The 144,179-nt window shown below is 38.6% G+C and overlaps 1 protein-coding gene across 2 annotated transcripts; it reads right to left on the reverse strand.

Moving 5' to 3' along the window:
• Positions 1-42,577: 42,577 nt before the first annotated feature.
• PIK3R1 (phosphoinositide-3-kinase regulatory subunit 1) lies at positions 42,578-98,522 on the reverse strand. Of its 2 annotated transcripts, XM_066568831.1 has the most exons (16): positions 98,371-98,522; positions 93,158-93,909; positions 65,151-65,243; positions 63,695-63,769; positions 60,739-60,870; positions 59,660-59,861; positions 59,384-59,463; positions 49,320-49,422; positions 48,551-48,649; positions 48,244-48,424; positions 47,658-47,783; positions 46,521-46,663; positions 46,081-46,257; positions 45,915-45,983; positions 43,416-43,586; positions 42,578-42,957 (listed from the first exon to the last, which is right to left on the reverse strand). In XM_066568831.1, the coding sequence occupies exons 2-16, from the start codon at positions 93,489-93,491 to the stop codon at positions 42,768-42,770; spliced, it is 2,175 nt and encodes a 724-aa protein (XP_066424928.1). In that variant the 5' UTR covers positions 93,492-93,909; positions 98,371-98,522; the 3' UTR covers positions 42,578-42,767. The 2 variants fall into 2 exon arrangements, with proteins under 2 accessions (XP_066424928.1, XP_066424929.1); XM_066568832.1 differs by lacking the exons at positions 59,384-59,463; positions 59,660-59,861; positions 60,739-60,870; ... (2 more) ...; positions 93,158-93,909; positions 98,371-98,522 and adding an exon at positions 50,815-50,966.
• Positions 98,523-144,179: the final 45,657 nt, after the last annotated feature.

Raw genomic sequence — 144,179 nt, forward strand, 5'->3', positions numbered from 1 at the left:
CTCTTATTTCCACAGATGAGGAAATTGTATCACAGAAAAGTCTAATGATTTTTCCTCAGCCACACAAAGTCAGAAACTGATTGCAGGGACAGGTGACTCATCTTCCTGTCCTGAACCCTCAGATGACATCTGCTTGGGATGAAGAAAACAGGTTGCTTTTTCAATAGTAGGTTGTAATTGCTCTATCACAGGGAAGATTGTAAAGCCATTTTCCCTGATGTTTGAAGACATCAAGGATACCATTTTAAGAGTTTAACAAAATGTGAACTATCATTAGGAAATGATCCGTTCTCTGTCCTTGGTGCTGCCATAAAAAATGTAATCTTCTGTGCCATTCTGAAACCATGCCATTTTGGTATGTATTCTTATGCTCTAAGGACTTATTCCACAAGCTCTGTGGATATATTTTCTATTTTGATAAATATTTTTGTGAGAGTTCTTAGATAATGAATGCAGTGATCAGTCCTAACTGCCTGTGTATGTGCTTCCAGAGCCTTTCACAAGTCAGGAGAATAGTGGGCCAACTCCTGACAAAGACCAAGATTTGACTAACCAAGTTCTTTGATAAACTTAGAGAGACATGGTGCAGAATAGGTGTTATCTTTCTTTCCTGAATTGCTCAATATGAGACCGATTTAAAACAAAGAAAGCGAGGGGAAGTAAAGAAAAAATTCCCAAACCCATGGCCTAAATAAGGAAATAAAGAGAAATTAGTAGGGTAAGGAAAGTTTTAAATATTGCAGAGATCCAGTTCTTCAAGTAGAAAGAGGTTTAATTGATTTAAAAATATTTAAACTAGGAAACCTAGAGTAGGAAATATTTAATATAATTCATTGCAGTAGAAAAGAAATATTACCAGAGATATGTGTGAAAGAAAGCTAGAATGATTCAGACCCAGGGTGATGAGGGATTCATAGTAGACTCCCTGTTATTTTCTGGGCCAACACTTCTTGTAATTTCCAGCTTTTTTTTTTTTTCCAATTCTGTTTCCAGCTGCCCTGCAAGCAAAAGGAGTGAGTGTGCTGGCTGAGGGGACAGAGGCAGACTGGAAGAGACGGAGGCAGACTGATTGTCAGGAAGGTATCTGCATATGAAATGGCACCAGGGAACCAGAACACTTTCCAGAAGAGAAGAGACAGGGGGAATGCTGCAGGGACACTCTGTTTTCCTGGGATGAGCTGGCCAGAATTTTACTCTTTTGTTTGGGATATGCTCTCCTCTTTGTGCTTTGCTTTCCTGTCTCATCGAGAGGGGCAAGAAGGAACATATATGCACACGGCTTGATAGTAAATATTTTTTTTTTTATTCATATACACATACAAGAAAAAGAAACATAGTTGAGGCCCCAAGCTAATAAGAGAAGTGCAGTGATATATCTATTTACAATGGAACATTTGGTGGAAGATCATCCCACGAAAGTATAACTTCCCCAGAGGAAGTGTTTTTTTCCCTCTTGTGATTTCCTGTAGGCTCTTCTAGTCTTGGAGCTATAAGAGAAAAGGCTTTCAAAGGAGTACAAAAGAAATCATTGAATCATAGAATGGCTTGGGTTGGAAGGGATCTTTATGACAATTTAATTCCAAATCCCCTACCATGGGCAGGGGTGCCACCCATTAGATCTGGTTAAATGAGAAATAGCTTGTCTGTCAAATGTAATGCCATTTGTCTTGTAATCACTGTATTCAGGAGCTTTCTTTGCTTTCTAAAACTCTCTTCTGGGTTCAGCTTTTTGAGGGAATGAAATTGTTAGGAAGATCCAAAATGATTAGGTCATCTACATTTCCCTGAGCCTTTTGCTTTGCCACCTTGTGGCACGTCTGCAGTGTGGTGAGACAGTGAAGAGTGGGTGGCACAAGTAGAATAAGACTCACAAGTATGGTACAACAGGATGGCCTTTGTTTGTTTGCTTCCAGTTGCAAGATATTAAACACATTTTGGGGCTGCTGTTACACATTAAACACAGCACTCACCACTCTTCATATGAATCCAGTGTTTATCTAACACAGCATTTGGCTCAGGCAAACACTCTGAACAGTCTGAATGAGACAGCCTGCTGAATTATAATCTATTCTGATGCTCTAGGAGCAAACTCCTTTGATGCAGAGGCATGTCATGATGTTTTCTCACCTACAGTATTTGTATTCAGGTATTTTTATTACTCCCATTTGGTCTTCACTCAAAGTTCATCCCCTTTCTCTTATTTTGGTGCTGATCAGAACTAATGTTTTTCAAAAGTTTCTCCTTCAACCCTTTCTGAACAATTTCTGAAGAGAGATGACCATCAAATCCTATGAGCAAGAATAAATATTTTTCAACAGACTATAGGTAGATGCTAGCATGTTAGCATGTTAATGTGTTGCAAAATTATGCAGGGGTTTACCTCATGGTCAAAAGATTTAAAAGAAAATATTTTTCTAGTTGCTTCATAATCCCATTACTGAGAAGTGCTTTGGTGACAAGCACAATTTATAGAATCAGTCAGGTACAAGAAGTTTTTCCAGGAGATTCCACGTTGTGGTTCAGGAGAACCACCTTCCTCATGGCAGTGCAGACAAACTCTGTTGGTAATGCTGTTAATAGATATTTTTCATTAGCTATGGCTGGAATAGGTTTGACTTTTATGTGGTCACTCTGATTTCTTGCAGTGCTTCTCTGATGCATGGTTCTGTTAACATGCTGAAATGTGAAAGAAGGGGAAACATACAGTATTGTATGTTTCCAGTGTGGTCTCCTACACAGAAAGGTCTTCTGCAGTGCCAAGGATGCCTGTCACTTTTATCTGCCATTGACAATGTGCCAAGTCCCTGACATTGTGCTGAGCTGATCTCTGGGGAGAATGGGGGGCACTCAGGGCTGAAAAGTGGATGTAAATGTTGGGACAGTCTGGACTGTGGAAAAGAATTTCAGTTCTGCTGCAAACAGAACTGAAACATCACCCTACCTTTGACACATCCATTTTTGAGGATGTGGGGAACATTTGCAGCATGTCTGAATCTGGTAATCTTTTCCAAACCTTTTGTTTTATTCTGCATTTTCATGTTTAAAACTGATTTCTTCTGCAGGAGTGGTTTGGGGACAGCTTGCACTCCAGTGATAGCAGTCCCTGTTGGTATTTAGCTATAATCAGTTTTTAGGTGCTTAAAGAAGGGGGCAACAGTCCCCTTCTTCTACAGTGTAGACTTCGAGTGTGAAGCAATGAAACACTTTGTGGCTGAAGGTGGAAGAAGAAGTTAACACACACAGAGGAAGTATTACTCTGTTGAGTTCTAAGGTGCAAAGGGAATAGTTGTATCATACATCTCTTCATTCACTCTTCCTGTTGTATAAAATGCCCTAACTCCTTCTCTCCTTTTTGGGAAGTATAAGAAGAAGAGCAGCAAATTATTAAAACAGCCCTAGTACACTAAATAAATAACAAAAAGTCCCAAATCAAACCAAAAATCCAACAACAACCAAACCAAAACAAACACACAAACAAAAAAACCACCCCAAAATCCAAACCAAGCCAAACTAAAGAATCCTCACCAAAATCAAACCAAACCAAACCAAACCAAAAAACCCAAACCAACAAAAAACCAACAAAACAAAACAAAAAAAAACCCAGACCCCAAACCAACCAACCAACCAACCAACAAACCAAAAAAGTAAAAATCTAACATACTAGGATTGTTAGGATATTTTATGCTGCCTGCCTTAACATTATGAGTACCAATCCTTTCTGAGTACATAGAGGAAGGATGGTTACCTTCTTGTTCAAGTAATTACACAAGAAGCTTTTTGGTTTGGCTGGATACTTAGGGTATTTCAGTCTTCCTATTCTTAACAGAAGAGAGTCATACACAGATCCGGAGAATTCAATGAAAAAACAAAGGTTGGGGTGATGACCTGGGTTGTAAATGAAATTTGGAGTACCCAAAAGAATGAAAGTCTTGAGAGAAGCAGAAAAGCTGAATAAGCACACTGATTTCAGTCAGTAAATTTGTTTCTCATAAACACAGTCTTTAATACACTTCTCAATAGAGAGGGATTTCACATTAATGTCCCTCATCCTACTGTTCCTGTGCTTTATTAGTATTACTAGTCACTGTGCTAATGCAGTAATTAATATCTTGCATCCCTTGAGTCTGATCAAGCCTTTAGCACAGAGACTAAAACCTCCAAAAAACAATTCTTCTCTTCTGCTTGGCCCAAATACAGTCCTTTCCCATATCATCAGAAAGACTAGCTCAGTCCTCCCTTAGGAATCTGGTCTTAGGGCCGTGTCCTCTTTCCCTGCAGCACTTTGCTTCCTGCAATGCTGGTGAGTTAAAGGTTATGTATCTCAGTGAACCAGTGTAGCTAGTGGCAAAAGCCTTCTTTAATAGAAAAACTGTAAAGCTGACAATAGGGTGATGCTCCTGCTGCCTTGTGAACAATAAAAGATTTGTTCATTCAGTGTCATGTATTATAGTCAGAAGACCTTTTTTAAAATGAAGTAATTAAAATGGAGTAATTCCAACATGAAATTTCATTCAGAAATAGTGGTGTCCTTAGGAGACTTGTGGCTCCTAACCAAGGCTCATAATAGCAAAGAGGGTAACTGATCACAGAACTCAGGAGAAAGGTGGAACAGCCTGTGTGTTATCAGGCTGAGAAATTGAAAGGTGGAGTATCCATAACTGATAAGGAGTTGGCAGTTAGAGATTTGCCCTACTATTGCAACCTCTCACTACTTCTAAGATGAGGAACATTTTAATCAGGGGTTTTCAAGACATAATTAATTCATGGGCAAGACTTCTCTCTGAAGGACTACAGGCGGCTTGGGCAGATGGGTGAGGTTTTAGCATACACTGGGAAGAGGGAAGATGCCTCCTCCACACCAGGTTTAGTTGGGGCAGTGCTCTGCCTGAGCAGGGCTGGGGTGGAGTGCTCTACCCCAGGTGGGAGAGACAGTGAAGAAGTGGTCCTTAGACAGCTGCAGCCATGGAAGAGAAACTCAAAATGAATAAGCAAGTAGAAAAGACATTTTCTGGAAGAAAACCACAGGTTCAGAAGAGGCAAGAAAAACTGAAGAAATAAGTGGAAAAGGCATATCTTCCTCAGCATTGGTATAGTGAACAGTAAGTAAGAGGAGAGAGCTATGTAATGAGCTCTGAATAAAGTCCACGTTTGGCTTTGCCAATATCCTGTGTGTAATAACACCCAAATAACTTCATCTTTCCTGTGTTTTTTTTTCCCCATCACACTATGGTAATGTCTCTTGCTCCAGGTTTGCATGTGTCCTGGTTCCAGCCAGTATACTGTTAATTTTTGCAGTAACTGTAGTTACTGCAAAACTGATTTGTAGTGTGGTGTAGGTGGAACACAGAGGTTATTCTATACCAACTCATGTCATTGCCAGGAGCAGGGGAAAGAAACTCTCACTTCCAGAGAGAAGGGCTTGCTCCTAGCAAAGAAAATGTGGTGGAGGGAGCTGTCCAGTCTTCTCTGTTATTGGGGGTGTTTGTCCATGTGAATACTTAATTTTCTTATAGCCTTTGTTAATAATATTTTTGCCGTTACTGTTTGTTTTCTTATCTCATTGATGTTTCCGGTAATTCGTTCTTATCTCATTCAGCCCATGACCTTTGCCTTCTGTGCCTCCAGTAGGAGCAGCATATGGTTGGGAGAGTCTCCATGGAGCCCTGAATGGGGAAGTACCATTCCTATGCCACAGCAGCATGGTTCCAGCACAGGAGAGCCTCAGGTTTCCTGGGGCCTACAGACACCATGGCAATGAAATATTACCACACTGAAACAGAAGTAACAGAACAGAGGCCAGGTCCAAGCACAGGCCTGGAAAATGAAGGTAGTAGAGAAGAAAAACAAAAGATACCCAGAACCTTTTCTAGGAAGGAGGGGTGGTCATGGCCCCTGAAATGTCTGGATCTCCTTCTTTTGTCCATTCTTTCCCTCTTGTCATTCCCCTTGTATTGTACCTTCATTTTATAGTTATCAGCCAACATCCAGCAGCTGAAATCTACACGTGTTGTTCTCAACTAAGACTCTCACACTGCTAAAAACTACCTCTCTGTTTCCATGGAAATGAAAGCTAACAGCTATGACAATAAAATAGGAGAAAACCATCAAAAGAGAGCAGTTGAATCTTTATCTTAGTTCTGAACCTTTATCTTAGTTCTACTTAGTAGTAGCAAGAAGGCAAATATGTTCCATCTGGAGTAATTTCCAGGGGTGGATGTCAAAATTCTTTCCAAGCGTAACTACAGCTAGGCTCAAAATGTCCTTGAGGAAATAGTTCTCTCTTTTCCTAATGGACAAACAGGCTTTTTGGGCTCCTTTCCCATGTAGGTGTGAATGTCCCTGTTTGAGACTGGGCCTTTCAGACATTACATAGCAATGTCATACAGTATGTGACTTGACAGGACTATATCAATATGATCAGGAATAGATTCCTATATGAGATGCCTATCTCATCACATCACTTTCCCTCAAGAGCAATCTTCTTCCTAGGTGCAGAAGGAAGGAAAATGGCCTTTCCTGGCTTTGTGGGAATAGAGATTGAAATTAAATACCACCAAAAATAACAAGTAGGGTGTCTGACTTTTATTCCCACAACCATTCTCAGACGAAAATTAGATCAGGGAATAATAAAGCCTTTCAAGCTCCTTTAAAACAATTGCCTATACCATATTCCTGACCTTCCTTCTCCCATTTCCATGGAAACAGAGCAGAAAAAATGCAATAGAATGGGACAGAGGACAATTATGCCAAATACATGTAATAGTTCTCACTGCAATTTCAGATGGGGTGCATTTTAAGGAAGGGGAAAGTTAAAATCTGATGGGTATCTGAAGGTGGATCATTCACCAATATAAATTTTCTGCAGCTAGTCAAATCTCTTTTTCGTTACCATTCACATCAGGATAAACTTTATTGCACTGATGTGAGAGTGACTGAGCAGTGGAACACAAGGCCCACAGAGGTTGTAGAGTCTCCTTCCCTGGAGATATTAAACAATTTCTGGGCACAGTCCTGTGTAATGTGGTCTAGGGGACTCTACTCTACTCTAGATGTCTAGGGGCCATCTAGACCAGGGAGGCTGGTCCAGAGGACCTCCAAGGGCTCCTTTCAACTTTATCCACTTTATCAGTGATTGATAAATCTCTTCAGCTTGCTTCTTGGTTGCACCAAAATTGGCCTTGTGGGACAAACGTATTATAACAGGCATAAATAAAGACCACAGCCTTAAAACACATCTCAGACACACTGGAAATAAGCCTGTCTATCTATTGGTGGGTCCATGCACTTTTGCAATACCTGTGCACTTCTGTGTTTCCACACAGGGTCAAGCCTGCAGCACTGATTTCAAATGCCAAATTCCATATAATTATCTTTGCTTTCTGGAGTGATACAAATGCTTTAATGAATTATATTAATCATTCTGGATGGTACTGCAGCTTAATGGGAACACAGCAACATTTTTCCTGTTGGTGAAATATGCACAAATGACAATCTGTGTGTCCATCAACAATCCATGGGAGGCAGCAGGCTCTAGATTTTGGCTTCTGGTGCAAAAGACACTCAGCTTCCTCCTTTTTTTTTGGTAGAGAGATGAGAAGAAACTGGCGATCATGGGTTCACACACACTTGTTTATTTTGTGACACTTACAGAAGCAACAAAAAATTCCAGAGCAAGCAGTCATTAATATACAGCTGTAATATTTTAAATAGATCAAATTGACATTAGGAAAAAAAAAGAAGGAAAACCCTTCCAGAACTTTTTGATGTCATCCTGGCATGGAGGCGGTCCTGCAGGTGCATGAGATCTGACATCTGCATGGTCTGACTGTTGTGAAGGTCTGTTTGGGCTCAGAAGTTTGCATGTGGGAATCTTTGTCCTTTTTGCAAGTCAAACCAGTCAAGAGTTTTCCAATGATACCTTCCTAAATTAGGTATATTCTCCAGACAAGCATATGATCTCACACAGAGGAAGAGGGGGACATGGACTGTTAGGACTTTACCCAACAGACTCTCACTCTCATGAAAGACTCCTTGAGCAAAAAGACCAGGTCGCCTTAAACAATAATTTTGTAAGATGCTGTAATTCTTCATTTCAGCTGCTTCACAGCAACTTGGTACTCTCTTCTGTCCTTGCTATGGACCATTTGGTCAGAAAATACAGGAAAAAATGCCCTGAGGCCAGTAGCAGCCTCCAAGTCTATTGTTAAAATACCCAGTATTACTCAGAAAAGGAGACTGAGGACTTAATGAGGAAAGGGGACATGAGATGCAGAGTCTTGGGGAAAGAAGAGCCATTTAAGGCTCTTACAAAGAAGAGTCTGCTGGCAGGAGGAGGAAGGGAGCAGGTCACTGAGTACAGTCTTGCAACATACTCATTGGGAAAATGCAAACAGAGTAAGTGAGGGGGAGCTGTGGTCTGCTTATGGATATTCTGGAAGCAGACAAACAGGCTGATTTAACTGGATAAGTTATTAACCATGAATTGCTTGTTCCACCTGGATGATTAAAAACTCTGTTTATCTTTGTAGCCCATTTTGTATTTCTTCACAGACTTGACAGGTAAATTCAGAACTGGTTACTTAGGTAAGGCATTTTGATAAAGGGACAAGGTAAATTAGTCAACTTGATTGCAGTGGCTTCCTGCCCAAGGGCATTTGACAAAGATTACGTTACACAAAGAAATAATTCAGATTTGCCTCTGAAACAACCACATGACTAGCTTTGACCCTTTATAAGAAACCTTGTCAGTTGCTTACCTGCACTATTAAAAGTCTGTATCTCACTTTGGCCTGAATAGAGCTAGTTCAACTCCCCTTGAACTTTACTCAGAAAACTCTGAATTTAGACAAAGGTGAAGCAGATGTATCTTTACTGACAAAGCTGAGATGTTTTTGCAAGTTTGATCTGAACTGAAGAGAGCTGTTAAGTAATGGTGTCCTTTCAGTCCAGCAAAGGAAAGTAGGAACTGCTGGCTAATTTATTTATCTTAATATTGCACAGAAAAAGAACTGCTGTCCTGGGAGAGCCCTACCTTTGGTGCTGGGAAACAGTCAGAGCAAGGTTGGTTAAAAAAAAAAGAAGTGTGGCATTAAAATACATCTCCTCTTCAAACTGTTTAGGAAAGCTTTGCTTTCTGCCCCATCTAACTGTGCAATAAAGTGAGATCACAGCAAATCAAACAGATTTTTTCCTGGAAGCCAGGCCACCCAGAGGAGTCTGCTGCTTCCGAAAAAGGGAAGACAAAACTTTGCTCTTGGTCTGATTGCTATGGCTATCTGCTTCTACCCTGCTCTGCCTGCCCATACGTCTGTGAGGGACAACTCCCCCCAGAACACCCCTTCAGATCCAGTTTGTACTCGAGGCTCTCCATGCGGCCTTTCAGCCTGCATAGCTCTTGTTAGTCCTCCTCCTCCCATTATCACAACTCTCCTGTGCATTGGCCTCCTTTGTTATTGTACCCCACAATGACTGCAGAATTGAATATGTAGCTCCCACCACCGCCATTGCTACGATTTTTTTAATTGCTTACCAGAATATTTTATGTGTGGTAACAAAGATTCTTCATGTATGAGAGGTGAGAGTGGGTGACTGATGTTAGCTTCCTTGCTTCTCAGCTTTCCCACTCTTTGCTCTATGCCCATTTTTCAGTTAAATACCTTCTTGTTTCATGGGCCAACAGTGGTTTCCCAGTCACTTGTCTCCCAGCTGCCTAAGGAGGAAAGTGCAGGGAGTCCAGTACTGCAGGGAGGAAGGCTGATGTTCACCCTTTTGGGCTTTATTTTTCTTGCTCTTGGTTAATATTCAGGTGCTTCAGTACTTACCTTCAGACCTAGATGGTGGTGTCTCTGCTCTGTTGCAGGGGAGCATGAACCTCTTTACCATGGATGGTTCAGGTCCACTCCTGTGGGAAAGGGGTATCCTGAAGTGGGTTCTGTGCTGCAGAGTGAGGCTGCTTGTGGCCCAGTAGGTGACTCTGCAATTGTGCCTTGCACATGATTCTGGGAACCTATGACAGCCTCTTTCTCAGAAAATTCTCAGATAAAAGTTCTGGCTTTCTTCCAATGACGTGAAATTAATCCACCAAAACTTCAAAGAAGGCATACAGAGGAGTGAGGTATGGTAAAGCTGAGGGTGCTTTTGCTTGACTCTATTTTGGAAGTCATGTGGCTTTTTTTCAGGAAATCCTTTGGGTCTTTTGAGGAGAGAGTTGGCTACTTACAGAGAGAGTCCTGCTCATCCCTGAATCTCAGGATCCTAGGAGCTGTTTCCAGAGCTGTCTCTTTGTCCCTGAGAACAGCTCAGTTCTAATCCCTCTGTGGTGCAGTGTCTCCAGACTGATGTGGTGCAGTGTGGGGTGGTCCTGCTGGGAGGTGGCACCAGCGATGCCATGCTCAGGAATCACAGCTATCGGACTATGGTGAATGTGGGTGTGGGGCCATCTCCTTAAAGAGATATAACTGCAGCCATATTACTTTGACTTTTCTGCTTATGAGCTCAGGAATGTAACCTTGGAAATGCTGTTCAGTTTTCCAAATATTACCTTTTGCTTCCAAACATTCATCAGTAATCTTATCAGCAGTGCTGTACAGTTTTGCAGTGAGCGAGATTGCCAAAATTGTTTTAGTTGGGTTGTGACTCAAAAGATCTGGTGCCTGTCCCACACTCTGCTGCTAAGATCATCTGCAACTGTGAGTAAATCCCTTTTGGCTGTAATGCAGTGAAGTGAACTAACAGCAAAGTAAGGGGATTTAATGTTTTGCTTGTTCAGATGCAGTAATTATTATGCCCCCATAACATGATAAGGAGTAATACAGAGAGTGAAAACCACAGATAAGGTCTGCAAAGCTTCAGCATAGCACCAGGGAACACAGGAAAAGAAGACACAACCTTCTAGAAAGTTCCATCTAGTCTTTCAGCTACCTGGGGCCTGTTGAAATGTTTTAGCATTCATCAGATCATGCTAATATTTAAATTTATTTATGAAAAAGCTGTATAGTTATATGGCTGTAATTATAAACATAGGTTGCAGTTTTAAGACAGTTTAAACCTCAATAGTTTGTACATGCATGTAGCTCTACACAAGCATATCTGGAGAACTGCACACTCTCTCAGATGTGTATATCTGTTTCTTTCTGTTTTAAAGGAGTGAAGACCAGGATAATATTCTACATAGTCTAGTATAATAAAGGTCTCAACTGAAAAAAACCAAACAAACACAAAATAAGCTCAAGTTTAACTCTCTGCCTTTCTAAAGGTGGTAGAAATAAACCAATCTACTCAAAACATACTGAAGAGACAGCAGACCAACAACATAATCTTCATTTAGAAAACCATGCCAAAAATCAAGCTTAGACTTCCAAAGACTTTTATAGTCCTCACTCTATCATTTAAATAAGAAGAATTAATAATTTTAAAACAATTTTACAGAAAAGATGCTCTATCAATTTGTTTACCTTTCTACACTCTAACTTCACTAGATTATTAACTGTGCTTTCACACTTGTCTCCAAACCTCTGCCCCTTTACTTTTCACTGTTTAAAACAACTTATGAAAGAATCCATTAGAAGTCAGCATAGCCTCAGACTCAGGTTAGTGAGACATTGGATCAGCTCCTCCCTACTTAGCAGCTTAATCTTGGTCTACTAAGTAATTTGCAAATGAGGCTTGTCCACCTGGCTGATCAGTGACTGTATGCATCCTGTGAACTGATTGTGTACAGCTCCTAAAGAGATCTCACGTGTTTCCACATGTTTTGATGGATGTCTGAGTCCCTCAGCCGTTGTTGTGTCTATACAAATGTCCTTGGTCCAATGGCCTGAGCCATTGCTGCATCCAACTCCTTGGTCTGCAGTATGGCCTCAAACAAGACATCTCACTTTCGGAAAGACAGCCTGGTACAGGACTCAACTTTAAATTAACAACTTCTCAGTTGTCTGTCAGCCAATACAGAAAATCATAGAATTATAAAGTTTGGAAAAGACTGATAAGATCATCCACATACAATAGACACTAAGGCCTTTCATGACATTGCCCAAAAAATCCACCAAAGAGTACCATGAAAGTTGAGCACATAAATACACAAAAAGACATAGTCAGAAACAATGAAGAGTATGGGAAAAGGGCAAAACCACTAAATGATTGTATTGTCTTGTTTTGACACAGAGCATTTATTCCTTCTAATTAATCCTAATTACAGAACTATTTTGCATTATTATCTACATGGGATAATTAAATTTTTTCTTATTCTGAAGAAAAATGTGGACATATTCCTTGCTGTCACTGAGGAAGCTTATCCAAATTCTTGCTCAGATTCTCTGTGAAAGGATCCAGAGCTGTTCCGTCAGCTCTCCATGCCTGGACTGCTAGCACATCCTGTCCACACATTTTCAGCAGTGGTCATAGGACTGACTGCATTTTCTGGGGACATTCTCACTAAAGAGATACCCAGTAGTATTACTTCTCCATCCCACTAAATTTTTATGGACATAACTCCCTAAAGTAGCCAAAGATGCAGAACTGAACTGTTATAGACAGACTGCTTGTCATCTTCATGTATTCCTGAGCATTATCCTTGCCAGGGGCTCCAACCTGACTCCAGTGATATTACAGAATATTGAAGGAATTCAGCACCTTGTATATACAGTTTGGCACAAATAAAGTATTTCATTGCCTTTGGATGTAACAGTTTACATTGTCTTTTTTTGGAGCATGAAAGACGCACTCTGAACAGACTGCAATAGATACTAGACTAACCAGGAAAACTGGGGAAAAATTTGTTTAGGATGAATTTTATAATTTCAAATAAAAAAACTTTATGTATTCATGAAACTGGCAGTTTTGTATAACATTTTAGTGAACAGGCATTGAGAGTACCTATGGCTATCTTCAACAGGTTTACATTTCTTGCTACCTCTCAATCACAAGAACCAGTGCAAAAGGTTCCTCTTAGTCCTACCCACACATGAGAACCCTTCCTTTTCTCTCTCCAATCCTCATCTGTGATCCTCGTTATCAAATACAGCTTAATCTGCCAGGGCTTCTTATTCAGAATCTACAACTCCAGAAATACCTTCTGTTTTAGGTAGTTGCTTATATGCTGTGCAGGTGCTGGCTTTTGGTCACATCTAAATCCTGTTGTAGCAGCCTTTGTGCACTTTGCCCTGCCTATTCCTCTTCTCTCATTCTCCTCCAATATTCTGCCTCAACTCCAGTGAACACTGTATAATGACAGAAAACATAGAAGTTACAAATATTTACAACACCTCACATCTACTATAGATTAAAAAAAAACCCAAGCACTTTGCTTGTTTTTTCTTGAATCCTATTTCTTTAGGTCTTTCTGCTTTTAAAGTCACTTCTGTAAACTTACAGGGATAAAGATGACTTTTTAATTCTGGTTTTGCATCTTGTTGATGATAGTGGATTGTGTTCACAACAATAATGTAGTAAGTTCTTAGTAAGATGACAATGGTTTATACACAATAGGACAAAATGAAGTTAAACAGTGCCAGCATGAAATAAACATCATGATTTTTGGAGCTTACTGGTAATCTCTGATCCCAAGTCATTAGTTGATCAGAACCAGCAGAATAAATGAATGATCAGATTTTGTGGACTTCTCAGTGTTTCAGCAGTTGTCCTGTGAACTGCAGAAAATGAACTTTTGCCTGAAGTTATTCAGTTACAGAAAGAACTATTAATCCATCAGCATGCAGTTTGGACTACTGCAAAACAACCATGTGCCACCTCATTTTTGAGAGTATGTGTTTCTCTCCTTCTTGGCTGTACTATTAGTCCTCGATCTGACAACATTTTGTAATCCATTCCCAAGGGGAAAAGCAAATGAGGATATTTTTACATCATGCAATGGTGTGAATTCCTTTGTTATAGTCCTGTTTCTCCTTTTTACAAGAAATCATCTGCTCTGATTCTGCTTATGAATTTAAATAGGAAAAAACCCATTTAAATAGGAAAAAACCCCAGTGATCTCTAGATTCAGTTATGGCCTTTTTCATTATGTTCTGGAGGTGTTAGGGTATAGGTTGTCTCCCTTTCATTTAGCTGTGAGCCCTGTGGGGGAAAAAATTTAACCATCTTTGAAATGTTGCGTGATATTAGATGGATTTAGGACCACAATATTTAGTGAAATAAAGAATATCATATCAGATTATGTAAACAGAGAATGACGAAGGGGAGGTGAGCACATTTTAACTTTGTGAGCCTAAGAACACTCTCCCTGCTGCTGCAACCTAAATTGGCTGGCCCCAGATTCTTCAAAGAAGATGAAACATTGTTCTCTCACAAATTTCATGTTCATTAAAAGATTTCATCTTCTCCTGTGCTATGTTTGCATCACAACACAAATCATCAACTTGCTTTGACCCTGACACCATTTTATAGGCTTAATAACGATAAATCTATGTCCTGAAATAGTTTCTGCAGATTACAGCAATCAATCAAAATTCAGGGAGCCTTAGACCATTAATGTCATTGGCAATGATCCAGCACCCTGGGAATCCATCTAAATCAGCCATTATTACTGAAAATGCTCCTTAAGAGCCTTAAGATAAAGGTAGTATTTGGGAGCATAAATTGCAGTTCTATTTTTATCAGCCACTGAAGGATGATTTTCATGGCAATGTTTTTTGTATCTGTTTAGAACAAGACAAAGCCAGAGCAATTCCTTCTTTTGCCTCGTGCAGCTCTTTTGGTTATTGTTACAGAAAAATAGAAGCCAATACATAGCAGATTGCTTTGCTTTTGAAACATGTTTGTTATACAAAGGAGTCTCAAGATTTTTTGAAGGAAAAGGAAAGAGCTGCTGTCACAAGCCCTTGCTGTACTTCATGGAGACATTTCTAGTTCAAGGCAGTGTTCCTAAGAGAAGCTGTGCCCACTTTATGAGACTATAGATATCTACAGGTTTGGTAATTTCACACTCTGAAGTTTTGTTATGCAGAGAAGCAATGCAAAACTTTGGGACAAAGCAAGTTTTTCACTGAGAGATACACCTACAACTCTTTGTCTCAGGATTTTCTGTAGATGACCATGGGCAAAGTACCTGAAAACCTTTAATGTAAAATCAATGGCAATTGTGTAACACTGCAGAACTCATGTATATTTCTCTTTTATTGGTAAAAATGTTTACTTTCTACTTTGTGTGTAGATTTTTTTAAAAATAGTTTTCTTTTACCTGTTGTAACATGATTTTTTATATATTATTTTTTACTTAGCTGTTTTGATTGAGGGATTCTAGTTAAAAAGAAGGGCCATATGCTTTGGAACAGAGTCTTTTGAAATTGTCTAAACTGTGTCCTGCTGATTTTTTTGCTTATTGTGCTCTGACAGCTTGTTCCCACTCAACTGTGAGCACACAATGCATCTCAAGCAAATCAATGCAGGCTCTGTGATCAGCATTGTTCTGAGAACAGCCATCATTTTATAAAGACCTGATGTCCATCACCAGTGGGAATGGATTCAAGGCACCATTGAGGACTAGGCTGGGCTCACAGGTTTGTTAGAAGCTGTCTGATTGCCCAGCAGCCTGACCCTAATGGACAGTGCTGAGGCAGTCCAGCAGTCTCCACCTTCAGCTATCAGCCTTTCAGCAGAGATCCAGCCAGATAGCTATACAACATGCTAGCAAGCTAAAGGAAAAAATGCTTAAGTCATTTTGTAGAGGAGGGGATTGTTAATCAGACTGTCCCTAACACAAGACCTGTCTGAAAAGGAAAGTGTTTTTCTTCCCTTGATGGCCTAATTCATCCACAAGTACAGCTACACTGTTTCCTTGCTCATGATTTGAGCTTTCTGCAGAACAGAGCACACACAAACTGCATGGACAAGTTTGAATCTTCATATCAACAAAACAAAATAAAAGGTCACAAATAAAATCCTGTGTTGGAAACTATGTTGTGTGAGACTCAATAAAAAGCACTTTAAATTTTTATCTAATTCAAAGGAAATATATCTATAGACAGGTTTTAAGCTTCCCATTTCACGCTGAAAAGTGGAATATGTAAGGGAATAATTTTCTGGTTCCCCACTCCAGTCTGACTGTTTTTGCAACTGCTTTAATTCCCTGGTAAGAGGCCAGCTGGGTTTTGCACTTGAAATACAACATAGGTATTATTGTCTAATAATGGTTCAAACCAAACTTCAAGGTGTCAAGGCAAAAAGATTTCCACAGCTGACCCATCCCCAGTGAGAAATCTATAAATTTTGCTCCCAGTAACCAGGAGGTTACTGGGTCTATAAAATTCTGGCCCCATCAGAAGCCTGACAAGTTTCTTTACTAGAATCTGGATTATAGCTTGCAGAGCCTATGCAGTAGAAAGAGGGTTGTAAGGAAAAACCAAACAAGTATTGTCCTTTCTCACCTGATTTGGAGTTAATGGAAGAATAATCTATGAATATCATTACCTAAGGAGCATGCAGCTAAATCTTCTTCTCTGGTTCTTCCCTTAACCTTGTATTTCCTGAAATGGTACACTTGACCTTTTACATCTTTTAAATTTGATAGCAGTATCTTTTAAAAACAGACAGGCAATTATGACCTTGTCAATGTCAAATAATTTTATCTACCATTAGATGCCAGTCCTTCTCATTTAACTGATTTACATTTGGGACTCCAGCTCTCCCTGAGCTGGGTGGCTGTTAATGGGGCCTGTTGCTGTGGTTGGTGATGCAATGAGCTATAAATGCTACCTTTTATCTTAGCTTTTACTATCCAAGTGAAGCCAGTTACTGGAAAAGCTGTTTGGTCAAATTTGGTCAAAGAGCCCATTTCAACTGAACAACGTAGTCCATCCTGCATCTGAAACTTTGCTACATGCATTGCAGTTAGACAGCAAAGGTGGGGACTAAAAAGCTTCAAGTTCAGGATTTGGAGATGGATAGCTGCTACTTTAATTGAGCAGTGGAACAAGAAGCAAAGTTTTTATTAGGTTATTTCTGAGGCAAGTTTTCTCAATGCACTGAATGGAAGCATTCAGCTAAAAAGGAGAGGTACAGGAGAAGGAGAAATTTGATTTCTTAGAGTTCAAGGTATTCCCCAGTATACAATTTTTGGCTGGTTTACATTATATCTCACAGCTGCTACCCACATGACAGGACAAATGCAGGTTTCTCTGAGTTCTTGCTCTTTTACATCTCTGTGTGTAACACCTATCAGGCTGTATAGCACTTCTTCAGGCTCTGCTCTTCAGTTCTTCAGTTCTAACTAATGGTTGTAAGATCAGTATTTGAGGTGGTGGTGTGGTGTAGGAATGAGACATAACAGATACCCTGACAATGATGAAACCCATGGACCTGGGTAGTAACAGAGCTCAAGGATGTGCCAGGTGATGACCTAAACATCAACTGAGGGTAAAACTAGCTTCCTTCTTAGTAGCATTTTATCTTCAGCAGAGCAAGCAAAGGCTAATGAAACCTGTATATATGGTGCAAGCAAATTTGGAAGATTGAAAACTGTGGTAAGTTTTGGGATGAACATTTGAACTCTGAACATCTGACTCTTGACACAGTATCTCTGCTCTCAGAGGAGGGTTATCTTATCTAAAAGAAGTGCTGATTTGCACTGAGTTGTATTTCTATGCAATCTAAACAGGAAGAGGGTATTTCAGAACTGGGATGTCTGGTGTGTGTGGACTCCCTGTACTTACAACTGTTTACTGTTTCACTTAATGTTTGCCCTTCTAATTCTGACTGTCTCATTCTGGAAGTCTGATCTGTGAACTCTCATCTTTCCTCTAAACTGCAAATTAAGACATTGATACCATCACATCAAAGGTGAAAAGACGATCAGGTTCACCTGCATGCAGAGTACCCTATATGGCATGGACGGTTCTTCTGGCAACTAACTCCATCTCAGAGATTTCTAACCCTCTTGGTTCTTTTAAGAAGCAGCCCAGATTCTGTCACATTGCAGTCTGGTGAAACTACATGAAGGAGATTTGCTGACATAGTGACCGTGTTTATACTACAGTAGATAATTTAGATCATAATCTTACAAGTCTACATCTGATTTTGACAAATATGTACGTGTATTCAAAAGAGAGTTCCTTGCACTTAGTTAGCCATATGCATAAAATGTCTCTAAGAGCTGAACTTTAATTGTTGAATGTATTTCATCCTATTCTATGTTCAGATTTATACCATCGAGAAAGTGAAAAACTTGCAGTTGTGGGATACTCCTAAAGATTAATGAAGACAAATTAGTATAGAAAGACCTAGCTCTAAGGTATATATGTCTTTCTAAGTAAATCAAACATGATCTTTCTGACATTGCATTAGGTCAATCTTAGCAGATTCCAGCTTTCCCATTTACAAGTTTTACACTCCAGAAGACTAAAAATTGTTCTGTTGCTTCAAAGACCTTTGAGTCTGAGTTCTGATGGTCACAGTGCCAATCAGAAGTTATGCCATAGGGCGTCCCTTCTCTTCAAGTGAACAGCCTAGTCCCATGTCTAGTGCAGGGTAAGAGGCTCCCTAGGAATATCAAGTATCCTCTGCAGGAGCAGTTAGAGGCATGAAGTCTTGGGGAACTTGAAATAAAGAGTACAGATCAGAAATGTCTCTGAGCTACCCAGGGGTTGTTCCTGCCTACAGGAACTAGGCCTTTCAGATCTGCTACAAAATAAAGCAATCAAGCCTACAAGTTGCCAGGTTGTGCTAAAGAGAAAATTGGAAGGTAGGCAAAGAGCTAAGTACAGTAATGTGAAAATGTACATTAAAAAAATCTTCAGCATTTCTGGAGGCTTTTCTGCTCCAAATCTTCAAGCCTAAATCATGTCCTCAGTGAGCTGGTTCTCCCAGTACCTGTCTCAGTCCTTCAAATTATTTCCTCAGTGGATGAGGACCAGAGAGGAAAAGCAATAGGTGGAGGCAGGGTGGTGATATAGGAGAGAGCAATACTTACACTACTGGATTCATTGAGAGGATAATTCAAGGATAAATGCTTACTGTTTATTACTTTTGAGGCCATTTTTGAAGCTGAAGATGAAGGGAAGAATTATTATTTTAATTATTATTCTGCTAAATATTGTAGAGAGGCATTTAATAATCTCCAAACTGTGGATGAGGAGGTGTTGGTTCTCTCCAGATTTCCAGGAGGTAAGGCAGGCTATCTGGTGTCTGTCTATTGTTTAAGACTTCCAAGGGATAGGGAAATTATTAAATGAACAGTAGGATTACAGCTCTTTTACATTAAAAAAATAATGAAGATCTTGCATTAAAAAGTTGTTAAAAGTGTCTCTGAGTCTTTCATTTCTGTGTAGCTATGTGCTGTCATTCCCATTCGGTCAAGGTGGAGCCTGGATGAGGTAAGAGAAAGCCAAGAATACAAAACAGTCTTGTCTGCACAGTTGTGGAGTAATGGTCTACAGTTAGAAATTATTTTAAGCATTTCAGCTTGATGTTTAGTGAGGATCAGTACACCCAAGGCCTAATGAGGCCTGTAGAACAGATTGGTCATAATAGAGAAGCAGCTTTCATTATCTCTTTTTTCATCCACATTATTCTAGACATAATGGGAAACAACCTCAACGCGTTACAGCTTTGAAGTGTCTAATAAAGACAAGTTTTCCTTCTTTGAGAAGAAATGTCAAGTGGAAGCATCTGTATTTAGGATGATAATTTCTGAGTGCAGTGAGTGAGAAGAAAGCTGACAAATATGTAGTGAAGGGTTTCTGAAAACTAGCCATGGTTTTGAATCACCGATTGTACATTAAATCTCTACGTGGCCTGACATTATGTGCAGATCTTGGCAGAGGTGTAACAGAGAAATATAGTGCATTCAGTGTTTCCTCTTTTAGACCTTGCCAACTGTTGTGTAATTCCTAGTGGTGACAATGTCTTTAAATTCCAAGTTAAAAGGATCAGTAGGTGCTCAGCATCTCTTCTCTGAGAGAACTGAGTCAACAGGCTCACTGCAAATCAGAACCCAGGGCAGTGCTAGTAGGGAAGTGATAACCTGCTGGTGGGCAGAGGCTGAAATGGCTATAATCTTAGTGATCAACACCTCTACATGTAGGCTCAGATGCAGTCCCGAGACAATGCAGCACTTTGGTTCTGTGTAATAGAGAGCTGGACTTGGCTGGACAAGGAGTGTGTGATTCAAGTCCCATCCAACCATGGTGATCCTATGCATGGCAGCTACAAAACAAGTTTTCCAAAGTCTTCTTCACTGCAGCATTACAAACTGTGCCACACTTCACTGGTTGTCTAAGGATATGGTTTAAGTTCAGGACTAGAAATCTCACTGGGTAGAGCAAAGAGCAAGTAGTTTTTGCACCACACCTATATGACAGTTATGATAACATTCACAAACCTTCAGGATCTGGCCTGATTATTTTGTTGAGCAGAAAAATCAATCTCCAGTATAAGTTTATCCTTTAATTTTGAACTCTGTTCCTGCTTCCTCAGAGATCCGGTTTCAGCATTCTAAAAGGTAAAATATTGCATTCATATTAGCTTAAGCAATGCAAATCCTGCAGTTCAAAGGCTGTTATGTTAAGCTGCAGGCTAATATGCTCAAAAACTTGTTAGCTGCTCATATTTGGTTGGGGGGGGGGTACTTAGTGTAGGCTACAATTCATTGTGCACCTTCAAACTTCGCTTTGCTCCTAATGTAGTATAAATAAAACCAAGAAAGAATATAGGTATAAACATATTCCAAGAGACTAAGTGTCACTGATATGTATGTATGCAGATAGATGTACATACATGTTCACTATCTAACTTAGCAACTTTCCAGTGACATTCAAAACAGTGAGAGCCCACAAAAAAGCTACAGGATATAAGAGAGTTACTAAAATATTTGAAAGCTTCATCTGTGTACTGCACTGGGCTTTCAATCACCCTAGATTAACCTAGCTATACCTTTTCTACTCCTAAAGAAGAATGAAAGACACATGATCAAAGATACCTCTTCCATATTGCTGAACTGTGATTAATGACATTAACTGGACTGAATAGTCAGATAGTTGCATTTTGCTTGAGTAAGTTCATACAAGATACACATTTTCCTACTGGTCCTAAGGCACGTAACAGCTTGATGGAAGTAAATTTGTACAGGGATTTGCTTCCTGCTTTCTGATTTCAAACCCAGACTAAGAATCAAGCCTCATTTTTCAAAGGGTTTAGGATCATAAAGTCATAGAATGGTTGGAATTAGAAGTGATCCTAAAAAATATCCTGTTGCAACTCCCCTGCCAAAGTCAGAGACACCTTTCAGTAGACCAGATTGCTCAAAGCCCCATTAAGACTGGCTTTGAACATTTTTGGGAATTAGGCAATATAAAGTTCACTTCAAACTGAAGCTTTCCTTTGTGATGCTAAAGAGAAAAGGGAGCTCTTTGGCCCCACTCTGCAGCTCCTGCAACTGCACAGACTGGCGGTGCCGCCCCGCACACCCGCCGGTCCCTGTCGTGTCTCCAGCTGCATCCTTCTCTGGGTCTCTGCTCTCTGTCTGCTTTCACTGGGGCTTCCTCTGCACTTGGACAGTGTTGGGCAGCACAGTCCTGTTCGGTGCCTCTGTCTGGGTGCTCATGTAGCATCCGTGCCCGTAATGTCCTACAGCCAAAGGAAAGGCAGGGCTGTCCTTGCTCGGAGCTGGCCAGCCCTCAGAGTGCCCAGGCACAGAGTGTTCCCTCGGCCTACCTGCTGCAAGGGGGCTCAGGAGGAAGGGCACACAGCCCTCACGCTCTGATGAGAAGGTTTTGCTTGCCAATCAAGCCATGTCTGTGTTGCAGCTGACTGCCACCTCGGTTCATGGACACGGGAGCACTAACGGGGCTTCACAAGGCCAGGCCCAGTCAGCGCTGGCCCTGGTTGCAGCAACAGGACTTGCCTGGATGGTTTCCAAACACTCCCTGTGAGGGCAGAGCCTGCAAGGAATGCCAGGCAAGTCAGGCTGGCCGGCAGTGCTGGCGTGCCCCTGAGCTCAGAGGGCTCACTGCAAATTCGGTCACAGAGTGGCCTCGGTGCCACCACAGTCGGAGCCTGGAGGAGCCACGGGAAGGATTCCTGCTGCACTGAGGACACGGCGTTGCTCACCAACCCTGCAGCAAATGGACACTCTCAAGCGTGGAAGCTGCCACATCCTCAAGCTCCTTCCCACACAGTGTGTCCTCCCAGCTCAATTTAGGTACTTGATGATTAAGAGCTGCTCCAAACCACAGGTGGCTGCAGCCATGGGGCAGGACACAGTGCTGGCTGCTCCAGGGACTGGGAAGGGACAAATAGAAAGGGAAGTTTGGCTGCTCCCAAATGATCTGCAGAAACAGCAACACAAATACCATCCATTTCATGGCCCCAAAGCTGTAGCCACACCGCTGTTTTGAAAAAGAGGACGTAAATGGAAGATCAATTCATGATTTATCACAAAACGGAATTAGGTCTATTCCTTAGTTATAATGGCTCATGAGGTCATCATGGCTTATGCCATATTGTCAATTTTTGTCTTCCTTGAAGAGATGCTCTATTGCAAATGAAGCATCTGATGTGTAGAATTTTATGTGCTTATTACTGTGCCTTTTTCCTGACAGAGACATGAAATGAACCTCTATTCTCTAAGTCCTTGCACTGCAGGGTTCTTGGTGAACTTTCCTCCCTCTCCACTCCCTCCCTCCACCCAGTCTCCAACAGAGTTTAAAAGAACTACAGGAGGGGACTTTTTACTGCTCTAATCACCCCTCATTTGTGCTGCAAGTAGCTCATGGTCAGGGCTGCTTAATATAAGGCCTTGCAGAGGTCAGGCTGCTCAGATCAAGCAAAGCATGGCCTACCTTTCCCTGGTGCTGTCAGCTTTCTGAATATTCTGAGTTGGATTCCCCTGCCCACTGCAACCACCACCATGTTTTAAAATTTTGGAATTGCTAATGCTTTTCTTTTCAAAAGGAGAGCACTGCTACAAACCTAAGCCCCACCTGCAGCATAGCCTGAATGTGGCGTGGTGTGACCAACAGCTGAACACCAACTGGCAGGGGTCCAACAATGAGCATGGGGATGGTTCCCTTCCTGTGCACATGGACACCTTGTTTTTGTCCTCGGAAGGAATTGATTCCATGCACAAATCAGGAGAACAATTGCCACAGAGAATTTCATTGTCAGAAAAGCAAAACAGGGCTGTGGAGAGCCAGGGGCCCATGGAGCAGGGCAGGGAGAAGCTGGAATCTCAACACCTTGTGCATTGTCTCAGTTTCATCCCTGTAAAAGTGAGAAGCAGAGCTGGAAAACTGAGGGCCTAGCAGGGCCCTGCAGTTTTGGACATCTGACTTGCATGGTGTGGCAGGACTACTCTGGCAAAAGGTTATCCACTGCTCAAATGAGTTCTTCTCAAAATTTAATTTACTCCCTTACTCCCTGCTTCATTACACTAAAATACTTCTTAGGGGGTTACTGAGGCCTGGGGCACAGTAACCATAGTAATCATTCTCTGATTTCTGATCACTTATTGGGACAATTTGACTGCCATTTTTGCTGGCCCCTTTTTTTTGGTGATCTTTTAAAAAATATATTTTTTTTTTAAATATCTGTGCAGTTAAATTAAAAATAATGGTGACAGATTGCCTAATGAGGGATGGATTGGAGTATTGGTACTGCTGCAAGCCAATTCCAAGCATAAAATATGATACTGATTTTGCCTCCCAGTGGTATTTTGACTGCTGATAGGGCTTGCTGTATCAGTGTTTCAGTTTCTGTTTGAGAAAGACTGCAACCATAACACATTATTAAAACTAAGAAAAATATTTCCTAGTCCAAACTGGAATAACAACCCATGTGTACAGAGCATTTCCTAAATTATACCCCACCAAGCACCCTTTCCCATGAGAGACACTCCTGCAGCAGCCCTCTGTGGTTCTGTACCTGTGCCCAGTGCCATGTGCTCATACTCACATTACTTCCTTCTCAACACAGCCTTCGCCACCAGCAAAACATCTCGAGTGCTTTCTTCAAAACTCTAACACAAAAAATAATCCAGAACACTCTTTCAGTCTCTCCTATTAGTCATAGCTTTAAAACATCTAAGCAGTTTATTTTAAGCCACTCCTCTACCTAATTCCATGTCTCTAATCAAATTATCCTGCTGTTAGCTGTTCTCTCAGTAATCCTCAAAAAACGGTATTCCAGCTAAGCTGATTTGTAACAAAGTCTACTCCACAGGCCTTAGTACTGGGGCCAGAGCTCTTGGCCCCTCCACCCTGACCCAGAGCTTGTAATGGCTTGAATGTTTTCTCTTGGGTTTGTTTTCCCTGAAAGAGTCAAGATGATGCCACACTGCTGAATTGCTCCCACAAGCAAAGCCCATTTCAGAGGACTTCAAAATTCATTTGTAACAGTTCTTGACTTTGTGAGAAACAACTGCTCACTTTTAAAATGTTAAAATTTTTAAAATTTTTTTTAAATTTTAAAAGGTTTATTAAACCTTAACAAAAAATACAACAAAAGGACTAAATAAGGAAAAAAATTACAGTGCTGGGAATGGAGCCGAGCTGAGCCCCACCCCTATGATTATCAGCCACATGCTCATCTACAAAAGGAATGCTCTGCCTTTTATACCCTTAAGCCATGCCCAAAGTTTTGTCAGTCAACTCCTTCTCTGCCATCCACTGGTGGAGATCACTTTCTTACACCTTAATTGGAGGTCAGGTGTTGTTACACCGTGCCTCCTGGTGACAAGCCCACCTTCTCCAAATGTCCTGGCAGCTGAGGCTACTACAAGGGCAAGGGGGAAGGGGAAAGGGGAATAGGGGAGGACATATTGCCATAACATCACTCTACATTTTAACATCCACCTAATATCTGTCTCAATTGTGAGAGCCAACTATTGCATTACTCATCTGTAACAGTTTCCTTATATGTTCCAGAAAAAAGGTGTCAAATGACATGAGGAAACCTACCAGCTGGGATGCTTTTTTCTTGCCACAGGAATGGCATTGTTGTTTGGTGGGGGAAAACCCAAGGGAAAGGAGAACAGTCTTCTGCTCACTAGAATGGCTAATCGCTAATGAGCTTCTGTTCCTGAGTCAGTTTAAGAAATCAAAAAGCAACTTGTCTACAGCGTAGTGCAGTACTCTCGCCATGATGCAGCCACATACTTGAAATATGACTTTTCCAAATGAAAACTCTTGTTAGTATTATTAAAATAGATAAATACTGTCTACTAGGGCTTATAAATAATTAAATAGATGCTAGATAAGGATCCTGTACCTTGTCTCCTATATCCCCCAGTGAGAGCCATTGTGCCATCATATCCCTCCTAATTGCCTATCATTGCTCTGGGCCGGTGAATGTTTAATTATTTCCACAGAGAAGAATAACTGCCACAAAAGAGGCTGGTATTGGTGGAGTATGGTAATGATATTACTTTGCTAAACATGGTGTATAATAGCACAGCACTCTTCCAGAAGTACTGTGTCCTTGGTCATTTCTCCCAGACATGGAAAGTGGAAGCTCTGCAGTCACAGACCCTCACCGAAATGCTTCTTTTAAGAGGTTTTTTTCACTTTTCATGTGTGTGTCTAATTTTCTACTTTTCGTTTTCTATGGATTGAGTGCTCTCTCATGACTTTCCTCCCCACCTCAAAGAAGCTTGTGGTAGAAAGCTAAGAGATAAGGCTCTAAACAGAGAAAGGCTAAACAGATAAGGCTAAACAGAGAAAAGAAAAAATGTGACCAATTGCAATAACAAGCTTGCACTGGGTAATTTAATACACTCACATGAATTCTGCTTTCCTAATATGCTGTGTTAGTGCAGTAGTTAGATGGCCACAAGAAAAACATAACAGAAGAAAAAAGAAAGAATCTGAACAGGAAAGAACCTGCCCATACTCCAACCCTCCAAGGGAGGGGTGAGTAAATTTTTGGCACCCAAATATTTTAGGTGAATTATGTCTCCTTCCCAGAGTCATCTAGATGAAAGGAGACAGGCTGATGAGAGTCATCGAGCTTTCCACGAGCAGCCTGGTCTGACAGAAAAGTGTCCTTCCAAATAATTTCTATTAACATAAGGCCAAAAATGAAGTACAGTGGCTTTAAGGCTACTGGGTGAGACTGAGGAATTGAGGGATAGACAGAGTTTGACAGGCTTGTGTAGCACAGTGGATCCTCTCACAGGGCTTAATCTCGTGCCTGGAATGAATTCCAGATGTATCTGCATTCCACCGAACAGGAGAAATTGCAATATCTGCCTTGAAAATTAATCAGGATGATATAACTTTGTACTAGTATCTAAACAGCTGGAGGGAAAAATTGATTTGTCACTGTGTTAATCTGAAAGTTGTTACTTTTTTTTAGCTTTGTCTAAATGAGGGGTTTTTTAGTTTCCTCTCTTTGTTATTATTTTTTTTTTTCATTTTGGGTTTTGGGTTTGTTTTGTTTTTTTGTAGCTGCTGTGTCTGGAAATAGAAGGAGATTCTATTTTCCTCACACTTATTCGAGTAATGAAGAATGAGAAAGGAGACAAAGGGCAGGAGGGGATAAAAATTTAGAAATTCATCAGGTGGAAATGCAGTGACTAATCTATGATAATTCAGGGATTAATAGGCTTAATCCAGCATGATTGTAGGGCTTTTGTTTTCTCTCCTTTCACTTCAAGACAAAACTTCCCATTACGGCTAAATGTAGGGAAAGAATGAAAAAAAAAATTCTTCATATTTATCCTACTTGGTGAGTGTTTTCCAGAATGGAAAGGATGAGGAAGCCCTGTTTCAATGACTGAAAATTTAAAGGACTAAATTATCAGGAAAATGTTTCTAACCAAATAAATGTTATTTGCATGCAGCATGAGTTCTGACTTAATGGGCAGGCAACTACTAAATGTCTTATAGTCCAATCCATATTGGATGGCAGCTAATGAACTCTTGGCTTCAACATGTTCGGATAGAGTAGTACCTTAATTCTTCTTCTCCTTCCTGTTAATGGGAAGAACAGCAGCTGGGAGGAACATTTGCTGTGGCCAGAGCATAGACTGCATTAAGGATCAAACATTTAAGCAGAACATTTCAACAGGGATGCAGAACCCATTTAGATTTCAGCTGTGAACATGTTCTATCTTGTTTAAAACCGAGCCTCTTAGAATGCCTCTGCAAAAGCTGAGAAGTGTTAGAATTTAAGATTGCATTTACCCTTGAAGCAAAAGGTCATACGAATGAAACAAGAATACTGCCTTATTTGTTTATGTTGAAAAATATGTGGCGTAGTTATGGTACTGCACACTCCAGAGTTTGAAAGTGAGTCTCACAGACTCTTGTAGAGATGGCATTCCTATAGATTTTTCCAGAACTTCTATTAAATTAGTCATGAGCTCCAGGAGACTTAAGAAGGAAAAAAAAAAAAAAAAGGCAGTATTCTAAATGTGAACCAAAATTCTGGAAAAATGGCAAAGCATAACAGGACCTGACATTTTTGAATGTAGATCTATGTGGAGTTGATAATCATGGTGACGCTATAAAGGGTCTAACTCCCAAAACCCCAAAACCTTCAAAAATTTGGCATCCAGGTCTGAATGACTTCAATATCTTTTTATTATACACTTGATTAGTCCCTTTATAATAGCTTCTGTGGTTTATCATTCCTTCAGTTCTACCTGCAGTTCTACCTACAGATTTTACTGCCTGTAATTGTAGCAGCAATTTTTCATTCAGTTGTCTGGCTGTATTTCACTGCAATGAATTTGTCTTATCACCCCTCAGTATTCATCGTTTCCCAGCTAAAGAATTTCACAGTGCATCTAGATATTATTTGTATTCATGTGTTTTAAGTTAACCAGCTGTTAAGTTTGTTTGATGCCCTTAGACCTTATGTTCTAAGAAACAGTAACTAAATTTTCTGTTGGCATTCTCTCTGTCTTTCAGAAGTCGTTGTACCTATCACACCTCCTTCCTCATCAGCTTCTTTGCTGAGCTAAAGCACCCTATGTCCTCTTTCAGTGAAGCTATGCCACACCTTTGACCATATTTGTCATGCTATCTCTATGTTTTCTAGCTTTTTAATCTGCTTTTCATCTGCTTTTTTTCATGATGAAGAAGACAGCAACCATAGAGTCATAGTCAAGGACTCCCACTATCTTTGAAACAGCTGAGTTGTTTACCAACTTATGAACTGAGCCTCTTTGAGATGGGTTCTATATAAGGGCTTTCTCACAGGTTCAGGTTTGATAAGGCAACACTGAAGTGTGAAGTTCCACTACCAGCCCAAGAAAAAATAGGTGTGTCTGTACGGGTCTTCGGGCTGATTGTCGTCATGGTGCAGGGGAGGCTCTAGCAGTGACACTTATTTATTCACTTGTCCTATATGCCTGAAGAAACACTTACAAAAACCCACAAAAAAACCCAAACCAAACAAACAAACAAACAAATACAGCCAGAAACCAAGCAGCTTTTAGAAGCATTGCAATTTTAGAACAGGAAAGGTACACCTCCCTTTGCCTTTATGACTAATGAAAAAAGCCACTTCCTCCCCACACCCCACCCCAGCTATCTACACAAAGAAACAAGAGACAGAAAATACTGAACTCTCCAAAATAAGGTAACCACCAAGAAAAATTTTCTCACCACCCCCTACAATTTGCTCTTCTACCAACTGCTTGCCCCATCCTGAAAGAGTGGGGCTCCTGATGACTCAGTGAGACAAGCATCTGATCAGACTGTCAATTTGCCGTCTCTCCCTCACTCCCACCAGTTTATTTTTCAGACAGGGAGATGAACATGCAGAAGAACTTAAAAAGACAAAATCTACCTTGTGTGAACAATGTATAAACAAAATTTATAGTTCAGATTCAAAGGACAAAGAGATTAAAAGCTTGATCATCTGTAAAAACAGTCAGGCTCTCTAATTAGGAAAAAGTTCTCTTCTCCATTGCAAATATTATTCAGGCGCAGTAGGTGCAATCAGTCAGGCACAGAAGGGGAAAAGGTTTCTATGACACTAGTACAAAAGCAGTCCACAGGAACTTGTGGCAGAAAAATTAGGTGAGACAGATAATTTACAAAAACACAAAAGCAGTATCATCAGATCTAAATAAATTATTGAAAAAGTTGTCAAATAAATAGCCTAATGGATATGATAACCATTTTGCTGGTTGAACAGCATTTGAACAAGTGCCCCTCCAATAATTTGTGAAAGGAATTGTCTGAGTGAAGTTTTAATGTGACTTTCCTTCTGCTAAACTTTTTGAAATGAATATCCCTAATGCAATTTTATCACTCGTAATTTTTGCACTTTGATACTGCTCTCTTGGAAGTGATAGGAGAAGAGTTTCTCCTTAACAGACGATGCATGTTTTCAAGACTGGGAGGCCTGACCAGTGATTTTAGTTCAGCCACATTTAAAAATGTTAGTAAAGAAAGCAGAAACCATTTAAGAATATTCTAGTGTAGCAGGTAGGCAGGGCTAATCACTGTAATTTACCACCAAGAATAGTGACCTGAATGGCAGCCAGACCCACCTATAGGGTAGGTAATTTTGGGGAGACATTTTGTGCTGGGATTAGATGGGATCAGTGAACCTAAAGAGAGTTTTGGCACATGCAACTCCATCATGTATATTCATTTATTTCTAGTTCACACCAATTTCTGTTGTGATTGGAGTAGTCTGGAGGGAAGAGGTCTGAAACAAATAGCAAAGGGTCTTTTCTAATTTGGAGTTTCCAATCAGTGTAATAGTTAGTTATGTTTCATGATTACTCTTTTATGCAGCCATAAAGATTCTAATGCATTCATTGGCCTTTTTTTTATTGCTGTGGTCAAATGTTTGTGTTTCCGATCGAAAAGACTAGGCAGTATTGAGTTTTTCAGCACAATGGAGCCAAACCTTTGATTTCTGAATGGATAAGATATGGTTATGAATATACCAGTCCAGTCTGGTTTCTGTCTCATACTCAGATCTGGCTAGGTTTGGTTTCCTGCTCTGTTTTTAAGTTACTTATGTCCAAAGCAGCAGGTCTGTTATTTCTGTGATTACATGAGGGAGATTTTCATGGTCGAAAAATCTCCCAGAATTTGATACTTTGGCATCCAAAGCCAGACTCACATTGCAGAAAAATTAAGCCTTAAAATGTGGCTATTGATCTAAAAATACTTCTGATCTAGATATCACTTCTTGATCTGTAATATTCAGTAAAAACCAAAGAACTCAAACTGCCTATAGAAAAAACATCACCATTTTTATAACTATATAATTACCTTATCTACCCATATCTGCCTGCCTAGTTTTCTTGCTCTAGACATGCAGTAATTATTGAAGCAGGGATGTGAATTTAATCTTCCCTTTTATCTGCTGAGTGATAAAATCAGGCATTATAAACAGTTTTCTTTATCAAAAGAAATATTTATTTTATTTTATTTTATTGGTGGACTAAACCCACTAATGAATAGAAACTATTTCTGTAGTTTGGTGGAAATTACATAAAGCATTCACCTGGAGCATCTTCTCTCTGACTTCAGTCTCTGCTCACTGAAGACTCTCCTAGATCTCACATGGGCTAAGTGACTATGAGGATGGTCACTGTTGGCTAAGAGGCTTTATTAAGTGGAAAATGAAGTCCTGCTTTTACTTTTGAACCTCCATATGGGCCATTCACTTCAGAGTTGGACTTGATGACCCTTGTGGATCCCTTTCAACTCAAAATATTCTGTGATTCTGTGATCTGTAAAAGAGTTCCACTAAATTCATAACCCTTGTGAGGATTTCATATAAAATAAGTGAGTTTTTTAAAATAAGAATTTCTATGGAAGAATGATTTTTTATCAACTCTAATTTGTGCATACTGAGCTTTTCCTTCCTAGGGTCTTTCAAGGTTCATGACTAAATTAGTTTCTAGGAAAGGACGGAGAATGATGACATCTTGCTGCTAAGTGTGTCATTTATATGACACAGGAATATAACCTTGGATTGTCAAATGCATCAGCACTAACAAATACACCAATAACTTTGAATTGATAAGGATATTGGGCTGGGAGACTTATCCTCAATTATCGGCAGAGCAAAATTAAAAAGATAAGTAAATCCAAGGTTTTAGAAGACTGTGTGGACACCTGGACATGTTTTTGTGCCTTGACCCTTCTGCTTGCATTCAAGAAGATCCACCGGGAATATAATCTACTGCAAATGGGTAGCTCAGGAAAATTATGGAAGAAAACTTGGTTTTTCATGTCTTGTGGTCCTCCTCCTGCAGTGGGAGCTAGTTCTCAGAGCTCCAGAGTTAGGTTTTCATCAGAAGCCTGAGAGATGAAAATGTAGATAAACTTCAGATGTGAATAATGTGCTGAGAGTCTGAAGACTGTCAGCTCAAAGAAGAAAACATACATGTTGAATTGGGGATGGACACATGCCAGTTAAGGGCTACATATGTATTACCACCTGGGAGAGTATTTTTTGAGTTTCTGGATCAGGCATGTTTCTCACATGCATCCTGATTTCATATTAGGGCATAAGTCAGCCACCACCTTCCCTCACAGCTCCGTTGCCACAGAAAACAACCCAGGTGCATGGGTGGGAGTAGCTTTGGCTGCTTCAGCTGGTTTCCCAATCAGTGGCCAGAACACTAAAATTTGAGAACAGTCAAAAAGAGTACAGCCCTTTTGTTTTGACTGGAGATAAATATATCAGATCTGATCTAGAAATAATAAATATTGTCATGGTTTGAAAGACAGGTGTCTTCCAAGGAAGGTGGGGACCTCGCTTGGAATAGAGAATATGGCCCGCTTCTGTCTGAATTATTGTAAATTTGAAAATAAGGTCCTTTCAGGCAAAGATATGGAAAAGGAATAACAGTTCTTTACTGCTATGTCTGTGTATAACAAGGCAAACAAGCCATAACAGCAAACAAACCAGAACACCCGAGGAAGTCGCCTCCTGGCGCTTTATCCCATTTCCCCTTGGTGCAGTTCCAGTCACAGCCAGCAGGGGCGCTGCTGGCTCCGGGCCGAGCAGGGCAGTGCTGTGATTCCCCCGCGCCTGCAGGGGGCGCTGTGGCACGAGCTCAGGGACCACGCGGGGATGGCGGCTCGGCCCAGACGGGAAAGGATGGAAATAAGGTTTTCTTTACAAATTCTCAGGGGTAGCCAATCCAGGTGCCCCTCTGGATAGTGTAATGAGTTGTAGCTGGGACCTCGGAGCAGCAGCTGGAATGGCAGGGATCAGAAAAGTCCCGGAGTAGTAGACTAGATCAGAAACTCTGCGGCTGTAGCAGGAGTTCTCGGCAGGCACTGGGTGTGGGGCGGCAGTGTAGTGGGGAAAAAACCCGGAGCAGTGGCAGAGGAGCAGTGGGGCTGGGCAGTGGCAGCCTGGCTCCTGAACATGGCAGGGAGAGGTTCCCTTGAACGGAGAAAGAGGCTCAGGGATCCCGGGATGCCCTGAGGGAGCTGAGCAGATGGGGAAGGGTCCCCTGTCTGGTGAGGTAGGATGTTAATAAAGTCCCAGTGCTTTTTAAGAGCAGAGTTCTGCTCATAGGAAGCATTGGGACTTTATTAACACTCTGCCAATGCTTCTTATGAGCAGAGTTCCACTCGTGATAGGAGGCAGCAGAAGACAGAATCCCACAGTTGGTGGCGAATGCTTCTGACAGCGACCCCGGCCTCTTTTACCCCCGAATGCTGAGAAAGCAAGACAGAGCTAGGAGACGCGCCCAGCCCTTTCCCTCAGCCCCAGTCTTGTGGTATCTCTGCCCTTTCCAGGAGAATGTCCCTCAGCTACCATAGGAAAGCCAGCTGCACTCCACCCCTTTCTCCATGGTTATTTCTTTTCTTTCTCCTAAGTACCAGTTATTACTGCTTTTTAGCAATAAAATGGGAGAAAATGCCCTAAGAGAAATAAAACAAAAAAGGAAAAATCCTAACCTCTAACAAATATGTACAATAGGGACAGGATCTATCAAGTTCCACTAGTGTCTGTTCTGGAAAACCTCTACAGCAATGTGCTTCACTTTGGCAACGTAGTTACTTCTTTACTTAGGCATTGACATGGATTTCTTTGGCTTCTCCAGAGGGTTTTCTTCAATTTTATATTAATTTCAAAGGATGATTGAATTTCAGAAATTTGGGAAGAGTGGCATTTTGAAAGGAAGACTATTCATTGGCATGGCCTGGCTAAAAATCTGAAAGCACTTTCCATAAGTTAGCTTGTCTTCAGACCTGAGGTCATGTTATTGGGTGTTTTCCACTAAGAAATGTCACCTTAGGTGAGCCTTAGGTCATGGATGTTACAGTCACTGTGTCTCCAACAGAGACACGCTGAAGGGAGCATGTGCATGTACACTGGTATAGTGAAAATAAGGGAGAACTTGTTCATGTAATTGCCACAGCTAACTGTCTTCCCCAGTAAAAGGAGCTCTCTCCAACCATCTTAATAGAGAATGTGTTCTTTGGTATGTGACGCCAAAAGGAAAATTCTTCCTATCAAAACTTTAATAACAGTCCCTTTCTTTTCCTGGCTGCTCCCATATTCTGGAAATGGCTATTTGGAGTCAGGATTACTCAGGAGTTGCCTCACACAGCTGTCAGAAGGGCACACAGGCAAATTGTGTCTGGTCTCTGGCCACACCCTGCTGGAAGTATGTGTGGCCCAGCCAGATAAGAGGCATTTTTTCTACTGAAGGGCTATGGACAAGACCTAGCTCATCCATGCCTGCCAAGATTACAGTGCAAATTTGACAGGCCATGACAAGATTTCAGTTTTAGTAACACTGTTATTGGTTATGAAGATCAAGACATTTTGAAATTAAAATGTCATTTAATTGTGTGTATTTGTACACAGTTGGCCTTTTTTTTTATTCCTTTAAATCAGTTTGTCCTCTCATTCTGTCTGAAATACAGCTCTGCAGGAGAGTGGCTGTACAAATTCACTCAGGAGCTAGGTCAGTCTGTTTTCACCTAGAAGCAATATCTTCTTGCCCAGAAATCTACAGTGCCTACCATAAAGAGGTGCAATGCTGTGAACCCACTCTGAGGATTTTACTGACATATCCTGAGAAATCCTGGTGCTCAAGGGTTGTTTGTCAGTCCCTGGCTTTCTTGTTTACATTGCCTCTTATCAGTAGAGCAACAGACTGTTTGCATAGCAGCTTGTCTTCCTTCATCTCAAGACTTCTGAAGCTGTTCCCCAAAATGTTCCTGCCTTTGACCTGACACTGGATCTGCTCTAGCCACTGAAGCTATTCAAGGCCAGATCTTCCATTTCACTGGATGGGGAAACTCCTCAGGCTGTCTCCAGGCTCTTTCCAGTAGAACACTCTGCACTGAAAGGTTCAGTTTAACTGGAGTAGGTGTGCACACATAATGTACCCAAAAATCACCATAGGACCTGCCACCTTCTTGAATTTTTCATATAGTAGATGCCTGGGGGATTTCACACAGTTCTCTTGCCCTGAGGTAGAACTCAGTCTGACTGGGAGGTAATTTGACTAAAGTCCTTCTTATCCTAGTTTTACTATCACAATACCCCACCCTGTGGTCTTGGCTATGGACCAACTGGAAGGAAAGAAAGTCAAGTTCCCTAGATTTCCCCTAGATAAGAAAGGAAATATAGATGTGGTGACTAACAAACTGATCTTACTTGGAAAAAGAAGCAGCATCTTCTTCATCCATGTCTTTTCAGTGACCACGTGGCTGGCAACAGACCAAATTATTCCTCAAAAGATAGGTCTATAGCCCTCACAAAGACAGGCTGTTGGGAGGCACTGATAAGCCAGGTCTAGGCAGTGCCAGGTTTTTCTCTGAAGCAGTCAGAGAAGGTGGTAGTATCATGGCATTACTGCTTATCTGCATTCCTCTGTGTGGAGTCCAGCATTATGTCTCCAAGGAAGATATGGGCCAGCATCTCTTTGAACCTGTCACCCTTGCAATTATTATGAAAAACCCCAAGTTCTATGAACCAATTGAAATTCCAGACCAAAATTAATTGTCCTTTATCATTATGCCTAAGAGCAGAAGACATTGCAGCTGTACTGGAAAGACTAAAACTGAACTGCCTATCAGCAGGGAAGAGACTGAGTTCCTCCAACCTTAGCCACATTAAAGGTGCAATCTAGCATAAGTCATTTGCCTGGCCTCTCCTTCCAGTCAATGGAACAATTCCATAGAGTGATTCACTGCATCCTAGGAATAGTGCCTGAGGTAGGAGGGGTGAATCACTCTGGGGAATTGCTTGGCTCTCTCTGAAGAGAGTTTTGCCAGACAGCTTTGATGAAGAGCCTTTCTTCATGTGCTTAAAATTAGATAAGATGAATCCTGCCTCTAAATGTTCAAACTCACTGTCTTTCTGAAACAATGAAGAGCTGAAAATTGCATGAGAATGCAAACAGCTGATATTTTTAAGTGACAGCCTTCACTCAAGGCCAATCCTTCATCTATTTCACCAGCAGGGTGGAAGGCAACTGGACGGTGCAGTCTGGCTGGGAGGTGCTTGCTCAGTCTGCAGTGAGAGGTGCAAAGCTGCTCCTCTCACCTTTGCTCCCAGGTCTGGCTCCAGTTCTGACACCTCGTGATTTGCATTCATCTTGTATTTCCACATCATGCTCTAGGAGGTCTCTACTCCCATTCAGCCATACAGCAAGCAAGCTATTAAGAGTTGCTATACCTCTTAGATAGGTAAAGCTTACTGCTCATTGCTGTGAGTGCAGTGGCAGGCACGAGGGCCCATGAAAGCCATCACCTGTATGAACCACTGCCATGGGTACTGTGCAGGCAGGGGTAATGGGTGACCCTGTCACACAAACAAGACACACAATTCCTGCAGAATTGACTCCAAACATTGACTCTCAGTGTGTCTTTTTCACCTAACACCCCATGGATGACTGCTGGAGAACTTCCACCAATTACAACATGAACATGATGTGAAAATTAAATAATTTCACGAAATTGTGAAAATTATGAATCCAGCAATATTTGTTTTATACCAAGCACAAGATTTGGGGGGAAAAAGTAAACCATGTAGAAAACAAACATTTATAGAGGATTAAACGCTCTCAGGTATGAATTCATTATCTTTCTTCTCAGGCTATGGACTTCTAATGAGTTAGGAATTCCAGAGACAGACAGTGAAATCATCATCTGAATTAACTATATTCATGTCCAATTTTGTCAATATTTTTTGTTCACAGACCTGAGAATGGTAGGCTTTAGATCCTTTTATATGCTCCCTGTTAAATTTTAGTCCTGTAAATATTTGCACATTTAAATCAGTCACCCTAAACACCTCCATTTTTAGTATGCAAAGGTAATTTCTTCGTAGAGGACAGAATGGCACAAGTGGTGTCCTTGAAATGCCGTTCTGGCAGAAAACAAGCCCTGGAATACCCATGGATAAAAGCCCTTTTTTTTGAAGAAGGGCATTTCCGGTTATCTCATTGCTTGATCAGAGGTCAAAAGGCTTGTCCCTGCAAAGATTATCCAAAGTTTAAATAGTGGCTGATCAATTAATATCCGTTTATCTAGAAGGTCCCAACAGAATTTTTCTTTTTGATGGTCTATATATTTGAGGACATAGGTCCTCAAGGGGATTAAAAGAGACACCAGAACCACGTGGTGTTCCCAGAGTTCCTGCTTTTGGTGTACCAGAGGCAGTAGGGAAGCCTGATGCCTCTTGCACAGCCCACATCTGTCTGGAAGCATGTCTGACCTCCCTCCCCCGCAAGCTGTTCTGCAGGGAAGGCAAAACCATTTATTTTTAGCTTTCTTTCCAGTCAGGGATGCTGGCAAGTCCCTGCTGTTTGCTATTCCCTCAGTTTGCACCCTCTAAATGAGGGAATGGGGCCCCTGTGGTAAATGTTAGATGTATCCTAATGGCAATCACTTCAGGAAAGTCCATAAGAACAAGAGCAGCTCTTCCCCCGTGACAGCTGGGAGGGCCATGATGAGCAGCAATAGGTGGCCCAGGCCTTCAGAGGAACTGCTCTCCTTGCCCCTGCCCTTTTGTGCCCAGCTGCAGCCCTGGGAGTACCTGTTGGTCCGTGCAGAGCCACAGAAACAGCAACAGTGAGTTTCAAAACCTCCCTCCCCTTTTTGGCTTCATGGCTCAAATAAAGAGATTTGTGTGAAGTTACTCACACACAACTTTGCACGAGGCAAGCAACTTTGGGAGAGAAAGTCCCAGCCCATGAGCATTCCCAAGCCTTTAAAAATATCACACCCATTTGTATCTGCACAAAAATAGATTTAAGCAGTTTTCTTATGATTCTGTGACCATCAAAGTTTAGCAAGAAAGCAGAGGGAAAATAGGGGGGCATTTGTCTGCAGACAGTAAAAATAGAATGGCATTTTTGCAAATTACTTTTCTAGTCTGTCAAGTGATTTCTATACAGTGTATGATACTGGCAGGAAATCTGCCAGTCCATAGATTTTTCTGGATTATGATCCATCAGTCTTAATTTCTCTCCAATAGATGATGATAGATAACACATGATTCACCACTTACCTCACCTTATTTTTCAGTGATGACTCTGTGGCTGCAGAACCCAACATTGGTTCAGGGGGCAGGAGAGAGATAAACTCAGTGTCAGTATAAAAGTGTCAGTCTTCTGAGAAAAACTGCAACAGATGCAAGTGCTGGAGGTCTAGCCCCTCTTGCTATTAAGCAGGCTAAAAATACAGTAATAGCTCTTAGTCTAAATTTCTTGTAAGAATCTCTAAGGGCCAGTGACAATGTTGTGGTTGTTAAAAATTGTTCAAGTTGGGGCTGAATATCTCAGTCAAGGGTATTTCCACATTAGTGTGAGCAATATGTAAGCAAAGTTTAGAACGGAAACCTTGGACAGAATGGGAAGAGGAATCTCTTTTTTCTTCCAGAATAGCTGGCTGACTTCCCTGGAAGACCTCTCTCGGGGCAAGATATGAATGAACTCAAAGAAGTCAGATACCATATACCAATAATGAGGGGAAGCAGACAATATTCACAATTGCCCTTACCCAATCCCCTCCCCCCCATACTTCCTCCCTCTTCTCCACTCTTGTGTTGAGTTTCACAATTAGATGCAGACAGGAAGCTGGTAAATTACTTTCAATTACAAATGCTGACAGGCCGGCTTCATGGAAATCAGTGACAAAACTCACACTTTTCAGAAGAACCATAACTTTATCTGCACTGCAAGAGGCAGATCACAGATCATGAGTATTGTACTGTTTTTGCAATAGTATGAGATGAGCAAAAGTGTCATTTTGTCACTGTTTGACAAGATAATATTTTGGAGCTACTCAACTACCTCATTCAGTTCAAGACACAAAATGGCTCTGAGTCAGCTGAAATGATTTGCTCCCTAGTTCCTCTAATAATAAGAGCATTTGGGTATCATTTTCAAAGAAGGTCACATATTGACAGGAGGAGTTAGGCAAATAGATAGCTGGTAAATAGATAGCACAGTCGTTATTGAAGCCCCAACAAATGAACTGCAGTTTCAAAACAATCTTTATTCTGCTTGAAGACTTATTACATTTTTAAAGCAACTCAAAAACAAGACACAGCTCCATCAATTCTACAGCTTGAACAAAATTTTAAGGAGGCATGTTTTCACTGTTGCCTTGTAAAGGCAATTTACAATCTGCTTTACTCTCCACCTCCTCAACGACAATTTTAAAACAAAGCAATCTTAATGTTTTAAAGACATGTAACAGAACAGAGCTTTATTTTCAAAAAACAAGAATAAAAAAAAAAAAATAGCAGCATCTTGGGCAGCTAATGCAATCTCATCAGGACAAGTGCAATGTAACCTTACCAACTCCTACAGTTTAGTCTCAGCTGCAGTAAACAGAACATGACTCTACATAAAATGTTGCACTTTGTAACCTTGTCCCATGGGAGGCATTATGCTTTGAGCTGCCCATTTCTAAAGTGATCCTGAAAAAAACCAGTATCAGGATTCACTTTCCCAACTTAATACCATGCATAGCAAAAGCACTGTGTGAAAATCGGCAGTTTTCCCCATTAGAAGCATCTGAATGTTTTCCCAAGCATTATTATTTCATTGCCAATTACAAGACAAAGCCATTTTTTCACTACAGAACAGTTGACACCAAATAGAAAATCTGAAGATTTGGTTTTACAGATTGCTTGACAAGATAACGGAACCATACAGACAAGCTTTTTTTTTTCTTTTTTTTTTTTTAAAGAAACTATCCAACAACACAGAAACTCAGTTTTCTAACTGTATCTGGAAACATGCTGCACCCACAAAGGTCTAGTGTGCATGTGTGTGTCTTTAAACAAAGTTAATGATATCGCTTACTAAATTCAGCAAAATGATCATGTTCTGTGAAAATGCATCTATATTGGGAACTGTTCATACATAAACACAGCAAGTGTGTATGAGTATGCACAGATATGCATCCCCAACCTGCAAATTCATATTTCAGCTGAATTAAATCAGAAACTCTTAATTTTGCCTGTGAGTTTTGGTTCTCTTTGCAATGTCTCATGCCTTTCAAAGGCCTTGTGAAAGAGATGCTGCAGTGCAGCATAACTCAGGGACTTAAAATAAAACGAAAAGTTATGCAAATCAAAAAAAGAAAAAAAAAGTAACAGAGTTAAGCCCATCCATTGATTATATTCGATGAAAAAATCTTTGCATCAATAGAAATACAGAAAAACACTGTGTTTCTTTAGTTATATCCCCATGCTTTTTTTTTCTGTATATAGCAGTCTAAGATCAGATCAAAACTGGAGTGAACAATATGGTACATTAAAGACAAACAACTCTGCAGTGAATAGGGCCTTTGGCAGGACTTAGCTCTGTGCATTAAGGAGGGAGAGAAATGCAGAGGCCACACAATATGTAAGTACCAAAGAAAACCCACTCATGCCAATTTGAGGGCGTAAATGATCCCTGCAAATTGCACAGACCCTGTGTAGGCAGAACATCCCCTTAAGAAGCCCTAAGCATTCATCATTACAACATAGGGCTTATTTCTCATTGTTGCTTGTGCAAGAAAAGCAAGTGTCAAATCTGCACACACACTATTTTTTTTCTGCTACAGCCACACACAAAGAGAAGTTGCACAGCACACAGGAATGAATTATATTCCATACTGGGCTGGGCATGCTAAGGATATGGCCCACTGACATAGCAGGGGTTTTCTTAAAATGAGGAAAATTAGATCCAAATGCTTTAACTATGATAAAATTTCTTGACAAATGCTACGTGAAACATCAATTCAGATTACATATATTTTGCCTACAGAGAAAAAATACGATTTTACTCTTAAAATATTTAACATTCAGAAATTAATATACGTCCGAAGAATATCTTGGATTGCTATAAGCGTTAAACTGCTGTATATTGAACTAATCTGTAACTTCAAGCCCAGTAGTATAACTGGCATGCTAGAGTAATTGGTGGTGTTTTTTGTAGTATAAACCAGTTATTTGTATAACAGATTCACATGGTCCTACAGGCCTGAAAAAAGTGTGGAATGAGAAAGAGAAGGCATGAAGGCTAAACTTCTATTCAGGAAAAATATTCAGAATAATTTTCTAAGTGATGACTATCGTGAAACAATATTTGTTGGGTCTTGTTTCCTGATACAAATAAGAAAATACAACTATAGGAAAGCTAAGACAACCCACCAAAAAAAATAGACTACAAAGTCAAAGTAAAATTAAAAATCTTACAGCCTCAGAACTGAAGTAACAATGTAAAAATGAAAGGATAATATAAAGATTAGTGGAGACTGGTGAATTTCTTCTTATTATTTCCAATAGCTTATAAAGCATTGCGTACTTTGAAATAAAACACAAGGATCTCTAACCAGAGCTATTATGAGAGAACTTCATGGGTCTTGATCTTTTGATTGTGTGTGCAACTCTCTTTAATAGTAATAGATCTTATCTTTTGCATCTTGGGGGAAGAATAATTCATATGTTCACTTAGTCAAATCTTCTCCAAGATTTCTCTGAATGTCATTACTTTATTGATTTGCAATGTGTAAATTTCCTCAGTGGTCAGGACAATAAATAACCATTGCAAACCATTGACAGTGAACTATCTCAGGATTGTGGGTAACTCTGTTTTAGTGAGATTTATGTATTTGTTTCCCTTAACTGAACCATGATTGTGTAAGTCTCTGGTGCCCTAAAATTATCGAAGTGTTCACTTTGATACTGCCTCAGCCTATAGACTTTTGAAAATACATATCATAGCCTAATCATTTTAAAAAAAGATATTTTCCAGTCTTAATTAGTTCTATATTGTATCCAAATGTTCTCTGTAGAGGTGGAAGTTTTTTTTTCCACAATACTAATACAAAAAACAAACCTAGGCAACGGATTGGAGAAACTTCCTTCATGTGAAATGAAAATACCTTTACAGGCTGACAAAAATTCTGTCACAGGAGGTCAAGAAGTCATTTATTTACTGTGAAGGTGGATTCATTATGAGATCCAAACTATCTACACTCTACACTGCAGTAGCAAAATATCCCCATTTATTTCTGCAGTCACTATCAAAGAAGGATACACTATTTTCCTTGTCTTCCATATACAAAGACAATCATGATAGAAGTCCAAAATGCTTCAAGAAGCAAATGTAGCATGGTACCGTATTCTAAAGATATCTCTGAAACAGTATTGTTGGACTCAGTGATATTTTGTAATGTTCATATAATTTTATTGAACTAAGCAGCTTTGAAGCTTATCAGGCACTGCCCAACAAAGTATTTAGTCAAAAAAAATTTATGAAGTTTTTCAACTTTGAGCTAGTAGCTCAATATTCTATACAATGAAAATTGTCAAATATTTCATAGTTTAAATTTTCAAGCCAACTCTTGCTGGCTCCCTGTACATTAAAACAAAACAAAACAAAGCAAAAGACAAAACAAAACAAAACAAACAAGAAAATTATTAACAAAAAGTAATCACCAGGAAGAATATCCTTAAGGAAAAGAAATTAAAAAAAGGAAGATGACAAAAAACCAAGAAAAACAAGCTTAATCTGTAGATATGCTTGAGAGAAGACTACAGCCTAAAGAAAATTCAGTATTGCATAGCATAGTCTAAAAATTCAGCTTTCAGCAAAGAGAAAAGGAAAAAACGAAGCAGTTTGGTATTGACAGTTTCCATCAATGACAGTTAGTCATCCAGTACTATGTACATTATTATACACTGTATGCCATTGAAAATCCTGTTTTCTTCAGTCTTAAATATATTCTAAAAACAGGATTTTTAATCATCTAAACAAAACACTTCCTGGCACTTTGCTATTACAATTACTCTGAGCAACATACTGTAACTGAAGTCCTTTTAAAGTGTCCCTTAGAAATGAAAGTGCCACTCTGCTACATATCATTCACCAGAAACCAAAATAGAACCACAATGCTGTATGTCTGGATCCACTGAGTGCAGCAACACCATTCCAAGTCAGATTATGACCACGAAATTCCAATAACTGAATGACACAAACCTCTTATACCTTGTGTCTGGATAATCCAATGTTCTAGCTGGTAAAGGTTCAGAAGTGGTCGTAAACAAGCACCATGCTTAAAGGCCTCTATGTCCCTGCAGGGAGATCAGGTTTGGATTTTTCTCTTGTGTTTTTCTTTTATAATTACAAAAAAAAAAAAAAAAAAAAGCACTTCAGATTACAAACATACATTTACAGCATAACACTGTGATCTCTCCCACTGCAGTTGTGAAGGAAATCTTAAGTTCCATCTGAAGACAAACAGCTTTGATACTACAAATTCTTGAGTAAAGCTGAAAGGAGCCTTTTCTCTCCAGAGGCCTCAACGTTGCCATATAATTTCTTTAAAAAAACCAACAAACAACCCAGAGTATCAGGATCTTCATCGCCTCTGCTGTGCATATACTGGGTAGGCTAGCGTGACATTGAGAGAGTCATTGTGCTGCACAAGTGACGTGTGTTGGTAATGTAGCACCAGTTCTTTGAGCGAGTTGTACAAGTTATATGGCTCTGCAAATCCATACCCAGTAGGTGTTTTGTTTATGACACAGTGCTTTACTTCACCATCCACCCTAAAAAAAAACAAAACAAAACCAAACAATTTTTAGTTTTTGAGTACAGTAAAATTAAGACAGAAAATAAGGTATTAGCAATACATCTTAAGATGCTAGTCAGTACATAGAATTCCTCTGTTTTGTGGTGGGATAATGGTAAAAACATATGTTGAGTCCAAATTTGTGAATGTCATCCTAGCTTAGGGAGGAAGGAGATAGGCAGGACTTAGCGGCTGCACAGAAAGGAGAGGACACATATTTTGGTTTCCCCTCTGAGTGAGGCTCCTCTGTGGGAGTGGCATAGGTTGGAGCTGTGTAGGAAATGGAGCAGCAATAAGAATGGCCTCAGGAGTCCTTGAGCTGCTACTAAGCCAAAAGGTCCAAGAGGAATTGTACATATGCAAGTGACTATCTGTCCCCAGCTGAAGGTAGCCCCTTGCATGTGGGTTATATCATTCACAAGTTAGGGTACATACACAACAGAGCAGGCATAGCAGCCTTGTTTGCTGCTCTCTCGAACAAGGAATGTTCCATCTCGTTTTCCCCGCAGCAGATTTTCAGCTTGGCTTCTATTGATATTTCCCACATTCCACGTTCTCTCGTCATGATGGGGCAAGTCCTCATCATCTTCTACCATAGAGTATTGGCTGTTGGAAAGAAAAAATCTGTTTGTGAAGCACAGAACAAAATCCACTAATTAAGTAATCTTTATTCCATATTACAGTGGTTAGCAGGATGTCTCCTAGGTAAAACTGGGGATTTAAACTAAGTAATACTGCACCATTTAAACCACTGGATAAAAGTAAAATATAAGCTCTGTTTCTTGTTTCTTTGAAACGTAAATTTTAGGAAGAATATAAAAAGATGATGTGTTATTTTTCAGAATATGCTGTGAGCACTTTAGTACTTCTGCCATTGCTCACTGTTTTGGTAAATAGCAAGCCCAACAAAATCAGTACCCTCTGAGTCAGCTTCATTTCCAAAGATCAGAACACTTGGTCAGCAGTGAAAAATCATGCAATATATCAACTACAGCTGCTGCCTAGAGAACCTCTGAGCAGTTGCACAGGGAGGCATTAATTATTTATAGGGGAATGGCTTTGTGAAAAGGTGCAAGAAAGCAGTAGAATGCTTTCTCTCTCTCTCTCTCTCCCCCACCCCCCCTGTCCCTAATAAGGAGATTGTGAAAATAGCATGCAATACATGCTTCTCTACTAAATCAGCCACCAACTATAAAGCTGATTCAGAGTTAAGGAGAACCTTCTGAGCTAAAGCCACCATGAAAAAAGAAGCATCTGGTTCAGCTGTGTGGGTATCACCTTGGAATTCTGCAGTTCCAAAGCTCCCCAATCCCACAACAGTCTGCAGTGGCTGGCCCTGCCTCTCCTGTTCTGCTTGCAATAAGTCTGTGTTAGGCTAATGCATTTATTCTCTCTGTAATAGGCTTTTAATTAGTTTTCCTTGGTCTAAGAGAAGATAACTTCTCACTCATCCATGGTTCTGTTTCTCTGAAGATTCTCAAAGTAGTCTACAGAAACCAGTAATCACAGAATTCTATTCTTCCTAAAGAGAAAAGGTTCTTTTTGTTTCAGATAACACTATTTCCAGGTGCCTTATCCCATCACTCTTTTGACCTGCATGACATTCACATACATTCAGTAGTAGCTCTGTTTTCAACCAGCATCTAGAGAAAGCAATTCTTGTTTTCATCCTGCTTATTATATTGGGGATTTTTTTTCTGCAGTACAACTTCAGAAGAAAAGCCATATTCTAAAAGTTTAATTTTTCAGCAGTTACCAGACTTGCCAGCAAGGAGTATTAGAGTGAGAGAAAATTAAGATTTTCTTTAAACAGTTTGATTACTATTTTGATGCTACATTAAACCCACAGAGTGTTCTTTGTCTACTGTTTAAGTGATAGGAACACTAGTGGGAACAGGTGCCTACCTATTTTACAACATCTAATCTTTGCTAAGACTGAGAAACCAACATGGCTTTAAAATGTGTATGTCATTTTATCTCCTGCTACTACCACAGTGATAAGCACAATTTCCAGGATAACAGTAAGAATTTATTTATTAAAAATAAACCAAGCCAAATGAAAATAGATATGGACAAGGCCAGAATGCGAGGCAGAATGCACTACAGTCATTGTCAGTCTGCTGCTTTCATATTATATTCAATCAGGCAACATAAAAGGGATGCATAAGAAACTACATAGGCGGAAAATGTTGAAACAAATACTACTGGGACAATGTTGATTTTTCTATTTGTTCATTTTTCACTGTTACTGTGCTTCAGATATTATTTTGTGTCTTGCTTTTGTTTAAATTTTGCCTATGTTTACACAATCCAAGCACTTTCTGCCTTTTTTTCCCAGGAATAAAATGAAATGTATTCATCAGCCTAGCCTCTGTCAGAACCTACAGTAAACTAAACTGAAATGACAGAATACTACCCTGCCATTTTCTAGGAAAACAAATCAGACCACAAAACTACAGGATATTCCTCAGCACACACAAATTTTTCATCTCCAATAGCAATGTGACACAATGATGTGGGTACCCCTATACTGGATAACATCATGGGACCCACAGATGAGATTTGGAAAAAGCTTGCTTATGCCTAAGAGACCTTCTGAATAATTTATCCATCCATATGACATCTCTCTAAACTGCTAACACCTTATAAACTTAATTTTGCTGGTAAGATAAAAGACATAGGTTACATTTCAGTGCTTTGGTACAGTAACTTGAATATGCGCTTCGCTGAAAAAAGGATGAGGGTACAGGGTGAGACAGTATCCCTTCTAATTCTTGCATTATGTAGGCTGTCATGTCTTAATACTATGCATTGTTACTGAAGACCTAGGCTTGAGATTTACTCTTTCTGGTCCAAGACTTAAATATGCCTTATCTCACTTCTGTATTTAGGTGATTTGAAAAACTAGAAATATCTAAATCTTTCAATACTTACTCTTCTGCATTTTCATTTCCAAGCCATTCATTTAGCTTCTTTTGCCGAACGCCTTTTTGAGTCAGCCACCTGGACAATAATTGCAAATGAAATTAATATTTAGTCATAAAAGTTGGAAACCATTAAAAACCAAACAACTTAAAATTTTTTAATTCATGGTACTCACATCAAGTACTGATCTCTTGTCTTCCTCAGCTGTATGAGGTCTGGCTTAATGCTGTTCATACGCTTGTCTATCTCTCTATATTCAGCTGCTTGCTTTTTTAAATCTTCTTCTAATCTACGCCTGCTGTCCACAATTTCACTTATCCGAGACTTCAGTTTTTCATAGTTGTGCATGATTCTAGATGGAACAATGTGGCAGGTTACACTCTGATTTCATAACTTTATAGTCTGCTATTTAGAGGTGTAGACACCTAAGAGAACGGATTCTTTCTCTAGATATAGTTATATATATTGCCAGTTCACGTCTACCCTATTCGAGGCTTCTTTGCTTACAGCTGAACAATTTAAAACTTGCCATCTTGCTTCAATTTTAGGCAGACCTATACTTGGCATTGTTTTTTCAAAAATCATACAATTTGGTACTCAAAATCAAATACTGACCTTTGTATTTCTTTTTCATTTCCTTCTCGTTTAAATTTTTCAATGTATTCCTTACTGTATCTTTCCTGTGTTTGGCACTGCTCTTCAAATATTTTTATTGTTTCATTAAATGCCTCGATGGCTGTTCTTTTCATTTGAATTTCCTGAAAATAAAATAATTGTTATTGCAGTTGTTTTCAGATAAAGGGGAAGAGTTATTGGCTTGTATCACAGAAACACTTCAGGATATTGTAGAAGAATTTCCTTTCAATATCCCTTTACCAAAACATATTTTGTCTGCTGAGCCTCATGGCATAGAGACAACAGGCCTGTGCAAAAGGTTACCATGATAAGATTTCCATGATGAGGTTTATCAAGAAATAGAACTGCTAAAAAAATGAATCACTTACAATCTTTGCTTTGTATAAATAAATTGATGCTTAGAACCTTATGGCAGTGCACTTTGCCCTTAGTGTGAACTCAAGTCGTTAGAGGCACACCTGGCTTTCTGAAATAAAGGTGGCCTTGAGAGGTCCCAGGAGGTTATCCGGTTTACCCTTCTGCCCCTACATACCTAGTTGGTAGCCAGGTCTTAAGTCATTAGTTCAAGTTGGCAGCAATTCTCCAATTTTCTTCAATTATCTTTAGGTGTATTTCCTGCACACTTTTAAGAAGCAGTTTTGATTCTGGGACTTTAAAACTGGACTTTCAGTGGCACTTCAAGGCATGGCTAATAATTAATTAAGCTGAAAGAGGCAGCTTTTCATTCCTGCATTTTGTCTACACATGTCATCTCTTTATCCTGTATCGGTAAACTAGACCCTTCAAAAACTCAAAATAAAATGCAATGCTTCCCTGGAAATGTGCCTTGAAAACTGTAACTCAGCTTGATGAGGTCAGTATGCAGAAGTGGTATAAATAAAGACAGTTATGAACTTGCTTTGGATGGAGCTGTCAGACTTGGGCAGAGGGTGGCTTAGTTTACAGGTGGTGGCTGTTCAAACATGAGTAAGCAATTGCACTGTTCTGAGCAAGCACATCAGGGCAATGCAGTGGTGGTGGAAGAGAGGAGTAGGAAGATGACAATACAAATTCACAATAATATTCTTCAAAATCTGCAAAGTTTTCCATTCTCCCTTTGGTTCAAATCCAGCTTACCTGAGATGTTCTTGTGTAGTCTTCATAGAGTCTGTCATATTCTCTGCTTTTTTCTTGGAACTGGGTATTATATTCATGTAATTTCTTTCCTACTGCTTCAATGCTATCCTCTTTTACAACTTGATCCTGGAATGATGAGCAGAAATAAAGATATTCTGTAAGGAAACAATTATATTGCCCAGCTTTTCTGGATAAAACTGCTTAAAAATGCTTAGATAATTACATGGAAATGTGACTCCTCTTTCACCAATATGGAGATACACTAAATGCATAATATGCAAATGAGATATTATTATAAAAAGGAATTTTGCATTGCAAGTGTTTAGCTTTATACTGAAAATTACATCTTTCACCACTGAGTGGGATAATTATTAAGATGTTTATTTCCTAACAGTGTATCTGCGTTATTTAAACTTTTAAATATTTACATGCAAAGCATGGAGTTGATTTTAAACAAAAATATCAGGTTTTGTACCCACATGATTTTTTCGAACAGTAACAGAGCTGAAGTTCATGTTTGGCAAGTTTGGCAATAATTTCTCTGTTTTTAAGTGAAATGCAAATAAAATAAAATAAACTAAATTACCTGCTGGTACTTAGATACTGGATAGAGTAATTTTACATCCAGTTTAGGATTATACTGGGCTAGAGATTCATTCCGGTAGTGGTTTATTAGCTCGACCACAGAGTTGAACGTTAATGGGTCAGAAAAGCCGTATTTTCCATCTCGGTGAAAAATTTTGATTAATTTGTTATTTCCTCCTTTCCTGCAAATAAAGTATATTGAAAAGTTAGGCATGCTTCAAGTACTATTTCCTAAAGAATACTCTGCATTAAGAGCAGTTGTTGCATTTTACTATCAAGTATTACAGACCCAGTGTAACTAGTCTTACCTCAGTGTCAGTGTGTAGTCCCCATGCATTTTGGTTGAAGCATCTCGTACCAAAAAGGTACCATCAGCTGTGTCTCTAAGCTTCTCATTTACTTCTTCTCTAAAATGAAAGCAAAAGTAACCAATAATTTCAATCAGTTCTCACACACTTATTCTTCCACAGTGCTCTAAATTCAAAATCAAATGTTTTGAAGTAAGTGTGTTTTAGAAGCCTTCTATGTCTCCATATTAATATATTACCTTATTTAACATTGTTAGAGAACAAGTGGGATAAAAAATGGCATACTCTGTGCTCTCACTACTGGACAAAATTATTATTCATACAAAGCTCTTTCTGCTTGTTCATACAAGCCTATGCAAGTGGAACAGCCAGTGCTGGTCTAATATAGCTATATATAGTACAGATAATAATGTTGCTAATATATGGCACTTGTTAGTCTGACTTGCTGACTATAGTGCCTACAGCTGAGGTTCTGAATGAAAGACAGGAACAAAATTCTTAGTGCTATCTTTTCATGCTAAGCATTTCATGTAAGTCTTAAAGTAAGAGAACAATCATTTTGCATACTACATTCTTAGTGACTGCCAGTAACTTTTTAGTCATATTTGGAATAAAACCAACTGTAATATGTTTATGGTGGAAACTATCATAAAATTGCTCTTAAAACTGTGAATTTTCTATACTCAAAGCCTAATACATATACACAGAATAGCACAGCAAGAATAGCACAAAGCCAAACATAAGAAATACATGTCTTGAGGTGATTTACCTTGAGATATCCCCCCAGTACCATTCAGCGTCTTGTAATGACATGTTGTTATTCATGCTATTGTTAGTTACGGTATTAGGTTTCGGTGGCTTAGGAGGCAGTGCTGCAAATGAAAGGGGGGAAGAAAAGTTGTAACTCACTGAAAACATTACCATATATTCCTTGAAATTACACATTATTACATAAATTTTAAAATTCTATGAGTGCATTAAAAAAAAGAACTGGTTACCAAATAGAGTTGTCCATCATTAACAGAATTTAAAGACACTACAGGAATCAAGAAATTTGAAGACAAAATAATTCAAAAAAAAGTTTTACTGTTTCAAAAAATGATGCTATCTTGCAATAATATTTTAAGGAAAGTATAACACCATACTCAACTCCTGCCCCTGTGAAGAAAGCATTTGAGAAAAAAAAAATCTGAAGTTTGTTTTTACCTTCTTTCACCATCTTTGGGTGAACACAAGTAAAAAAACATGCCACTTTTTTTTTTTTATCCTTCTATGTAATGATCTTAGAGGAATGTTGCTATTTTCTTATCTAGAAGCTGAGTAATAAAAGATGCAAACCCATAGCAATACAATGTATTTGAAGAAGAATCAGGGTTTTGAAATCCTCAGCATTCTGTGCAATGATTTTCAAGAAAACCAAAAAAACAAACCCAACAGTTTAAGAAACCCATCTGTGACCCCAATATCCGTTGTGTTAATCTTAGTATCCCACAGAATAAATTGTGTTCCAAATGCCAGGACTGATTGAAAAAACACCCCCCCCCCCTTTTTTTTTTCAATGTCAAAGCTGCATATGTATACCAGTGGGTGCCAGAGAAGATACTGCAGCACTGATTTAGTAACAAGGGGGACTACACTGGAATCAGGATTAAAAATCAACTCAGCTCTTTCAGTTCTCCAATAAGTACAACATTCCTATCCTGTATATTATGACCAGGCTGAAAAGACAATGTTTTTAAAGTTGCAAGGAATATCAGGATAGTGTAATACTTTCATATGATATGAAAAAATGATGCTACAACAGGCATTCAATTAGTATTGCTAGATTTTAAAAATGTTTTTTCCTTAAACAATCCAAGCCAATGATTTGGAATTACTGTTTCAGGAAATATGAGTGTTACTACAGCATCTGCTTTTAGGCACAGTGTGGAACAGAGAGAGCAAAAATAGTAATAAAAGAAATACAATTTTTACATTATAAAATAGCAGGACTAAAACTACAACTGACATAATAAAATCAAAACAGAAACAGGTCAATTCAGTAAAAATTCAATTAAGTAAGCAAGCAGGTATTTTAATATGTTAAGATTCTAATTACTACAACCATGCACTAATTCACCATTTTATTCTAATTTATGAAAAAAGGAAACCTATTTGTATCAATAACAAAGTAAAGAAATCCTACATATCCAGTAAGAATTTTTCAGCAGCTATTGTAAAGACAAAAATTAATTAAGTCTTCTATAATAAGACTGCAGTTTTACCTGGTGGATCCATTTCTATGTAAAACATCAAGTCTGTGCCACAATTTATATCTGTCTTAGGATATTCTATATCCAGTTCTTCCATATTCCAAACAGTGTTGTACATTTGTATGAGTTTCACTGAGTAAGCTCAGATATAAGAAAAGAGTCAGGCTGTCTTTGTAATGGTGTCTTGGAATTCATTTTAAAACCTATAAGGGGCCGCACTGTAACCTATTACATCATAATCCTCAGCCAATCATGTCAAAATAATGTCACCAAACCACTCCTGCTTTCTCATTTTTTTCTACATTAATCTTAAAAGAATTTCAGTTTTGGGAAGAATCTCTATTTAGCAGAATTGCAATATAAAGCTGGTATTACATGCAAAAGGAGCAAGTGGACTCTCCTTGCCCATATTCCTGGCTCATTTTCCTGACTTTGCAGCATGGTACAGTCCAATCTTGGCAGGATGACAAAAGGCTGATATGCTGCAGCACGTAGCTCTTAGACACAGGCGCAACAACATTCACACACAGGGCAGCTCCCTTCAGAAGCAGGTTGGTCACATCTCAGGTGCATTCTCCTGCTTAAATGCCTGAAGCTTGCCATTCAAAAATATTTAAAAGGATTCTATAACTACTGCACATATTAGAGATGCATTAGAGAAGAGCATAACTCTGTGTGTATATCCATTACACACTCATTTTACACGAACACACAGAGAGATGTATATATCCACATAATGAGATATGGATTATGTTTTTAAACTCTCCATACTTCTACTATTTTTATGGGCACATAGGTCTGATAGAGTTTATATTATGATATAAATGTGCTTACGGCAGAGATGTTTTCCTCTCTTACTATTCAAATCAATCTATATTAATTAATTTTGAAATCCAAACCCCAAATATTGTAATCTTATATTCAGCTGATTCACTCAAACAATGGAAGAAAGTCGTAACTGAGCAAAATCTTCAAAAATGGTTTTGCTGAACATAAAAAAGGCTGTGAGGACAAAATAAGATTTAGTCTGCTTTTCACACAGTTTCTCTGCCCTATTCTCATTGATATATTTATCAAGTTAATTGTTTTTAAAAGCAAGAGTCTCTTGTCAGTGTCTCCTTTGCCCCTTAACTTTATGTCAGCAGCATCCTCCAACCATTTAGAAATATTCTATCTTAACTCCCCTCATCACTGACCATAACTCTCTCAGACCACTTGGAAGAAACATGGACAGAACAGACTATTAACTTCAGCATATTACTATGCTATGTAAAGCAATATACTCGCTATAATCTATAGGAGGAGAAAACCAGAGACCAAAAATAACTACAACGAAAACTAGCTGTAGCAACTATCTGTGCCTTACACATTAAGAAATTGTGGAACAGCTGAACTGTGCTCTATCTCACATTAAAAAAAAATTAACACAATTTATATGATTTCCAAATATTTCACCCCTGCTCCCCACCCCCCCTCACCCCCCCCACTGTCTGTGCCCGTGAGCAGGTTACCCCTTTCAGACCCTTCAGCATTAACATACAAGAGCATGTCTGGAGTACAAACATATACAAAAAGATTCAAGCTAGTTTGCTTTGTACATTAAGAAGCCTCATTTTGAAGTAGACTCTCCCCTTCCTGTTGAGGTAGATAAGCTCCAAAGATTCTTTCAATTTCCAAAATGAGAATCACCCCAGACATAAATCTAAATGCTAAACTTTGGGGTTTAACCCACCTGCTACCCAAACAATTAACTTGCCAAGGTAATTATTTAAATTAACTTAGAAAGATTTCCTACAAAAACTGAATTGTTGTTTTTAGGTCTCATATGGAACCAGTAATTTTTTTTTTTATTCCATTGAATAAAGACTTTCAGGAAAAATTACTTCCCTAGAGTTTCACTGGTGGCCAAATCTAGGACTGAACAAACTTGTATAATCAGGTTAGTGTTCAGTTCAGACTAGCCTAGCCTGCAGGCAAGAAAAGACAGAGGAGGCAGATAGGCTTTACCCATTTCATATATAAGCTGGAGAGGTACTGAAGTACTAGACTTGAATTCATGTATCTCTAAAACTTTTAAAGCTCTACCTGGTAATCAGTTGCAGTATAATACTTCCACAAGATGATGAAAAAACCACAGAAATTCAAAATCACTTACTTTGTAAATTATGCATCACGAGTGATCGCTCTTGTAAAACAGTCGAAAATACAATCCAATATTGGTTTCCTCTTATAAAAATCTTGCTTAAAAATAAAGCCTAAAATCTCCATTTACTAGGAAGCTTCTCTGAAGCAATGAAGAAAAAGCAATTGCTCTGCTTTCCAACCAACGTTCCATAAAACCCCCTAGTAGAGTTGTAATTGGAACTGAGAAAATCCAAGCCTTCTCTCTCAACTGCTTAAACCTCTGTGCTGTGCAGAAGGTATCCACTTACTCTGGTTCATCATTAAAAAGTGAACCTGACTTCAGTACTGTGAAAGAAAAAAAAAGAAACCACCACCCTCAGTAGCTTGCACGTCCCTCTCAGATAAAGATCTCAGTTTCATGATTAACTTGGGTAGGTTCAAATATTTGCTGAGCCAGGAATTTCAGCTGGGGGATGGGAGCCAGATTCAAAGTAAAAGTTGTCATCAACTAACAAGTGGCCAATGGAGAGCTAACTTTCTCATTTTAGCTAAGTAAATGAGAAGACCATTGTAAGAAGCCTTAAAATAGTCCCTATCACTGGCTGCTGCATGCAGCATTGAAGATGAGAAAAGCACCATGAACAGCCAAATACAGGAAGTGGCTAACTGCAGAAAAAAATAGAATAAAAATTTTCCTTGAAAAGAGGTGCATCTGTAGAAGCAGCCTTGTGCAAGCAAAATAGCCTGCTTGCAAGCACAGCATCACCTTGTACATACTCATGCTGGATCACAAATATAGGTGCTGCTTCAAGACCTTTAGTCTGAGGCTGTGAGACTGTTTATCAATTTCCTATAAAATAAAAATATTAAAAAAAAATCTGTCTGTATCCTTGGTGGTTTCCAGTACATCCGGATAGTTCATTTCTTGGGCAGGCAGGTGGGAAAAGGAATGGTACAAAAAGGGAGGAGCTTAGGTTAAATCTGTTTTCCTTGCCTTAGTGTTTGGTGGAGATCAAAATTGCTAAAGGAACAGAGCAGCAACTGAAGAGCCCACAGAGGTTATCTTCTTTGCCAGTTAAACTTCCAAAAGGAAATAAATTCAAAGTAAAAGGAGAAGCAGACACATTAAAAAAAGGGGAAGAGAGGACTAATATTTTCCTGTCACTTCTTGCAAACAGTGAGAACTTCTAATAAAAACACTGAGAATTTCTTTGAGATCTGCTTGTTGCTCCTCAAGGCAGTCAAATAGTATCGAAAAGTTTTGCCTTCTTCATACTACACATACCAAAATCCTCCTACACTATGAAACACCACTTGTACCTAATAATGAAATCCCAAATACCTGCAGTACATTTATGTTTTGCACTTGATTGATTAGCTTCACTTATAACAATCCCTTGCTTCCCTAGTTTTAGCCTCTGCCTACTCAAACAATTGTCAGTTCTAAATATAATTTAAATCTGCAGAGTCATAAAGGTACAGCCTACTTCAAGTGGAGATGGAAACCTGTGTTTCTGAACTAATTTAGATTCAGACTGTACTTGATATACTTCTTTACTGCTAAAGGATTCTTACTGTACTGCTACAGAAGGATTTGAGAACATTTCTTGGTTTTTAGGACCACAATACAGATGTATATAGTCAGAAGAGAAAAGACAATGCAAACTTTGTTCACTTTTTATCAACTAAAAAAGCACAGATACCCACACAGAGATAATGAGTTCCTCATTATCCTGCAGGAGAGATACAAGTGTCTTGTCAAAAAGAGATACTAACATGCCCACACCTGTATTTTCCTTGATATATTGCCAAGTCTTTTCTTTTTATCTAAATTTCAAAATCTTGAGTGGTGCCCATTGAATTTGCAGCCTACTATTCCTTGCAGTCATATTCACAGTGTTCTTTTATTAACACAGAACATTTTTTTTCTAAAATATTATGTCTGAAGCAGGAAAAGAACTAAGCAGTTTTGACATGCTTCCACATGTTTTACACACACGTACCTGCACAAGGACATAACAATCTGTAAAAATGCTAATAATGTTGTACATATTGTTTCACTTTTATAAAATTCTTGCAATTAGTTATTGAGAAACATAAAGCACTGGCTTGTGTGAAACCTTAAACCAAGGATACAGCATTCCAAAGTACGGTGGTTAGCCAAGCACTGTGGTTTCCGTTAGGTCGGGGATAAAGCCTGGCTTTTATTAGCTTAGAAGGGGAGCCCTCTGCTGGGTAGGACACGGACGCACACGGTCCCCCCGGCCGCCATGGGCACCGCGTCCGCTGTCCCTGGCACTCGCAGCCTTCTGCCCGCTCCAAACCCTGCTCGGCGCTGCTGGCAGTCCAGCCAAGACTCTGACATGGTGCAGATAAGTTCTGACAACTGATAGCATTCCTACACATTTGTTTATGTCCCCAGGACATTACTGACACGACTGTGGTTTTAGGCTAATGCCTGTATCAACAGGCATTGTACCTTTGAGGAGGAATCAAATTCCAGGAGGCACTGGATCAGCCTTTACCTTGCCCTGCTCTAGCTATTATGCCACCACTCTTGTGAATATTTTTTGTAGCCGAAAGCAAAGTTTCTGCACCTTGGTGATGCTACCATGACTTTCACCTCAGCCCCAACAAGTGAAGAGTTACATGTAAGGCAGCCTTATTACCTCACTCATTGTTGCGTATGATGCTCTGAGTAATAAAAACTGCTTCTTCAGGCTGCAGTATTTCAGTCTGAGCTGTTATTTACAATGTTACATACAAGCCTGGGAAACAGGAATAAACTGGGATAGACAGCCCAGACAAAGCAGCTCAGCTCTAGTCAGTGCACAGGCTGTTGGAGGCTTTGATTCATTGATACAAGGCAGCAGCTCTTTGCTGTAGCTCCTCTTCTGCTCTTCACCAGCAGTGCTACAAGCTCCCCACATCCCCTTGCTCTCTTGCCACATCCCACTTCCTCTTTGCCTTCCTTAAACAGACATTATTCTCACACACTCCAGCTCCAGAAAGGACTCCTATCTCCCTAAACTCCCCACCAAAAATTACTTCCAACTTTCTCTGTGTGGCCTGCTTTCACAGCTACAAGTGTTAAACAGACCCTGTTGCTCTGAGCACTTACTACACCTACTATGGGCAGCTTTGGGATCTTCATCCAGGGCAAGCCACCTCCAGGAAGAAAAACCAGGAGCCTCTAAGATCCTTGACAATTAACTGAAAAACTACCCCAGTCTTCTATACCTACAAATATAGCCTAATATAGCCTATTTTCCACTATTTACCTTCACAAGTCTGTATGATGTGTGAGATTCTGTGAGACCTGAGCAGCACTATTTGCTAAAATATATGTTACAATTAAGATATTTTCTTCTAATAGTACTGTTTTGGATAGCACACTTAGAGGCTTGTACTTTGTTTCTCACTGTGCTCTTTAAAGTCTGTGTAGCTGTACATCAAGCTGGGATGTTCAGATGGGATACAAAAATCACCTGCCTTGCCCACCAACACCATCTTTTGTCTTTCCTACGGACAAACTTGAAGAATGAGACAAGAACCAGAAAATTGATCTAATTTTTTCCAGACTTATTTCTCCTGCAACATTACTTTGTCTTCATCTGCTACACAAAAATCTACAATTCTATTAATAAGTATTGTTAACATCAGTGTTTTTTGTAGGACTAAGCACTATCTTAATCCACAAACTAGAATCTATAGTTTGCTGATGAACACCATGACAGAAAAAATACCCCAATCCATATGTTCTGCGGTAAGTCAAGTAATGGTCTAGGAGTAACAATTTTATTCATGTTATGACATCCAAGAAGCACCCCTCTAGCTAAAAGATGTCCAACTGAAGATGCCTAATTTAAGATACAAATTTTAAAATACAGTAAGATGTAACCACTGCTTACTTTCTAGTGTTTTCAGGTAACAAGTATAATTAGTGGGTGATGTAGTAAGGAAAAAACCCACAGCTGTGCAAAGATCTGCCTGCTATTCAGATTGGTTATCTCTTAACACCACATTTAATGTATTTATATACTGCATAAGATACCACTAGAACTTCATGCACAGCTTGTTTTAGACAGAATGTTCTCATCTTAACAAAAAGAATTAAGAAGGAAGGAAGCCATCACTCCAGCCTGTGAAGAGAAGAAACCTGGCAGCACTAGCTTCCCTGTTATCACTTAGTTGTCATGATGTTATTTTCAATAAGTAAACTTCTTTCTGCTTAAGACCTCTCAAATTCTCCACTTGTAAAGTTCTATTTAAGATTGTAATTCTCAAAATACTTACATGATAAAAAAGGTATATTTTATTGGGATTTTCTTTTTATTAGAGTCTATCTAAACAGTCTTTATGGAAAATCAAGCCACTAAAAGCAGTAATCTTAAAGATGACAATTCTGAAAAACAGATCTTAGAGTGCTTTTTATAGTTCTATGAGAACAATAAAAATAGACCACTCCAGATGTTCAGGTCACTGAATGATACTGGTGTGGAAATGGACTCATGAGCTAATCCTGCAAACTTACAGAACATATTAGTAAGATTCAACTCTGGAAAATTAGTCAAACTCATTACATGCCTGAGGGCAGAGACTAGCTAACCAGACACTACAAAGCCTGAAAATTTGCATCTGAGGTTTTTTTCCAGCATATTTGTGCATGTGTTCTACTAAATGTTCTACTAAAAAGCATTCTACTAGACATGATGGACTTAAATGCACAGGAAAGGAGTTCTATTTTTGAACAGATCACATGAAAAATCCTAGGACTGTAAAAGTGAACTATTGCATCATGCTATATTAGTAAGTAAGAAGTAATATTAAAAACAATCAGGTCTTCCATTATAATTATTAATGTAGTGTCAAGTCATATAAATCTGGTGGATACAATGGCATTTCTTCAAGCACTCTAATGACACTCTCAAAATTACTAGATTCCTTGTTCTCATTAGTAGTTCTAACATCAACACCTTTCACTTTTATACTTTCCTCACATGAAGCAGATAAGCAACAAAGTGATCTCTTAAATGAAAGTTACAAAATTCTTGCTTTGAAACTGAAGGAACTGTTGACCCTACCTTTGTAACCTCCCAACCAGCTTTGAGACATATATATTTACATACTCCAAAGCATTTGCAAACACGTAACTACAAAAAATGCTATTAGCATCAGACTATTAGAATCTGTTTTGTTTTTTAGGTCTTGCATCATGTGACAAAGACAATAATTCTTTAACAATTAGCAGCTATTTGCTGATTCTTAGTAAAACAGGACAAATACTGTAAGTCTGGACTCTCCTAGTTGTTACAAAGCATTAGGCAGAAAAATACACAGTGGTTCTGGAAATCTCTGTTAACTACTTCACCAAAATTGAACAAAACTAAATAGCAAGCTGAAAACAGATGTACACAAAATATTAGGGAAAGTTTCCTAACTAACAGAACTGGCAAGATTAGAAAAGCCTTTCAAACACAGTATTAGGAACAAAAATTTTAGCCATTTTAAATTAATCTTCATTAGCTGATGAAGAGGATTATACAATGTGCCTGCCTGAAATACAGGAAATAAAGCACTTTTCTGCTGTGTTCTAGCTCTTCAGAACTTAAGTAACCCTAGAAATCCTACTGCCATGAACTTTATTTTGTCCTTTGACCACAGAGGTGGGAAAGGTATAGGCTGTCCAATGTTCTATTCACCCTTTCCTTTGTTAGATTATTCTCTGTTAATAAGCTGTGAAAGGAATTGCTTTCAGCCAATATATAAAGTTGTCTGCATTAATAATTCCCTTTACACATAGTTAGTAACTCTGCCTTGCTTCTACTGAATACTTGATTCAAACCCAGGGATTTTGCATAAATTACAGGTGTGTTTACTATTTGTTGACTTAATTAGATGTTAACTTACAGAAGCAATACAAGTAGGAACTAACTTTCCTGGATGGGCTCTTAATATTTTTTACATTATTTATTGATATTAATAAATAAATATTTTGTTTATCTGAATTAAAAAATATGTATGTAAATATGTATGTAAATAATGTCTCCATAGAGTATAGCAAATTTAAGAAAATTTGCCTGGGAGTAAATTGAGAGCTCAATAAAATCCCAAGAATTAGCCCCCCCACCACTGTATGACATGCATTGTACTTGTTTACAGGTCTTAAAAAACTCACAAAATCCAATTTGCTGTTTACTGAAAGAGAACAAAAGTCCTAAGGCTGTACAAACTATTGGCACTAAAATGATTTTAACGAAAAATGTTTTATTTCTTATAAAACAAACACTGCACACCACTATAAAACACACAACTTCTGCTTAGCTCTGTAATTGTGCACTTCTGTTTTGCATGAAGTTTGATTTAAATAGAAGAAACTGCAAGCATTTACTGTCATTAAGTTGAATTTTAATATTTAAGAGAACATTTAACTTTTAAAATTAAAAATATTTTTTACCTGGTACGGGCTGTCTCTCGTTCCATTCACTTGTGATTAAAACCTCTAGGATTTTTATGTGGTGTTCTGTATTATCAGAGCTGTAAGAAATGGATTAGGCAGTAAGAACTAGGAGAAATAGAAAAGTTTACTTTAAATTATTAAAACAAAATAGAAAGAAATTACTACAATGCCCTCACACCAGAAATAAGGTCAGAAAATTATTTAATTAATCTTATTTTGTATATAACTAATTCATATTTACAGTACAGAATATGGTGAAGATGATCCACGTACCTTGCTATCTGGAATCTGAAGAGCAGAGGGCTGAAAATTTCAGCCAGAGACCTTGCATTCAAGAGATTTTTGCTGGAGGCTTGACAAACTCTGAGGAAATGTTTGAGCAAATACTGGAGTGTGAGCCAATACTGAGGAGGTATATTTGGAGATCTGATCAGTTTCTTCAGCAACTGAGCATATTCCTCTGAGCTCTGCACTTCTGCAAGCAAACAGATAAATGATTCTTGAAACCAGCACAGAAACATTCAAGTAAAATGAAACTATATGTGGCTCCTTTAGAGACACCAATTTTACAAAAAAAAAAAAATCTGTCCTTCATTAGAACCAAAAGATATCTTTCTTCTTTTAAAATAAGAGAAACACTCAGGGAAGAGTAAAGAACAAGTATTTAAAAGTCAAATGGAAACAGATATGCATTTTGGTAAAAACCACAATGTGTTCAGAGTGTACTGGTAGAAGTCTGTCTTGTGTTTAGCGTCACACATGATTGGGTAATTTTGAGATGCAGTAGATAAGTCTCACAGGTGCTGTTCTAACTTTGAAGGTTACCAGTAACAATATCCTGTCCTGAGATATATAACAGAATACTTGGCCCATGTGCTGAAAGCTTATAAGCTGTACTTGTTTGAAATGACCACTGTAGATGATGAATCTCACATGCATGTATTTCTCACTTCATAATCTGCAACCCCAATGTAACACAGCACTACATGACCTCTAATACATTTACTTTGTCAGCACTGATAAAAAGTTAAAAATTAGCTTTCTGTATACAGTCCTTGATTTTTTCCCCCAGTTCTTCTATAGTGTTTCTACTTACTAAAATGAAGAGAACTGTGTTATCCCTTATATTTTACATTATGTTTGCCTAAGTAAGTAACCAAATAATGCAGAATAATGTCTAGATCTAAACTGAAACAGTTTTCATAGAAAAGGGTAAAGGTATATTTATAGCTTCTGAGATGCTGCCAGGTTGTGTAGAATTTTTGCTGTTCTGTAACAGCTGAACCACCAGTTATCCAGAATTCTAATAAAAGCCTTTCTGTTTGATATTTGAAATAATGTCATAATCATACCTTGAGATACAGAAATCATGTCACTGTAAACAGCTGCTGGAATGATGGGATTTGGCAGGTCCAGGATATACCTCTTGAGAGCATCTGATAAAGCGTGAACATCAAATGTCTCTAAATCTAATGAAGAGGCATCTAAAGGGAAAGAGCAACATGCTTTTTAGACTTCAGAAAGTGGAAAAAATATACAAGCTCATAACAAGCCAAAATTGCTAACTTACATCTGGTTCATGGGGAACAATTCATAAGAACGTAAGACACCAAGAAATGTCTTTGAGAAGAACAACACACAGAGTTCAACACCATGCCCAGTCCCTTGGCATCTGATGAACCAAATGGTTTCCATAACTGTGTGTGGCCTTCTTTCTCATACAATTCAGGGCTGAACTCAGAGCAATGGTAGTGACTTGCTGCATCTTGGCAATGTTATGGAACATCAGAATATTTTTAACAGGTCTCTGTTTTATGTGTAAATATTTTGTGTAAGTAGTAAGTACTAATCAAAGGTTTGGCCAAATGCAGCTTCTCTACAGGGAGCTACTTCTATTATGACTAAAAGTTTGATTAACATCTTGGGGATCCAAGCCTGCAAATATTTATGTAAGTAAGTCGAAACAAATATACACGTGCAGAACAGTGTGCTTGGTGTTTTATGCAGCTGTTGAGATTTATCTTGTAAAACCTGATACCCTTCCAGGATAGTTATGACTTGGGATAAGGTTTGGCAGTGTCACATAAAGGACTACTTGTTAGTGTTGGAGCGAAGAATATCAGCAGCAAAAATTAAAATGGGAAAATACAAAAATCCTTATTTAGTGAAAGCAAGGGTTCATCCTATAACATGAAACTCTGGCACAGTAAAGTCCTCAGTGTATACAAAAAGATCCTTATTTTGTACAAGAATTTGGAGGCATTAATGCTGATCAGCCTTCTATCTAGCATGATTCTTGGTAAAATAACTTTGAATCTGTTTGTCTGCTTTAAACAAAGGGAACAGGGAGGTAGAGGACTCAAATAAATGGTGTGTCTACCAATACTGTGAAATAAAGCAGCCAAGAGGGGGTAGTGAGAAACTTAGTGCTCCTCCATCTCCTTTGTTTTCCTCAACAAAGAGCTTGCAGTATGAGCTCAAACCTTCTCAGACACCAAAGAATTGCATGAGAGAAATGGCATAATAAATGTCTTAAATGATATAAAACTTGCAGTGTGGGAATGATTTCTGCAAGAGCGATTATGTGTCAGAGATTCCACAAATTTTTAAAGAAATAACTTTCATTACTTTTGCTGCTTACGGACTGTTTTTTATTTCATGAGCCAAGTTAAATCATGCATTTTCAGTGTTGACCATTTCTCTGAAGTATGTCCCAAATTACTATAATGAATACATGAGTAAGAATATACTTATTCTACAACTCTCTGGGTGTAATATCATAAACACACCTGGACTCTTCCATCTGCTAAGCTGACAAGATGTAAATCAGCTTTGATTTTGGAGCTAGATAGTATTGTGTTGATGCTAACAGACAGTTATCCAATTAAAAAATGGAGAGTATTTTAACCACTAGCAGAACAGCACATTAATGCAAGTTCCCAACTTTGAGACCAAAGCTGACTTTGCTCTCTGAATTAGCATTCTGCTAATTCAAAGCCAGCAGGCAGAGGAAATAGATCTGCCTCTATCCCTGTACCTGGATACTCACTGCACCAGCTCTGAGCTGAAGATCCTAATCCTATTTTAAAGAGAAGTCAGAAAGGGACACTTTTACTAAAGGGAAAAATTCTGTTTCTGCTACTCAAAACAACATTTTAAGTAGGAATACATGTAAACCATGAGTTTTTAATCTCAAGGGGCAGATAAACCTTTCAAAAATTATAGCTCATTTTAGAGACTTAAGAAAGGATTCAGATAAATAAAGAAATATAATCATATTGGTGCCACCAAAAATCTGGATTTATGCAGACTGAAAAACATAAACACAACACTGAAGAGGTTGCTGCTATCATGAGGCTGCTAGCACCACATGCCATTCTTCTCTCCCTGCTTGTACACATACAATTCTTCATTCCTACCACAACCAGCATAGGATATGATGCTTTTTTGTTTTGAAAAAGCAGACAACTCAGAGTATAATCTCTTATTCGCTTTGTTAATGTTCGCAATTATTCAAAATGAGGAGACTAAATCACTGAGTGATTTGCTTTTTTTGTCCCTTTGGCAACAAGGCATGTAACCATTTCCATTTTCTACCCCTTGTATTTTTGCACTCTTTTAGGCAAATGAAAGCTCACACCACACATTGCACCCTAGTTTGCCAAGTCATGGTCAAACTCTCCTCCTACTCTCATTCTGAAACAGTGCTGCCATGCCAGTATATTCTGTCCTGAAGAATAAATTAAGTATACCAAAAAAAGAAGAGGAAATATATTTCAGGAAACTTGAGCGGGTATGTGGTGTAGTTGCATTTTACTATCTGAGAACTCAGCCTACAATATTAATTCAATTGTCTTTCTTCAGTATCCCTCTGTAGCAGGTAGATAATGGGCTGCTATCGACACCCCACCTACTGGACAAAAAAAATGCACTACAGAACTGTACATAAACGACTGGCCATTTGTTTACAAAATAATAATCTGCAGCCTTTCAGGACTAATCTATCTTTACCTCGATTCTGAACAAAACATCTTGTTTTTCTCAGTACAGCAAACTGTCAGTCTTTGAACAAATGAGACAACAAGAGATTAAAATAAATATTCTTAGAAAAAAAAGGTGCAGCTGAGCCATGAAAAAAGACAACTTGTAAAAGTGAAAAATAGTTTTCATATCAAGTGTAGAAGTTAGAAAAATTTTTTATTTATATATATCTTTTTCATAGTATGTTATTGAGAACCAGCACATATGAGTGAGAGTGGTCTGACCACAAAATCTGTCTAGTGCTTTAAGGAAGAGAACTGTACTTACCACACTCAAAAATTTGTCTTAATTCCACTGCACTGCTTGAGCCTTGTGCTCCATACAAAGTTGAGTACTCCAGACCTTCAAAACAAAATTGATAGGACACGTTCAGGATAGCATTAATATTTTGGTGACTGTTGCCCTGATGCAACATATTTCTGTTTTGTTCAGTAAGTACTTACAGTATAAACTAGCAACATTCTTTCACCTACCACACTACAGAATGTGATTGCTTTTTTGAGGCTGTAAGACACCTCTTTGTGCACTCAAGCTGCTGTGTCTGCAGAAAGAGATGGCCAAAGAAGATCAGAGATGCTGGCATCATATTCTGTAGAACTGTCCACTGGCCAACTATAAAAGGCCAGGACTAGGAAACAGATTCACACCAGTATCAGAGAAAGTATCTGTATATATCACATAATGTGATACAATAATTCACCTGAATTGTTAGAGAAGACATCAGTAAAGTGTTTTCACATGAAAGATATTGTTTACAACTTTCCTACATTAGTGAAAATAGAGAAGACACAAGGAAAGAGACCATATGCAGGGATGCAGAGCACTGACAATTTAACACTATCAGTGGTGTCTCCTGAAAGCAGCAGCTCCTTATGCACACTTGTGCTAAATACTGGCCCTCCACGCTGATATCAGCAAGCTTCTACTCTTTCAGGAAAGGCTTACACTCTTTTAAAGTGCCAGAGAAGTATGTTAGAACCCATAACCCCAAGGACAGCAGCCTGATTCTCATCAGAATACCACTTCTGCTCTTGTTCCCCAGCTTAAGGCCCCTAAACAAGCACGACTCACAGAACTGCTCCTTACCTCACCAGCACTATGAAAGACACATCAGAGGAGGTGCCAGGAAGATATAAATAGGGCAAAAAAAGTATGACATTGTAAAAGAAAGAGGAAAGCTTCAAAAGGATGGAGAGATATCAACACAGGAAAGCAGATGAGGAAAAGAAACCATAAAAATAACACTGTCTGGTTCATTACAGAGCAGCAATAAAGAATTGGCTCCTGAAGAATAAAACCAGTTCTTGAAACCTTTTCATATTTTATTATTTTCTTTTTTCCCCTGCTTTGGGGCAAAACATTACTTTTTTCCCTGTGCCACCAACTCAATGTTATGCTGGCATTTACATAACCAACTAAAGGTGCTTACTCGATAGAAAAGAAACCCAAACAATACCAAACCCTTCTCCCTTACTTTCCAATAATACTTATATTAATTATTAAATGCCATTTGAGGTAAGCTTTGGTTTTGCTCCAACAGTCCAAATAGCCTCTAATGAGCAGAAACCTTAACAAACCTTAAGGAGATTATTTTGGGTGTTAAGTAATGTGATTACTTTACATTATCAGTTCTAGAAAGAGGACATGCCAGCTCTGGATCCAGTTCTGCAGTCTTGCTTCACATAAGCAACAGAACACTTTGGTAGATCATTCTTCAGCCTACCTTTCTTTTCAATTGTCTCTACTATCTTGACAAGAATTGGTGGAGCAACATCAGGAGGTGTGAACTGCTCTGTAAGGTCTGGAAGTGAAAAAGCTGTAAAAATAAAAAGAAACATAAGCCAAACTGCAGATGAATGCAATTACTTTTATGAAAATCATGACATGTAATGCAACTAGTTAATTTTTAATCACAGAACAAACATCCCGGTTGTCAGTGCTGTATGAGAAAACAAACTCCATAGTTAATAAAAAAATTGAATAAAAATTATGACAATTGCATTTTTAATAGCATTTTCTTTCAGGGACCTCAGTCCTAGATTCATGCCCCATATTGTCTAGGAAAAGAAAACATAATAGAATGGATGTGCAGAAATACAATGCAAGTAAGGAAAGAAAAAGTCTTTCTGTCTGAGATATTCCAAACCACTGTGCACCAAGTGAAGGAGCTATTAAACACATAACTGGCTGTGAGTGCCTGATCCCCTCGGTAAAACAGACTTAAAAAGGCCTGAAACAGCAGTAGAAACAAGTATTTCACACTCATACACAAGCTCAGTAACTTCTGTGCATTTCAATTTTCAAGCATTATACTATTAACAGTATAGTTTACTTGAAGCACGAATTTTCTTTTTTACATGGACTGGTTAGGAATAATTAGCAGTATAATTGGAAAGGGACACTTTGCAGATTCAAACAAAACTGCACACAGGTTTTATACAAAGTCAGCTTTCATGCAATCTGGTTTCTTAATGGAGAGAACACACTCTTAAAAGTATGTTCTGGCTCTGTGTGGAAAGATCTATCTCTAAATACACCATTTTCCCCAAAAGAATAATTCAAAAGTTTTAGAGTGGTCCTGTTTAACACTGGGAAACAAAAATGTTTACATAAACTACTGCCAGAACCATCTGGCATAGTTTGATGGATTATGATTGATAAACAAAAAATTAATCATTGAAGCAAAAATTGTCATTTGCCTAAGCAATGGTGATCTCTACTCAATTAAACTCACCATGGACAGAGAGCAACTCTTGAACACACATATACAAAGGTGCCTGTAAGGATATGCATAAATACATATATGCACACCCTCCACCCCTATTTTCAGAAGACTGAAACAAAATTATGATGATAACTAAGTAGAAGGAGAAAAAAACCCACAGAAAATTATGAACAGAGAGTTTTTAACTAAAAACTTTGAGATAACAACAACAAAAAAATCAACTGAGAAAGAATATATATCAACTGAGAAAGAGAGAGCAGACAGTTTTGGCTGGTAATTCACCCTGTTTTGAATTACATAACTTCATTAAAATGCAAACAATTTTGCTGTGGTTTAACCCCAGCCAGCAACCAAGTCCCACACAACTTCTCAGGCACTCTCCTCTGGTGGGATAGGGGTGAGAGTCAGAAGGGTAAAAGTGAGAAAATTAGCAGACTGAGGTTTAGATAGTTTAACAGAGAAAGCAAAAGCCACATACAAAAGCAAATCAAGCAAATCAAGGTATTAATTCATCCCACTGGCATGCAGATGTTCAGCCATCTCCAGGAGAGCAAGGTTTCATCACTGGGTAATGGCTACTTGGGAAGGCAAACACCATCACTTTGTGCATCTCCCACTTTCTTATTCTTCCCTCAGATTTATTGCTGAGCACAGTGCTCTGTGGCATGGAATGTCTCTTTGTCAGTTGTGGTCAGGTGTCCTGGCACTGTCCCTTCTCAACTTCTTGTGCACTCCCTGCCTCCTCACTTGTGAGGTGGGGTCTGAAGCAGAAAAGGCCTTCACACTGTATAAACCCCACTCAGTAATAATTAAAATATCCCTGTGCTATTAGCACTGTTTCCAGTGTGAATCTGAAATGCAGCCCAAGGATAGTTACTATTAAGAAAATTACTTCTACCCCAGTCAAAACCAGCACAAATTTAAAAAACAGCAGGACAGCAAGGAAGGGACAGAAGTTTGGAAGTGTAGAGAGATGAGGAGTGAAATGAAAGACAATAGTAGTAATAGAAGTGAAGCATACTGGCAAAAAGAAGGAAAATTATGGTACCATAATGATGGAAATACTTTCCTAACCCATTCATAACTGAGGGTATTAGAAAAACATCTGTTAGTTGTAACAGTTTAACTTAGGAGGCCTGGAAGATAACCATTCAGGAGTTTAGAAAGAGTTGCCCATGCAGATCTCTGCCCTGCTGACGCTTTTTAATGACTTGAGGAAAATAAGAAGAACTCCCACAGATCCAAAGAGCTCTAACACCTGATATCATACTCTGCAAGGACAAGTAACATGCCTACATGCTAGTGTCATTATAGGTCCTGGACAAAATAAAGAAAAACCTAAAACTAGGCTCATATAATGCAACAAAAGACAGCAGACAGCTCTGTAATGAAGGATCATCTGCACAGTTTTTTAGAAGATAGGTTCTTTCCTTAGATAAACACAATAAACTCCAAAATTCTGCCAGATAGTTGATTTAGTATAACACTCCAATTAAGCTAAATTCAATGCAGCATGTTATACAGGTATATTAAGGTAGAACAAGCTACTCAGGGAGCAAATGGACTTTTCAACTCTTTCCATCTTCAAATCACATTCAGATTCCATTTGGAACATCTCTTTTATATCTGCTTCATGAACACAAGATGGGCTCAAATGGAAAAAGCTGCACTCTAAGTAGCCTCTGCTGAGAAATACTGAAATACAGACCAACAGATTTGTAATATTCAAATCAAATAGTTCTTTTCAACCCCAAACTATATATCTATCTTATGATATGGACAAATCTATTGAAATAATAAATGAAAGATTAGAGTGGTTTCAAAGCGTATGCTATGAAAATTCTCAGATTGTGAGACACTAGCAGACTCAAGTGAATGTTAAGGGCTTAAAATGGATCCCTTACATGGTAGCAGAAGAAGAATATGTTTTAAGAACAGAGCTTACAAAAATTTACCTATGAAAGTAACTTTCTGGTCCCTGACGGAGCTAGTTACATTTAATTCCTCCCTCTTTCATAACATCAACAAAATTGCATCATCTCTGAACAAAGATGCTCATTTCCTAATTCCAGATGGAGGCAACATGTAGCCACAGTCATCAGCCTAAACTGAAACAGAGGAAAGAGACAAGAAGGATAAATAGAGACAGAGGATGGAAGTCAAAACTGACAGACAGTTGGACCTTATCAAGGGACAGCTCGGTGGTTCAGGGATGGCCTGTCTAGGCTATTGAGCAGCACAGTGCTTTCTTCCATTAACCGAATTGTGCCTTTAAATAATGGCAAGACATCAACAAATACCTATCAAGAATATATAGAAATATTAGAAATATACCTATTAGAAAAATAATTCTAATTTCCACTGATGTAGACTTTCTACACAAGGGGTGGAGTCCAAGGAAAGCAAAGAGGAGAGCCCAGCCACAGGGGAAGAAGGCCCTTGCAAGGTAAAGACAAGACAATACAGAAAACAGTTTGTCTCTGTAGACTTTACCTAAATTACCTAAGCAGAGAGGGCCTCTTCCTGCAGCCTTTTTGTGCTCCATGCTTTTCATCTTAACTTTAAGCAGAACTTTAGCTTAAAACCAGGTTTTTATCATAATCTGTTACAAATATCTTTGTTGTAGAGTATTCATCAATCAGTAATATTCTTACTTATTGAAAGCCTTTTGGAAGCTATGTATTTCCCTTTATATTTACACAAAACCTGTAATGTACCTACAAAACATGTGTATGCAAACAAAATGCCACATTACTTTAAATGAAAAGTTTCCAAAAGTTTTCTGCTAGAATAAAATATGCATTTTAGGAGTTCAGAGGATTTCTGATGTCTCTTCCTCTCTTTATCCCACTCCTTTCCAAAACTGGAAACTTATATAGCCAAAGACATTGCTGAACTTTTAGATATTACATGAAACTTCAAGTGAATGATAATGCCTTCCATAAATACATAGTATGTAAAATACTTGTGTATTTGATGAAAACTCAGGATATTCATCTCTCTTTTAAGCTCTACAGCAAAAAGACACAAAGAAGTCCAAAACCTGCAGTTATCAGCAACTTCAAAGTTACAGAGGAAAACATCTAAGTCACATAGTTACAATGCTCAGCAACGTAGAAGAAAAACATTCACTTCATCAGCATGTTGAAGACAGCATGAACAAATTAAAATCATTTAACCTCCCACCTGTTCTAGGATTTTCCACTCACTGTGTCACCTTCAATATAATTAACACACAACATCATACTGACTTTTGCTTCAAATTTCCCAGCTTTCGCACAAAATAGAAAATTAAGTTTGTTTAAAGGCAAAAGGCTTTACAAGACACATGTAGATAGAAGTTATAATTAAAGAAGTCCTGATCCTAGATTACGTGTACCAGGAGAAAACCCAGAATGCATGTTAAGATTTGCAGTGGGAAATGAAGACTTTTTAGATAGGTCAGTTTTAGTAAAAGACAACTGAAAAAAACCTCACATGCAACCTGTACTTAGTACCTGATTTCAAAGTAGTCTTTTTCTTTGAAGAATGCTGTAGGGCAGCAAAGATGTTTGAAGAACCATATCCACTCTAAAGGATTTGAGCAAATTTGTAGATGCCTCTGCTAAAATCCTGTATCAGTTTTTCATTAAAAGCAATATTTTTCCCCAAATACCTCTGTTTTGTTCTTTTTTTTTTCCTTCCCTTAATCCCAGGGTCTCCAAAATATAATGGTTCTCAAAACTGTCTTCTTCCTAGGTCTAGTAGTGGGTCTCCAGATCGTAAGGAAGCTTCTGATGACACTTAATAAAAGATGGGTTTTCCACTAGCTCTATTTTTACCTTGCCATAGTGAGAATCAATGAGATGAACCAAAAATCAAGAGTTCTCTCCAATCTGTAAACTCTTCCTTCTCCCTGTTACAGACAGGACTGAACAGCTCTAAGGCAATGGCAACGTGTGGGAGATGAGAGCATACCTTACATTCAAGGGTTGCCAGCACAGCTACAAAGTGCAAGATGAAACCAGCACACAGCTGCACCTTTTGGAAGGGTTCTCAGTAAAAAGATATAGAGTTAGTACCTGGCAATGACAAGTGGAAATTTAAAGCTGCAATTTGGCTTCAGATGATTCTGAGACATATCTTTCATTACTGCTAGAAGAAGAATGAAATTTAAAAACATATATAATAAAACCCCTTAAAATGTACAGTACCATGAAAGGGAGTTTAATTTCTAAATGATTACTATTTAGAAACTATATACTAACTCTACTTGAATTTAATTTTTAATTAAGACTACTCCACAAATGTTCTTATTTTTCCAGAAATGGCATTAAAATTTGTGCACGCATTTTGCACTTTTGATGACAACAAAGCTCTATATAGAAGTCTGCTATTTGAGAGCTCAGGTGTTAAGATGATCACTATACTTATGGTGCATGCAGATATACTCTTTATGTTAGTGGATACAGTTGTATCCGCTAACATCATGATTTTCTATAGCTTTACACAGGTCCCTTGTTTGGAAGTCATACAATAACTCCAGACATTAAAGGTTTTACCAGTATTTAAATCAGCTATATTAAACATTAGCATATTAATTAATGCAGAAGAAGAAATGCAAAGGTAAGGATCATGGTCAAGCAAGTTGTGATAATGCTCCAACAAGATTAGCCAACAAACTGTAAAGAAATTGTCTGCTCAAGCACCTAAAATACTTCTGCCATCAGCACCATCCGTATAATGCACTACCAGCTGTGGACAATGGGAGGTTTCCTACATAGTTCAACACCCATGCTTGCTATTGGAATTTCTGGGAAAGACAGGAGCTTACTTTCTTGATTGAAATACTATTATTTCAGCAGTTATGTACTCTACTCTAGGTGGGGAAATGGAATTCAAACCATGTGCCACTATTATAATCCATCTTCCTTGAAACAGAATCTGGATTTCAATAAGGATTCATACTGTCTGAATTCAACAGCTTATCAGTATACAATGTTGAATTCCAGTGAAGATGCATTGGAAATGAGGGCAGTTTGGCAGTTCTGCAGGCCTTTCAGGCAGTGGTATGTATTAAGCTGTCCCATGTACTCTTCCAGGGTGCTGGCTGCTAGTGACTCCCACATCAGAGACAGCAGAGCTTGAGGAGATTGTGCAGGGAACACACCAAAAGCCATGCCTGCGGAAACACAAATTCAGACCCTGGAAAAGTGGAAAGCACTAGGAGGTACATCATCATACAGATGATGGCACAACCTGAAGCTCTTCCTGGCCCTGTGGTGTCAGCTGGTACAGATGCTGAGCCTCAGCCATCACAGCCCTCTCAGCACCTGCTGTAATCAGCTGGAGAAGAAAAGGCCACATGAGCTTCACAAAATGTCTGAGTGAAAGGAGCCTTACTGACAAAAAACTCTTAATTCATAGTGAAAGGGAATTCTGTGATCTACTAAATGTTTCTTAACAGTCTAAAAAAGTAGTGAGTTCTTGCAAAAAGTTTCAGTACAACAGTACGAAAGGCTAAAAAAACCCCTCAACTCTTAACTCTGGAGAAATTTTCCATAGATATCTGTGCTTTGGGTTCAGTGTCAGACCAACACAAAAGATAAGTCTGGTATTAATTAAATAACAAAGAGCAACTCACCCTGAGATTTGAAGAGCTCAACCTTGCCTTGACATTTGCATTTTCAGATAACCTAATTGTATTTACCAAAAGAACAATGTTCAGAACTGCCCAACTGCCATTAGAAAAAGGTTTTCACTGGGCAAAGATGAAAGACAGAGGAGAGTGAAGAGAAAGTCAGTGTTACTGTGTGTCTCAAATAAATCAAGGACTGCAACAGATAGCAAATTCAGCTGCAATTCTTGGTAGAGAATACTTCTTAGTCCCTACTAAGAAGTATTGATTTTGTGTGGCTATAGTTAAATGCTACTTTAAATGGTTGAAATCATCATTTAAAGTGTCAGGAGGAAGAGCTGTTTGTCCAGTACCGGTTTCATTAGAAAGATTTTTAAAACACAACACCATTCATGGAAAAATATGAAAGAGACTTAAGCTCATGAATTTGACACATCATTACAAGCAGCTTAATAAGTCTGCCAACTATTAATTGTCTCTTACTTTTGTGAGATATCATCATTCATGCAGAAGCCTTGGCAGTAGAGAAGACTAGATTCAGGAGAACTGAAGACAGGTGAAGAGTATTGCAGCACTAGAAAAATAAATGGTCATGCCCACCAACACTATGAGCCTTTGAGCTCAGAAGAAGTCCATTTATTATGAGGCAAAAAATGTCTGAGACTCAGGATTTATTGTGATATGAATGACCCCAGAGCTATGAAAAGAAATATGGAAAATGATGCCTGCTGGTGACTTTAAATTACTGGGGTACAACTGCAAAGCAGAATGAAAATACTACCACTTCATAATCCTTGAATATTATGTACCCAGGACAATCTGCTTCTTCCACTGTCTAACAGGTGTTGGGTATGAACTAGGGGACAAAGTGGTAACTTGATTTACATGTTTCCTGTTAAGAGAACACTGAAAATTTTAGCCAGGAAATACAGATCTGTACTGAGAAAACAGTTTATTACATCTGCTGTCATACCTCTTTTTTTTCTGTCTTCAATGATGGAACATCTGAATAAAGCATAAATGAATAAAGCCTTTCAAGGGCATCAATGGAAACATTTAACCCTCATGGCAAAACAGTATTCTGGCAATACACTTTCAGATTTCAAATATCTTTGCAAAGCATTCATAGTTCTGCTGTGATCCTACATCAGTAACATCGAGTGACAACAACTTATCCAAGGCGCTTATTACAAAAGGATGACAACAGCAGTTATCACGAGCATGATGTACTGACTCGCCAGTCCCAGTTTACTGCCCAAAACAAAGCCAACATCTCCAGATTCCTCTGTGCAAGATAGGTACTAACACATAACCTATGCAGTTGAAAAAGGGACTTCAAACCAACTTTTATAGAAAAATGTACAAAACTTGTCATAATATTATGACACCTAACAGAATAAGCCAGTCATTTTTTCAGAAGGGTAAACACACGTATATTAAGATTGGGTCATTGACAGTCCAACCCACTAAATCTAAAAGGGTCAGAAAAAGCCTGAATGTTACTTCATTTTATCCTAATTACACATAGTATGTCAAAAAGACAAAGTTACCTGCATAAATCAATGTTGTAACTGAGACCTACTTTGCCTAGATGCTTCCCAGGGTTATCAGCACACATGGAAGCAATGCTCTGGTTGATAAAATATCATGTGCATGGTGGCTATGCAGGGAATTTTGGGGGCCAGGAGAACTAATTCCTCTCTTCATCCCAGTTTATGAAGCTGTGCCAGCTGCACTCTCAGGGCTAAAAAGGACAAGGGGCAGCTATGTGAAAAGGGGTGAAACAAGCCCTGGTAAATACAGATTAGTACAAGAAAATAATTTGTAAAGAATAGATGGCAGGACTAGGAAGAAAAAAGGTCTGATTAGATATTGAAAGTCTTACTCAATAAGATACCAATTCTCTGAAAGAAATCCAGGATCTTTTTACCCTTCTCTGTCACAAAAATGAATACTTATCCTAGAGCTGCTGCATCAATCAACTAAGAATTCCTCTAAGACAAAGCAAAATGAAAGTAGGGAAAGGAAGAACAAAGAGATTGTGTCCGGCTTGAGGAAAGTTTAGTTGCAGAGATAAGCAGAAAAACAAAACCACAAAGCAACATAGTATAGAGAACTATATTCCTTTGTAACAATTTAATACTTTCAATAGTGGCTGATAATCATGTTTCACACTTATTAATTTAATATTTCATAAAGCCCTGTTTCTATCATCAGTTGAAAGGGAAGTGATAATGTCTGTACTGGGAAGAAACTCTGTACATAATATTCTATCAGATTAAACCTCAATAACTTTATGAATTATGAGCTGTCAGACATTTTTCTCATCTGCTACAGAACATATTTCTTAGAAATAGAAGCTATAATTAAGACAACAGATGTTCTTTGTTGGCTTCATCTGAAGCATGGATAATTTTTTAAAAGCAGCCTATAGGTTAGACAGTATTCTGCTTCCCTCTATGGGTGAGCTTTTGCAATACTCTTTTTCCAAAGAGAATTGAATTTAATGGCTGCAACTATTTACAACTATTATTAGCATGATTAGAAAACATGAGCAGTACCATTCTGAGGAAAAAAAAAATTAAATAAATAAAAAGTGCTGGCATGAAGTACGCTGCATAATGCCATACATAATGCATATATAGTTTTGCCAAAGAAACTCCCTCCCCCAAAAAGCATGCAAGAGGTGGGAAAATCACTTCCTTATTCAACTCTTTTTTCAAGGATCTGTGAGATAAACAGAAAGAAAAAAATAAGAAATAAGCAAGAATGTACTGAAAGATGTCTTTCTGCTTCTAAGTGGAGGAGGCACTCAAAAAGCTGAGGAGGATAGAGTGTGGGTCAGGATATACTTAGCTGGAGCTGAAAACCAAACAGGCTAGCACTGGAACTTTGACACTGCTGGCTGCCAGGAGAGGCACATCTCACCTCCTTCAAGTGGTTTGGAGCATTGGCACAGCTTGAGGCTTCTCATGCTTTTCTCAGGCGTGGCAGACTGATGAATAATTCCTTCTTACCCTTCACTCTCAGGGATCAACCTAAGCCCTGTGTGACATGCAGGAGCACAGCAGTAGTAGTGTGCTCACATTCCCTACGAGCATCACTTTAAATGGAAGGACAGGTTAACAGCTCTAAATAGAACAAGCCAGCATGGATTTCAGTGCATGATTCCAATGACAGAAAAAAAAATTTAATAAGCTAACACCTGTTTTTCCTGTCTTGTTGACATCTGCAGGTTCCCTGCCAGCAGTTTTCAGTCAGAGACATACCAGCAGATGAGAGGTAAGCTCTGATGTAGATACCAACTTACTGCATCACCACATGCAAGGAGATGATGACAGAGATGATAGAAAGGAAGGAACAGGACAGGGTCAACCAAGTAGCTGAACTAATAAAGTGCAGAACTGCTTTTTTCATGAAGTGAGGCTTGTTATATTCCCTCCCCTTCCTTCAGGATGGCTGTTCCAGCACTAGAAAAGAACTGAGATCTGCAAGAACTTGAGTAACTTGGCCTGCTTAGTTCTCCTCAGAGACACTAAATGACAATTTCAGCTTCTGGCAGTGGTTTGACATGAAACCATACATACTATCAAGAAGGGAAATATATACCACTGAATGGTCAAGAGTAGTATAGATAGTGCTGGTGAGAGAACAAACAGCATATTCCACTGGCAGCTGCATCTTGTGACTTACTTATCAAGTTCCCAGTGCTTCAATGTTATTATTCCATTAAACATCCAGATTTTAGTGGTGGTACATAGAAGTCCTTATTAGAAAAAATTTTGATAGTTCTCGAAACAAAACCTCCCTCACTGGCATTATGATTAACTAAGTATTCCCTTAGAACTGTTGCCAGCAGCCTTTCCACAAACTACCTCATCATTCCCAAGGATATTTATGCCATGATTTCTATTAACTTCTGCACTCTAGGCTTTTTTTTTGCCTAAGCAAGAGTGAAAATTCACCAAAAATACAATTTAGTGTCAAGTGACTAGATGTATGCTAATACATCTAGTATGTATTAGCAAAATTTACATGGTACTTTTGCTATAGTCACTCCATATGGGATGAGCAGCAAAGCTCCCTCTGATGCCTGCCATACCACACAGACACATTAACAAAACTATATTGTAAGAGCATCAAGACCACCACCAAGGTCAAGCACTCAAAACTTAAGACCATTCTAAGAAAGAATTAAAGAACTAAGGCTGCATGTTAAATTTCAGTTCATGCTTTTGTCTCTTTTCATATAATGACATAGAATTTTCCTCATGAAATTACACTGCCCATCTCAATGCACAAAGACCAGACCTCTCAAGGGATAAAACTCAGCTGAAGAACTGAGAACTTTAGTACCTGGAATATTATCTAGACTGTACAAGGACACATGGTCGTGCAGTAGGCTTATATTCTCCTGTTTATTTTCGTCTTCAAACCTGAATTTTCTATCATCTCATCTCAGAATGGCTTCTCATGTAAAAACATTTTGGTCCATAATTTGTTCTTGAGTTCTTCCTAGCAAGTGGGAGAGGAAATATGTATTTGTTTTTTCCTGAAAACATTTGAAACATAGGAAAGAGGCAGTTGCCTATCTTTTTAAGGGAAGGAATGCTGAGGTCCATCTCAAGAGGCACTTGAAAATTGTGGTTCTGGTCGACCAGTGGAAAGCCATAGTGAGACTATTTCAATGACCTCTATCAGATAAAACTTAATAGATAGAGCAAGTTCATGTGCTGAAACCATTTTCATTTAAAAAGTAGTAACATGTATTTTAAAAAGCAGTAACATGTCTGGTGCTATCCTACAAAGACTAGTAACCTCAATTCCCTTTCCCCATATAAATAGTGACAGTTAGAAACAGTGCTCCACCAGCATCTGCTCTTTGTAGCCAAGACAGGTTATGAAGGTGGATGAACCTTCACTGTAAGATACCATGGTCACTGCAACACTGTTGAGAATGACCTGTCCTAGCTCTAAAGGATCCTTGTTCCTTATTGCTCTGTCATTTTTCCAGTAACATAAAGTTTCTTATGCAGGGCAAACACTGATTTGTGATAGCATCTCTGCTCGAAAAGACCAGAATTTAAAGCATTCTCTTTTTATTCAATAACCATAATACATAAAAATTCAGGGCAGTATGTTGTTTTGCTCTGAAAGAATGCTTTGTTTTGTTACCTTTTTGCTGTGGAGAAACTAATGGGAGAAGAATGACAACAAATCCCTGTCAAACTATCAACAGACAAAAAATCTAGAAGAAAAGAATAGGCTCTTCACAGCTGCAAGAAAAAGATAATGCATATTACTATGCTTGAGAAGTCAAGTTGTTTAGATCTGGAAGATTTACATAAAAGAACTGGCAGAAGCTGCTGACAGATAAAAGTCAACACTGCTCCTTCATCTTTTGGGAATTATGGGAAACATTTGTAAGTACACAGAAAGTTAAAAATAATGAGTGTACAGCAGTCACCCAGAAAAAAAATGCAAACAATGGCAACAGCTCTCCAGCACCACGACTTTTATTCAAAAATTGAATGTGTTTCAAATCAAATCAAACATGTTTCCTCCTCTAAAAAAAAAAAAAAAAAAAGAAAAGCTTAGAGCCGTAGCTGTAGCAACAGAATACAGCAATACAGCAATGCTGAAAGGCAGACTTATAAGAAAGTAAAACTGGGTTAATCCTTACAGCCATTAAACCATCAGGTGATCTGACATAGATACAGAAACAACATTATTAGGAAAATCCTGGACTGAATCTACAGAGAGGTAATCCCACCATCCTCTTTACCTTCAGATGAAGAAGAAAACTCTAAGTCTATATGTAATAATATTTTTTGACCCATATACTCCTGTGGAGATTTCTCTGCATAGCAATATCAGTGTTATTTTCTTATTCCAATATATTTCATACTACCAAGATCCTAAACAAAAAAGATGTCATACAATATCAAGTACATGTACTTAATGCATGAACCTAAAGATCTCTCTTTCATAAGTCATTGCTTGTTCACACTTCTCTTCTGAGGTAGCTTTAATTCAGACCTTAGCACTTAGGGAGACAAATGAATTTCATGAACATTTACAAAACTGTCAGGGTTCCAACTGGTTAACTTACTCTAACTGGCAAAAAACCTTCATTTGTGTGCTGACCATCACACTGTGTTATGAAATTCATATAGTGTAAAACCTCTTTATAGGAAGTGTATAAGAAAATTGACAATCACAACAAAGATAGTGCTCATGAAAAACTGGCTGTTTTACGTCACCATCTGCAAGCCAAGGATTAACTGATGTCAGGGTAAGAAGGTATGGAACAGGATTTCAGTCTGCAGTGGGAGCATTCATTTGCAGAGACCAAAAACAAGAGACAAAGCCTCTCTAAGAAAACCCAAACTATTCAAATCCAAGAAATCCTTTTCTAACCTTACAGTGTTAGAGTGCCTTGTGGTCTAAAACAAAAAAAAAAGTCTCTCTCTTGAAAACCAGTGGTAGAAGAGTGAGACTGAACAGAATAGGATGAAATAACTGAAAGAAATATTTTGTAAGTGATCTTGGAAGGTGTAAGCTACAGAGGGGCAAAAATAGAAAAACATAAATCTGGTTAAGAACTGACAACATGTTCCTTATGATCTTTAGGTCAGGTGAATCAAACAAAAGCAGCTATTTCATGGAGTAAATGAGGAGGCAGAAGCTCTTTTTAGGCCCTCTACAAAGACCCAAGAGATAAGCAAGAAGCATTCTGATCCATTGCTTCCATTTCTTACTTCTGCTACTCAACAGATGCCCTACACTGTGGGATGTGCTGTAGACATTCTCCAACTTTCTTGTAGAAAATTCATGGGTAACGGGATCAATGCTATCTCTGAGCTTAGAGGACTACTAAGTGTATACATGACAATTACAAGAAAAACTAATGTTTTGAATTTTTAAGTACTGCTCATGTACAGCTCTTCTAGAGGTCACACACACAAAACATACAAATCAGTTTTTCCACCATCCTGCTCCTGCCAAGAAAGTTAGCTGGTCTTCTAACCCATCCATATCTGAAAATATAGTGGCATTATCTATCTATATATTTATCTCCATTTCTACATATGTACAGAGCTTAAAGCAAAAATCACTCAATTGACTTGGAATGTTGCTTATAGGGTGCAATAAAGGAGTAAAAATACATTCCTGACTTGAGCAAGATGTGATCAAACATGTGAAAAGGACTTCTAGCTATGACTCACTAAGAAATGGGTGGGGGATTGAGAGGCTGAAAGGTTGCTGGCTGACTGGAATAAGCCTTCTTCCACACTGGCCAGCAAGGACTGAGAATTGACTATTCTGTCAAAATGCCAGGTATGTCTTGCTTGTTTTCCTGCTATCCTACTGGGTGTGGGGTGGTGTGGGGGCTGGGAGAAAGAGAGAGAGAGAGAGAGAGAGAGAGAGAAAGAGAGAGAGAGAGAGGAAAGAAAGGAAGTCTTACGTTTATGGTCTTCTGTTATTGTGCTCCAGAGGAATCCCTCGGTCATCTTGCCAGAAGAAAGAACCAGTTACCTTTATTTGGTCCTAGCAGAAGGGAACACCTTTTCCTCGTTTTTTTTGCCTTTTCAAATCTATCCATCTATCTATCTATCTATCTATCTATCTATTGGCTATGCCAGAAGGAAAAAGGGTATCTCACTTGACTTCCAGAAGGAAAATAATTCCAAAAGAAACAGTTCCCTGCTGATAACAGGAAAAAGAGGAATACATTAATTTTAAACGGACCTGATTTTTCTAAAATGCATATGACTCCTTGTTTTTAAGCACAGTTCACATGAACTGCATGCATGAAGCTGGAAAAACTTGTCTCCTAAACAGCTCAGATGTGGCAACTTCAGAGAACTTTACTGAGGATTTTCAAGATAAAGCTCCTCAAAAATGGCAGCAGACAGCTGGTCTAACTCTTCTAAGCTCTGCTATGCTACCACCATGGACCTATTTATTGCAGGACCTATTACCTCTCAAAGGATTTTCGTCTTTCATGGTAAATGTGCCACTTGTAGTCCCTAAAATAATTTAGATGTATCAGTATGAGCAATCATCTAAACTCTGGCCTTATTTAAAGGGAAATTCCCTTTTATTTTTGCTTTTTTGGTGGTTTGGGTTTTTTTCAAATAGCATATTTCTTGATCTCTCAGGGGAGCCAGCCCTTCTGCTTCTCTTTTTCTTGTTTCAGTACATCAGTCTGCTTTTCACCTGTCAGCTTCCTTTACTTCAAACCTTGCTCTCAAACTGAGAAGTAAGTCTTAGGAGACAGAGCAAGGTGGCTGGTTATTCTATAATGTCATTCAGGTAGGAGTGAGCAATACAAAAAACCAAGTCAAAATGCTACTCTGTATTGCCTGAGGTTGAGGAGCAAGACATCAAGAAAGTGCAAGACCACAGGTGTAGACTTCTCTAGCTACACACACTCAACTTGTTTGTCTGCTGATTACAAAATGTTGCAGGATAGTTTTGTTCCAAACTTGAATGCATAAAGACTGGCTTGGGGGGTTATTTTATTTTTTTCCCAGAATAGCTACAAATTACATATCACAAAATTAAATGCAGAAATTTAACATCTACTGGGAGTCAACAGTGGAGTTTTGAGTCATGCTAATAAAGACAAGAACAAAGTTTCATAGCCTATTACAGTGGCCACTTATGTCACGGTCTGACAGTGCTCTGTAAATATCCTAAACAAACTGATTTTTTTTAAAATTTGAGTCAGAAAATAAGCATGGATTAAAGATTTCTGACAAACTGCAAACAGGTAACCAAATAATACTTAGCATGATAGAAAACACAGTATTTTCCAGAACATTAACTTCATACTGAAATAAGAGAATTTAATGTTTTTACTTCTGCATGGCTATCAACTTGAGCCCAACAGAACAAATTGGAACCATATTCAAGTCTATTTTTTCCTGCTGGCTTTATAGCTTCCCCACGCTTTCTGCACATTACACGTTCCCTCTCTTTTGCTCTCAGCATTTGGACTTTCTCCTTCAGGCATTCTGTAATCCTGCCAGCCAAAGAGCTTTGCTTTTAGTAAGTAGATCTGCCAACTTAAACACCAGTCTCCTAAGGCAATCAAATAATGAAACACACATGTATGTACTTGCACATAATCTGTCAAATAGCTCTCTAGCCCACTACAAATGATTTTTGCAATCTGGGGTTTTCAGAGGAGCATGCATTCATACATAGTTTTCAAAGATCAAATGCCACGGCTCTCCAGAGTTCTCTCTCTTGATTGTGCACTCAAACCCAATGACCCTGCAATTTCCATATTAACATCTAAAGATATGAAAAATGAAAAACTTAAAAACAAAAAGGTCTTTGTTCAGAAAACTTCATAGGGAGTAAGAGCAGAAAACTTCATATGGACTAAGTATATCCAATTTCTCCAATTTGGCAGAAGTCTCCTGCAAGACAGCACAGATTCCTCCATGGCAGAACACTCTTTCCACGTTTCTAATGCGTTTGGAAAGTTAATGAATAACCATTCCAGGTGTCAAGAGTATTTTTCATACCTCCCCCATTACTCATCTGTCATCCACACTTGGTGTCTTGACTTCCACTTTCTAAACTAGTGTTTCCTGAAAGAGGAATCTAATGTATGATGCTAGCAACAGAGTAACCCAGGAAAAGCTCTGAACTTTGTCATACTAGGATAAAATTGCACTGCCACACCTCTTGATTAAGTAAGGTTGCAGTTTACTACATGGCAAGATAAAGACGGAAGCAAAAGTGTCTTTCAAGGAAGAAAGTTATTGATTAGTATTAGAAGAGCAAAGATCTAGTTCCAAGAATGGTAATTTACTATGTAATGTCACCATTCGCAAAAAATTCTTGTATTCTGAATCACAACTATGATACAACAAAAGCCCCTCAAAACTAACAGAGATGCACCATAAAAACCTAAAGTAAGAGGTGCTTAAAACATGTGTCACTGAAATGTTCTATTGCAAGGCATGTCTAACACGTACAACAAAGTACTGAGAATTTGAAACTCTGGATTTGCAAAATCATGAAATAAGTAAGCTAACACTAAATTACGTTACCATATATGTTGAATCTGTGCATTCACGTTCTACTAATTATTTTGATTTTGATGCTTATATTTGGATTCCAGCTGGTGCAGGAAAAGGCATGCTAGGAAGATTTGTTCTGCAATAAGTTGTTTTGGACATCCAGTACCTAGTAACTGAAGCCAGACATGGAGTGAGAATATGGTACTCAATTCTTGGGACAAATAAAGATTTACAGAATCAAACCTAATCCCTTTTTAGTTCCTGGTTTTATTTATCTCAATGAAATGTAACTGCTAAGGTTCTCATATGTTAAGAGTTTTTAAGAGTTACTTCCTAGGTTCACCTTTTTGAAGTGAAATGTACATGGCATGAAGAGATTAACCTTAGACTATCTTGAAGCAGTAGGTTTGTTTGTTTGGTTGTTTTTTTAATTGTCTGTTTTGTTTACCTTATTCCTTACAGGAACCATGATAGCACCTTTGCTCACAAGTGTCCTAAAGATGACTTAGTACTTGTCATTATGAAGTTCTATGAAACACTAATTAGTCGTGTCATTGGAAAGAGCACAAGTATCAATGAAAAAACCTGTTTCCAGAGAGAAGCTTGAAGGCTGTGAAGAACAGGTGGCTTAATACTATGAACTGATCAACCTGAATGAAGCAATTTTAATTCAGTGAAGACCTTGGAAAAAAGAAAGCAAGAATAAATGGGGGAAAGGGTGCGACAACTGTATCACTAAAAAAAATTGTATCAGATGGTACACACTGAAAGAAGTTGTACTTTTATGTATAAACACAAGATTTAGATGCAGTTTTGAAACCTTAATGTTCTCCTACTGTAGTGTGCAGCTCTGTGTCTATACACACATACATCAAGGTGATAAAACTCTGTATTTATTCTAAGTATAATAATTTTTTACTGTAAAAGAATATACAAATAAAACTGTCATCAAATCACTTCCTCAATTATAAGAAACCCCTATTACTATCACATTATTACCGAAACAGGCAGCCCTAAGGAAAACATCAGCCCTGCCAAAGTATCTATCACCCTAGAGCAAATTTTTAATATGTATCAGTGAGGAGTTCTGAATATATTGAAAGAAAGTAATCTGGTCAAAGTAGTTTCTATACTGTCATCACCAAATACAATTAAATATATGTAGTTTCCTAAATGAAAACATTTTACTACTAAATTCACAATTCTTATCATGTATTGGATATTAAAGGGATAAAAAGTTAAGTAATCTACACTAAATATGTACAAAGGAAGCAGTTTCAACTAATTAGTAACAGGCTTTAAATTCATCTAGAAGTTAGGAGCTCCAAACAGGAATAACAGGGTGAAATGACATGCCCTACATTAGCCCAGAACCTCAGAAGAGATGTTCACAACAGAGTTTCCCTTACTTGTATTCAAAATTTATGAAAGGACAGTCAGACTCTGCTCTTTACGCCAGTGTTTATGGTGTAGTATTTCACGCACATTCATATTCTATGATTCTGGTATACTGGAATCTCTTCCAAAAAGAGATAAGATTTGTGCTCCAAACCCTAAAGATATTGTGAATTTTGCCAAAAAGAACTAAGACTAAGAACTATGGGATTTTTCCCAATGCTGCTAAATCTTGACTATAGGTCTGATCCTGTTCCTTCTGAAGTTGAGATGGGTTTTGCCACAAATTTAAGAGAAAGTATAACAGTAACCTATGGCTTTGTGTATGAACAAGTTCTTGAAGTAAAGGAAAAAACCCCTCAATCATGTATAGTATTTTCAAGAACATCAGTACTTTACAATAGTTTTATTTTCAGCTTGCATCCAAAAGGATTTTGAAGAAAGGATTTTAGTACTCTATTTAGAAGAAAGCAGCTCACATTAACAAGCATGGACATGTTCCATCCAAACTACTAGACTATTTACCACCGTATTTGATTGACTGGCTATTTAGTTCAAACAGACATTGAGAATTAAAAAAACCCAAAAAACACACAAAACCCCCCCAACAAAACAACCATATTCATCTAATTGGCATGTTCTTACTGCGTTATAATAAAACTCTACATATTTGTCTTAGAGGAAACATCTGGAGAAAAAGCATAACAGTTGGTAACTGTCTTCCCCTTTTTTGCTAAACTGTTCATGCAACTCAAAGTCCTGCATCCTAAATCACTCTGGAAGGCAGCAGCAGCCCACTAGCTTTTTCAGTGAAGGTTTTAATATCAAAAATAGATGAGACTTTCAACTTGCTAAGAAGCAAGATTTTATGCTAGTTGCTCTGTAGAAAACATTGTTCAACCAGTGGTTTAATATTATTGCCAAATCCTGACAATAATGAGATTGTGAAAATCTCTTATTTCATGTAGGGCACTGCAGTTTACACAGGCTACCAGAAAGTTTTTAGAATTTTAAGCACTAAGTTTGATCCAAGAAGTAGTCAGAAAAACACGGAAGTTGCAGGGAACACACACTTATCTTTCAACCAACAGTAATTAATTATAAATACAGCAAAGAGAATTCAAACATTCATCACTCTGTGCCCTTAAGAAGCCCTCGTTCATTAACCCTCGTTCATTAAGAAGCCCTCGTTCATTAAGAAGACCTCTGTTCATTAACAGAGGTCCTATTTTTGGTTATTTCAGAAGAAATTTTTGCTACTTGCTGTTTAGAATTTGTTCCTTAAAATTCTATCATTTGGCCAGGCCAGATTATGAGGATGACTAGAAAAATTTTTACGGCTAGAACCGGCTTGCACTGGAGCAAAAAAGCCTCCCTTAATCTTCTTCTTATTAAGAAAATTACTTATTTAGGCTACTGACTAGCTATATTCCTCTGGCTTCAGAACAATTGAGTAGATTTGGACCGGCCAAAATATATTCTAAATTGTACTTAAACATCTGTACAGATTTTACTCCAAAGTACCTAAAACAAGCCTTCACAGAATACCCATATACCAGCAGAGACTGAAAGGCCAAGTACCAGATCACACCTCGCTGCACCCCATGGTGTCCTGGCACCTCACAGCTCTTGGCAGATCACATCAGGGCAGATGTCTCTCATGCATGTGCCAGTCAACAAAGCAGGAAATGATGGGCAGTTTTGCCACGGTCTCTGTTGCTCCTCACCTGTGCCAAGCAGCTGTGTCTTGGCAAGGATAAGGTTGAAAACAGGATAAAGATTCAAGGGTAAGGTTGAAAACACAAGAGACATTTTCCTGCTCCCTGCATCCAAGTGCAGCACATGAAAAATTGCAGTGAAATTTGCATGAAAAAATAGCAAGCACTAGAGGACTGGAATTTGTGCTCACAGTGTTGAACACCATGTGCAAATATGAAAAAGACTGAAAAATTTTCCCCTTAACTGCTTATTTCTGGAGTGTTCCTGGATAGAGAGATAATGAAACCACATACAGCTGTGCAGCCTTATCTACTATGATGCATAATTAGTGGTTTCTTTCATTAATTCCCTAATTTAAGTGCCTTCATCTACCTCCAGCAAAAAAGAGCTGAGGAAGAGGACTGGGAAATAAAAAAGTAACCTCACAAACTAAGAGGCTTCTCCTTGAGAGAGACTGCTGGAGAAGTTGTAACATGCTTTGAAACATTGATTTGCAGCGTACCATTCAAAAGTTTCTTTGCCATGAATAGTCCTCCAAGTTGTCTGCTTATCTACCAATGTTATCCAAGCGGGATGGAGAGATCTTGGAAAAATAGGTGATAGCATTGAAGTTTTCTCTCCTGACCCCAAAAAATAAATTCCACTGTTATATCTGTAAACAAGACATACAAACCTGGTGCAGCCATGCCTTCTGCTAGGTTGTCATAGTAACTCTATCCCAGCATAAAGCTGCTCAGAGGTGCACTCCCTCTCAGACTACAGATTTCAGGTTGCGCTATGCTTCCTTCCTTCCCAGGTGGCGAGCAGGAGGCTATGGAACTGGAGTGTTCAAACATGCTGCATCCAACAAATACAACCCCAGAGAGGAAAAAGAGCAAGGTAGAGACCACTTGAATTAAATGTTCTAGAGTGGAATAATTTGGCTTTTTGCCACTACCTTTACAACTTAAGGTGTGCATGTGTTTTACAGGAAAGCATCAAAATGTTCAAAGAAAGCAGAGCTTAACTTTGTTTTTTTAAAACACAGACACTAAAAAGAAAAAAACCCACAGAGAAAAATCAACCCCATCTATTTTACTGGAAAGATACAATCGCTGAGTCCTAAATGGACTCAAAGTGACTGCCATTCTTGCAAGAGGTCCCTTCTGCAGGAGCTTCTTCCTGTCCCAGATGCCACCAAGTGATTTGCCAGCAGAGATGGAAACTGGCATGTTTAGACCTACCAAAGGCAGATCTTACTTCTTGCTCTCAACATCCACAACCTCCAGTGAAGAAATTATCTCAGATACTGACCTCTGGGAAATGTTCTAGCATAGCAAATGAAGAGGAGCACATACAAACAGACCTAGTGGATTGAATGAGAAAATTGTCTGACAGATAACTAAATTGTAAAAGATGTTTTTCTTCATTCATGTCATAGTTTACATAGTAGTTTTGAAGTAGAAGATAGTCTCAAAAGATATTTTTGAAGTGTAGAAACCATATGCAATCACATCTTTCCCTGGATCAGGGCAGTAGTGAGTTTTTGAAAATCTGCCTTGTGAATCTTGTTACCTGAAAAGCTATCAGCTTAAATATAATTTTTTAATGCTATTTTACATACAAACTATTTTATAAAGTGGGTCAACACATGAAAATAAGGAATGAAATTTAGGTGCTACCCTTGTGGACTGCAGCATACAGCATTTATTAAAGACTGAACAAAAAGCAGTCCCATTAGTACAAAAGGTTACACCTGCTAATGCTTTATGAAAAGATTTCAGGCAATGTACAAGCGTGCAGGCATTTCTACAAGACAGTAGAAAAAAGAAAACAAACAAAAACCAAAACCCTAACAAAAAAATCCATACAAGCATCTTAATGAAACCATAAAATAGAATTGCATTTTAGACATGTATTTTGAACATAAGTTAGCAACTATTAACCAACTATTTTTTTTAAGCCAGAAATTCTCTTTAAGTTCTCTCAAGCACTTAGATTCTTACCAAAGTATTCTCAGGACTTAATATCCTTCTCCAGTTAAAACAACCATGTCTTTAATATTGTGTAATTCCCTTTGTCATTCTTAGCTATGAAAATAAAGAAGTTCTTTGTATTCTAGACTTCAGATTGATTTCATGGATGTTCATCATGGAGAGTGGCTTTGGTAAGACGCAGATGTGAAACAGTGCACAACCAGCTGCAGTTACAGACTTGTGTTCTTTCACACAAGAAAATCTGGATGCATATATGGCATCACACAACTATTTAAGTGGGCACGGTTATTTGCTCAGGGTGCTGAATGATCCATTCTTGGCAAACACTTAGTACCATGTATTGCTAAAACTCACAAACTGATGTTATCATATGCAAGCCTAAGTAAGAACTATTTGCTAACCAGTGAAGGTTTTTTTCAGATGTTCCTGGATCACAGCTACAGGACAAAGATGATTCCAATAAGAGTGTAGGCTAATTCACCTTTGCCATGCTTTACATCTGCCCCAGCTTTCATGTCAGCACAAGGTATTAGCAGACTAAATCAGTATAACAGGAGGCTAAGAAAATGTCAGCAAAGTCACTCAACATAGTTCTGCCTTTGTAATCACAGAAAGGCATATTAAAATCACTATGACACAAAACAGAAAAATATTTGTTACAGCAGCTAAATGGGAGTGTCTTATTATTTCAGCTTCTTAATGCAAAAATGTGTAAAATAATGTGTTAGATTAATTAGATTGATACAGTCGGGGAAAAAAGATTCATTTCAGTCACACAAGCCTTTTCAGTCTAAGACCAACCTTGAGGATTAAAAGGGGGGTTCTGTGTACTCCAAGCGATACATTTTTCACACGTATATCTATTTTTCAAGACAAGAATTATTTTAAAAAGCTCTCTCTCTCACTTTAATTTTTATCCTGTGAGGATTAAAATGCAACATGGAGACAGCGTGTTTAAAGGTCCTTCCTCCCTCTTGCTTCCTTCCTCCTGCACCAGCAGGTGGGGCCACGCATCAACCATGAACTATCCCAGGCCCTCTCTCCGCGTGCAGTTTGTACTCGGACCTGCAAAACCTATCCCTGTGCTTCCTGTGGTGCTTAGAAAGGCTTTTTTAGTTATTATCAACCCTGATATTATTGCTGCGAAAAAAAAATGTTCTATCTCACTTCAGTGGAGCTTGCAAAAATCTTTGCCATCATCAGTGATAAAGCAGTTGGCAAGGACTCTGTTTTCAGATGTATGCACTTATCTGGCAGCTAGAAATTTGCCTAGAAATCTTATCACAAGCAGCCGGCAAGGCTTTATGGCAGGAACTTGCCCCATTTCTCAGTGCAAGTAAAACTCAACTGACGTGAAAATTCATGACTGCAACGAAGTTCTGACAACTGCAGCAGGGCAAAGGCTTATACTCTAACTGGTTCTAAAAAGAAAGAATTCAAGGGCCCTGGCTTGAATGGTAAATATATTTACCATTTGTATTTGTCATGAGATAGTGGCTCATCATCCCATAATTTCCTTTTTCCATTTGCCTAAATCATCCAAGATGACTGTTTTCTTGCCAATGGAGGCTCCAGGTTCACCGCATTTCACTCACTCTTATGTCCCTCAATACACAAATCTAAGTAATTTTCACAAATGGATTGCTACACTGGCTTTATAGGAAAATTAAAGAAACAAATCCTACAACATGCTCAGTTAAACCACGCACAAACGGTTTTATGCCCTCTGTCAGTTTGGAACTCTATCAGATATTGCATAACCTGGTTGGTGAAAGGAAAGAGTTTCCAAATGTTATGTGTCATTATCTTTGTGTAACTTGCTGATCTGTATCTGTTCTAGGAGAAGAGTGAAAAAGAGTTTAGACTTATTCTTAAAAAAAAAATAAATCTGTTTTATAGCTTCACCACAAGAAGGAAGAGCTTCAGATTATTTTTAGGCTCAAAATCAGCTGAAATAGTACAAAGTGTCAACACGAACAACCCTTTTTAGTTATACAGGAAGTTACAGGAAGCGCCAAAACATCAAACCAGACAAATTATTCATATAAAGTTTTGGTCTGCCTTTCTGCAATCTGATCTTCATTTCAAAGTGAGAATTTAGCATTCCAAGGTAAATCTGTAAGTATTTCAGTCCATCAATCAAAGCTTTATGCTCCAAAGTCTGCTTAAGATCAGCCTTCACAAAACAGGTAGGGAAATGATACTGTATGAATCAACTCTAAATGTATATGGCTGTATCAGATGAGTTGAATCAATGTTTGAAAAACATATCTGGACTTTGTACAGCTTATGCACTTTCCATTTGCAAAGAATTGAGGAAAACTGGGATAAGCGAGAGGAACCACTCTAATGTAGCTTCAATTAAAAAAAAAAATCATTCCAAGAGAAAAAACTCCAGTCTTGTAAAATCTTTACTGTTTCACATGAACTTCAGATATCTACTGGGAGGTATAAAGATGACCCTATGCTGTATCTCCACTGTTGCAAGTACCTCAATCCTCCCAGCAGCAGCCAGGCACCCTTGCCTGGGAAAAAAATGTGGCATGTTGGATCACTTGGAATCTCTCAACAGTGAGAGGAATTACATCTGCCTTGCCATAGCTCTGACATTGCATCAGGCCTGAGACTAGAAGGTGCTAGAGTCTTCTTGGGGCTTTTGTTTCTCTTTTCTTTTCATGTCTTTTCAGATGCAATTTTAAAAAAATCCCAAAAAAAATCAGACTAAATCTAGTTCTTTATTGACAAAGACAAGGGGAAGACAGGCAAAATATAATAGTCCTAGCATTTCAGCCAAGGAATGCCAATTCCTGTCTTAACCAATGGTTCAAGAAACTTAAAATAAGTGATGAATAAAATAAAAATATGGGGAAAGAGTTAAGTGTTTTAATGGAACATAAGACCACCAGCAAGGAGGGTTTTGTTTTCAGATTGGCTTATAACCTTTAGGAAGTTTCCTGTTTCTAAGACTGACTGCATAAGACACAGGCCTGATGAGCAGCTCTGCCCATGTCAACAGCCTCCTTGACTGCAAAGTGTGTTCAGATATCTATGATTATTTGTTTAGGAGTAATACAGCATTGTGAGTACTGGCAGCATTGTGCTTAAATACTGCAAATTATATCTAATATTAAGCAATCTGGACATTGATGAGCAAGTGGTCAAGCTTAATATACACAAGGGGGAAAACCATTCAGAGTGAATAATTAAGTATTAAAGAGTATTGAAAGTATTAAAAAGTTTTCTTCAAAAAATAAACCTAGGTATATGGCAAATTAATGGAACTTCTTTGATTATGCATATATATTCTTTGAAATCGCAAGTTTCTGATACTCTTATTCAACATATACACAAGAGGAGTACATACAGAATTCCCTCTTTACAGAATTAAAAAAGGATACAGATTACAAATAAATGAGGTACGTTTAAGAAGTTTTAAATTACAGTTCCTCATTAATTTGTCATTTTAATCCACTGTACTTTCAATTCATCAAGTAGTGAAAATGTAAACTTGACTGCATTTGGTCAGGCAAGCTTCACACTACACATTAATTTATTTGAAATACACTCTAAGGGTGCAGAGAGAAGTATCATTTTGGGAAGAATCTTTTGGTCTACTGCCCATTACACTGGCTGCTGGACAATGTTAACTGTGCTATTCCCTGCCCCAAATAACACATACAAAAATAGTGAAGCCACCTGAAAATCAAACATATATTGCTACATTGTTCTTTATCTGAACTGTATTTCTGCCCTCACCTCTGGTTTTACCCTAACTTTTGTAGCATTCTGCTAACTTAAAAATCTTACCTTCATTTTGATTTTTATAATACTCTTTCAGTAAATTTCCAAGTCTGCTTCTAAGATTCAAAGCACTCTCTGCCTTAGATCTCTTCAGAAAAAAAGATCTGTAAAGAGACTACTTATAATTACTTTCCCTAATTTCCTTTAGGAAAGCATACTTTATTTTAACAGTAATTAAGCCTGAAGTTCAAATTTCTATTCAGAAGGGTCTAATCCCTGGTCTTAGGGCATTATGGAGGTGTCTAGCCTCTTATATGAAGCTTAAAATCTTTAATTCAAAACCAGCTATGGGAAGTATTTTATTTTATCAGAAGAAAACAAGGTTGGACTGCAAGCTGATTCTTAAGCATTTTAGAACACAGCAAGATTATGTGTGCAGGATTTGAGATGAAGATTCTCAGTCAAATCAGAACATTTTCTTGTTTCCAATTCCCAGAGTCCCATGGTATTAAAAATAAACACATTGCATGTAAATAGTACTTTGTCTAAAGGCAATAAATCTCACATAGAAGGTTACACATAAGCAGAGCCCCCCCAAATCTGCAGCAGAATTTCCCAAAGTAACTCCCAGCAGCTGAAACTCCTATAAATGTCTGTTACAAACACACTCCTGAGGCAGGCTTGGAAACAGCAAGATTAACACCAGGACTTCCCAGCGCAGTGCTGCGGCCAGCTCACAGCATGGTGCTGTGAACAGAAGCATAGAGCAAGCATGAGTACAGAAACCAAAGAAGTTACAAAGTGCTACTTTTTAAACCAATAAAGATCAAAGCCAGGACGCTGGCTGCTTCGCCACAGCATGCACATGTAAAGAATGGGATTTTCTTTCCATTCTCTGCTTCTCAAAATAACCTGTCAACTTTGAGGTGTCTATCCAAAAAAACATGTTTCTTCTGCAGTTACATAGGATGGTGATGATTATCTCCACAGGTGGGTTAAGAAAACAGCCAGTGTCACCTGAGCAGCATAATTAATATCCAATAAAAGAATGATCAAAGATGTAATAGTTTTTCTTTTAAAAGGAAATACTCCATTTTCAGAACTATGCCAACGAAAGAGAAAACATGAGGCTCTAATGACTAGCAGTTAAGAGTTCAAGGACTTCAGAGGTAGGGACAGCACAACTTAAAATCCCCTACAGCCTCATCTGCTCTCAACTTCATCTAACAATGATTTACATCTAGGCACTGCAGACTTGTAAGGAACACCTGCTTCAGAACACTGCTATATAAACCACTGCAGATTCACTCTTTATTAAGTCCCCATCAATCTAGAAATGCTTCTGCCAGGTTAACTTGGTTGCCACACACATTTTTGTATATTTCTGTACTTATATTTGCTGGTTATCGCCACAGCTGAATATAAACTTATAATATGAACAAAGGGATGAAAGTTGATAAACCAATCCCACAAATTTGCAAGTGATGCTGCAAACATTTCTGTGTAGGAAGTGCAGTGATACTATTCATTACTATGGCATCACTGTGAAAATCATGACCACATACTACAACTCTCATTACCTACAGTTAGAAACCCAGAGAATTTATGAAGCATTAGAAGTTGAGGAAATAAAAGCCAGTCTAGACTTCTCCAATAAGCTGTAAAATCCATTCTAAAATGTACTTGGCCTATTGATCTGTAAAACCCAACTATCTGAATGTCAGTAGGTAAAAGAGACAAAATCACTTGGAGGAAGAGTTTTTTTGTTTCTTTTGGTTTTTTACGCCAAAGCTTTTCCAATTTTAAAAGACAAGACTTGTTTCTTCTCTTAACAGAAGAGTTCTGATAAAATTCTGAGTTGTGCCTAACATCCTGTTGCAAATAAAGCTTAAAAAGCAACTTAGGAAGCTATTTCCTCTGTTTAACCTTTTTTCATATAAGGATATCTTTTTCTATGTATGCCATAGCCGCAAAATTATAAATCTGAATTTCTCTTTATTATAATTTCATTTTTAATTTTAAAATATTCATTTCTACCTTTAATGCCACAGGTAACCCCCCATGACGAGAATATATCTTCTACAGGTAGCAAGAGATTTGTGGTAAGAACATACTTTTATTTAGAATGCATAGTATTGGACTCACTAAGAACTTTCTCAATAGTGAGTTTGATGAACCACAAAAGGAAATACTTCCATCCATTTCTTAGAAACCTAAAATAAATGTTAACTGGCTCATTTTCCACTTAAGGTTTTACAGTGGAGAATTAGAAGCAGACTTTCTAACCTGTGAGATGTACCTCACAGTAAGTCACTGGTCCTTGTACCTGAGACAAATCACACAAAACTACAAAGTGTGTGAGCTAAACATTACAATGTAGAAACAATTCTTAATTGACTGAAATGAGCTGTACACTAAAAAAAGCTGACCAACAGGTGCTATATACATGAAAGTACACTGAGACAAGACCGTGAAAAAAAAATACTTGAAACCATGCACATTCTGAATACTGACCTTGTTGCTCACTCTCTGATTCAGCTTTTGCAGGACTTGGTGCTACTGGAAGAGGCCGAGGAGGACGAGGCTTTGGAGTGGGGGGAGATATTTTTTTTCTTCCAATGTACTCTACATAAGTTCCTGGGAAATCCCCCCTCTCCCCTGTGGTTTCATTAAAGCCATTCAACCAACCAATTTCCTCAGGCTTTGCTTCTTCCCCTTCACTGAATCCAAGTGCTAGTAAGGTACCTTTATTCACAGTTAATATATCTCCTAAGTGCAAGTCAATATCTTCTTCTCGCTCTTTTTTGTAGTCGTATAAAGCTCTGTATTGATATCCCTCAGCACTCATCTTGGCAAATGATTTAACATTCAAAAGTGTTACTAAACAGTATTGAAATGCAATTGTCCAGTTATAGTTTTATGTACAGAGAAATTCAAGATGAATTAAATGGGATGACGAAAACGTCTCTTAAGTAATAAAATCCAAAAGATAATGAAAAAACACAGTCTGCCTTTTCACTGCTGATATTTTTACCAATGTATTTATTCTTAGTCACTGTCTGTTGCAGAAGTTAAGAGTTCCAATTCTTCTGTGTCTAGCAATACCCTTCCAATTAATTCTTTTCCTGGGCTTCCTGGCACTTCTTTGTCTTCATACACAAGTTCAGCCGACTCTTCAGCCAGTCACGCTTTCTTCAGATGTATTTGCCACAGACTGCCCACATACCTTAAATATTCTGCCACCAAACTCTGCACACATGCTTTTCCTGGAAAGAGAAGAGAAATGTCATGAAATCATTTCACATTCACTTGATGATTGTGAACTTCGTATTCTACCTCTGACTTAAGCTTTCTGCAACCCTGGAAAAGACTCTGTCCCACACAAAAATCCTATGTGACAATAAAATCAAGCAAGAGCACAAAAAATATCTACAGCTAATGTTTGCATTTTTATAAAGGATATATGTCAAATTACTTGAACCAAATTTGTACCACTGCAGTATGAGGCACACTTCCTTCTCTGTGACTTACGGCTACTGAAAAGCCTCAGGGTGAGAGGGCTAAGCCCTGGAGCTGTTCCTCTCCACTCTAGTGCAGTATCTAACCTGGCAGCAAGATTTTATATACCATCTCCCCCAAGCCAGACAGCCACACCCCTTCTCCACAAAAGGTCTGTTAAGACAGAGGAGGAGCTTACTGTAATTAGCACTGACCACTGGGGTATCCAGTCTCCTCCTCTTTATGACAAGGGTGAGGATGGGTAACAATCCCCATCCTAAAGCCTGTATTTCAAAAACCTTTTGGAGGAACACGTCTTCTTGTAATCTGTAGAAGAACCAAAGACTCAAAAGAACTTTTACTTGATGACTATCATATTTCCCCTTTTTCTTTTTTAAAGAGGGGCTTTACCACTCCCCTATCTTCCAGATGTTTTTTAATGTGTTTATGGTATAATACTAGAAAAACAATCAGCAACTGAAACAGGCACACCCAGACCACCTAAGCAGCCCTAGCAGGAGTGAAGTATCAGGGTACAGGCTTAAATTACATTAAAGGCAAGAGAACACAGGCCTGAACTTTTAGCTCAAGGTTGCCCAACCATAAAGTAAAAGAAAAATATGACTAAAACCCAAATCTATTTAGAGAACAGTTGCTTGAAGACATATAGAACAGTGAAAGCTTTCTAAATATTATTTCAACTGTTACTCATTTTCATCTACTTAAAAAGACAAGCCAAATCGTAATTTGAAATGCTATACTGGAAACCAGAAAGTACTAAATACACAAAGCTGCACTGAAAGTCCTAAACTACATCTGAATAAAAGACCTGAGAGAGCTGTGTAAAACCAGCGGGTAAATATTGACTATGTACTATGTTTTCAATGTACAGAAAGCCCTTTTTTTTTTTTTTTTTTTTGTGAAACACTCCCTTTTTACACTATAAAGAGACATCAGTAGACAGGGCTGGAACAGGGAACATCTGACAGCTCTTTTCCACACCATTTTTTCTAGTGCCTCAGTCATCAAGTCCTTTGAAATGTGATTGACAAGCTAAGAAGTGTTTATAGGAACGCATATGGACTTTCTGTGCCAGTGAATAAACCTGATCCCTAATTTGGGCTCCTCTTCAGCCCATCAGGTCCCTGCAGCATGTTGCACAACATCTCTCGTGACAGAACACAGAAGAAAATCTTGTTAAGTTCTAGAAGAACTTCCTTATCATCCCTTGCAACCAGTTTTTGTTGTAGGAAAGAATTATGTGGGCCTGAATTAGACTTCCTATTTAAAAAAGCTTGCACATAAGTACTTATTTTAACAACTTGCAAATCTATCCATGTGTATTAGGCACCCAGCTCCCAACAAAGTTTTAATTAGAGATTTCTGCAGCCACTTCTGAAAAACCAAACTATGTTGCCTACCTGACTGATGCTACCAAATATCACAGACTTTGTAATTAGCATGAATAATTTCACTTGTATTTAATTTTGCCTCTTCTACCAGAGAAAAGTCTACTGACAAAAACTGTGGAAAAAGTACAAGTACCGGTGTATCAAGTAAATAGCAGAGAAGCCCTCACAAAAGCATGGATTTCTCCTCTTTCATGTAGCAAGAGAAAAAAAATGCAGTTTAACAGTTTTGATCCAAGCATTATGATTAATACAAATGTTTCCAATCAAAACCAACTATGCACACAGCAAAGCCTGCTAGAAAATTACCACTTTGACTACTTTAAATACTCTGAAATATTTATTTTCTTTTTAAGGAAGATTCAACAAGTGCTCTGCTACAACTACTTATTTAACTCCTACTGCCTGTGGGCATTTTGGCAGCCAACGAAGTCTTCTAAACACTGCATAATTCAACTGACTTGACCTACTCCTCTGATCTTTTATTATCAAATGTATGATAGCAACTTTATGGCCATATATTTAAAATGAGTACTTCTGTCTCTTATTAATCTCTTGAACATACTGGAACTGGAAATGTTGTACTAGAACTTCTTATGACAATTTTAAAGCATATTTTAAAAACTCAAACCGTTAGAAAAACTCAATGAAGTTATGGTAGCAAAGTTTCCTCAGATCCAGTTTCCTTGGGGCTCAGAGCTGCAGTACCTGTTCATGCTCACTTATCAGCACCACCCTCAGTACAGAGTACCCGGGATATGCCCTCCTGATCTAGGGTGCGTGTACCTGGAGACAATCCTGTGAGTCAGCCATTGTGAACTCCTTGGATTTATGCCTTTTTCTATTGTTACTGTGTCTCGGGTTCAGGGATGAACTAAGACTCAGAGTTCAAGAGCCTTGCATATAGATCTAACAGAGGGACAAACACCAGTTTTCCACACCTGCTCAGTAACACCACAGTGTATGCAAAATGCCTCTTAGAGTGCTTGGCTAAGATCCTGCATAAAAAAAAAATTCCTTTTACTACAATTGAAATTACACAGTCTCTACATTGAGGCATTTTGACTCAAGCTGACTGGTCCTTAAATATATAGCTTGGACACCATCTTAAATAGATTAAAACAAACAAACCAAACACTTCAGGAAGAAATACTCCTATATTTGAGATGATTTTATTACTGGATTTCCATTTGGCTGGTCAAATGGAAAAGGAGGAAGAAGTATTGGAGGAGAATCAATGTTCATTTGTTTTTTATTTACTGTCTAAGAGCATGATGCCACTAAAAGATTCCTGAGTTCAGGCAGAATTCCGATCTCTCAGCAGAATGGTTTATATTGAGCATTTCAGTAGGGATAAAAATTTAAAATTCAACAGAAAAAGTCGAGACATTCCTACAAATTTAGGTGAAAAACGAAGGGGACATGAAATCGTCCCCTTCACCCTCCCTTTCTTCCCCTGTTAAAAATGACATCTGGCTCACACTTCACTGGTACCCAAGGGTTTCCTCCCACACAAGATATCATGTCTTTGGAGCTGGAGAATAAAAACTTCTACACTGCATTTACATGCACAGTGATACCAGAGGGGTGGGCTGTTACTGCTACATGCATGCCTAGTACAAGATGCAAAGATTTTCTCCATACCTTTATATTAACAAATTTAATAACCATATTTCCTTGCACTGCAATCTCTCTAACAATTTCCAAAAATCCCTAGAGAAATAGTGCCTAACGCAAGCTCCCTTCCACTGCAGGATAAGCTTGGTAGATAGAAGAGCTGATTAACATACTCATTGGGACACTGAAATAATGAGAATTGTGGGGTAAGCTGGGAAATTTGCTTGGAGACCAAGTCTTCTCCCCACTAGGTGTCTACACACCTGTGACTCAAACTGCAGCTTTCTCTGAAATATGCTCTCCAAGTGGAGACGACCAAGTACCACATTAGAACACTATTTTCTGCAGGAAAGTGAGGTCCGTGATGTATCACGTAGTAATACCTTTATACCACTTACAGTCTGAAATAATTATTTTGAATCTGTGGAGATTCTATCACAAGTCTTTGAACGAGTCCAAATATATACACACTGAATAAGTACTCTAAGCACTATACACCGCATCTCATTCTGAAACATCTCAAAGACCTTATAAAGGCTGCAAACTATGGACGAAGGGAGGTGATAATTAAAAAACTTAGGAAAGCAGTACAGTCTGAACTATCGTCCCGTTGAATAGGCGGGCAGGTTAACCACTCCGGAGCCCCGCGCCGACACGCAGTCCCCGCCGCAGAGCAGCCGCTCTCCGGGGCCGGTGCTCAGGGGCTGCAGCCCCTCCACCGCCGGGGCAGGGCTGCACCGAGCCGGCTCTCCCCGGCGCCGCGGGGCCGATGGCGGAGCCCCGGACACGGAGGACGCCGTGCCGACCGCTCCCGCCTCAGCGCTCCCTACGGACACCCCTTCCGCCGCCCGGGGGGCTGTATCCCGGCGCGGGCACCAGCCCAGCTCCCCACGCCACCCGGGCCCGGGGCTCCCGGGCAGCCCCGCGGCGGCCGCTCGCCCTGCCCGTCCAGGAAGCGCCGGGCCGAGCCGCCCCCGGCCGCGAGGGGACAGGCTGCACCATCCCCGGGGCTCGGCCTCGGCAGCAGAGGACGGCCCGCCCCGGCACGGGGAAAAAGTTGCGCGGGGCGGCGCTGCCGCTCGGACTGTCACCCCGCAGGGGCGGCCGGTGCCCCGCGCCGCCCCCTCCCGCCCCGCTCCCGTGCCCCGGCAGCCGCCCGAGGGGCAGCACCAGCTGCAGCGGATGCAGCAGGACTCGCTTTACCTCAGCGGCAGCAGCGGTGGCAGCAGTGGCAGCACCGGTAGCAGCGGTGGTAGTGGTGGCAGCAGCTGCAGCAGGAGCGGCAGGAGCGGCGGGGCCGTCACCACCTCCCTCCCACGGGCGGGCAGCAGCTACCGCCGCGACGCCCCACTCTCCGCCGTGCACCCGTCCCACCGCGCTCCCGACCGCGCTCGCCGCCTCGGTGCCTCGGCGGTGCCGTGCCCGCCGCCGGCTCTGCCCCCGCCCCGCCCCCGGCGCCTTCGCCAACCCGCTCAGGCACCGCCTTCCGCGGCCGCTGACTGACGGCGGCACCGCCCGCCCCCCGCTCCGCGGGGCCTCGGCGCAGCCCGATGCGGGGCCCGGGCGCCGCTGGGTGTCCCGCAGCGCCCCCGCCGTGGCCAGGGGCATTTGGGTCGCCGTCGGCGAGCCTCGGGCGCGGCGCTCACAGATGCCTGCAAGCCTCGGGCGCCGCCTCAGCCCGGGGACGCCAGTCCAGGCCGGGAGCCGCCAGCGAGAGGAGCACGTGCTTCTGGCTAGTTCCTCGTTGGGGAATTTCCTCCTCTCTTTTCTTTCCCGCCCCCCGCCCCATGTTAAGGTGGTGTGTGTCACGCTGGTGAAGTGTGAAGTTGGTGAAGTCCAGAACAAATCCGGCCACCGCGGGCCGCGGATGCCCGGCTGTGTGTGGAGCAGGGCCGTGCAGTACAGCCGGCTGTCCTCCCTCGATAGACTGTCCGGGACTCCCTCCGCGACACTGCTTGGTGGCGGTGTGGATTTGACCCCACACGGGTGTGAAAGAGCCCTGCAAGGCTGTGTACTTAAAGGTCCAGGACCCAGACCCTGGAAGATGGTTAAAATGCCTTCAGTGGTCTACCTGGCAACCTAGAGACACAGAATTGCTTTTTAAATTGGTACTTCTTTTGGAGTAGAGACTGTTGTTTGTATACAAGTAAAAACATTGCTATAATTTAAATAGTGAACAGTAAATTTTTGAGGAAAATGTCAGATCATACAGGTTTTTTTTGGGGGGGAGGGGTGTGGAGGACGGGGGTGGGTTTGTGGGATTGAAAATGCAGGCAGAAGCAGAATTAAGAAATAATGTTTCATTTCTTCTGTCCAGACTGCTGTCTCTGGCATTTGCTATTGCTGAAGGCAAAAACAGCATGGATTTTGGAGGGGATTAGGCAGACTGGCTGGTTGGAATGCCAGTCCTGGGCACTGGTCTAACAATGGGTATTTAGGGGAAATAAAGATCTCCAAAGTAGCATTTCCCAGCTGGTGAGACTAGACTTGTCCCACAGGTGAAATGCAGGGCTAGAGTCCATGTCTGTGCTCCCTCCCTAGCATGGTATCCCTCAGTGGAGGGAAAAGTCTCTCCGGGAAGTTCGAGGATCACCTCCTCGCTTCCCCTCTGCCCCTCCAGGGTGTGTGGGTCTGCTTTTTTGACGAGTTTTCTTCCCTGAACCTGACTTTTGATTTCACCTTGAGCATCTAGCTTGGGGCTTTCTCTGTCAATCAAAGAAAGAAAAGGGTCCAAAAGAGGTAGGCAATAGCAGCATGTAACTTTGATGCTTCCCTTGCTGGCTTTGCTGTCTTGTGTGTTGTGACTTCCGTCTCAAGGTCACTCCAGCTCTTTCTCACCTCTTTCCCCATAGATCCCAGCAGTATCCCAGTGTTTCCAGGAATAATTTCCTATGTTTAATCTTGGTAGGTGAAATTTATGCTACAAGGTTTGCCCTAGGAATGTTGCAAAGCAGTATCCCAGGAGACAGAAAGGAGAATGCACAAATTGAAAACCATGTTCCTTCTTCTATCAGGTACTTTTCAGAGGGTCTTAAGGACTCCATAAAGCTTTTGCATATTAAGTTTACAGTGGGCTTTAATGCATGTAGATGTGTTTGATTAGTTCTAGGTTTGTCGAGAAGGATATTCTTGAGAAATTGAAAGGTTAAGTTGTTGAGGCAGCATGTAAACAGGAGGGATTTTCAAGGCAACGGTCAGTGAAAAGCAGAAGACAAAAGGGTAAAATATGGGTGAGAGGGCAGGATCATCAAGGTACAAGCCATACATACATGTTTTTGCTAAGACAACTGTAGTCTCCATCTTTCAGGAGACCTTTTGAGCATTTCTGCTAGAAGCTGCTTAGGAGAAAGTAATAAAAAAGTGCGCAGGTTCTTTTTTCAGTATTAGTAGTGGCTGGATGATATGAGCCTTTGCATCTTATGTCTGTGTAAGCTTTCTGTGGTAAAGGTCATGCAGCACTGGAGAGGATCTACACTGGAAGCTCCCTTTCCTCTAGGAAAAAGTTCAGCTAGATCTTACAAAGGAAATTTTAAAGTATGGAAACTGAGAGGAAAAAAATGTGCTCATCAGAGGATTTGTGGGGAAAGCAGAATTTCCAGAGTTTAAGATCTCTTCCACTTCAACTAACCAACTCAAATTTTTTTTTCTTTACTGGCACATTTTAAACAGGAAGATTTCCTTCTTTTCTTATAGGATGTCAAGGCAAATCCATTTGTGAAGTAAGATGCCTAGATTAATGGACAGTGTTAAGTTCGTGGTTGGACTCAATGATCCTAAAAATCTTTTCTAATCTAAATAACTCTATGATTTTACCAATGCTGAATCTGGTCTCCTGGGGCAGATAGACAAAGGTGGAAGAGACTGTGCAGAGGAGTTTTACTGCAATATACCTTAGGTGTGATGAATGCTAATGGCACATACAATTTACTAAGTTCAGAAGAGGGTCCTGTAACTTATTACATATTATCATACCATCCTGCAGCAGTGGGGTTTTCAGGTAGCTGATTTCAAGGAAGGAATTGGAGGAGAATCAATGCATACATCCATTTTACTCCCAAAGAAGAAAATTATTTCATACAGTGTAGTTATACTGTTCTACTAGCACACATTGCTATATGACTCATGTAAAATTCCCGAAGGAATGGGAGTCACGGAAACAACATGAAAAACTATCCATAGTTATTGTAGAAATGAATTAAATGCAAAATAAGTACAATGGATCACAAGAAGGACAAGCATCAAAGATTGTGAATGGTGATGTTTTCCTGTCATAGCCAGGACAAGGAAACATTGCTCTTCAGAAATGTAGTTTTAAGTGTGTTTCAGAAGTCAAAACAGCACCATGAAAAGCAAATTCCTTCACTGCTTAAAAGCTTTCTAGCATGTAAGGGAAAAGAATGAGCTAAAAATAAGACAGAGAAATTCAGGAAATAAAGAAGCAAAACTTGCTATCTCGTTACGAATCAGAGAAGTAAGCCTGACAACTTTCATTTTAAAACTGGAAGGAACCTGATTAGCAGCATGCTAATCATGCTGGGCATCACAACATGATTTGGTTTGAATTTATTTCTGTTCTGTGGGAAGGATAGAATGGTTTCTCTCTGGCCAAAACTCTGACATCAGCAATAATTTTGGATATCTCAGCTAATCAGACAAATCTTCCTTAGATATTTCCGCTTTATATTCATGTCATGGTTGACATCTAAGGCTGTTTTCCACTCTTCAAGGTACAATGCACCTGAAGAGGCAATGGAATCTCCATCATTAAATGTTTTTTAGGAAGGTAGTCATAGATCTGTCCAGCTGAGACAATGGTTGTCCTGACTCAGCCAAAGACAGGTGGCCACTGGAGGCTTTCTACGATTCTATAAGTGGACATATATAGAAATTATCAGAAGCAGGCACAAACCTTGAGAAATTATACTTTCTCTTAAATAGATTTTCCCATGAGAATCAAAGCGGCTCAAAATTTGCTCCCCCAGCTTCCACCCGATATCTGAAAGATGATGACTGCAATCGTAAAACAAATAGGGCCTTGCTTCTGCAATATGATCTTTTAGGAAGGAATTTCTCCAGTCTGCTTTAGATCACATTTTTAAAACACAAAAGTAGTGGGAAATAAGATTTTTGTGTGCTAATCACATCTAGGAAATACTTTGTGTTTGTGAAAAGTCTTCAAAATATTTTGCTTAAAAAAAACCCAAACTACTTTCAGTTGTCTGAAAGTTGACTTTTTATTTAATTTTCTTCTTTAGTCTCATAATTTTGACTAAATGTATGAAAATATGCATTTTGTCAAGAAACTTTTTAAAATATGTAAGGATTAAGAAATGTAAATATACCAAGTTTTTCCATGTCTGAAGCCCAGCATAATTGATAAAATAATGTTATAAATATAATATCTGCAAATGCAACATCTGTGTTTATCTTTCAACCATATAAAATTACATAAACAAAGATTCTGCTTTTTATGAAATCTATGAGTAATTCCTCCTCTGCTCTTTCAGTGCTTGTATGCTAAATGATAGAAAAGTCAGGTTTCACAGCCATGTAAAACTCATGTCTTCAGTGTAGACAAGTGATGCAGAGTGAACAGAAATTTTAGGAGTTTTCTCAGGCACTGCATCATTTTTGCACTGACATCTATACCGACATTTCAGCTCTGTCTGAGTAAGACTGCTAGGAATAATAAGACCTCCATGAGTAATAATGTACCTATATATCCAGGGTAATTTGTAACTACATTTTCTATTGAGACTGTTTTCCTAAAGATTTGTAGTTTTTGATATTGACGCTGATCACAGGAAAATTTTAATTCTGCAGAAATAAACTCAGAAAAGGATGATGTTCAACTTAAATTGAGACCATTTAGTCATTTTGTATCAGTTTTTACAGAGTAAAAGTTGTGCCCTTTCTTCAATAACATCAAGGTGGAAGGTGTCACATATTGTTACAATTTTCTGAGATATCCTGGACCCTTAAATCAATTATTCAGAGGAGTCACTTATCACAGTACATCTCAGTATAGGTATTTGATAGGTGGTACACTCCCTTCTCTTTCAAAGTGTATAAGATGCAAGACCCAGCGTCAGAAAGCTTGCCAATTTAGATGTGTTTTTGTAGAGCCTGTGAAACACACTGCAATATGTGCATGAATAATCCAGATTCTGCCAGGCAGGAACATGTGCTGTTGCTCCTACATAAAATGCATCTAAAGTGACATATCCAGCAATTACAGTACTAGGAAGCAAATACAAAATTAGGGTTCATCCTGTGAAGCTAGTAGGAATTCGGGGTCAAAAGAAAAGTGTATTTAGTATCCCCTTGCTTCCTGGACTAGGAAAGGAGGTGGGGTTTTTTGTTTGTTTGTTTGGGTTTTTTGGTTTTTTTGGGGGGGAGGGGTGTTTGTTTGGTTGTTTGATTTAGTTGTTTGTTTTGTTGCAGTGATAAATAAACGATTTATTGGTGTTTAAACTGATGGGTCAGAGCTATCGTATTTTTAAAATCTGAGAGAAAGTTACAATGTGATTAATTAGATGTATCAATGCATTCTACTGCTAACTAAGGGTGCAGCCCCAAAATTTCAAGCTTTTTATTGCAAATATTGTCACACAACATGACAGTTGTCATTTGAGCAAGCTCAAAATGATAATGCAGGAGCTGTGAGCTGCACCTTAGAAAGTCAGGCTTCCTTAAATCTCAGTTAGTTGAGAAGGCTGTGAACATTTGCCTTTCACTTTTTTTGAGGGAAAATGCATGGCAGCAAATTGCCTTTATTATTCCTACCTACTCATCTTTCAAAGGAACAGCAAACAGAAGATTTTCAGTCCCACCTTTCAGCTATAGGACAGGATGATTCATCGTGGGTCTCTGCAGTGCACATACATACCAACCAACACATATGCACATATAACTGATCATTATTTCTGCCTGCCATCTGAGTAGGGCGTTTGTGTCATTTTATGGCAACAGCATAGTTGCTGTACTAAAAAAAGATATGTCTTACTGTAAAAATGTCACAGAGCTATTAAATGAATGTCACTGTAAAATAAGCAATTATAGGAACAATTAGTGTTTGGAACCTTTTTCTGTTTATATGATCTAAATTTGAAGCTAGCCATGCTTGGAGCAAATTACAAAGAATGGACTGAATAGCCCCCAGTGGTCGTTTCCAACCTAAATTATTCTGTGAGTCAATGATTCTATGAAATTTTAAATTCTTTCATTTTGACTTGGAATGTAGTAGAGTGAATATATTATATGTAACATGTCTAGAAGGGTATTTATTTGGTATGTACTACTAGGAAATCTTTTTAATGAGATAAAAATAGGATTTTACAAATGCATGGGAGCTAATATATTTCAATATAAGCTGAATAAATGTTTAAATTCTACTTTCTTTGAAAAAAATAGGGAAAAGAATAAAATTTTTTTGAAAGGCTCATATCAAGACAATTGCATCGGGAATTTACTAAACTGAAAAACCCAACCAGAGAAGCCCTCAGTTACTAGCAGAAAAAGAAAATGCTATCCTTGATGTTCAGTTGTCATTTTCATACTATCAGCAAGCCTCAGAATAACAGAATTATTTAATGTTTTTTACATGCAGTGAAAGTGGTGAAACCTCCTCCTGTTCTGACTTTATCTGTTAAGCCACAAAGAAAAGCAGGGGGAGCCTTGGGGGAGGGAGAGCAAACCACAGTTTTAAAGCAAGGTTTTAGGTCTAAGAAAAAGAATGGAAATTCAAAGATAAGGATAGTAGTTGTCTACCCATTACCCACCAATTTGTACGTTGTTGTTACATGTTTCATATGAGAACAAGTATTTCACTTCTCTATGACTTTGGAAAAAAAATGTATTTGGGAAAAGAAGCACCTCTTAATAACTTTCATAAGACAGGAAAATGAACCTTGAACAGAGCCATGTAGTCTCCAGCAGTATTTGTTACTGGTATATGGGGTTTGTTTGATTTGTTTGTTTTGAACAAGTATAGGTTCAGATGGCAAATAAAAATCAGTGTCTGGTGCAAAGATACCATAATCTCCTGCAAATCGTGATGAAAGTGAGTTATTCTGTTGCTTTTACCATCCTTGTTTGAGTGTGCCAGCTGCCTGAAGCAGAAACTATGTTACAAAGGGCAATGTATTCATGCAACTTTCTGCTGAAAAGTACTCCCTTGATATGATGCAACCGGGGCTTATGGTAGGGTCACCAGCCTCTTAAGAGACACTACTGCTCTCTGGCCTGTTTTCTTAAACATAGCTTTCTAAAGTAAAGCAATTTTGGGAACTTGTAGTTCATCAGCTGTGTCATATTGTGAATCAGATCTCAGAGGGATCTTTTGATAGCTTTGAAGATGTGAGAACTAGCTGAACTCAGTACAGGAGTGGATTGAGACAGTATTCACCATGAAATGTGATAAAGGAAAAACCTGACATTTTAAGACTTTCATAAAAGAAGCAGAAAATGCTGATGGCTTGAATTTAGGAAAAACCATACAAAATATATAGGCTGTGGGAACTGAGGGAACAGAGGGATATGGTGAGGTAACCGTAGGAAACATCATGGTTAAATGCAGGACAGAAGAATTGCTGCTACAGCAAAATATTTTCTTGGAAGATGATGAGAGGAAGTGCTATTAAAACAGTGTGACATGTTCTGAAACTGTGACTATTCTTGTATAAGTCTGAATTGAATTACTGACAAGGGTCTGAACTGTGGGAAGATAATCTTCTGTCTCAGATTGAGCCACAGCACCTGAGGCCTACAGTCTACATTTTTTCTGGAGGTCCAGGAAGTAGAAAATGAGGGTCCAAGGAGGGCCAGCATCTTTCAGGGTTGTCTTCTCACACGGCTCACTCAGCACAGATGTCTTAATAGACTCATAACTAAAGAGCCACACAGAAAAACTCCAATCTGAGCCCATACCATGGGCTCACTCCAATCTGAGTGAGCCCATGGTGTGCCTTGCTCAAATTTCATTTATGTGCCTTAGTGCAGCCACAACAGTCTCTCAAAATGGAAAGAAAATGGAAGAAGCTGGAGAGCAAAACTGTGGCTCATACAGGTCCACAGGAAAATTGAGGTACAGGGATAAGTGTGGTACATTGACCTCTGAAAAAAGGTTGTAAGCATTTCTTCTTTGAGTAGAGAGAGACAGAGGGAGGTCTGAGTGAACCACTGTGCATGGTGTTTCATGTACTGCTCTACAGTGTTAAAATCAGGAGAGCTGGGGGAATATGGGGCCTGTTGAATTCACCATCAAATATCTCAGTTTTACTGAAAGCTTCCCCTATGTATTTTTTCTCTCTGTGTGTGCACGTGTTGCTGCTAATGGTTGGTAAAATGTTGCAAAGAATGCTGGAATAGCATTTCTGTGATGGACCCTTATTCGAAAGAAAAGCCAAGGAGCTTATAATCTGCAAGGAGCTATAGTCTTTTTTGTGAGCTGGGAGTCCTCTTTTATTTCAAACTGGACAGTATCATATGTACTGAATTTTTTAAAGAACATGTCAAGTCTCTGCTTTCATACAATGCAACCTTAATTTGCTTCCACTACTTGTAGTAGGGACAGGGTCAGGCTGAATCATCTATGTATCAGAGTTCTATACATTAATGTAACAATTAAATGGGAGTGAAGTAATTCTATTCAGCCTGGTAAACTTGTTTTCTGCACAGTGCTAATTTCATTTTTATGGCCACTCCATGGAATCTCAGTGAGCCTTGGCAAGAAGGGGAGGCAATTTCTGGGGGTAGGCTGAGATAGATTTCCCTTCAAATAGGAGTTTTAATTCTGAAGCCTCAGTATTTCTTGAAGACTTCACCCTTCTTCCATGAAGACAGCAGGATATTCAGTTTGTTGCCCTGACTGTCTCTGTCAAAGGACATCTCCTCTTGTCAGCTGATGCTGGTGATGAGGCCAGTGTGCTTATAGAAAAAGAAAAAAAAATTATTTCACAAATTCCAAATGAGATGAAAGATACCTCTATAGTAGCTTTGTTGCAGGGGTGTCTTCACAGAAATATATGTGATCCATAGCTCATAAGTTTTGCTGGATTGTATCCTGTAGTTAGATGTATAAGTGGGATCCAAGCCCCTGCTATGCTTATATTTGAACAGGCATTGCAAAAAGAGGCTTACTCTGGAGACCTGTATGATGAGAGGTAGGTAAAGGGCTTAGGCCAACCAGTTCCTCCCTCTGTGGTCAGTACTGTTGGAGTGCTGCTTCTCTTTGTGGCTCTGTTCTCCATGAAAACCTCTGTTGGCTCGCACACCTTGACCTTGATTCAGTGTTGCTGTGTGGCAGGGCAGGCAAGCATGGTATCCCTCAGGGTTGTTGCTAGGACTGGACGGTCAGGCTTAGAATCAAGTTGGGGACTTCCATAATGAAAAGCCTGAGTCTCACTGCTTTCCCTGCAGTCAGATTCCAACTAGTGGCAGTTACTTCTGTTCCATAACGCATCAAGAAATACACAGATGCAATGGAGAAGAGCAGTGCAATGCTGAGAAACCTGCTAGGATTCTGCAGAGCCTCGTCTTTGGCCAGTGAGTTCACACTTTGCAGATTAACTTTATCCTATAGCAGTAGAGTAGGTGTGCAAATTCCTTCTTCTCATATGTGCTCATATGAGAACATAGGCCTCAATTAGCAGGTCTGCAGCTTTTCCAATTCAACAGTCCTAATGTCTTACCAGCTTTTATTTTTATTATAATCTGAGCAGAAAGCTTTAAGTTCTGTGCTTGCAGTCCATTATGTCCAGCTCACCTGGCTACAGCTTATGTGGTAGAGTCTTCTTATCTGCAGAAGAGGTGAACAAGATCTTGGTGTGGTACTGTGATGGATTACTAATTCGGTCCATTAGGATCTTGTTTCATGTATAATAAAGAAAAAAGAACATTCTCTGACTTTAATGTTCCAATACGATTTTTAATTCATAGATCTAAACCCCTAAGAAGTAGGTGCAGCCCTCTGTCATTTCAGAAAATTGTGAGCTGATCCTTTATTTACATATGTCCACTACCTTGCATGATAAATCTGGATGGTGTACATTCCACTGAATATTCCATATAATTTCAGGACCTACTTTACCTGTGTGAAAAGTTATTTTAATCCTTAGAAAATTATTGTCATATCTTGTCCCACAAAGGAATCAAACCACATAGTCCCATGTCCTTATGTTGAGTCCCATTAAAGCCTACTTGTAGATTCTCAACTGAGGTGAACCAGCACATATTTGTTGAAGCCATTCGTTTATTTATGTATTTGAGTTTATTGCTAGTAAAACAATGCAGACAAATCTGTTTAAAGGATTCCCTTTCTGGAATGTTATGAATTAAAGTGTTAAATATTCTTGGCATAATTATTCATCCAGTCAATAGGCAAGATTTAATTGGATTTTATTATTAAATTACCACACAGACCTATTAAATAATCACAAATGCACATAAACATATTCCCGTGTCTACAAATAAAAGTATTCTCCACTACAGGAGGTAAGAAAATACCTATAGGCACTAAATACCACAGAAATAGTATCCTAAACACTTTGATCCATTTTTATATTACTATGTAGGAAACTGAAATCTTCAGCAAATCTTTTTTGTTTTAAGAGTTATTTCTTTGAAGAATTATTCCCCAAATTTCCCCACTAAGTGCTAACATTGCTCCTGGTAGAATCCACTTTATATACTTGAGTGCTAAAATTTACAGTGCATTTTCTCATTTGTTTATAAGCCATCATCAAATAGCAATTAACTAAAATAGTTGCTCTTGTAAATGGAGTGTAACAGTAGTTAATAATTTATTTTTTTCTGATTCCAGTGTGCAAGAATGTGAAAATGAATGACTAATTTGTTGTTGATATGGGAAGGAATTTTAATCTTTTATGAGAACATCTTGAGTGTTGGTATGCTTATCTCTGAGAAAGAGAGTTGGAATTCTTGAGTGGGCAGTCTGTGAATATTATTGAGACAATTTTGAAAGTAAAAATAATTGAACAAGGATCTAGTAACAAAATCCTCTTCCATTTCTAAGATCCTTATCAAGAACTTTCTAAGCAAATTGCTAGCCCATATTAAACAGATATAAACCATTCATTTATTCATTTATTAATTGAACATTAGTTGCTTCTGCAATAGGACACATTGTTACAAACAAGATAAAAGAACCATTTGGCTCATTTTTAATAAACATTCTCAAAAAGGTGACTTAATGACCAATATAAGTGTAATTGCTACTTTAATTAGGATTTCAGAAGAGTGGTTGTCCTTTTGTATTCTGAGGCCCCTTCCCTGTCCCCTACTCTTAGGTTCATGCTTCCATTGAAAGTTCACCAATGTGATTGAAAATCAGACCTGGTGATTACTGGGGCAAATCATCTGCCCTCATCACCAGCACTACCTGCTGCAATACCTTAAGTATATTTTTATGCAGCCTCCTTTTTAAAGAGTGTAGCTGGTAGACAGAATAAAGAATGAAGCCCTGGTCAGCTCCAGCAGTCTCAGCTCTGTTGGTGCAGATGTGTAGTCCAGAAATATTCTTCCAGATGTGTACTTCCAAGAAATAACTAAAAGTCATTGATACTGGATCTACTACCTATCTCACTCAGTGAATCACAGCATAGAGAGGATAATGAGTATAAAGCAATCCCCCTCATGGTCTTTTGGTACTACTGTTGATGATATAGTGCTCAATAAAGAAATAGTAAAGAAATCTTCCTAGCAAAACCCAAGAACAGTGATGTGACTTGCCCCTTATACACCTGCACGCTCATCCATACTACCTACATCATTTTCACACTCTGCTATTTTCATGATCTTCTCCTGTACAAGCCACTCTTTTTTTCAGAGAAGAACTGAAATGACTAAATGTGCAGCTAAGCCCATAGACAGTCTAAGAAAAGTGCCCATTATTTTCTTAGGCAGAAACACTGACTTGAGAACTGTTTCTCATCATCTTTCTTTGGTGTGCTCTAGCTGCTGTCTCTCTGTTCTTCTCTTTCACCTCACTGATCACATTTTCAAAGCACTTATTTTAGCACTTACAATTCCTGCCCCAGTAAGAGGATACCTTTCTTTGTGCTTACATAACACCTAGGATTGTGAAACTTCTGTCCACTCAAACCTTCTTAATGATGTTGTGGTATGAGTAAGCAGTGAGTGCTATCTTAGCTGGCCACTGCACTAACGCCAGGAGCTGAGGCAGATTTCTATTTTTTTCATATCGTTGCATCCCTCCTATAGTGACAACTAGACTTTGTAAATCCCCATATATAGTGACTCATGAAAAGTAATTTCTTGATCCTTCTCATTACAGCTGTCTTCTTTTGTTTGAGAATCGGCAAGAGCCGGAATAGAGAGGAGTATGATGGTCCCACTGCTGGCCAAGGCCAAACCAGCCAGAGGAGGTGGTAATGCCTTTGTGATATCATACTTAAGAAGCAAAAGAAAAGTTACAGTGCAGATGTAATTGGGATCCGAGAAGAGCATAGTTAGAATAAGAGCAGCCCTGCAGACACCAAGGTTGGTGAAGGAGGGACAGGAGGTGCTCCAGGCGCCAGAGCTGAGGTTTCCCTACAGCTGTGGTGAGACCATGTTGAGGCAGCTGTGGCCCTGCAGCCATGGAGGTCCCAGGGGATGCAGAGATACACCTGCAGCCCCTGGAGGAGACCTACACTGAAGCAGATGAATGCCCAAAAGAAGGCTGTGACCCTGTGGGAAGTCTGTGCTGTAACAGGCTCCTGGCAGGACCTGTGGATAGAGGAGCCCACGCAGCAGCAGGTTTGCTGGTAGGAGCTGTGACCCTGTTGGCCATGAACACTGGAGCAGGCAGTTCTTGAAGGACTGCACCTTCATGAAGACCTGCAGCCCATGGCAATGATTCACACTGGAGAGGCTTGTGGAGAACTGTCTCCTGTGGAGGGAACCTATGCGGGAGCAAGGGAAGGGCTCCTCTTCCTGAGAAGCATCAGAAACAATCTGTGATGAATTGATCATAACCCCCATTGTTCATCTTCCTGCACCACTGGAGAGGAGGAGGTAGATCCCAGGACGCAGGAAGGGGTGGGGGGGAAAGGTGTTTTTAAGATTTATTTTACTTCTCATTATTCTGCTGTGAATTTGAATAGTAATAAATTCAGTTAATTTCTCCAAGTCAAGCCTGTTTTGCCTATGAAAATAATCTACTTGTGATCTTTCTTGGTTCTTACCCCATGAGCCTTTCGTTATATTTTCTCTTCCCTTTCCAGTTGTGGAGAGGAGTGATAGAGTGGCACCTGTCATCCAGCTACGGTCAATCTGTCCTACACAATCTTGTCAGGTCTCTATGACTGACTTTGTTTTCTCTTTGGAAAACAATACAACTGGAAATTAAAACCATTTTAGTAAGAAAACTATAAAATTTTAACATTTGCAGTGGCATAGATTTTTATTCTTCCCTTTCTTGTTTTTTGAGGGGAAGTCTGTTCTTCCTTTCTTTTTGCAGTCTAACATGCTACTTCTATATTTGTTTGGCTTTAAATTTAGTGTTTCCCTTTACTGATTTCATAGAGTTTTGCTTCTTTTACAGAAATGTAGAAAAATGTTTTGTACGTTTTCAAGCAATGCACTTTCAATTATGTTAGATTGTAGTGAAAGTGGGAATGGAAAATGCCCCTTTTATAATTCTAGTTGATGCTCTCCATACCAAAATTGTTGCATATAGATATTCTCAAGAACCTTGAGTAATAACATATTAAGTGCTTCTCCCATTCTTCTATGAAGGGTAGCATTTACATTCCTGTAGACTTCCCCACTATACACCTTTCTTGAGATATCACAATAATTCAGATACACTTCTGAGAAGTCACCTATGTTTGTGGTTACAATAGGCAACTTTCTCTCTTTTTGTTTTAAGGAGTCTTATTCAACAACTTTCTAGATTGGTGCAAAAAAGCCCTGAACATGAACATTTCTTTTTGCATGCTCCAGAAAATGGCATCAGAGCATGTAGAGTATACATGCTTTTTATGCTTGTAAACTTACATACAAGTAAGTATATGAACATTGCTACTGCCCTCTTGATTTTACACTGCAGAGGAGATGCTATTATTGGCTTCAGACTCAAATGTCATCTGGGTTTGGAGTCTTCCAGATTATGATTTCATCTCTGTAAATTCTAGTTTTCATAAGTCTGTTTATATGCACTGTAAACTGAAATATTCCGTCTGAAATAGTTACAGACATACAATGCTAATCAAAACATTTTATGGTTGAGTTATGCCTGCTTATACTCTTTTAAAAATTCTGCTTGGGAAATCACAGCATTGTATTTTAGATTAGATGCCTAACATTTCCTTGTTTGTTTACTTCCTTTACCCAGACAAGCCACCATATTCAGTTGAGCTGGGCTTAGGACTCGAAAAGGGACGTTATATTTGGATAAAAACCAAATAAATTAATGCCAATTTTATTCTTTCCAAGACAAGCTTATCACTGAAGATTTTATTAGTTTAAATCATTTGCCCCCTTGAATTTGCTAGGTACCTTTAAAGATCATGCAATTCCTTCAAATTCCAGGATAAATGCCATTATAAAATGGTACAGAATGGGGATTGGTGAGCTTTTGTATGTCTCAGTGAGCAAAATAGGTGACAGGAAGCAGTTCTGCCTGCTTAGACATTCATCCAAGTCTTGCTATAAGGACTGGAAGGACATCCATTGACTTCACTGGGAGCTGGATGAGTCTCTAAGCGTCAATAAAATCAAAGAATTCTCACAGTGAATCGGCCTATCTGGCACGCATTAAAATAAACGATTGTAAATTTTGAAAATGACTCTTCTTGCAGCATAGGCCAATTGGTCAGCTGCAAATTTGGCACAGCTGTGCAGCATGTGTCCTGGGCAGTCCACAGGAACATGATGTTCTTTTTCACTCCTGAGAGCTTTGGAAAATGAAAGAAAGGACTCAACCCATTGCTGAAGACTAAATGCTGAAATAATGGAGCTAAATAAAGAAATCAACAAAAGGCTTACAAAGGTAACATTTATTTTGGAAGAAAATAAATTAACAAAACCCCAAAATATGAAACATTTTAAAGGCATGTGTACTGCTTAATTGGGTGTTCTGGAAAGAGAAGAAGAAAATTCAGAAAATTCTCTGGCAGAAGCTGATGGAATTTGACCTTTATATCAATGCACTGTAGAAATAAGGCAGAATTCCTGAAAAAAAAATACTAAGCATGTAATTTTCATCCTTTAACCATCTGTGAGGGGAGTGAAACTCATCCAAAGAAAGGAGATGCTACTGAGCCCTAGGCATCACACTGCTGCGAAGAAATGCTGCTGCTCTGTCTTCAAATAGAAGGATGATTTTGCAGCACAGACTCCTAGGGGATGCCTTTAAAGCCTTGTGCAGTGGGTATGAACTCTAGAAAGAATAGATTTTCAACTGCATATAAAGACAAAAGAGCAAAAAATTACAGTTGAATATTGTTTTTCATGTAATAAAGCACAGCACATGCACACTTAGGCTTGAAAGCAGCCACTGAAAAACTGGTTTTGATTGCCCTGATTTCCCACAAAGGAAGCTTCTCATGCTTAGAAAGCTAGATGAATGTCATTAATGGAAAAGGAGCTTCACCACAATAAAAGAAATGTGAGATTTAGTATCCGTACCATGCTGTTAAACACTAATCTCAAAAGACCTTAACTCTAGCTCAGCATTTTGCAATTACATAGTAAAAGATACTTTGGACTTCCTTATTTAATGTCTTTGGGGGTAGTCTGCACTGGTAAAACAAGATATTACAGAATATATGATTAATAACTAAATATCCCTGTGACCTAGAGATAACTACTTCTCTCCAAGCTAAGTGAATTCCTGAAGAGTCTTTTTGCAGTTGTTAAAAGGTACTAAAAAGTCACTCTTTAAAAAACTGCAATTTTAAATTAGCATTTTAATTCTGGGGGCTTTAGAACTCCAAAGTTTCATCTGTGTTTTGTTTTGCTATTTACTTCCAGCTGTTGCATGTGATCTGGAGTTCTCCTCCTTCTCTGCTTCCCTGCTGGCTCTGAATGATTTGTGACTGCATTCCACAAAGATCCAGTGTGACAAGAGCAGAAGAATACATTAAAAGACATTTTTTAGAGGTGATCTTAAAACTCTGGTTTTTGTTAATTCAACCTTTTTTTTTCAGTTAAAATATCTGACCACTAGTAGTTTAATTTGACTCATTGATGCTAATGGTCCATGTCCACCTCTGTTTCTATGGAAATTGATGGCAGCCTGAAGAGCAAAGAAAGATTTTAAACATATTCTTCACAGAAGCTGTTACTTATTGGATGTCCTTTATCGCTAAAATCTCACTTAGAATGGTTTCTGGTAGCAAAACAAAAGCACTGCTAAATAGTTTCTAGTAATGCTAGTTGAGGACCAAATTTACCAAAATACATTTTTCAAGTATATACAGAAGAAAATCCTGGGTTCACTGGCTTCTTGATCTTGATTTGTTATTTTTTTGCATCAAGTACAATAATTCACCAGATCAGAAAGAGTATATCAAATGCTATGAAAGTAGGATGGGTGAATAAAGCATTACCAAAATGGGACAAATTTGCTTCATTGCTCTTTGTAAACAACAAGCATGGTGAGAAGGAAAGAAGGGTGAAAAATGGGCAAATTTCAAATATCTGCTCTTAAAGGGAGCATGGACATTGTTCTCCCAAGGGAACATTGGCTCTCCATAGAGGTTTTGCAAGTAAGGTCTAACGCAACATTTCTCTCTGAAAGCTATCACTCTGCAGGAGTATTTCCTTAGGCTGAATAGGTTAGTGTTGTGTTGAGGTTTTTTTCTGATTCATGGGTAAAATTCTGGTTGGTTCAATAGACAGTATTTACAGCTGAGAGCAAAATTGTTTCCAAAGATATAGGGAAAACTTAAAAGCCTTTTCTTTTTCCCAGCAAAAGATTGAAAGACTTCATTGAAAATATCCTATTCATGTCTCCAATCTGTGTATGCATGCGCACACATGATCTTGGTCTCATATAAAACAGTGAGGAAGGATAACATGGAATGAGTATTTACACAGAGTAATATAATGAATACAAGTCACTTCCACTTTTTAATTAACTTCTCTGGGACAATGTGTGAAGGCAGAACACGTGTCCTGGTATGTATGCTATTTCAGCAGATTGTGGAATATTGCCACATGCTTGTTTTCATGACTTTTTTATGGGTTCTCCCATTGGCTATCACCTGGTTTTAGGTTATTGAGTCAAATGTAATCTAACATGCAGCATGTGTATTTTAATGTGTGTAACTGGACATACTGTAGTATCTCAACAGCATAGCCTCTGATAGATTTAACATACTGAGCATTTTGTGTAGCGCATGAGCCGTGGATTCCATATGTGCTTCTCATCATCTGAGGTCTTGCCCTTCATGCCTCCCTCATTGTGTACTTTGTCCATCCACTCCATTGATCAAGTGGCAATGGGCTTCATTGAAAAAAGTGCTAACAAGTTTGCACCTGGTTTGAGCAGGTGGCTTAATATTGATCTTAAGACAAAGAAATATTTTTGACAATTTGTCCCAAATAATTTCTCTGAATAGGACTTTTGTCCTGGGACAATTCCCACCTAGAAAAATGATGTATCATTACGTGACAAGTTTGGATTTTCAGATTCACTGGATGGACTAGAGAGAAATTTTTTCCTTGTTGAATTTTTTATGTTTTCTGAAGTGGAGTAAGAAAAGAAACATGGTGAAGCCTTTTTCCCCCAAATGCTATGGAGGTTGTAGGTCCTGTCACAAGCTACAGACCCTCATTTCCCTCAGTAAGCTGCTAGGATGTATTACAAGAATCCCTGATCTTAGCACTGTGGAGAAAATTGAAGTCACAGGACATGAACATTGGCATATATCAGATCAATCAAATTAGGCAATGTTTATAGTAGAAAGATTCAGCTGAAAACCTACATTGTGTTTAAAAATTAGTTCAAAAAACAATTTTCTGCTGAAATGAAGTTTGCACAAAAAACCTACTCTCAACCAGTAATATCTGAAAGGCCAATACTCTGCTGATGGCAAAGTATTTGGTTGTTACTTTTGTACAGATGGCTGCATAACATTCACAGAAGGAATGATTCTAGAAGCCAGTTTTTCAAATGTCATCTTCTACATATGTAAGTGCAAATGGGTCCCAGCATATCACTTGTGCATGCAAATGATAGACCTAGCATTTGCACATCAAGCACAGATCATCTTTGGGCATTATCCTACAGATGGACAGATACAGTGTGAATCACATTTATTCAAAGAAATGCAAGCTAAAATCCCTTTAGAAAGGCAGACTCTTGGTTTGTCTACTCCCAGCAACACACAGTTGCTGAGGTAAGCAGTTACTCCTCCACAATCTTGTGAAAAGAATTTTTTCATGCTCTGAATATGCTCTTATTAATCCTATTTCCAAAGGTATGATGCCATATTGTAAGGCTGTGCAGTTCAGAAAATAAAAGAGTTTTTAAAATTGATATTGGCTTGGGCTGTCAATATTACACACCTCTGTACAAAAGCTGACAGAAAGAAAATATGCTGGGTCAATATTAGGAGAATGGATTTTTAAAAAACATTTTGCGATATTGTTGTCTTTAATCTGTCATGTCATTAATGATGCATCGTTGGCTGAGGAGTTAAGGCACATTATTTATGGTTCTGATTAAATTTAGCCATGTGAAAGGGGCTTTTTTTCCCTGTCTATTTATTTGTGAGAATAGATTTTTTTACCAGAATAGCTAAGACTAAGAAATTTTGATCTCATCAAATCTAAGCTGATTCCATTGGTTTCTATACCAATTATTTAGTCATAGATTGGAAATAAACACCTTCATTGAGACTCACAGTAATTTAGAATGGTGTTAAATTGCTAATAGTATGCTATGTATAGATGTGCTAATACAAATGTGATAGCTGGACATGCATCATATATCATCTCATTGAAAGTTTTATTACTGCTTCAATGCTAGAGAAGAAAGTAAGGTTTTACTCTTACTGAGAGTAGGAGCAGTTCTCCAAACAGTACCATTTCAAATGTGCAACATGCAATAAATTACCTTTTGTCTGAAGGATTTAAATTGTATTTATATTTCAAAGAAAAAATCACAAACCTTTTTCTGTTTAAACACAATTCTTTCCATGGTATCTTTCTGAAAGAAAGGGAGGTAGAACATATAATTTTAAGCTTTTGTAGATATTTACTGAAGCTTTGCTTCAGTATTCTTGATATTTTTTAAGGAACTCAGTTAAAGGTGCTTTTAGCTACTTTGTCAGCTATTTGATGCCAAAAGTGTTAAGACAGGTGAAATAAAGTTCATGGAAAATACTGTATTTCTAAGAAACAGACCGCTTAGCACATTCTCTGTTGGTCTGGTCATATGACAAGGGGGCCTTATCAGGACATGCTTGGTTTTATTACTAGAGGTAAACCTTTTTGTATGTGGTGAGCTATTTGACTGTTAGAGTACTGCATTTTGGATAGTGAGCCATAAAACTGTTTGTGGCTTTCAGATGTATTAAAAAAAAATCAAGGACTTATATAATCGCCCATGAAGAAGAAGAAGAATCTAGTACGATTTTTGTTTGTTTTCTGTAGGGAGTACAGCTCAGATGAGTGTTAGCTTTCTGACTGAAGACAACACAGTTTTTAACAGCTTTTAGATCTTTGCATGTCTGTAGCTAACTTAAGAAGTCTTCAAAAGGCTTTCAGAAGTCATGGTGCTTTTTTTTTTTTTTCTGCTTAACAATGAACTTACAGCACTTAAACAATGTAAGAAGATACTGGAGGAAATCTACATCTTCTGAGTCCAGGGAAAAGGGCCAGAAGACCCAAAATAGTGGACAGTGGGTGAAGTTTTCCTAGAAGTAGTAACACACCAACAGCAAAGCAAGATGTCAAGCTTGGTGTAGCAACAACTACATAAAATTAATATTTCCTTCCTCTTCTCTCCACAAATAGGTTCAGATAAAAGGACCCTATGACTTCTTCCTCTTTGAACTTAAATTGTTTTTATTGTCTGTCAATTTCTGTAGCCTCTGTAGGGTGAATATGACATAAACTCTGCTAAGAAAAGTGCAAAGAAATTGAGAAACTGAAATTGAAAAATCTTCAGTAATGAATAATTTTGAATGGGAAGAGAATGGACCAAAGAAGCATGACAGGAAGTAAGACATGTGTTGACATTATTTCAATGTTTTATTACATAGTTATCTCCAAAGACAGGTATTTACAGTGGAGTTCATCATCTAATTCAGTTCTCAGTCAGCATCTGAGAAGAGCATTTCTCTCTGCTATTCTCCTTAAAGTCCCACCATGCATTTTATTGAACATGAAAGACAAACATCATGTTATAAACAATGAAATCATGTTTCTCCTAGTTTGAAGCAAAATACTGGACCACATAATCTACTGAGAATCCTTCCCTATTTCCTTTTCATTGATTCTATTGTTGGAGGCAACTTCCCTGTGTTTCTACAGCTTTCTTTGATGCAAAAGCAAAAATACAATTAATTAAAATTAAAGTATTATCTAATTTTCTGGCAGAAATTCATTAATCAGAAAGTAAAAAGCAGGAAAGAAAATGGTCTCTGTCTCTTCTTGGATCAATGTCACTCTATTGCCAACAAGTTAATTCATTGGTGTGGAAATGCACTTCCTTCTTTCCTCAGTGCAAATCCTAGTTCAGGATTTGTACTGCCTTGCCAATAATAGGAGTCTGATGAATTGATATTTGATATGTTTGCAGCTAAGTAAATTCAAGACCAGTCTTAACTAATAATATGGAACTGTGGAACAGATTTGGATTCTGTGCTGGGCGGAACATTTCCAAGATAGGTGACTCATTTCACTTTATTTAGTGTACCTTTTACTTATGAATTCTAGGCATCCTCCTGTCAAGTATCTACAAAAGATGGAACTGTATCCAAGAACTGACAGCTATTCAGATTGGACAACAAACTAATGCGAATTCACTTTGAAGTCACCAAACACCAAGAGAAGTTATCATAAATCCTGCCAAATTTTCTGGATGCTTTATACGTGTGATAAACAAAAACCAGAAAGCATTCTGTGGGCAGACATGATCTCAAAAAGCAGTCTGCTCCTCTTCTTTCCAGTGCTGTTGCTCCATTTAGTGGTAATTGGGCCACTGAACTCTCTGTTGCATTTCAATAGCCTTTCCACATATACTGAGTGCCAGGTTTCTTAGATAGAGTTCTTAAAATGACAGGTATCCTTGATCAATACTTAACCATCCAGATTTCTTGAACTCAAGTTCTTTGACTCACAGGTTGTTGCAGTTGAGATGGACATGACATGACTCCGTGGTTCATGCAGCAACAGTGAATTTTTATTGATTATAGCTCTCTTTTAATATGGTTTTCAAATAATCTCACAGTTAATCCCAATTGACTAAATTTTAGTTACCATTCAGCTCACTAGCCAATAGCTGCCTGCATCAATGCTTGCCAGGGATTGGCTGGTGTTGTTTGAATTTGAATCTCCCAGCTTCTCAGTGCCTTCCTCCTAGGGATGTTTACTTCTTTTCCTTAACAGCATAGACTAGTTGAGTTAGTTAGGGCTACCTATGGCTGTGAGGCCTCCAGGCCACCTGTTGGCCCTCACAACTCCCCCTTTTTGTTTTTAAATACAAACGCAGTGTCTGTCATTCTCTGCAGGGCCCTTGCAGACAGGATGACAAACGTGGCACAACATGTGAAATAATTATGATGACACAAATGACAAGCCTAGTATGAAGGAGGCTCTTCAGCCAACTCGACAAGCCTAGCCTTACCAGCCATTTATCTATCCCACATACTATCAAAAGTTTTTACTATTGTGTCCAGGAGCTATCAAAAATGAGCACAGTTTTACAGGGTGGTACGCTGCACACCGTTCACATCTATGGCTGAACTGCTCAAACTAAAGTTACAAACAAGTCAACTAAAAAAACTGTCAAAGGTAACATTCAAAAACTGTAAGAGGTAACATTTCACTATCTTGTCTCAGTTTCATCTTACAGGTCATGTCCAGGTGTGTAATTAAAATTTACATGTCCTTTTGCTATTAATGTCCTTAAATTATTTCACTCTTCAGGTTTAAGTGAAGTAATAGGTGAATTGTCTTCCAGTTGTTGACAACATCCAGTAGATGTTGGTTTGTTAGGTCATGTTGAATGTGATTGAGAATTTTAAGAATATCCAAGGCTTTTGTGGTTGGTATATACCATCCCTGCACTCCCCCTTCTTTTTTTTTTACAATAGTATACTTAACATCATTATTCAATGGTAGTGGTGAAAATAATGAATCTTTTCACTTTTCAAACATTGAAATCTGAATGTCGATGTTGTTGAAAGGGCTTTTTTCTTTTGTTACAGCTTAAGCTTCATTTCCTGTTGGTCCATGGATATAATAGTGATAGATATGTGCCAGGTGGCTTGTCCTAAGATGAAAGTAGTTTTTCCAGTACTGCTTATGATCTGGTTATGGAGCTGTCCAGGCAGGGCTAGCTAACCCATCAGGTCAGGCATTTGAATCCTAGTCCTGAGCACAGAGTATACACAGCTGCACAACCTTGGTCAACAATGTTTCAAACCTGAGAAAAAACGGTGTCTATTTCAAGGACTGTGAAATAGATGAAAGTTTCTGAATGAGGAGGCAGGGCTCATTTTGTCATCTAGCCTTGCCTATTATACTGTTTAGGTCCCTTCACACTTTGGAGTCCTAATTATTTAGCCAGACCATAGACCATATCCTTTAAATAGGTACAAATACCCATTTAACAAGTTCCTTCACAACTTAATAGTCAAGTGCCATTACCTATTTTACAAGTAAGTTAATTGAGATGTTGCACACAGTGCAACATCCCCCTGTAAATTAAATTAATCCCTCACAACTGGCTCAGACTTGCTGCTCTTCAAATACTTGCACAGAGATTTAAAAGAGGTAGCATATTTAGTGAGGAGATGAAAGGGATGGAGAGATGACTAGTCTCTTCCTTTGGCTAGTGTTTGTAAATTGGTCATCATACTTGACAATTTTATACATTGCACTGTGTAGGATATACTTTCAGGCTGAGCACCTGAGTGTCTCTTTCAGGCGCATGCAGTTTGCACCCATGTCAGTTGTAGTTAATTACAGTGATTTTATGTGGATAGATATATGTACAAAGCCTTGAGATAGAAAATATAATTTCAGAGTTTGTTAATTATTACTAATAGATTAGGAGTGCCTTGGTTGATCTGATTTGTGGGGTTGTGGTATCTCTTATTTTTAAGGCAGTCTGTAAGATACAAACTCTCTACCCCACACATAATGTCTTTAAACAAAGCAAAACACTTTAAAGAAAATTCTAAGTTTTTTAAGTTATAGCCATACTTGTTCATGTATGGTAGTTATTTATTGAGTTAGCCCTACCAAAAGGTAGATTTGGATACCAGGCAAATGCATTAGATAATTGCTAGTCCATTTGCTCTTGCGGTGTTTTGTGGTATTTTATGCCGTTTTAATGGCATCACCTGAGATTCTTTGAGCACAAAAATATTTTAAATTGTGGTCTGTAATAAATTTTCAGGAAATGCTTTTCAAATTCCCACAGAAAGAAGATCTGTTGAAATGGCCAGGTTACAATTTTGAGAATACTGAATTTAGAGAATACTGAATTCTAGTTAATTTAAACTGTAAGTATTATATATACATGTAAATTCAGCCATAATATATAGAAATATATGTGACTGTTGAGACTTAAGCATGCCACCAAGAGGTTATTAAACACAGCACACATTCCTAGGACAGCAAGTCCAGTGGAAGTGTTCACACATTTTCAGTCCAAACCAGCATGAGTAACGCCAATGCTTGTATCAGCATCATAAACTGGTTAAATTGCCAAGTCAGGGTAAAGAGAAACATTGCTGTGAGTACAGCCATGAGTGTGAGCCTTTCTTGAACAGGCTGTAAATGAGTTCTGAGTAGGTGTGTGATGGCTGCTACCTGAACAGCAAAGAATGGTAGCGCCCAATTCTCTCTTAAAGGGATGGTGAATTCTGCTGCTTATAACATCCACTCTGGCTCTGAAAAGAAATCACTATGAAGGTTCTGCAAGTTACCCATTGCTTCTGTATCTCAAATGATGTACTTCAGCTTCACTAACTGTAATATACCAGCAAGCTGCCAACAACCCTGAAAGCCATCTTCCACTGAGAAGCCAGCTTTTTATATACAGGACAATGGCCTAAACTGCTTGAAGACCAAACAAAGTGTAGATATAAAAATAAAGGGCCCTAGGTATTGCTGGATAGGAAGAATCCTAAACAGAATGCTGAGAAATACCTCCCGATAAACATTCATTCTTTCAAGTATGTTAATTGTCCTCAGATTCAGCTCTATTGTCATATATGAAACCGTGTAAACCTTGCTGTATGGAAGCAGCCTGAATCATCTGTTTATAGCCGGAATAATAAAGTTCACACTTGGTTCTGAATGAAATTTCTCTTGATGTTTGAAAACCACAGGTCATTTTCATGCAATGCAGCCACATAAAGAGAAGTAAGAAGTCCAAGAGGTTACCATTCAGCTCACTGGCCAATAGCTGCCTTGTGTCTTGGGATTGGCTGGTTTTGTTTGAATTTGAATCTCCCAGCTCCTCAGTGCCTTCCTTCTAGGGATGTTTACTTCTTTTCCCTGATGGCATAGACTGGTCAAGTAATAGTTAGGGCTACCTCTGACTGTGAGGCCTTCAGACCAGCTGTTGGCCATCACAACAGGTGGTTATAAATGGCTTAGGAGAGTTTCTGAATAAAACACTTGTGGTTAGGTAAGGAAGAATGATATTTTAAGATAAATAGCTCCAGCAGAATGGGTCTATAGATTGTTCATTTAAACATCACTGCTCTTCAAATATGATAAAGAAAATAAAGCTAAGGAGAAAGAATAATAGTTATTTTCTACCATTGTACTCTTTTGACTGTACACTGAGAATTAAATGCAGGTATGGAAATTTTACAATTGCCTCAGAAAAATTCAAGCATGGATATGTGGCAGAAGGGAGATTGTTGGTTTGGGTTTTTTTTTTTAATTTTGATGGAATTTTTTTGTTTGGTTCTTTTTGGGGTTTGGTTGTTTTTTTTTTTGTTGTTGTTGTTTTGGGGTGTTTTTTTTGTTTTTGTTTTTGGTTTTTTTTGTTTGTTTTGTTGTGGTTTTTTTTTTTTTAATATTTCAAATAGGTCTAGAAGGTCCAAGAAAAATGACATGTTTTGTCCTTGAATTGTTAGGTGGATTTCTGCATATGCAGGAGAGAGGCAACAGCCAGAATGGGTTTGTTAACTGGGATTGCGCCCACTCCATACCAGTGGTCACAGATGCCACTTAATGATTTTAGCACCCACTATTACTACCTAAATTTTGTGACTTGTATCTCTTATTCAGACCCTAGTTTTAATAACTGCTTGGTTCTTTCTCTCATGTACGTCCTTCTGCATTTGCCTCTAACTGTAAAGTGAACGGTTCTCTCCAGTACTTGTCACCATATCCTCTTTCAGAGGGTAGCACCACACATTTGGTGGCCTGACTTCATAGCCTCTATAGTCAGTCCAAAACAACAGCCTCCTTCATGTTTTTCTGTACTCCTGGAGCTCTTTGGAACTTGTTCCTGGGAGTGGAATGCAGACCAATAAAATTCCAGAGTACATGAGGTTTATAAATAAATTAAAGTGCTCTCATCTGAAACACTTAGAAGGGTATTTGTGAACATTAACTGTATGCATGCACAGAACTATACCCTCACTCTTCATCTCTTGTTGACTTTAAATAGTTCATCCACCCGCTGGTATACATGTGATACATGTGTAAAACACTTTCTCTCTTCACAGCAAGCATCGCTCAGCATTTTACCAAACACCATTTAGAATCCCACTGGCAGATGCTTCTAGAGCCACATAAGAAAGAAAATTCCAACAGTATGCCTCAGCTTCTCCAAAGACTATTACAACTTTCAGGTAGGGAGTCATATGCAACTTCCCTGCCGTATGTCCAGTTTTAAGAGTATTTCATTAAAAGAGAACTAAAAGAAATACACTTATCTAATCCCAGCCAAGCATGTACAATTAAATCTATGCAAATCTTTCAACCAAGAAAAAAGAACTGTCATTTAAGGAGTGCTATATATCTCATCTTCTTATTGCTATCCCACAACTACTTCAGTCTTATAAGCCACTTTACAGCTTTGGGGAAAAAAAAAGGCCAAATTGCAGATACAGTAATCACTGAGTGATAAACAGATGTTTTTAATGTATCAATGTTGGACAAAGAGAGAGCCTCTCTTCCTCCTGTAGAAGATTCTTTTCTGGTACCAAATTTGTGCCAAGGCTAGGTTATCTGTTTGGTTGCATTTTTCCTGTTCTAAGTGAGAAATGTCAAATAATCAGTATACTCAACTTGATTTTATTTTCTAAATATGTTTATAGTTTCTATTGTATCAGACCTTTGTGATCCTGTTGCAGGACAATAGGTAAGGCAGAATGAAACCTCTGGACCTGGGAGACTGATGAACTGTACTTGTACCTCACTGTGCAGGTTGTAGGCCAGGCAGGTTTCAGGGCATAGAGAAGAAGGTAAATCCCCTGAATGTTCACTCAGGATTTGTGCATAGAGAGCCAGATCTTTTTAAGGAGTAGATGTTGGCTCTAACCTGGATTGTTCAATACACCTTACCCCATCTTCAAAGGTAAGGATGTTTTTCAGATACAATGGAAGGACACTAAATCTCAGCTCTCACTGCAGAGCATTGTACATCTCAGTCCACTGCTGGCTGTACTTCTGTCTCAGATTTACTACTGCTTCTTGAGCAGATACTTCTCTGTTTTGATTTTTTTTTCTCATTTGGCTCCGTCATCAGGAGTTTCCATTTTCAGCCTGTAGAAGAAAGCTGCTACAAAATATGTTCAGTTTTCAGAACACATTGAATGTTGAGCTTGTCAGATGGAAGATTGTGACTTCAATAGTTTTGATAGATGCTATAAATACCACTTATAAAATAAGCTGCTCTTATTTAAAAAGTTTGTTTGAAAAATGCCTATGATTTACTGGCGCTAAAAAATTAAATTAATGGAGATTTACAATTTCAAATCAAAATGGACTTTTGCCTGTTCCTTTCTGCCACAGGGTAACTGTAAGATCACGGAGTTCTATTCACTACAGAAACAGATGATAAAACAAGATGTACTAAGCAACCAACTAGAAGATGGCTTTTAAAGTGCTGACTCGAAGTGAGTTTGGAAACATCCTCAGTGAAAAAATGATGGCCAGAGGCCAGAAGCACAGATCATCAAGAGAGGTGGGAATCAGATTGTAGAATGAAATAAGATAAAATACATTAAATTTCTTGTGGAATGAAGTCGTAAACCCCAGAAGATTGCTTCTATCACTGTGTAAATTTTGGTGTTGTCACAATACTTTGTTATAATTTGGATTTTTCTTTCAAAAATAGAAAATATTTAATATAAATATTAAAGGCTTAGTTTAAATCCAATTCTTACAGTAGAAAACTGCAGAAGCTCAATGAAGTCCAAATAAAGTATCTTGCTTTAGTTGAATCAGCATGTTTTGACACAGCGTAAGTCAGTGGAGAAGCTTCACATCTTATGCCACTGTACTAGGAATAATTTTTGTCTTATGTACCCTAAAAGCCAGAAGGTACAAATGTGACCTCCTATTTAAAATATCTCTTTTTTTTCTGGATCAGACCACTTGGAAGCCTTTGCATCAGTGAACAGCAAGTTCTGAAAGAAATGATTTCACTTAGTTTAATAAATTAATTTCTACTTTATCTGAAATAACTTTTGAAAGTCAATCTCTCTAGGCTTTTAAAATGTCTTCCATCATTGAGCTCTTACTGATATCACTAACAGAAGAGCAAATTGATACAGAAGACAGCATGTTCCTTTGGCAAAACTAAAACTGTTGGTCTTCTTGTTACCTTGGCCTCCCAAATGGAATGATTTTTGTATCAGTGAGCTGTCCTATACAAAGTAATTGCTCCTAGAACAGTTAAGGTGGTCTACAGGAAATATCTCTGTAGTTATGATGCTTCCAGTAGCTGGAATCCTGTTTGTAAAAGGCAAGGCAACTCTCAACTACATTTACCCTCCCTTTGTATATTAATCTGAATGGTGGTTTAAAAATATTTAATCTCCATTATATGGAAAAAAGAGTTGTCAACAAGAACGTGAGTTCTCATTTCTAGGTAAAGCTCACAAATTCAAATTAAGAAATTGGAACTGGAAAATGGGGATTTGGGGTGCATTCCCTGTCCACTAAAGTCATTGGCATGTACCCATTGCTATTGGAGAGCATACAAAAAGACACCATCTAGCATACTTTGTATTGCATTTAACTTCCCCAGATGAATGAGTAACAATGAATGGCTTGAGTCCCTGGCTTAGTCCATTTTGAGGTAATGTCCAAAATTAGCTTAATATTCCTGCATATCCATAAATAATTAAAGAACAGCTACATCAAATCTAGTCCTGGTGAAAAACTTGGGATTGAATCTGCAGGACCTACGTGGCTAAGTGGATGAATCTGGCTATGCATCTTGAAAATAAACATGGATTGCAGATACTTATATAAGTTCCCATCACCTCTAAGAGTGTGAAGTACTTCCAGCTCTGGGTGTCTGGGCCTAAGTTATCTAAACTGGGAGTTGCAGCAAACTTTACATATATAGCCAAGGCAGAGAGCCTACACTAGGTAGGTTACTACCCCTCCACCCTTAGTAAAACTGACTTCAGTATTTGCACATCTACTTTTTCCTGATTGAAATCAAAAGAAACACCTTTTTAAAATTGCGTGACATAATTGAATCCATCTTGCAGCATGACCTCTGAATTGCTTTGTTGACACAAGGCAAATCCACATCAATTACTCTGTCCCTGGACAGAGGCAATGCTAATTAAGTGATGTGAAGTCCAGGTATAGAGCCCTTAGCTAGTTTCTTTGTAAGTCCACATTTACCCTCGTGCAGGCTTTAGTCTGTGTGCATTCTTGGGTGTTTTAAGCTGTAACTGAAAGTGGCTTGAGCTGAAGTATTTAAATCTTTTTAATACTCAAAGTATTAAAAATATTAAAAAGTATTAAAAGTTCTTTGAAACACTTTTGTATCTTTCAATAGAACCATCTACCAAAGATGCTCATTGCCTAAAAAAGAAGGTCTTAAGTTTTCAAACCCAGCGATACATTCACCAAGAGAGAACCTAGTTTAAAGTTTTCTATTCATGTTGTTTTCATCTACTTTTCTCAATATCTCTTATTAAAGAGGTATTTTTGTCACTCTTGCGCCGGGGTCAGGGCAGGAACAGACGAGAGTCAGGATCGTAGAACAGGCAAAGAAGGCTTTACTCAAAAGAGCTGTGTGGTTTTTATAGAGTGGTATGATAGATTCTACTCTATTGGCTAACTAACAGAAACATCTTTCTTATGCATTGTTTTTGAGAGGAACAGAAAAATAAAGTAGAAAAACACCACTTGCAAATTGTTTATAGTCAACATGTTATCACTTCTTTCTAGCTCTTTAAAACTTCTCAGAAGCTGCTGTGAGAAACGCTTGCTGTTTTTCTCTCTCTCTGTCCCATGTCATCCACAATTTTCACTACTATAATTTACGGAACTACAAGACATTTTTGAAAGGTAGCTATAAGAAATTATACTTGAAACTTCCAAATTCTTTGGGGTTTTTTTCATGCTATGACATTTTAACATGATCTTCAATGATAAAATAAGGACAGCATCGAAGTACAATTTGCTTATCATACTTCTATACCAACACTGATATGTCTAGTCCTCTTCCAAATATTTGACTCATTTTTATTCCTGTTGAAAAGGTTAATAAATGTTTAGTAACTCAGTACTGTCAGCTTTTTACCACTCCTTGCCTGCTGTGTAATATTTTTCTGCAGAATTGCAGAAACAGCATAAATGATGCATCACATAAGCTAGTCATAGTGTTATAATCTCTTGGTTACTTATTAATACAATTAATCAACTACTTAAATTCCTTGGCTTAGTTTTCATTGTAGTAACAGTAGGATTTTGAGTCTTCTTTTGCTGAAAAACTTTGGAATTTTTTCTGGGAAAGAAATACATCTTCACTTCTCAGTGGATCCAAAAACTGGATTTCACAAATGCTCTGAGCAATGAAGTTCATTGGTCATTAGTAATGCTTAGCATTTATTTTAGCAGGGAGCAGGATGACAACTTGAGGCTTGTTCAGGCAGAAATGGATGGAATACAAAATGTTCTTCCTCACTTCATGTCACATATAAATTATTAACATTCCTAAAAATTTCTCTCCCCCTCAGTCACCTCCTGTTGTGCATGAAGAGTCATATTTTTTTCTAAAGCTTTCCTTTTTTATACAGTCCACAGTAAGAGACTTAGCTGACAAAATGGAGGAATTGTGCCAGCAAAATTGCAAGTATAATAAAGTTTCTTCATTTGAAGAATGGCCCAAGTTCTCCAATGTCTTGTCTATTGTTGATTCCAGTAAACAACTCAGGATGCAATTCAGGAAGTAAAAACCATGCCCTAATAGTGAACTTTCATCTAAATCATAGATGAACTGTCCTGTTCCCTTCTCTTTGTGCCCACCTCCTGAAAAAAACAACCAAAACCAAACTGAAGACGTATTACTACTTCTCCATCATCAGCAGACACTTGTGATAAGCACTGGTGATAAGTACTTGTGATAAGCATGGCCATCATTACCCCTTGACATTCTCTTATGTGGACAAATATTAACCTAGTACTGGATGTCAGCTACTTGTTCTCCAAGAGACAGATCCATGTAGCTGAGCAGATACCTCTTGTATGGTAAGGGTTTCCAAGCTGGCAGTGTACCCAATGGCACTTGCAAAACAGAGTGTAAAAACCATTTGCTATTGCACTGTCAGTGCTTCTGTGCGGAACTAGCAACTGTCTTCCCTGCTCAGTTCAGTGATGTGTTTAAGTGTGACTTAAAACACATCATTGAACTGAGCATGGAAGACAGTTGATAGTTCTGAAAACTACCTAACCTGGAGTTTTCCCTACTGCTGTTGAGGTGATAATGTTAACTGCATGCAGTGTAGTTAAACAGACAGTTTTAAATGGGACTTAATAACTCTGGAATCAGTCTTCACATAGTTCAAGAATACAAATTACAAAAAGTGCCTTCATCAGGGGCTTAGATGCATAAGATGAAAACCTCTACAGAGCCAGAACTGCAGCTGAAACTAGCCTCAGGTGTATCCACCAAAGCTAAGGCAATTCTAGATTGAATCATTCCCTCTAAAATTTTGTTTTCTATTTGGCAGCATACTACTCAGAACATAAAGCAATATTCCCCAAGATGTTTTTTTGTTGTGCTGTGATCAGGGTTCACACTGCACTGCTGCTCAGCAAAGAAGGAAACTCTCTGTATGCCAGCTATGATGGTGTCTGCAGCAACACTTCTCATTTTGTGGGTTTCCTATCAACAGCTAGCAGTTACCCACTGGCCTCAGAGCACACCTCGCCAATTCTCAGCCACATGCCACCACATGAATACTGCTGCTTATCTCAGCAGTAACGGCAGCTGGTTTCCCAATCCAGCTGCAATCAAATGGTTTGCTGATCAGGTGTTATATCATAAATATGGCAGTTAAGGCTGACAGACACTGCAGATGCTGCTCCTTTTTTCCTGCGCCACAGGGCAAGGTAATTTTTTCCTCCAAACATTATGGATCACCACGTCTCCATCCTGCTTTCTTTACTTCATGCTGACTCCTTCTTCCCCTTACCTTTGCTCTTGTTCCATACTAACCAGAGTTATTCCTTTTTCTTCAGCTGTTCTTGTTCCTTGAAAGATTCCTGTAGAATTGAATATATCTCTCTCAGTTTGTCATTAAAGGGTGAACAATTATTTTCCTGAGCAGTCTGATCTTTAAATAAGAAGCCCTTAATGCCTTTAAGTTAAGCATGGAGATCAGGTTTTCTTGCCTGACTAAAATTTGTCAATCATTTTTGGTTTCACATAAACTGTGTGAATCTTTCTGTACTACTCTTCTGTCCAGGTTCACAGTTTGCAGATAGAAAACTGTATTTTCTATGCTATAGCCTGAGGGCTCTAAACCAGGCCCCAGATGATTCACAGCCTTTTCTTGTCTGTGAGCAAGATAACAAAATCTTCTGGTTCTTAATTCTTATCTTTCATATATGTCCCCCACTTTGTTTGTAAATAGGCTCTGATCTTGTTTCAGGTGTCTACAGAAGCATGTGTAAATGACTTGAGATGACCACTGCAGTTTTTGCTCAAGTCTTTTCTCAGCAGCAGGTAACTCAAAGCCAGAAAACCAGGGAGTTTCAAAGGGAATTTCACAGGGAGTGAGTAAGAAGGCCTCTATTCGTGAAGTGGGTACAGACTATATACATGAGGTGTTTTGTCTTTCATAAGCTCTCACACTAGTTTCAGGCAGAATTGCTATAAAATCATACTCCTAACAAAATTATAATCTGTTTTACAGGTACGGTTGCAGATATTTTCTACAACTGTGTCTATACCAACATGGCTGGGAACAATTTTCAGTACGCACTTCTGTCTGCCTGTTTTAATCCCATTCAAAGACAAGACATAGAATTTTATGAAGACAGCTCCTTTTCTCTTTTCTTCCAGTTCTTACAGCGTACTTCATGCTGTGTAGGTAGGTAGATGCCAAATTCTGCCAAATTCTTATTGAAGTGTTCTCTTGTATTTTACTTGGTGGCTGGCGTAGTTGAACAACAAGCATGATATGCCTATACTCCAGCCATGTACAGGATTGGCTCAAGCAGGCTCCCAAGATGCTGGATGCTTTATAACCATCATGCTACAGCATTTATCAGACTCCTGCTTGCAATGACAGCATGATGTGACTGGCTACAGATCTGTGTTACACACCAACTAAAAGCAAGTTGCTGCTAATTATTCAGATTCTCTCAGGGAATTACAATCTCTGCAAGTTCCTTCATCTGCTCTTTTTAGGAAATGTCTGAATCCATTCTCCTCTGAAGAAACCACCACCAGAACTCAGTCTACAAGACAAATCTAGATGCAATCTACTAACACCTTTGGTCTTTGGTGAAAATAAAGTCTGATTCTTTGAAGACCTGCAGAGTCTCCTCTGTAACAAACAAGTCTTGGAGACATGATCGCCATACAATACCTCCCCTCTCTTTTTAATCATACCTGTAAAGATCCAGTTTGGGAAGACTGAAATTTTGGAGTAATGATCTGAAACCTGTAACATCCCGTGTATTTTCCTATCCATATGGAAAAATAGTTCTCTGTGATTTTTGCCACTAAGTTCTTAGAAAGCCACAGCAAGATAGGAGAACTGTTTAAACATATTTTTAATTTAGGAATAGCGTGAAACAATAAAAAAATCTGTAGAAACTCTTCGTCACAGTTTAAGATCAAACCTTAGCCTATGAATTTCACTAGGAACTCCCTTCCCCTTTTTCTCCTTCTCTGCTGCTGCAAGCTGCTTCCTAGGAGGCTAATGAGCTGTGTGTGACCATGCCCTTTGCTGGCTGACCTTTGTCTCTCCAGCCTGTAGCCCCAGAACCTTTCACCCTGGCTATGACCTGGCAATAGACCTTGCCACATGTAGTTAACTCATCATCCCTCTCCCGTATCTGAAATCCCATTATTAGATAACAGCATTAAAACCAGCACAAATGGCGAATTAACTATAGATTGACTTTTAATTAATATCTGTATTTTTATAGGCAAGAGTTTGATTATTCACAGAGTAAGAACACGCAACAGTTACAGTTGCAGCTGAGAAATCAGTGAATGAGTTGTAATAATATATTGGTGGGAAAGGTTCCTGTTGTTTGTGCTTTGGTAGACATTGTCATGAGATATTATGATATACTTCCTAAGTCACATATGGTAACCATAATGTACTGGAACAGAGCTGTATCTATTTTGGTCATCCTTTGTGCTTGACAGCACTCAAGGTGACACCAAACTATTCTTCTGATCTGATTCCTGTGGAGCTGCTTCTCTATGTTGATTTAAGACATGTGAGAAGAGTTTCTCTTGAAGCAGTATTGTCAAACAGCATATGGAAGTTGGACTCATTGTAGCTCAGCTTTGCCCCATGGAATCAGATTCACTAAGGGATTATTGAAAAACCTTAAGTATCTGAGTTGCAGGTGTTTGAGCTTTGTATACATGTTATGAATACATATGTCCAACCAGCTTCCTTCACAGAGACATTTCCTCACACATTTCTTCAAAATACAATCTCTAGAATAACACATAGTCCTGAAAATATCTCAATATTTTCAGAAGACAGAAGTGATGTATATGGTGCACCCTCTGATGAAGCATATGCTTGAGCAAATCTTACTGCATTTCAGAGGTCATCTGTGACAAATAATAGGTATGCACAGAAGGCCTTCAATATATTTCAGAGTAGGAAGGAGTTTGAATAAGAATAAGGTTAAATTTTCATCTCAGAAAATGCATAATATGAGAAAACTGCAGACCTGACAGCAATCTATGTTTGCTATTTCACATGTGTTGAGGTGTGTTGGGAAATTTAATTAAAATGAGGTAAGGTGCTGATGTAAGGTGAGGATTTCTAGAAAACCTGCATTAGTGTGGAAAAACAGGACTTGCCACTGTGGATTGAAAAACAGGCCAGCCTGTGGATAATCAAAAATGGTTTATTAAAATCCCAAGGGGGCCTCAGCCTTTTATTAATGCTAGTCAGTTCAGAGCATGGTTCTACATAACGCAGTGCACAGTAGGTAGCTTTAGCTACATCTTAATTAATTATGCATCTCTTAATATATTTTAGAATTGCTTGAAAAATGTGTGTTTAAAACTAGCTGCTCTAGCAAACAAAATTCACTGCATGTGAATCTTCCTTTCTTGAAAATATAAAAACTTCTTCACAACAGGAAGGGAGGTTAATACTTTCGAGAAGCAGCAGAATTTGTCTGGAAGGTTAGTGAGGAGAAAGACCTTTGGCTGGAAAAGATCAAGCTAGTGACTGCAATGTGAAGGATGTGACTCAGAACTCAAGCTCAATAAGAACTGTGAACTAAAGGATGTGACAGGTAACAGGATTTAATAAGTTGTCTACAGTGAAAATGAATTCACCAAAAACAAAGCCAGGGGAATCTGAGATAATGGGAATAATGCCTGATTACATATATAACATAACATTATATTATATTATATTATATTATATTATATTATATTATATTATATTATATTATATTATATTATATTATATTATATTATATTATATTATATTATATTATATTATATTATATTATATTATATTATATTATATTATATTATATTATATTATATTATATTATATTATATTATATATATTATATCTATTCTGACAATTACCAGCTGTTACTGATGCTTGATTATATGTATACATTCTGTCCATTACCAGCTGTTACTGGTAACCCCAGTAACAAATTTTACTGGAACTGCTCAGAAATGTCCAAATGGATCATCTTTTTCTGTTAAAAAATGTGAACTAAATAGCATGAAATCCGCTCACAAGAAAATACTAACCTGGGAATCTTGGGACAGATTGAGAACACTTCCTGCAAGGAGAGCTGCCAAGATTGGCTGCCAGACAAATTTCTATCAGGGGGTTGCCAGTTTGCTCAGCTGTATGCTTGGCATATACCTATAATGCATCCTCAGGTTTTTGACCTAAGATTCAATGGGTTGGCACCCCTGCGAGCTCCTATCCCATGTGTTGCCCTAGAAATCAGCAGTCCAGGAGTGTTTTCAGCTTTGCCAAGTCCCATAGAGTAGCACTTAATAGCTGTGGTTACTTCTGTTGTTGTTGGGGAGTTTGATTTGAAATATCTGAAATGAAATCTTATTTCACAATGAAATCCAATATGAATTTTCTCTTTCCAAAGAAATGTTGAAACTTCTGAAGACATTTTGGGGCAACGTCCAATATCATTCTCTTCCAATTTTGTAATACCTTATAGAGAAGAAATTCTTACTTTTCTCATCTCTAGAAGCTTTATAACAGAATAAAAAAAACAGTCCCCCACTCACCTGCTTCCTCAAAGAAAAGAGTTTTATCAAAAGATAAACTTGTCAGTGTTAGCAACTCAGACCATGCTTGACTTCACTAACTTGCCTTATGGTGTTGTGTTTCAGCTTTTCACTTGTTTTTTTCTTAATATACGTTGGTCATGTCAGATTAAAAGCCCTTCTGAAAAGTGAATGCATAGCCATTGGCCAGCAATTAGCAAACACAAGAGAAGACAAAGGCACCAGGGTAGGGAAAATGTGAATTAATCAGAGTAAATATAGGCCAGAAAGGGAAGTTGCTTTTGAAACGATAGTCTCTCAAGCTGAAACATTCTGTCCATGACAGCTGATACCTCTGTTAAGTTCTAAGCATAACTTTCTTTCCAAGATTTGCTGAAGTAAACTTAGAGAGAAAAAGGCAAGGAGATTTTGAAATGCTGGACTGTTCTGGATGGAAAGAGTAAAGAGATAAATATTATCACCCAATTAATTATAAAAAAAAGCCTGACAAAACAAGAAGAGTTTTTACATAGAAAACCTTTAAATAGTGAGGAAAAGCAACTGAAATGCTAGGTCAATAAAAATACAACTAGAACTCCCTCACTGAAAGATGTCATATAATCAGTAATAATATCCTTATAATAATAATATTTTGACTAGGATTGCAGAAAACTATTGTATTTCTTTGTGGTGAAGCCATACAATACATATCAAACATGCTATGTGCTGTTGTTGTGGCTTAACAATGAGGACAACTGATTACTCAGGAATGCACGAAGATTTCTTCTGCATTAATGTAAAGTTGTTTGCCTGCTTGCATGTCCATTGAGGATCGACAGTCTTGGATAGATACCCCTCTTACTTACATTCAGGCTCTGCCATACAAATTGTTAGCAAAACAAATGTTGCAAAGGGTATGAACTCCAACAGCTGTGCAATTACCTTCTACATATGGACCCCAATCTGAAAAAAATAGTGTGGAACTAATTCACCTGATTTCCACTTGTCCAAACATAAAGAAAAACACAGTGGAATATAGATGTCCTATGCGTGGCTTTAGCCACATATATTTCTCACAAGGAAAATGCAATGTAATTAGACTTATGGTTGAAAGAGGAAACAGAGGTTTATTTCTGCTCTCTCTGATATACTAAAGTGTCTTTCTAAGAAGCTGTGAGAGTTTGTCTAAACAAGATGATTGTTTCATGTTAAGAGAGAAATTCAGATGCTCATCTCTTTCATATTATCACTGATAATGTTGAGAATTAAATAATGAAGTTGTCAGCAATATAAATGTTTGCAATCTCAATTATTTTCATGAACTTCCATTGTCTAGAAAAATAGATTTTCTCTATATTCCCTCTGCAAGAATTTTTCTGCTCTGTGTCACTCATTCATGATATTGAAAATAGGAATGTGTTGCCCAACTTTTTGATGGAGAACGACATCAGTATTCTGGGATTCTGTACTCGCAGTTGGAGAGAGGAAAAAAAGGCTAGAGCTGTTACGATTTCTGATGTTTTGTTGTTTTCAGCTTTGACGAAAACAAATCCAGTATCAGTGTACACAGACAAAATAACGTTCACAGCCTAAAAAATACTTTTGCTTGCTGCTGTAGTCAGCTACTGAGCACTACTTAGGACAGTGCAAATATAGGCTCTGTGTCATATCATTGGCTTTCAAGGCACGAGTATAGGATTCCTCATAGTGTTAAAGCCTTTCACGGTAAATGTCTGTGCTATAAATTTTGATGTACTTCCCAGCTGAATGGATGCTCTGAGTGGAGACAGACTGGCTGGAGCTAAAGTAGTTAGGTTTGATTTACCTCTTCTTTATTCAGTTCTATCAAGAATTTGGAGGAGTGATATCAAGGCATGTTGATTGACTTCAGTTTGTAGACTGAAATAAAGTGAGTGCTATTCAACCTTGGCCAATACCATACAACCTTATAGTGGTATTATCAGGATGAAGTAATGTGTAGATTTGTAAGACAGACAATGAAACATGATCTTTTCAAATAAATCCATTGACAGATGAGTTTTTCCTAATAATCATTCAGTGTGGATTTTTTGTGGAAGTCCTTATGGGATTTCCAGAATTAGAGAAGTACTTGTGAAGAGTCCCTGTGTGTGCCATTCCTTAAGCACTATTTATATTTAGTTTGATTTGTAAAGTTTGGTTTGCATATGTTGGCCATATTCATGCAGTGCATTTCATCTGCTGCTTTTTCTAGAGCTAAAACAGTTCTTGCTCTCCAGCATTTGCAGAATATTCCTTCTTGCTACAAATTTTCAGCTGCAGTTCTAGTGAGAGTGAGATAGCTATTAGTGTACCTAAAATGAGTGATGAAAAAGAATTGATCAATTTTCTAAGTCCTGTTATGACACTCTGTATGCTTCTTCATAAATATCTATGTACTTCTGATACTCCTTGTCAGATGGAACAGTAGGTATTTTTGGAGTCAAGGAATTCCTTCACCAGTTTCCCTCACCTAGCTTCCTCACTAAGAAGCAAAGTATGATTTCTCTTTTCTTCTGGAATCAGACAATGATATCAGGATTGCTTTCCAGCTAATTATCAATGAGACTTATTAAGAGTTTTCAAGGCATTAATCCTGTGAAAAGGTCCTGTGTTTTGCTGCAAATTATAGGTGGCTTTTAAAGGACTTTAATACTGACAGTTTAAAGTACCATGCAGTAAAAAGGGCAAGCAATGGTGGGAAAAAAAAAAACAACCAAACCCAAGACAGATGTGCAACTGTCCTGAGAAAGACCAGGGGTCATAAAATTGAGTAAGTCCTTGCCAGCAATATTTCAGATGGTAGTGCGATAGTTATGTGTGAATCCCTAGGGGCTTTCCGAATGGGAATGCCTGTCAACTGTGGCAGCTGTAAGTTACAGTCCTTCAAGCACATATTTGGTCTTCTGCATACTTGTCATGCAGTCTGGTGGCCCAAGGTTAAGCCAGAATTAGGATATTTATATCCTGAATATTATTGTCACTAACCCACACCAGAGTTAGACACAGTTGAGCTGTATTTGGCCATTGCATTAGACTCCGCGCACTCGAGGGAAATTCCCAAAAAGAGGAGGGGAAGGTCTGAGGAGTATCAGCTGTTACTAGGCAGCAGAGTGACAATTAAACACTCAGTGTGTACAGTTCTGGTTAGTGTCTATGCATGCAGAAATGTGACCAGCTCTCTCAGACATATCTGCTGTTACTGTGCACCATGCCATGCTGTACTTGCTCAGACAAAACTGTCAGCAGCTGAAGGTGGAGCATGATCCTGTGATCCAAGGCCTTACTTTTTGATCACCATAGCCTATAAATTAACTAGTCTAAACAAGGTGAAATATAGAATCCTTGCCAGCTTTTACCAAAATAGAACTCTATAAATGAATCTCAGTTTATTCTTTTCCATCTCTGTCGATTTTTTGAGACCAACCCTTCCCACAGACGACAAAAATGTTTAGCATTCAACTGAAGAGCTATATCAGACTCCAGCTGAATTTGAAATAGTTGCAACCCTTAAGCATTCAGGTCTTTCAGAGACTACGAAAATCCAAAGAGTGTGTGCAAAACAGACCCTGCAGAGTGAAGTTGCAACAGGAGATTTAGTCTGTCTCACATGTCCTGAAGATTCATACTTGGGTTTTTATTCCAAATGAAGAAGTCTACATACAATTGGAAGGTTATGGAGTAAAACCACTTATAGCCCACTGAGTTATCAAAAGAGTATGGTTCTCATTCATTAGTTGTAATGGATGGGAATTCCCTTTGAAGTTCTAGTATTACAAGTTCTAAATTATTTGTTGTAAGTGGCTGGCTCTGTGTTTTGAATGTTTTATTTAATGCCAGGTAGAATATTCTTGTGATGGTACTTAGGAAAAAAATATGTAATTGTACCCTTTCTTTAAAAGAGAAAACCATGCAGCCAAGTTCAATATTCATCAGACAGCCCAGGACAGAGTGGAGAAGATGAGGAGGAGAGACCTCACAGATGCAGCTCCACAGATGTAAAACCAAGAGCTGTGCTCCTGACCACATCCTTTGAAGTGGTTTCTAAACCAAATCAGTTTGAAGGAGCCTGGGAAGATCTTTCATCATCTGTCTCCTTGCTGCCCTTCCTTGATTAGTGTCAATGATTTTGAGGGTGAGGGCTGAAAAAGGCTTGCCAGTGCAGCACTCCTTGTTCTGTCCCTCAGGCAGAATTCGGGGAAACACATGCAATGAATTGTCTTTACTTCTAAGTATTTTTCAGGTGAGATTAATATAACCACCTGTCCAATGGCTATATACAACACATGAAACATATGTGCTGCAACTGACAGTTTTGTACTGGCAAAGTGCCAGTACCCAGTATAATTTAAATATCCTGGACTCAGTGTTAATCAGTAGCTTGTCTCTGAGAAGACTGTGCTGATATTTCTAGTTAGTTCTTGCTACAAAACTGATTTTTAAATCTAAGGTTGCCCAGTTCTATGAAGAAGAGTGTGAAACTAATTTGCTTAAAATTGCCATTTTCCATTATTTTATGACTTATACTTCAGAATTAATAATAATTACCCAGGAAGGCAGTTGCTCTCATTTATTTGTGTGCTTCTGAATGACTTGAAATACATCTTGGAATAACCAAACCATGGAGATGTAGAAGACAAAAGCTAAACTATGACTCTATCATAGTATGACTCTTTGGATTTTGTTGGACTATTCTGCTTGTTTTATAAACTCTGCTTTTTCAATGTCATGCTTTTATACCTCCATAAATAATTATTCCTGTCAGCAGCTAAGGTAATTTTTCTAAAGCCCATTCAGTTGCCCATATGCATGAAAACCTTACTGCTATTAGGAGGAAAAGGATGGCATCATATTGAGCCACTAGGTACATAATTTCTAGTTCCACATCACATTCCATAGCAGTCTCAGTGTTCTACTTAGTGGGTATTTTTGCGTACATGTCTTTCTAAATCTGGCACCACAAGTTTCAGAGGCAATTGCTGCTGTACTTTCAAAAATCTACTCTAAATGTCAGAAGTTCCTCAATATATGTTCCAAAATCTACTCCCTAAGTCAGAAGTTCTCACATCAATGATAATGAGACACCATTTTGACACTTCTCACAGTTTAACATATCTTTCAAGGAGCTAATGACTACATCATAATCCCATCTTTCACTAAAAAAATATGTACATAAATAATATCACTTCACAAACTGGCCTATTGCACAGAACATGAAAGAGGAACACTGCAAATCCAAACATCTTTAGGTAAATAAACAGCCCTCAACATGCATTTTTATTTAATTCTCATTGTTTTTACAAACACCTTCGGATTTTTTGTAATTAGGATTTTTTCCCCCCTTTTTCCTTTCTCTTCTTTGATCACACAAGGTTGGCAACACAATCACAGAACCACAGAATCATTTAGGCTGTAAAAGACCTCTGGGATTATCAAGTCCCACCTTTAAAATTACCACCCTCTTAAGTGGACCATGGCATTAAGTGCCACATCCAGTCGGCTCTTTCTTGATCACCTCCAGGGCTGGCGACTCCACCATTTGGATGGTGACTCCACTGTTTGGATGGCAGTCCATTTCAATGCTTAACCACCCTTCCCATGAGGAAATTCTTACTGATGTCCAGCTTGAAAAGCAGCACCTCCCCTGGTGCAGCTTGAGGTGATGTCCTCTTGCCCTGTCACTGGTTGCCTAAGAGAAGAGACTCACCCTCCCAGCTATAATTTCAAGCAGTTGTAGACAGTGATAAGGTCACTACTGTGCCTTCTTCTCCCTCAAGCCCTTCTCATAAGATTTGTATTCCAGACTCTTCAACATCTCCACCACCTCAATGTCCTTGTAGTGAGGGCCCAGAGCTGGACACAATACTCAAGGTACGGCCTCACCAGTGCAAACACCTGATGCTGCTCCATGAGAAGAAATTCTAAATCCATTCTAGCTCTCTAATTTTAAAAGTGAAAAAATCATCATCAGTCTTCCAGTAAAATTTAACTGCCCAGATTACTTGCACATAAGCATGTTTCTGTAACTTTTGCATTTTACTGCATAAAATTCATTACTTTTGTTATATATCTGATGGAGAGACAGAAGGTGATAAGTACAGATGGATTTTGGTAAGTAAATGTATAGAGATATACACCATTTCTGAAACAGAAGATAAAATACATACTTAAAGTAAGAACAGTTTTCAGTTCAAAGAGAAATGTAAAAAGTTTAAAAAGTCTCAATACATAAATTTCATTTTCTGTTCACAAAATATATCTATGTTTTCTGTATTCTTATATGCTTAATGTTAGGTAGTTCCATTTTCCTTGGAATGGTATTTTTTGATTAAAGATTGTTTAACTATGGGCAATTCTGAAACCTAGACAAACACCTCAGTCATTCTCCTTTGGCAAAGTGACCTCTCAGTGCTGTGGTTTTATGATGCAATTGTAGAGGTTGTGTTGCTTGATGTGGAAGAAGAAATACACCCAAATTTTCTCTGCATTAAGCAAGGCAATCCCATGAAGTTTTTAGCAAGTCTCATGTCAATCACCAGAAAGAATAGAATGAGGATGAAGAATCAATGGTAAGGGCAAGCAAAGATTTTGTGAATTTACTGTAAGATTTTCACATTTAGGAAGTTAAGCTTCAAGAGATCCTCCTGAAATTCCTGTAATTCCTTGTTAGTTTAAATTAGATATTTTTTCAGGATGTCCTTCATATTTTTGGTGCTGACTCAGATGTAAAAAGATCTAAAGGAACTATATGAAGCTAGTAATAGAAATTATGTGATCTGCAATAGACTTTTTTTTTGGCACAACTGTTCAAGATTTTCTGTATGTGGAAAAGCCACAGAGTACTTTTCAGAGCACGGAAATCACTCCACGCTAAAATTTCTTAGCACTTCATGCCATCAGAAACACTGTGATAAAACTACTCCACATTTTTAAAGAAAAACAATTTTTTTATACTTGAATTATGAAGAATTTTACCCTGTAGTGACTATAACAAAAAGATCCATTGAAAATTACTTGTGAGAAATAACAGCTTAGTATGAAGTTGAGTAAAAAGGCGCTATAGGCATGCAATGTGATGCAGTCAGAAACAAAGGCAAACACACTACTGGTGTGTATTAGAAGTACCTCCATCAGAAATGGAATGGTGTTACAGTCAGACCCTTCTACTTGTCACTTGTGAGAGCCCACCTGGAGTACTGCAGCTCATGGGATGATGGCGAAAGATCCAGCAGGGCCCAAGGCTTGCTGCCTATGGCCTACACTGTGTACCTGCTATGTTATCCTTGGGGATGGAGACTGCATAATGCACGTCAAGAAAGCATGGGTTGGCTGAAGGACAACGTCCTGTGCAGATGGGATGGGCAATGGCTCTGATGAACTGCACAGAATGCAACAGTCATGTGATTGGAACTTTGAAGGGCACCATCACCCAAAACGTAACTTTTAGAATCATAAAGTCATAGAATGACTCAGGCTGGAAAAGACCTCCAAGATCATCCAGGCCTTTGACTATCATCACCATGCCAACTAAACCATAGCACTCACTAAGTGCCATGTCCAGCTGTTTCTTGAGTACTTCCAGTTTGTTCCAGTGCTTGACAACCTGTTTAGTGAAGAAATTCTTCCTGATGTCTAACCTGAACTTTTCCATGGTGCAGCTTGAGGCCACTTTCTCTCGCCCTGAATTTATGCATTAAGACACATGTCCTGCAAATACTAGTAAGTATAATGAAGTACATGCTTCCATGTGTATGACCATATTACTCAAACTGTCTCCTTAGATCACGCTTCATGTAACAGAGAAGGAGGGGATAAGACTGGGTTGTATATATGGGTAGGAATTTCACCTAAGTTAGGAGAAAAACTCAAAATCACCTTACCAACAGCTGACTGACAACCCTCCTCTGCCTCCTCCCAAGGAGAAACACCTTCTTCCTGAGCTTCTTAGTAGGATGGTTCTTACTATTACCCAGGTTAGCACAGTATTATTATTATTATTAGAGCTCTATTGCAGCTAGTGCATTCAGCAGCAACAATGCTGAATCTGTATGTTTGTTGCTTCAATAAACCACAGTATTTGTGAATCTGTGACTGCAAAGTTCTTACTGAAGTGACTGGATCCAAAGTTTCTTACTGGTAAATCTCACCATTCGTGAATCTATGATACCACAAATTCTTATTGAACACGATGAGACTTCTAGTGCCAAATGGATTATAATCAGAGATTAAGCCTAGTCACACCCAGCCTCTTTGATCTCTGAGGACCAGGTGGAATGTAAGGGGGTTTATGTCCTGGCCAAATTGCTTAACCTTAATGCAACAGATCCTCAACATACACAGGGAAAGGACTCTTTGAAGCAGGTCCAGAGAAGGGCATGAATATAATCAAAAGGATGGACACCTCTCTTCTGAAGACAGACTGAGGGATTTGGGCTTATTCAGACTGGAAAAAAAAAAGATTTTGGAGACATCTCTCAGCCCCCTTTCTAAAGGAGGCTTACAAGAAAACTGAAGAGGGACTTTTAAAAGGGAGTGTAGTGAGAGGATAAGGGTTAATGGTTTTAAACTGAAAGGAGGCAGGCTTAGATTAGATGCTAGGAAGAAATTCTTCATTGTGAAAATGGTGAGAAGAAATTCTTTATTGTGAGAATGGCAAGGCACTGGAACAGGTTGTTAAGAGAAGTTGTAAATGCCCCATCCCTGGGGCAGGCTGGATGGAGCTTTAAGCATCCAGGTATGATAGGTGTTCCTGCCCAGGCAGGAGGGCTGGAACTAGGTAGTCTTTGTCCCTTCCAGCCCACACCTTTTTATGATTCTATGATTAAACAGCTTTTGTACAAATTAATTCGAACTTGGATGTTGTATTTAGGAAAGGTAAGTTTGGATTATAATGGGAGAGGAGCAGAGGAGAAAGAAGTGATTATATGTTGCAAAGACACTACAGTAGTCTAGTTCGCTTTACATTGTAAAAACACAAACTATGAAGGAATACGTTCATTTTCTAAAGCAAGGAGGAAGAAGAGTTGTATCTAACAACAGTTTATGCTGGCAGAAACCCAAGCATAGCCATGGCTCCCAGCTTTAAATTACAGAGTCTTTTCAAACAGAACAAAGGAGCAAATCACCTTAAACTGGTGCAGACTACTGTGCATGCAGTTAGAGAAGTCTGGGGTTCAGCACTTAGGAGGTCAATTGGTATGAAGACCAAACAGGGAAATGGAAGGAGATTTGGATTTTTTTTCAGTGAAATCTGTTTCTTGTGGGAAATTCTAAATTATCAAACAAAAAATTTCTCACTCTGGCTTGAAATTTATTTTACTTGAAACTTTCAATTCCTTTTTTTCTTCCACCTCCCCAAGATTTCATTCTTCAGCTTGACTGGGCATAAGCATTTTTTGTGTGAAAGGAAAACACTTTCCTTAGGGCTTTGTTAGCTGCCATACTTGTGCATTGCCTGGCTGTACTGAGACGCAGTGATTTACATCTCTATTCTATTGGCTCTTCAAGAATTTAATTCTGTTTCCCTCTAAGTACACTTCTTTGTGTATCCTCTGTAACAGCAAATACATTTTTTCTGCTTTATTCTGATTTCAAGACAATATACATGAAGGAATCAGATCTCCATGTTATCAGGATTTGATCAGTGATGATTGGATATTCAATACTCAGACTTCAAAAAACATCTAGAATCACAAGTATAGTAGATGATAGACCTCTCGGGTTTAGAAATCTATCCACAAAAAAGGATGAAAGAATGACAACATGCATGGAAGCTGTGCTACATATGGGCAGACTGCCCATCAGTCAAGAAGAAGTAACGATGGAAGTTTTTTCACTAAAAGCCTTTTTTATGGATGCAGGAAGTGGGATTTAGTACCGGTGA

This window comes from Molothrus aeneus, chromosome Z (assembly GCF_037042795.1).
Source record: "Molothrus aeneus isolate 106 chromosome Z, BPBGC_Maene_1.0, whole genome shotgun sequence".
Taxonomy (NCBI): Eukaryota; Metazoa; Chordata; class Aves; order Passeriformes; family Icteridae; genus Molothrus; species Molothrus aeneus.

What these genes read in the sequence shown, in the direction of transcription:
- PIK3R1 (XM_066568831.1), bottom strand. Translation starts at nt 93,491, where the DNA reads ATGAGTGCTGAGGGATATCAATACAGAGCTTTATACGACTACAAAAAA. An exon ending in CATGATTTCTGTATCTCAAG is followed by an intron (nt 59,862 to 60,738) that starts GTATGATTATGA and finishes GTTTGCTTGCAG; the next exon opens with AAGTGCAGAGCTCAGAGGAA. An exon ending in CGAGAGACAGCCCGTACCAG is followed by an intron (nt 49,423 to 59,383) that starts GTAAAAAATATT and finishes TTTCATTTGCAG; the next exon opens with CACTGCCTCCTAAGCCACCG.